This window comes from Balaenoptera ricei, chromosome 2 (genome assembly GCF_028023285.1).
Source record: "Balaenoptera ricei isolate mBalRic1 chromosome 2, mBalRic1.hap2, whole genome shotgun sequence".
In the NCBI taxonomy this organism is placed as follows: Eukaryota; Metazoa; Chordata; class Mammalia; order Artiodactyla; family Balaenopteridae; genus Balaenoptera; species Balaenoptera ricei.
In genome coordinates this window covers 170,313,951-170,458,129 of record NC_082640.1, presented here as the reverse complement: position 1 = coordinate 170,458,129, position 144,179 = coordinate 170,313,951, and the positions used below count along the sequence as shown (strand labels likewise).

The window sequence follows — 144,179 nt, the reverse complement described above, 5'->3', positions numbered from 1 at the left end:
ATATTGTTGAAAGACTTCTCAAGTTGGAGCAGAAAGATGCAACTAGCACATAAAAGGACAAATGCAATTTATTTACTTTGTAATTAATTTTTACTGGAGTATAGTTGATTTACAATGTTGTGTTAGTTTCTTCAGTACAGCAAAGTGAATCAGTTATACATACACATATGTACTCTTTTTTTAGATTCTATTCCCATAAAAGTCATTACGGTATATTGAGTAGAGTTCCCTGTGCTATGCAGTAGGTTCTTATTAGTTATCGATTTTATATATAGTAGTGTGTATATGTCAATCCCAATCTCCCATTTAACCCTCCCTTCCACTTTCCCCCCAGTAACCATAAATTTGTTTTCTACATTTGTGACTCTATTTCTGTTTTGTAAATAGGTTCATTGACAAATGTAATTTAAATCCGTCATGGGCTGTTTTGACGGACAGTAAAAGAGGGGGAAGGCTGAGTTTGGGGAGGCTGTATTGAGAAAGTGGACCTAATTCAAACAGAACTGTTTAGGCAATCTGGACAGTCAGGACTCAAACTTACTATGAACTATAATTCAGCAGTCACATCATTGGTGCCCGGCAGCTTTTCCCCAGCTCTGTGTTCTCACTATAGATGTTTCCTCCTGATTGCGCCCTGGTGGTCAGCTTGTTGGAGGTCCTTTTTGTTTCCATTCAGAACACTTTTTGACTTGCTCTCCAATTCCCTGATTGGTTCATTCACCCTAATTATGATGATCTGATAAAGAGTGGAGGTGACACTTCCAAACCACTCGCGGTCTCATTAGGCAGGAAACCTTGCCATTTGCCTAATTTAAATAAAAACGTGCATTTTACAAGAGCAAACCCAAGCAGCCAGCCACAGAAATTCCTTTCATGGGATCTATTTACTTCTCTTTGGTATTCATAATATATGATCTTCTAAGGCCCTTATAACAAGAGTTAAATGGTAGTCTAGTTTTTCAAATGGAAGACAGATTTAGAAGGTGTTGGATTTTTGCAGACCTGCTAAATTCCTAGGCTTACACATTTCAATAGTTAATCATGAAGTAGCTGAAAAATGTACTCCTTTTTGAAAGTATTAAATAACTACAGAGGATATTTTGTTATTTAAAAACGTCTTCGAAAACGCAGCGGGGAAAACAGCTCATGAATTTAATTCTATGGCATCATTTTCAAAACGACAGGTTAATAATTGAATGGTGCTGTCAAGAAAGATGGAATATAGAGTAGTTATGAATGTGTTTTGTGAAATGAACATTCACTGTTGATATTGGTATAAAATGCTGAGACCGGATGAGCTTAAAAGAGAACATTAAGAACAGCTTATATCCATAGAGTACATTTTGGACTAAACCTCTCTCATTTTGTCCCTCAGGTATCTGCATATTGAAGGGATGCAGGGATTTCAGCTGTTTCTCCACCCTGGACCAGACCTTGGGAGTAAAGGACCAGCTCATTTTTATGTGGTGGTGGTGAGGTCAAGGTATCCAGCTAAATCATCTGAATCCTAGAGCCAGTAAAGAAGAGGTTTCTCCCCACCGATTTCACTTAAGAAACTGTAGATAGCCATGGTTTAATACTCCAAGTCACCTACTTACTATGTTTCTTCAGGGATAAATCCTGATAGATTCTATAAACATACTGAACCGCAAATGAAGACCACACATTTTTTTTTATACATCCTAACTTGATAATACACAGTACTTGGATTGTGACATAGCACCAACATTCTTTGCTTTTAAGAACAAAGTGTCTAGAGTGGGCATATAGTCTTACTAAAATGATCTCATCAACTCTATCACATGAACAGAATGTCAGTGTTCTGGGCCCTTAGTAGCACAGCAATTATGTAATGATGAACCCAGGCAGTTTAATTTCACACGTGCTTTCATATTAGGCTCTTTGTCATTTGCATGACCTTGGTCTTTCTTCCTATTTCCAACTGAATTCCTGATTTGGAGAGGGGTGAGTCTTGTTTCACTGTTCTTTCCCACACAGAAGCATGTATAGTTAAACTTGATAATTTTTCCTGCAGCTCTTGTACTTTTTTGTTTTTATCTCTCCTGTTTCCTGTCATTATGAACTGGACCATTGGTCTTCTTTTCTCTTTACATATACCAACCTTACAATATCCTTTAACGTTAAAAGGAAACTGAGGGTCAGCAAGAGGTCATTTCCTTAAAAAAAAAAGGTATTGGGTTGACTGTTATACTAAGAGGCTGAAAATGGAAGAATTGCAAGTATACGTTAAAGTTTTCTTGGGAAAACAGGATCCACACTACTCCATTCCTAGAAAGAAAAGATAGTGGCTAGTATACTGGAGTCCTGTTATCTTGGTGGATTTTGCCCAATTGTGGCCAGAGAGAGAAAGAAATCAATGAGAGAAACCACGTGCTGATTTCTTTAACTTACACAAAAACTTTAGGCCTGGGTTTTGGTTTCCAGCGTTTCAATTATGGAGTTCAAAAGATAATAACAGTCTTGTCTCTTTCAACCAGAACTCATACACTGTTATCTCAACAACAATCGTTCCCAAGATTAACATTTGGAAGTGAAGTTGGGAACTGAAGTTGGTCTAGTTGTGACATAGCAGAGTGATCGCAAGCTTGATTTCTTGCAGTCTATTTGTGCAGGTCTATTGATTACTTCACTAAGTAATTAATTATTACTGTTAATTATTACCATTAAACTAGGAAATTAACAATTTCCTAACACTTTTTATAACTGTAGTTATGTAAAGATGTCATCATTTTGGAAAGCTGGAAGGAGGGTAAATGGGAATTCGTACAGTACTGTTTTTGCCACTTTTTTATATTTTGAAATTATTTTAAAATTAAAGTTAAAAATTTTGTTAAATTTATAAAAAAGTTAAGAGTCACAACCAATCCCATGGAACCAGATTCCCCAGCAGAATTAGAAAATAATTTGTGTAGTTTAATTAGCTATCCTAGTAAACAAGATTACTGCATTAAATACAATTTGACAAGTGTACTTGGAACACTTTTTTACACAATGCACAAGAAATCAAGTTTGGGAAGATGTAGTCTTTGCCTTTTAGTAGTATATAAATTATATCAAAAGTTAAAGACTTTTTTTTTTTTTAAGAAAGGATGGAAAATATATTTGAAAGTCCACAACACTACAACTGTATGGTATAATTTAAATTTTTTCCAGAATGTCAGAAATCACTTCAGAATTCTACAATTGTTATAGAAGTTTTCAGTGTATTGTAGGCATACAAAGGGACAAATTAAAACAAATATATGGTTATTAGCATGTGGGATATGAGATAGTCTCATATGATATTCTCATATGATACTCTAAATGACTAATCACACAATTCTCAGAGCACAGAATCTGATCATTAGTTAATTTATGCACATGAAGAGGTATAATGTGTGAAAGTACTTATATATCTTCAACTATGACAGAACCTAAACTATTTTTCTGTTATTTTTATGTAGCTGAGCTATATGCATGTTAGGGCATTCAAGATGAAATATCGATCTATCAGAATATTCATTTTGTTTGTACCATTTGTATAATGTTTGTTATACCAGGAAAAGCTCCCCCTGAATTGCGCATATGGCAAACTCCTGCTTTTTCAAGAATCAACCTCAACAACACCTCCTTTGAGAAGCCTTTTCTCATTCCCCTGGTCAACGTGAGCATACATTCTCCCATGGCTGCCATGCTGCTTCTGTATTCATTTGTCAACCATAGGCATTGTCACATTTTACTGTAGTTTTCTATTCAGGGTTCTTCTGCACTAGACATTGATTCTCTACCACAACACTTAGTCCACTGCACCATCTCAAGAAATATGCAAATAAAATAATTGCACTTGTAAATCCAGGATTAAGATTGACTGTTCAGAACCAGTCAATGAAGTATGTGAAATGATAAAAATTTGACTGTGACCTAAACTGACTTCATAAGAAATTGTTTATTCAGATACAGAGGGGCTTTGATATAGCAGTTATGGCATTGACGCTTTGGGGTCCAGATTTACTAAAGTATAAACAATCGAAAATACCACAAGTTATTCTTAATTGCCATGATCTGAAACAAGGCTGATTTGTTTAAAAAAAACAAAAACCCCAACTTTCTAATGGTCCGCAAACCATGAGTGTTTTCCACAGAGGTTTAAGGAATGTTCACCCTTATTCTTCTAATACAGTTTTTGAGGCAACACAAAGAACATCAGAATCCTTTAAATATGGGCATCAGCAGGGTCACATGACATTCTCACTAGGTCAAGGTGGGAAGGTTTTGTCCCCTAAGTTGCCCAGAGCATACCTCTTCTCTGTGTGTTCCTGTTGTCTGTCTTGGAAACCAATGCCCATAAAATGAAAGATTAATGAGATCGTCTTCAGCACTGCTTTAGGCAATCACATTTATCCCTCATCATTCTGCTTCCCCAGCCCTGACATTTAGCCTCTCCTTACACTGCTGTCTGATATTACAAATTGTGCTGGGTAATTTCCCCCAGCCAAAATAGGAGATTTAGAAGCACCAGGGAGTTCTGGAAATCTATCCTGCCCGTCATGAAATGCTTCCTGTTCTGGCTTAACAGCCCAAGGGAGAGAAGAAATGAGTCTATGTCAGGATGGTGGGACCACTGCAAATAATAGAATCATAAGACCCACAGAAGGAAAAATGTTTGGTTTTCTTTGTAAGAATTCCTATCTTGACACCCTATAACTAATATAAGTTGGGAAATTTCTTAAACATTACTTAGCCTACCTACCTTAATATGACATGATTAGTTTCAGCAGAATTGTTTCCTGAAAAAAAAAGAAAAAGAGTTTAGCTGGCAAATGATAATCCTAACCTTGGTGGTAAAGAAGTTTTTGTTTAAAAAGAAAAAGAAGGCTAGGATGTGGGTGGGAATGAATTGCCTTCAGCCACTGCAATGCAGGCATAGTACATTCTTTATGGATAGGAACCTTCAGGTTCCTGTATCCTCACCAAAACCTGGAGGAGATGGATTTATACGAAAGGTTGGTTATGTACCTATGGGAACGGCTTATTTTGCTAGAATCAAGCAAAATCAGGAAGACTCCACTCAAGTTTTATTCCCTCACTCCTACCTGTATATTTGAGATCCAAAGTAGTCAGTAGCTTATAAGAATTATAAACATTTTTCTTTTAACAGGAAATCTTCTTGTAAATTCTGGTTTGCAGTGAACTTGTCCAATTCTTTCCTTAAAGCAGATGTAGAAGAACTGGGAGGAGGGAACAGGGGTTGGTTCAGTGGTGCCCACTGCCAACCTCCGTCTCAGTTTGACCCAAATCGAACACAGTCATGGGTGTCCTGATTTATGGAATCTCTCCAAAACTTCCAAATGGAATTTCCACTAGAAACAAGCTCAGACTATTTACACAACCAACCACTCACTATATCTATCCTCCAATGGCAGCCCCCCTAAATGGTAGATGTACAAAGTGAGTTCTTAGTCTCCAAAATATTTGCCATCAGGCCTGAGCCTTACAAAAGTTGGGAAGTTGCTAGTGGGGTGGGATAGGGAGGTTGGGAGGCAGGGAGACGCAAGAGGGAAGAGATATGGGAACGTATGTATATATATAACTGATTCACTTCGTTATAAAGCAGAAACTAACACACCATTGTAAAGCAATTATACTCCAATAAAGATGTTAAAAAAAAAAAAAAAGTTGGGAAGTTGGCCAAATTTACAGCTTCCCCCAGAAACAAAGAAAATCAAGGCTCAAAGAAGTTAACTTCTCTGAAGAAACATAGTTGCAAAGTAACATCCCATCAGAATCCCAACCACATGGGCTGGAACTCCCAAAATTTTAAGAGCAATTTCAGGGTTCTTTGATGCCTCCTTCCCCACCTCAAATTCGGAGTCCTTATGCTTTCAGACAAGGATTTTAAAAATATTATTCACACTGAGGCAGAAATGGCTTAACGTGTCCCTCTTGTAGCAATTATCACCCCCTTGATAGATCAGGAACAAAACGAGTTAAACCTTTAAGAATGCTCAGTGAGCTGACAGGTGAAGAAGGGTCAGAGAAAAGGGTCACCAAATTCCCTAAAATTTCTCACCTGAAATCTCACTAAACTTGTAGACCTCTTCTATATATTTGTTAGGAAGTGTCCCATGAGAGAAATCCAGAGCAGGCTAGCTGAGCAAGCCTGTTTATCTTCTCTGTTCCATCAACACCACTGCCTGGTCCTCAGTAACAGAAAATTACAATTGTCAGTCACATCCACAGGGTGCCTGGTATAGATTCTCTCTCTCTCCCTCTCCCTCTCCCTTTCTCTCTTTCAATGAATTGTGTAGTTTTTCTATCATCACAGGAATCGTTTTGCCTGGATTTTGCATGGGGGTCACCTTGTTTAGTAAATCTTCTCCTGTGTGCTTCACAAATAGAAGCTGTGCCATCCACTGGGATTTGTTGTCAGAAGACATGAAATCTAACCTCTCAGTTCTGACACTTCATCACTTTTGAGGAAGTCATTTGACAAGCACTCTCTCCCGGACCACACTTTTGTCAGGCTTTCTGACTAGGCTTCAGTTTTGGGCTTCCGCATCCTTCTTTGTAGAATCCAATTTTAGCAAGAATACTGATAGTTCAGTTTAGCAAGAATCCCCTTCCTCTCTATATAAAATAGATAATCAACAAAGACCTATTGTATAGCACAGGGAACTCTACGCAATACTCTGTAATAACCTATATGGGAAAAGAATTTGAAAAAGAATAGATATATGTATATGTATAATTAAGTCACTTTGCTGTACACCTGAAATTAACACAACATTGTGAATCAACTATACTCCAATGTAAAATAAAATAAAATAAAATAAAATAACGTTTTAAATTGTAGGGAAAAAAAGAACCTTCTTCCTGGACACCTGATCACCATCAAAATCCACTCAAATCTCCTACCTGGCCCTCCTTCAGCAAGAATCCTGTTAAGTCAGGTTAGCCAGAATCTCCCCTTGCTACCAAGGTTTCCTCTTAATAATATTCTATCCACTGCCCTGCCCCCCGCCCAATCCTACTCCTCAGCTATAATTCCCACTTGCCCATGCTATACTAGGAATTGAACCCAGTTTTATAGAGGTCTCTTTTGCTATTGCAAAGTTTTGTTTTGTTTTTTAATAAAATGTATCTTCACTGTTTTAACTTCTGTTTTGCTCTGTTTTTCTTTAACACAATCTCTTTGAGCATCAGTACCTTTACTTGTAAAATAGGAATAACACTCTATAAAAATCTTAGGTGAGGCTCAAGTGAGATAATACAGGAAATCCTTTTAGAAACTAAAGGCATTAAACCTTTGTTAGCTGCTATTATCATTGCAGGTTCATAAGCCCATTCAAAATCTCTTCAAACTTCAGAATATTTTTGATTTTAAAAAGGTAATTCCGTTGAAATTTGCTAAGAAAATACATCTTAAGTGTTCTTAACACACACGTACACACACACACAAATGGTAACTATACGAGCTGATGGATGTGTTCATTAGCTTGATGGTGGTGATCGTTTCACAACGTATATGTATATTAAATTATGGCATTGTTCACCTTAAAAAATAGTTTAGTAGCATCCTGGGGGGAAAAAGTAACTCAATCTATATGCCAATTATTAGATTCAGTGGAGCTTGGGATAGCGTCCTATCATTAAAGACATTATTATTTCTGAAGCAAAATGAACAAATATTCCCATTAAGTGGGGTAAATAAAGACTATCTCCAGCTGCATGATGGTTTAGGAGAGGTTTTACTAACAACTGAATTATGAAAACTTTCCATTTCAATAGCTTTTCAGATTTGGGAATTGGTGATGAGAAATTGTCAACCTGTATTCCCACGACTTCAATATTAAATGCCATTCCGTCTTGGAAAGTCCATGCAGATTCTATTTTTAAAGAACGCTTATTAAATGCTTTAAGGTTCAGGGAATTGTGTGAGACCTGCTTGTCGAGTTGTATAAATAATGAACAAAACAGATAAATTGGACTTCATCAAAATTAAAAACTTTTGTGCATCAAAGGACACTATCGAGAGTGAAAAGGCAGCCCACAGAATGGAAGAAAATAATTGCAAATCGTATATCTGATAAAGACCTCATATCAAGAACATACAAACAATGGGAGTAAAAAAAAAAAAACAAAACAATGGGAGTTCCAAGAGCCAGAGACCTCTGAAAAATCTGTATGTTTGGGACAATGAACAAATACTGGGTTGCCACAAATAGGTTACAATTAAAACAATCAAAATTAGAAGAAAAGAAAAAAGAAAGGCCAACTAAGAAATGTTTTTTATTAGTTCATGGTTTTGAAATGCCTCGTGCCTCTCTCCTCAGTTTATTTCAGTTCCAGAATACAGTTGTTTTTCTGACAACAGTGGAAACATCAGTTGAGTTGATAGGCAGCCCTGCTTATGTTTGCATCGTTCCTCATTCAACCATCACTCCTCACTGCTTTTTCTGGCTTTTTGCGTTTATCATATATATAAAGCTTTTCCAAATCGCCTTTGAAGGAAGCAGTTTGACATGCTAAATTAAACGGAGTTCCAGAGACGTTTGTTTTAGGCAGCAAAACAAACTCAACTAGACAAAAAAAAAAAAAAAAAATGCCGAGCCCATCAGATCTGAAACCATATTTCTCCTTGTCTGCATGTTAAACGGCAATAATGTAAATGAATGTGAATCTCTTGGCGAGCTGTGAGAAAATAAGCTGCAAATTACAAAGCTGGCGAGCGAATGTTGAAATCGGTGGCATGTGATGATAGCGCAGTGGGTGGGGACCTGAGCCTTCATTAGAGAGTCTCATTTCTCACTCATTTCATTTCCAGTTATAAAGTCCAGTGAAATAAATCCTGGTAATTGCACAGTTGATTGCCACATCAGTTTAGGGGAAATGAATACAGTTATTACTTTTTTCCCTTTCTCCCTCTCTTCTTCCTCTCTCGCTCTTTTGTTACATCCATGGGATTTTTCAGAGAGCTTTTCCAAACTATCGGGAGGATCAAACTCTTCAGTAGTTTTGACATGTCTATGGCCTGTGGGCACAAGTGCAATTTTCTCTTTTCAAAATGAGGTGTGATAGCATCACCAAATGACACACCAAAGCTAAAGCCTTGATACCCTGGATATCACAACTCTTCCTACTGCCAAGAAAAGAAAAGAAAACCAGGAAAATCTTAACTAAAGTAAAAATCTCAAGTAAAAGCTCTATAAGGAAAAGAGGGAGAAACAGAGTTTATTGGATATTGCTGGTGACAGGAAAAAAAACTGTGAAAACATTCACATCAAAGGTGATCATTTAACTTCATTCAAAGCTCTTTTTCAGTTAAATTTATTATAATTTGATAACCACTGTAAGTAGATTTCGTGGGATTGGTCCAGTAGTCAGTTTTTCAAAGTAAACCAAGAGAAAGATCTGTGTCAGGTGTTGACATATGTTTCCTGTCATGCTCAGAAAACATGTTAAGAATTGACTAGTTCATAGAAATGAAAGTACCACTCACTTTTTTCATGAGAATGGCCAGATTTCAAAATGGCTGGCACAGCCTTTTTAAGGTCTGTTGGAGGCAAAGATGGGGGATGAGCAAGGCGAAGAGGAAGTTCATGGATTAGGTCTAGGGATGATATTAGTAGATTTCCAAATTAATGTAGGGAAACCTAACAGAGTCAACTTGATAGACTTCTTGCCCAGGGCACTACTGGATTCCTCATGACCAAATTCCACTTTGTTCATGGGATTTAATCCCTTTTCAAGAAAGGCAAAGCAAAATTTCAGGATGAGTGCATGTTAACTGTCATGGCTCCAGTGAGTTGGACAAGGGAATCTGAACTTTGTTGATTATTGTGATCAGGTTTAGGAACAGCAAAGCTCAGTAGGGAGTGAGTCTCACCTATTTTTGTTTGCCCTGAATTGTGTGACTGTAGTCTCTGCCACTTTGCTCTGTCTCTCTGTGTGGCAGCCTTCAGATTATGAAAATAAGTCCCAAGAAACACCTGATTCATACAGAGTCAGGCAAATTCTGTCTTTCTCAAATGCCAAGAAGATATAGTTCTATGGCGTGATGGCTCTATGTTGTCAACTTGATTGAGTCATGGGTGCCCAGACATTTGGCCAAACATTATTCTGAGTGTCTCTGTGAGGTGTTTCTAAATGAGATTGAGTAACGCATATTTCCCTCCCTTAATGTGGGTGGACTTTATCCAATCAATTGAAAATCTGGACAAAGCAAAAAGCCTGAATTACAGGGAACTCCTTCTACCTGACTCATTGAGCTGGGACACTGGTCTTTTTCTTGCCTTGAGACTTGAACTGCAGCATCAGCTCTTCTTGGGTCTCCAGTTTGCCTGCATTTGGACTGGATCTACACTATATATATATATATATATATATATATATATATATATATATATATATATATATATATACACATGGAGAGAGAGAGAGAGACCTTATTATAACATAAGGTTAAAAAAAGAGTTGAAATTTAAATACTGTGGTATGTACATTTTGGCTCTGATGGGCCACCTGTGTGACTTGAGTTTCTTACAGCATGGTGGAGGACACCTACAGAACATGTTGTTGTTGTTGTTGTTTTCAAAGTAGAAAATTGAATTCCCATTGTGAATTTATATAACTTTTTTTTTTTTTTTTGCTTTGAACAAGTACTACACCATCAGCAGAGATTTTCCTAAAAGAAGTGTTTTGATGCATCATCACAGTGAAAACCATCATGGTTGAATACTTCTTATGTGCTAGGAATTACACTGAGACCTTGACAAACTTTTTTAAAACCTACCGACAAACTTGCAAATGATGAGTCATTAAGCAGCTTGCCCGTAGTCATTCATTCAGTGGTTAAAACAACATTCATATGGATCCACTTGATACTGCCCGCCCCTGCCAATGGTAGAAAAATTGGTGAAATGAGGCAGCAAGGATGTCACCTCTGATTTGAGTGGGGAGAAATGAGCAGTAGTCAGCATATGTTAGTCACCCAAGCTATTTATCACTCTGCTTATCTCCTTATCTTTTCTTTCTCCTTTGCAGATAACAGGATGGCACTTAGCCCTCTGTTCTCCACTATCCCTTTAAACTCATGGATAGACAGAGCATGAAATTCAAGCCAAAACAGATTGCAAGATTCTCCTCTTTGTGTCGTATTGGTGTTATAACTCAACTGAAATTCGAAAGAAATGGAAATCCTACATATATACATATATACTTTACGTCTCAGTAACATATCTGAGACTCAGATGTATAGTTTCCTATGACCATGGTTTTATGTTGGGGGTTGGGGGAGGAGGAACAAGGGAAAACTAGAGAGAAACTAGTCAAGTAATTTTACAATATCAAAGTTCTTTTTCTATTGTTGTAGAAATTTGTTGAATTTGTAAAATAAGGACTTTGTACAAGATGTTTCTAACTTTGTCCAAGATTAACATTGTTTATTTGTATCCTTCTATTTCCAAAAAGAAATTCCACAAACTTCTAATACATTCATTGTCTCAAATTCCTTCCTCTATAATCACTTGTAATCTGACTCTTTTTTAAAACATCTTTATTGGAGTATAATTGCTTTACAATGGTGTGTTAGTTTCTGCTGTATAACAAAGTGAATCAGCTATATGTAAACATATATCCCCATGTCCCCTCCCTCTTGCGTCTCCCTCCCACCCTCCCTATCCCACACCTCTAGGGGGACACAAAGCACCAAGCTGATCTCCCTGTGCTATGCGACTACTTCCCACTAGATATCTAGTTTACATTTGGTAGTGTATATATGTCCATGCCACTCCCTCACTTCATCCCAGCTTATCCTTCCCCCTCCCTGTGTCCTCAAGTCCAATCTCTACGTCTGCGTCTTTATTCCTGTCTTGCTCTTAGGTTCTTCAGAACCTTTTTTTTTTTTTTAGATTCCATATATATGTGTTAGCATACAGTATTTGTTTTTTTCTTTCTGACTTACTTCACTCTGTATGACAGACTCTAGGTCCATCTACCTCACTGCAAATAGCTCAATTTCATTTCTTTTCATGGCTGCATAATATTCCATTGTATATATGTGCCACATCTTCCTTATTTGTCGATGGACACTTAGGTTGCTTCCATGTCCTGGCTATTGTAAATAGTGCTGCAACGAACATTGTGGTGCATGTCTCTTTTTGCATTATGGTTTTCTCAGGGTATAATATGCCCAGTAGTGGGATTGCTGGGTGGTATGGTAGTTCTATTTTTAGCTTTTTAAGGAACCTCCATACTGTTCTCCATAATGGTTGTATCAATTTACAACCCCACCAACAGTGCAAGAGGGTTCCCTTTTCTCCACACCCTCTCCAGCATTTATTGTTTGTAGATTTTTTGATGATGGCCATTCTGACAGATGTGAAGTGATATCTCATTTGTAGTTTTGATTTGCATTTCTCTAATGATTAATGATGTTGAGCATCCTTTCATGTGTTTGTTGGCAATCTGTATATCTTCTTTGGAGAAATGTCTATTTAGGTCTTCTGCCCATTTTTGGATTGGGTTGTATGTTTTTTTGACATTGAGCTGCTTGTATGTTTTGGAGATTAATCCTTTGTCAGTTGCTTCATTTGCAAATAGCTTCTCCCTGTAATCTGACTTTTATCCAACCTTTAACAGTTGAGATTTACAAAATTCTTCTTGACAAATTCAAAGCACTTTACTTAGTCCCACTCTTCTTAAGCGCCATATAGTATTTGGCACTGTGGGTCACCTGAGAATTTATGTAGAGACATGTTTTTATGCAATAGTATAATTTTACAGTGAAAGATCACATTGTTTCCATCAGAATCTCAAATAATCAAATGTCATAGCACAGAAAACGATCCTTTAACTGGTATAATAATAATTTAAAAATTAGAAATAAAAAATAGAAGTCATTGGAGACCATTGTCAAAGTAGTTCTATGGAGTGTTTAGAATAAAGGAAACCTATTGCAAAAGTGAATTGATAAGTGAAAGACAACTGAAGCAGCAAGAATGTCCATTATAGTCCATACTTTTCAGAAGAAGGTCTCTTTCCTTATCATCTTAATTTTTATGATTGGTAGCAAAACCAAGCAGGACCCTAGGGGGCTCCTTGGCATGAAAGCCTTTCTGTGTCCTCTGTTTCTTGTTTGTAGGGAATAGGCTTCAGCCTCCATGACCTTCCCTGAGTTGTGAAGGTCAGGTTCAAACAATTGTTAATTAGGGAAGGGAGGGGAATGCAGAGACAAGGTGGGAGCAGTCAAGAAACAATAGTGCAGCCTTGGGATAGGATCCTGGTTCTGCCTCAAGGGATACATATAACAATATCTTTGAGCTCTTCTGCAGAACTAAAACCCCCAACAAATGGAAGATGTCATCTACTTGATGAAGCATTCTTCATTCCAGAGAGAAGGTCACAGTTCGATAACAGAAGCTCATCAGGAGATCACCTGAGGCCAGATTAAAGGAGTGCAGGCCCTGCACACACCCTGAACCTTATCAGCAAAACTTCCCTTGAACCATTGCTATAAAACTCCTCACCAAATACCCCCAGGTTGGGACACAGTTTTTGAGGGGCATGAGCCCACTGTGTCCCCCTTTGCCTGGCAAAGCAATAAAGCTTTTCTTTTCTACTTCACCCAAAACTCTGTCTCCAAGATTCAATTCAGCGCTGGTGCACAGAGGCTGGGTTTTGGCATAAATAACAACAATTTGGTACTTATATTCAGAATGGTCATTGGGCAGAATGTGTAATAGTCAGCTATTGAATTCTCTCATTTTATAGAACGTTTAACTGGTTTATCCAAGTAGATACAGAGATTTGTGGCAGATCAGAATTTGGGTTTCCAGACCCTTATGCCAAATTCTTTCTGTCATTTTCTATTGCTTCTTAATGCTTTGCATTAAGGTGCATTAAGGTGTTTTTCTCCCAGACCCTTGACTAAACTTATATCTCATTATATGATGTGATTAAGATGAAATGGGCTTTGACTCTCAGGGCCTGAGTCTGACTCTGGCCTCATTAGATATCAACCCTCAGTTTTTTCATCTGTAATGCGGAGCTAATGTCATATCTGTTTGTTTGTTTGTTTTTTAATGTGAGTACGCACACAAGGTACATTACAGTGCTTTAGAAGAATTCCATACATGTTGGAATAATTGTCATTTTCACACTTGTGTTGTTCTGCACGGTGCAATACAGCATCATCAAGAATGAGGGCTTTGAGATTCAAACCAAGTGTCATCCCTTTCTAGATGTGGAAATGCAGGCAAGCCTTATTATTATATAGGCTTATTAACATGTAAGTCCTATTAACCCATGGAACAAATGAGTGAATTAAGGTTTGCAATAGTCACCAAGCTCACTATTGGGAAATTCTCACCCATGCCTACAATGACTGTGTCATTCTGCATTTAAAGTCTATCTTTCCTTTGATCTCGGTAGTCAAGAGCTAGAGCTGATTGGTCACCACCCCCCTCCTAAATCTCTGCAAATAACTGTTGATTTGGTAAAGACACTGCTTCCCAGGCGCAAGAAGCACATTGCCCTAACTTTTATGAATAAGTGTTTTATACACAAAAGTAACAAATGCTGGATGCATCAAGGTGACAGGACCCAATGAAACTAAACTGAGGGAGGTACAAGGAGGGATGAGGGGTGAACTTTGCTATTGAGAATTTGGAAGGATTCTTAGTAACACAGCCTCCTCCTCTAATACACTTCTCCTGGCCAAAATATTTTTTCATCACCAAAATGATGCTGAAAATTCCATAGTTGTGCCTAGGAGGTCATATGGTTCTGCCACAAATCCATGTGATAATTCAAATTCTCATAGCACACTCTGCATGGATAATAGAATTTGTCAAAGGACCATAGTAGTGCTACACAGACCTCTCAGAAAGGAGTATTTTGCAAGTATGTGAAGAATCAAATGGAAAATCATAAATTTCCCTCATTTGATCTGATAGCAATAAGAACTCATATTTACAATTACCTCATTCTAAGCACCTGGCAGTAACTAGCCATTTAAATCCTGATTAACAATTCCATGATGTGGGTGCTATTATTAGTCCATTTTTCAGATGAGAAAACTGAGTCAAGGAGAAGTTAAGTAATTTGCCAGCTCCAGTAAATGGTAGACGCAGGTTTTGCCCCCGAGTACAAATCCTAGTCTCCTGAGTCTGGGCTCTATCACCTCTTGTTATGCTCTGTGCCGCACTAAACTGTAAAATCCAGGAGATCCTTTGCAACTGATACCTGTCTTCATTGGCTGATTTCTGATGGGTCCTCTGAAAAGAATGTCACTGTCAAGGTCACAGTCCATCAGAAAATATCTGTTTTGATGCAAAGACCAGCACTGCATTGAACTGTTGGAGGTAAGAGAGAGACAGCACATCTATTAAAAATGAGTCCCAGATTCCCTTTTGCCTCCCTAATTCCTTAACTTTCATAGAATATATTCCAGACTCTCAAAATTACTCTAAAAAAGCAAAAGGAATCAAAGAGCTAAATCAGGGGGAAAAAAATATTGTTTGAGCACTTTGACTTAAGAAAAAAATAAAAAGCTTTCAAATTCATTTTCTGGACCTATTCTCTCCCAATCAGCACCACATATAAAACAAAATAAAACAAAATCAGTGTCACCCCCAGAAGAGCTCATTACCTTTCCTCCTCTTGACATGCCAGGAGGGACCTTGTTCCCCAGTGCCAGCTGTTTCAGAAGCCTGAGGCCTGCTTCACCTCTAGGAAAGTTAGCTTTAACCTTTCAATCTCGTTGATTTAATCATATAACCATGTAATTAAATTCCAATAGTCAAGTTTCAAGGGCAGGGAGGCGAGGACTGGGCAGTTTCATTTAGCCCAAGCAGATGGCAGACACTGCTCCTGGAACAGCGAGCTCAGATTGCATGTGGCCAGCATTTGTGTTGAGTCCCTATTAAACACATGCAACAAAAAAGTAGAGTCCGCCTGCTTAAAGAATGAAAGCCTCTTCACCTGCTTCCGTGAGATAAGGTGCAATGTATTTTTAATGTACACTTTTATCTCTCCTTGGCAGTCAAGACAGTTTCCATGTGATAGTCAAACCATAAGGTGAGCAAAGCTAATGGGTCTGATTTGTAGACAGCACATGGACCCCTAGGTTCAAATTAACGCATTCTTTCTTCTTCTGTTGCCCGAAGCTTTTCAAAGGTTGAGGAAGAGCTTTCAGGATTGAGTTTAAAGACACTTCTTCTATTTAACTGTTGTTAATACCCAGGTGTTATTTCAACATCTGGTTGAAGTCTGTTTTATGATTTTACCAAGAAGACATGAGCAACATCTCCAGCCTTGTTACATTAACAATGTGTTGATGAGGCCAGAGTATAACTGGCTATCCGTACACTGCAGGTAAATCTGTAAATTAGTACAAACTGTTGAAAGAATATGATAATATGAAATAAAAGTTTAAAGCTATTCATACATTTGCCCAACTTTCCCAATTATTCAAAGTGTACAAGCAAAAAGATGTACATGTTGCCTTATACATCGTACTTAAAAAAATTTAATCTGAATATCCTTCACCGGACCACTGACTAAATAAATGTTGGTACATCAATTAAATGGAATATTACATTCACAAAGTGAATTTTATGAATATGAGTTGTTCAAGGAGGAATCAAATCTGTTTAAATGGATTTTCCCAACTTAATTTTTTTAAAGAATATACTCACAGATATGAAGACGGTGACATTAATTAGTTTTGGCTGGTGAGACATGGGTACTTTTTATTTTGCACTTTATGTGCTCTTTAGGTTTTCAACAAAAAATATATGTTAGAATTATATGCAGAGAAAAAGTGATTTACAAATTAATCCCATGAAATGTTCATAGCTGTTTCAAGTCTATGCTATTATTCATAGAAAGATCACAAACCAAAAAGCTGGTCTCTTCATTGCAGCCATCCCATCAGAAACTCATCAGGATAATATTTGTCACAAACATGAATGTCAAGGTACTTTTTTTACTAGTTTTAATTTTAATGTCTCTTTAAATTTATTTTTTAAGTGAAATTAAGTGAAATCATTCTGATTTTCATCAGATGACTTTGAAAAACCAGACAATAAATGACACTCAATCAGTTAATACCAAATTAACATTAATATGAGATGAGAGGTAAAATTTTAGGATCATACTCTCAGTCTCACGAAAAACAACTAAAGGGTACAGTTTCTCTGTTCTTTAATTTAGAAAAAAAATAGGCATTAATTTTCTGTTTCCCTCATTCATTTTTTAGAAAGCCTGCTACTCAGATCAATCCCCATGTCTCTCTAAAAGCAACACACAGAGAAGGATTCATACACATGGACTTATTCTCAAAATGTCCCTGCAAAACAGGCCAGGGAAGGTGCTTAGAAGAGCACAGAGGTTAAGTGACTCAATCAAAGTTACTGTGTGGCTGAACTCTTAATAAAGCCCAGGTCTCCATATCGTAGGGCGGGCTCTCTCCAAGGTGGCTTTGGTGAGGGGAACACAGCATACTTGGATCTGAGTTTCTTTCATGTGCTTCTAAGAAAAGGCAGTGAGTTTGAGTAGCACTGTGAAGATTACTAATAGGTCCCCCAGCAGAAGCATTTTTAGCTTTGATAGAGGTTTTCCTGAAATCACCAAAGGATACAGTTAAATTGAGAGTCTAGACATCACTTGCGAGGAAGTTTTGTTTAAATGGCTTAATGGATCATCCTCAGTGAGGGGTCATAAGAATCTCTGGATATTCTTCACCCCGGCATGACTAGCCAAATGGCACTCCACTGATGCCACCAGAAGATTTGTCAACTTGGATGACCAAGTTGGTAGCTTTCCAAGTTACATCTGTTCCCTAGCAAAACTATTCTGTGGGTAGAATTGCGATTTTTTTTTTCCAACTTTGATTAAAACCTTTCACTTGTATATGTGACTCAGAAAATACCTCCAGCCTATCTATGCAAGTCCTCAAGTGGATCACCACTGAAAATGTTTACTTTTTAATTTGTGTTTTGAGTTTAGGTGCATCACTGTAAATGTCTGGAACTCGTTTGCTGTTTTCTCTCTTGTAGATAATGACTGTTATCACAGCCATTGCAAAACAGCCACCTTAGGTTAAAACTTTGACTTTCTCCTCACTGTTCTCATGTAGTTAAAGGCAACTTCCATTCACAGCATGCACTATGACATACCTTAAACAGGCCAAATCAAAGGGCTAAGATTTCCACAACTTCAGAGGTAAGTGATTTTAGGGTGTTGTTCTGTTGATTAATGTCCAAAGAATATTCTCAATTTCTTTCCTTTGTTAAAAAGAGTTGGGGAGACTTGTAAAGGAAAAACTGTTCAAAATAACAAAAACATCAAATTCATTGTTAATTTCTAGGTTTTTTTAAATCACTAAATGTATTTTTATGCTTATTAGTTTAGTTACATATTCACTTTGAGCAACTAATTTGACATTTTTTTTTGCCTTTTTAAATTTTTAATTGAAGTATAGTTGATGCACAATATTAAATTAGTTTCAGGTGTACAACATAGTGTAATTTGACATATTTAACATGAACAAAAAGTCAAATGTTCAAATCTTACAACTGGCTCAGTAATAGACGAAGATTATATTTAAGTTGTAAAATAAAAGCCATGATTTCTTTTTCAATCTTCTAAAAGTTTTATAATATTTTATTAGATTTATAGCCTAAAAATTAAGGTGACTTTGTTTGTTTAATCAGATGAAGAGCATTACAAGAAGAAAGTTCTCAGGAAATATTTTCTGCAGCAACAAACAAAAAACTAAAACCCACTTCAAGGTAGAAAACGAACTTTGCTTCTAAAAGAAAACTTGCTATCTTGGATATTCTTCAATGGAAAGGAAGCATGTCAGAAAATAGAACTCCTTTCCAAATAATCAGAGAAAAGCTGCTCTCCAATATAAATATTTCTGAATATGAGAACATCTAATAGTGCTATTTAAAGATTCTCCAAATAATACATTAGTACAAATCACTGAAATATCTTCTGAACTAATAAGGCTATTAAAGCAGAATTCTAATTGACTTTAAATAATATGTTTATGAAGATATCTTCAGCAACACCAAACATACAAAACAAAATATTATTTTTGTCCTCATGTCTAAAGAATACTCTGTATTCTTTGTTCATTGCTTTCCTTATAAACAGCTTCTTTAATGAGAACTATCTAATCTAGATTATGTTCTTGGTGTTGTTTTAAATCCTGTATTTAATACAGATATCTTTTTTAAGATGTAATATATGTGAGCTCCCAGCCCTAGTGAGAAAGTATATGTAAGCTGGCAGGTGATGAAGGACAATAACAAATTTGAAATTTCTTTTATTATTTAGGAGAAACAAGAAAGCATTGATTAATTTTAGACTTTAAGTCAAATATGCATGCTGAGATTTTCAGGAAACCATTACAAGAAATAGAAATAGAACATGTATCTTCCAAATCAGTTGAGGAAGAAAAAAAAAAACCTTCCTCATAAGAGACACAGTTTAAGCATAAGAACATAGAAAGATTAAAAATAAGAGGAAAAAAATGATATGAAAATATCAACCAAAAGAAAGCTGGTATAATTATGTTAATAATAATCAAAATAGAATTTAAGGCAATAATACAAAATGTCCCTCTGAGAAATTAAATGGGTCATACATAATTACAAAAGGAATTACAACTATATAACTATTCTAAAATCTATGCATTGGATAACATAGTCAAATTATGACACAGTGCACAATCTTTTAATACATTATCCCAATAATTGATAGACCAAGCAGGCAAAACAAAAGTGGTAAGAGATAAAATGAGGTAATATTGGCTCAGTATAATGTAGTTACATAGAATCCTGTAGACAACATTAGGAAAAGAACACTCGTTGCAAGCAATCGACAAATTATTAAGTCATAAAACAAATCACAACAAATACCAAAGAATTGATATTTTCTAGGCCATATTCTCCAACTTAAGTGAAAATAAATCAGAAATAAGTAATTAAAGATATCTATAAAACAAAAAAATTGAGACATTCTAAATAATTTATGGATCAAAAATATATATCAATCAAATTAGAAAAATTTAAGAGCTGAATATTAATTAAAAATTACATACTAAAAGTTCAGAGAAGCAGCTAAATTAGTACTTAGAGCGAAATATATAGCCTTATGTTAAGAAAAAACTTTAAAAGTTACTGCTGAGATTAGAGCAAGCTAATGTCTACTATTCATCATATAGAGGAACCAATAAGAAAAAAATAATAAACAAAATTCATGCACAGATAATACATAAATAAAAAGAAGCTCAAACACAACAGGAATTAGGGAAATGCAAATTAAAACCAAAAGGAGACACCATTTCCATTCCTAAGATAGACAAACATTTAAATGTTTTAGACTAGGAAATATCAAGCATGTGGAAATGAGAACTTATATATTACTGGTGGTAATTAAAATTTGTATAAACACTTTGGAGAGCAATTTTGTAGTATCTGCTAAAGCTAAAAATGAAAATTAAATGTTCAATCTAACAATTCAAATCCTTCATATATATACCTAAGGAATTCTCATACATGATACAAGACATTAAAAAATGTTCACTGAAAGAGGTTTTATGATACTGAAAAATGTAAAACAGCTAAAATGTTCATCAATATGCTAAAGTAAAATCTAAATTCTTATGTATTTGTTAAATGTTGTATTTATATAGTAAAATACTATTCTGTACTGAAAATGAGTGAATTAAACAACATGGGATTTCCACAAATATGATGTTGGGTACAAAAAAGCAAAATGCAGAATGATTCATAGATTATAAAACCATTTATATATAAATTTAAAACATAAAACAGGCTTCCCTGGTGGCGCAGTGGTTGAGAATGTGCCTGCTAATGCAGGGGACACGGGTTCGCGCCCTGGTCTGGGAAGGTCCCACATGCCGCGGAGCGACTAGGCCCGTGAGCCACAACTACTGAGCCTGCGCGTCTGGAGCCTGTGCTCCGCAACAAGAGAGGCCGCGATAGTGAGAGGCCCGCGCATCGCGATGAAGAGTGGCCCCCGCTTGCCACAACTAGAGAAAGCCCTCGCACAGAAACGAAGACCCAACACAGCCAAAAATAAATAAATAAATAAATAAATGTGTATTTCTTAAAAAAAAAAATAAAATAAAAAAATAAAACAAAATTATATTCTGTTTATTTATATACAAGAACACAGTAAATATTTGCGAAAGGAAAGAGGCTAGTGTGACAGGTGGGCACAAGGGCTTCAACTATATTTGTAACTTTTTTAATGAATTAAAGATCTGAAGCAAATTTAGAATACTATTTAGATCAAAGCTAGTTGATGAGTACATTAGTGTTCCTATTATCACTCTCTTTACTTTCCTATGTGGTGAAATAATAATAATTTCCTAATAAAAAATAAAATAATAAAGAAATAATAAAATAAAGCAACAAATTGTATGATCAACTAGAACAGAAATACTACGTTCTTCCTCAGAATATGAGAAAATATTCTACATGTGTATAAGGTATATATTTTAAAATAAGTGGATTATTGCCTCTGCCCAAAACATGGTCTCTTTGAAATTGTTGACACAGTTTAAAGATAAATGAAGAACTCAAAGTTGACACACAACAATAATATGTTTCATTAAATTTTATAATGAGGGGAAGTATAGACAATATGAGAAATTTCATTGTGAAAGAATTCATCTTAAAATCTTTTGCTTAAAACTAGTCTGATAGAAACAAGGTTCTGTTTTTGAGGCTGAGCTTTTTGCTTGGGAAGATCAATCTGACACCAATCTTGCATGTTATTCAAACACTTAACCCAATATATTCTGTGCCACTGATAATAAATGTGGTTAAGGAGTTCATCTGACAAAACATTTTGTACAATTTTGAATTAAGTTCTGTCTCGAGACACACATATCTGTCTTGGTTCATGATTATCTTCTTGTTTTTCAAATTATTAAAGCACATAAACCAAAGAACCAAAGGCTGCAAATAGGAGTTACAGCATCTGCGACAGATTTTGTCATCTGCTTCATGCTAGTTCTTCCGATGAGCTATTAAGTCATCAAAATTTGGGTCAAGTGATTTCTGCTCAAGTAAATTGTTACCCAAAATAAATACATTGGGACTTTATGGAGGAAACTGTAGAATAGAAAATTAATAATTAGTGCATTTCCAGATTCTTACGTCATGTCTAAAATGTATACTTTTGCATTTATGATTCTGCAGCCAGACTTCAGGGCAATCAAGTCACATTGAGGTAATGGGTATGTTGACAGGGACAGTATCAATTCTCCCCCAGAGATATGGGATTTCTGTCCACATCAGTTATGGAGCAATGTCTGTGGGCAAAATACACTGCAAAGATGCTATGAGTTCAAAGGAATGGGTAAGTTATAAAGAGAAATACAAATTCTGTACCTGTTTACACATGGCTTAAAATCTCTTCATTCAAAAAATTTTAATCAATTTTTTAAAAATTTAGATCTTATTCATGACAGTATCTCTCCTTGGTTAAATTTTAGACTGTCTCCTCTGAGCCCTATTTTTGAATAGGCCTCATCCTTGGGTCTTGTCCTAAAGCCTACCTGTCCTAGTTGTAGGAAGAATCCTGCTAGCCTGTTTGGTGAGAATCTCCCAGCCTTGATATCTGACAGCCCTGGCCTGTGTACAAGAAGAATCCTGTTAGGTCGATTTAGCAAGAATTCCCCTGCCCTGGATGTTTCTTGTACTAATTTTCCATCAATAACCCCTCACTCTGCTCCTTAGCTGTAAGTCCCCACTTGTCCTTGCTGTATTTACAACTGAGCCCTGTTCTATGCTGAGGTCTCTTTTCCCCTTAATGCAATAGTTTCCAAATAAAATCTATTTTTACCACTTTACTGTCTGGCTCTGGTTCTCTTCGACAGTGCTAAATATTGTGCTAAGTTCTGATCAAAACAACTGTTGTCCCTACTTTCATGGATCTTATCCTTTAATGGGAGATGATAGGCATTGAACATATAATCACAGAGATAGATGACCACTTAGAGTTGATATCCTTGTTGTAGTACCGGGGACAATTAAGGATGCAGACAGAACTTCTTATCTATAACTAGTCCGAGGTCCAATTCAAGAAATAAAACCTACTCTAAGTATTTAGGCAAGAAGGGAAATTAGGTACTTAGAAAACTGTATGAAGAATTGAAGGAGCAGAGAAAGGGGACTACCAATGGAAGTATTAAGTTCAAGAGAGCAATGAGTGATTGCACTCTGGGAATTAGAAAAACACTCTTGTATTGCCAGGCACTATCCCCATCACAGCTGCCCTTGACACTCATGTCTCAGTGCACTTCCTAACTGAAATGGCAACATAAGGATGGCCTCTGTCTCATTTTTGTCTTTCAAACTGTATGAGTGTATCTGATGGTGGAACCCAATTCCCATCTAGACGACGAGTAACAAGGGGGTATGGAAATGCATTTTTAGGCTTACAGCTTCTTTAGTACAGGATGGCACCCAGAAGAATATGGGAATGAATGCTGAGTGCCAATGGACTAGACACTTTGGCTACTCAAGACCATATCTTAAACTTAAAAAAAAAATAGCAATTTCAACATGCACTTGCCTATCATATAGCAATTACCCCTTATACAAATAAACGTAGGTTTTCCTCTCCCCAAATTTTATTAGTCATTGCATCTGTAGCTGAGTTATCAACATCCTTCAGCTCCAGTCATAATTCTAACCTGATAGTCTGTAATTTGAGGGCCAAATTACAAACATCACAATTGATATAAAATTGTAGGGGGAAAGGAAAGAGGTAAAAAGGAAAGACAGGACATACACAGCAGAGCAAGGAAGAAAAGAGGAGTGGTTATTAATTCCTTACTCTGTAACTGGTCACAAGATCACAATTGTTGTTTACGATGCCTTTTATTCTCTTCCCATTCCATTGATTTTTGACCAGTACTGTGACTAGTTAGGAATCTTTGTTCAGTAAGGGACCCAAATCCTCATTCTTGAGGGATCTTTCCTCTTGGTGGTTCTGCCTGTATTGGATTGTTATTGTTCCCTATTTAACATTTGACAAAAAATATGGAAGTAGTAAGAGGTGCACCTAGAGGATGCCCTGGGTTCCACATGTACCTCTCCTTGTCTTTGTAGAAACAGTTCTATTTCTCCCTGATACAGGATCAATTGTGCCAGCCAATGAAGTTAACTTCTTCATTGCCTATTGGTTCAGTGTCATGGAAACACCAAACTATCCAACAACAACCTTAGAGTTCAAAGGAATCGCTGTTGTGTCATTTTGGAGGGGAGGCACTCCTCCTTTGAGTACTAAGACCTTTAAACCATCCCAGCCCAAAGTCATGTAGATGGAAAGCTAAATACTGTGAATGATCTTTAGATGATAGATAATTATCTCCTCTCCCAGTTCCATCTCTTGGTTTCCAGATATACACTTTGGTATGATTTGCATATGTCATATTGTTAGACAATATTCAATTCTGCTGTAAGAAACACAAAAACTCATAAGATGTGTAAGTTTTTAACCTATGAGACATATTAAACATATATAAAGCAAGTACACCTTGTGTGCACTGAACATAGACATAAAGGGATGGGAAGAACAAGAGTCACCTAACATTCATAATATAGTAAATATATGAGGCACCTGAGGCACCAAGTGTTCTTGACACACTAAATGTACATAAAGCATATGAGGTACTCAAAATGTACAAGGTTGTTGATCAACCAAACATTAGTGATAATCATCCCAAACCCATGTTTCCTGTGGACCATAAATGCAAAAAGAATCCATAGCTGCTCCTCCAGTAATTTGCAAGCTGCAGCTTTATCCAGGTGCACATGCCCCTTGGCATCCTAGATAGCGTGTGTTGGCCCTGGACAACTTCCATATCTTAGGGACCCTCCCTTAAACCTCAACTCTGGTCCTCATTACCATGCCATCAGATGGGAAGGCTGAAGGCTAATCCATTCAAGAGGCAGAAGCTACAAATATATTCAAGTGAAGATTAAACACTAGGATCCATTCAGCCCACTGGCATCTATTCTAAGAAGAACATTAACTGAACTCAGCCCTTTCCCTTTACTTCTCATCATTTGTTTTATATTGAATATGCCATCTGATTTGAGCATCTTAATTTGGTCTGTGAGTCTCTGTTCAATGACATTGTTCAATGACCTCTGGGAAGCTTCAGGTAACTCCCCACATGACATTCAAATATAGAAAAAAAGTGCCATGTATTGGTCACTAATTCTGATCATGTATCCTATTATTGAAGGACAGTGCCTTCAACCTCCAAGTGAATCTTCTCCCAAGTGGTGCTATAAATGAGTTTTCATTGGTTCATTATACTGTCTTAAGAGGCCAGTTGCTTCAGGCAGCTTGTGGCATATGATACACAAGTGAATCCTATTGACTTGAGCCCATTTTAAAAAATTTGTGTCCTATAAATGAATCCACTGATCAAAAACAATGTTGTATGTGTCACCATGATGATGTACCATTAAGTAAATCAACAGATGCAGAGGCATGGTAACAAAAAAGGCAAATCCATATGCAGAATAATTGTCTATCCTAAAATGAATAGTTGCCCTTTCCATAATGGAAAGAATCCCATGTCATTATCTGTCATCAGATAGATTACTGGTCCCCCTTTGAATGGTGTAATGTGAGTATCAGCATTTATCCCTGAGGCTGGCAGCTCGGGTACTCAGTATTGGCCATACCGAATAAGCCATGCTGTTAAATATATTTAACTTACATCCTTGCTATTTTGAACTCTTTATTTTTGACTCCATTGAGCAAGCAAGGGAAGGTGGCTGGTAAAAAAACAAACAAACAAAAAAACAAAACAGGGGCTTCCCTGGTGGCGCAGTGGTTGAGAATCTGCCTGCCAATGCAGGGGACACGGGTTCGAGCCCTGGTCTGGGAGGATCCCACATGCTGTGGAGCGGCTGGGTCCGTGAGTCACAATTACTGAGCCTGTGCGTCTGGAGCCTGTGCTCCGCAACAAGAGAGGCCGCGATAGTGAGAGGCCCGCGCACCACGATGAAGAGTGGCCCCCACTTGCCGCAACTAGAGAAAGCCCTCGCACAGAAAAAAAGACCCAACACAGCCAAAAAATAAAAATAAATAAATAAATTTAAATAGCATATATTGACATTTAAAAACAAACAAACAAACAAACAAAAACAAAATCCTTGGCATTCATATAATGGGTCATTGTATTCATGTAATCTTTGAGAGATTCCTCATCTAGGAATGTCTTCTAAAGAGAAATCACCTGGGACATTAATAGCCACATAGGCTCTGTCAGTTCTGAAAGGTCCTTCCACATACCTCTACCCTACAACTCCTTGTTATCAATCCTCCAAATTGCATCCATACTTCTGGCAACCTTTTTTTCCAAGCAAAGTGAGCAAACAGATGTGCCACTCAAAGATCTGTGCACTTAGAAGATTTCTCTTCTCTATAGTTTTTCTGGGAAATAGGATGATTGAAGTGGCAATGCAACAAAATGAAGTCCATTGAGAGGGTAAAAAATTGTTCAAGGGTAAAAAAATTGTTCGAGTGACAAATTTGAGCATTCAGCCAATCTTATATATTCTGTTTCCTTTTGCTGTAGGTGGTTTGTTGCTCAAGCTCAGATTTCTGGTGGGTTGGTCAAAAAACATGATAATCATGGTTGCATGACCACTTGGGGGGTCCAATGATCAAGTGTTTTAGTCTTTCCCAGGATCTATTAGCAAGGAAGGATCTTTCCTTCAAAAGAAGATTAGTAATTTCAGGAAGAAGACATGATTTTGTTTTGAAACCCCAAAGGTCTACATTATTAATCTCCTATCAGATTTGCAAGATTTTTCCAAACTTCATAGCCATCTGCCTCAAACACTTTAGGCACTACTGAATTTGCTGACTCATTATGGTCAAGTGGCAGAGAGAAGAGCTTGCACCACAGCCTGGATGAGCTGGAGAGTCTATTCTTGTTCTGCAACACACTGAAGATTCAGCCATAGTGATTACTCGGTAAAAGTATTGAAGAAGCACATCCAAAAATAGTGTATGTTGCTTTCAAACATCCAAGAAGACCACAAAAACTGGGCCTATTTCTTTGGAAGAGATATAAAGACATGCCCCACTGAACTCTCAGAAATTTGAAAAAGATGGCAGGCCCTGAATTTTCATGGGGAAGGGGGTGTCTCTACTTTCTGACATGTATACAAATTACCAAGCTGTCTAGAATTAAATTTACTCCCAGATCTCCAAGTGACTGAAAAGTTACTTGATGTCATTAAATAATAAACCTCTGTGATATCTTCTGGCATAGTCAGATAATCAAGGGCCCTGGGGTAATTCATGCCATTGCCATGAGAAAAATTAATTAAGGTGAAAGCAAGCCATTTTGATGTTCTTTGCTTATTCAGATAAAAATAAAGAAATTTCTAGATTAATAGCTACAAGATATCACAGCCCAGTTGATTTTGTTCTAGGAGAGACCACATCTTCCACAACAGTAGCAACTGAAGTCACCACCTGATTAAGCTTACATTGATCTGCTATTTTCCAAAACATAGCCAACTCCTTCATGGCTGAAAGAAGCAAGTTAAATGGGGATATCATAGAAATCACTACCCTTACACCTCAAGTCTGGGAACTGGGTAAGTGGCTGTGACATTCCACTGTGATAATTAAAGTTAGGCTTCCATTTGTCATACCCGGGTCATTTCTTCAGCTGTACAAATTAATACAAGTTAAGCTAGCTGAACGTCTATTTTATTCATAAAGTTATGATGAGCAATTATCCAGTCCTAGAAAATGAGTTAAACCATTTTTCTACTACTATCTTCTTTTTTTTTTTTTTAATTCCTCTACTTTTTTTTTTTTAAATTTATTTATTTATTATTTATGGGTGTGTTGGGTCTTCGTTTCTGTGCGAGGACTTTCTCTAGTTGCGGCAAGTGGGGGCCACTCTTCATCGCGGTGCGCGGGCCTCTCACTATCGCGGCCTCTCTTGTTGCGGAGCACAGGCTCCAGACTCGCAGGCTCAGTAATTGTGGCTCACGGGCCTAGTTGCTCCGCGGCATATGGGATCTTCCCAGACCAGGGCTCGAACCCATGTCCCCTGCATTGGCAGGCAGATTCTCAACCACTGCGCCACCAGGGAAGCCCTACTACTATCTTCTTGATGTCTATTATAATCATGCCCACCCTATACCTGGCAACAAATATTGCCATTTGACATCTGTCACTCCAGGAGTCCATCATTCCTATCTAAACACAAAGCCCCTTTCAAGGGCAGCATCTACACCTTTATCTCTGTCCAAGAGAGGACGTCAGTGTATTGCTAAATGCCTTGGTGAAAGAAATACCCTCTGAACTTGCTTAGGTGATATAATTAGAAGTTAAAGTGAGTCACATGATAAATCATTCCAATGTTCTTATCCCCCCAAGTCTCAGATTCTACAGATATGCTGAGGAATTTCTTGCATCTTAACTTCAATTGGTGGGAGCCATCTCTAAGTCCAGGTTTCAGTCAACCAACCCATCAAACAGTTATAAGCCCTCTTGGCTTCTTGGACCAGCACATTAGATGCAGACTCTGGTATGTGCAGCCATATTGGTTAATTTGGCCCAGTATGTTTATAATTTTTCCTATCTGGTGCAGCTCCCTTCAAATATATTGCCACACACATTCCTCAGGTTTCTGCTGATAAACAATAACAAACTATTGCCATTTTTTAATGTGTTTGGCTTTTCCTCCTGGTTCACACTTTGCATTTGACCTCTATTGACACACTGGGAACCAATTCTAACAAGTCTGGAGGCAGTGAGGTGGTAAGGACAGACCGTGAGGAGAAATGGCATTCCTTATACATTACTTACTGCAGGTGAGTTAGCTCTCCAAGAAAGGAAGAATCAACCTAATAAAACAGGGATGAGGAGTCCTCTACTGGCAAGGAAGGTTCAGTGGATTTGGACATTCAGTATAGTTACAATAATCTAAATCCATCTAATGTTCCCATTCAAGTTATCTGAGCTCTCAGTCTTTCTCAACCAATGTTGTAACTTTCACAGAGGAGGCTTGGTGAGGCTGAGATTCAGCCCACATTACAATTTAGCAATAAACAAGATCAGACGCTGTATAGGTGGTTTTTTTTGGCCATCAGCAGCCCTACAGCTACAAGATATAAAAGATTGTAGGAGGTATTCATGGACGCTCCCTGGGCTCCTGACTTGCCTTGAGAAAAGTATTTAAAACTCTGGGTTTGTTGTTTTCTCTCTGTACAATCAGGCCAGTCAGAGAGAGCCAGCCTACCTTACAATTATTATATTTATATTCCCATCATAAAATTCTATTGAAGAAATCACAAAACCTTGGCTTTCATAGGTACTTCATTCCAGGTGACCTCAGGTAATAATTGCAAGCCAAGAATTAGCAATGTGTCATTATGCACTAATAGGATTGTCTCCTCTTTCATACACAACCGGGTTAGGCAATTCCAACTTTATATCCTTGAATAAGTAGATCTGCAACCAGTTTTGGAATCAAATACTTCAGCCAATAGGATAAAATGTAAGAAATGGAAATGATTCTAGTTATTTTAAGCAAGAGAGGATTTAATACAAATATTAGGTGTGTACAAAATCAGTGAAAGAGCCTGGGGATGGGGCGGTGGGAGAAGAAATCCAGGGCCATTTCTTAAACTGTTATATCCAAGGATATTCTGCTGTAGCCTTTATCCGGAAAGCAGGGCTCTCCGGCTACTGCCTCGTGACCTCAGTGAAGTTAGTGACCAGACACTGGAACGCTGATTATGGCTACCTTGCCTGACTTGTACCGAAGCCCAAACATCAAAAGGCAGATAGTTTCGACTTCACTTCTGCCTTGAAAATTTTGTGCACATGCACATAACTGGCAGAGCCTAATTCACATATAGAACCCTACATGCAAAGGAGTCCAATAAACGTGGTTGACTCTTCCGGAGAGAAAGGTATATAATAAATTGAGAATGATGAATACCAAAGCAATCAGCCATATTTAGGGGTTTGTCTAAAAAAGTTGATTCTCACAGCTTGCCACCCAGCATCAAGCACTGTATTCCCTTCTTTTCTCCTTTGAGGTTTTTATGTCTTTTAAAAGCCCTTTCTATTTTTAGTTTTCACTTTAGTGGGATTTAGCAGAAATAAATCATAGACTAAATGCATTGTGGGAAGGAGTACAATTGGGACCCACATTATGGAGAACTGCACTAGATGTCATATGTGCTTTACGTGTATTTAATCTCATTTAGCACTTACACCAAATCTACCAGGAAATTTTGGTTACAGTTTAAACAACTTGCCCAAGGTCACGTGATTAGTAAGAAGCCAGGTCAGGATTTCCACACAGGCAACTCAACTGTGCTGCAGAAAAGCCTAAGGTGAGATCTATACTTTAGAAATGTTCACACATTCTCTCAAGCTATTTGTGAGAGAGAATAGGAGGCAGCTTCTAATGAAGTGTTTGCCAGGTCATTTAAGTAGTTTGCTATGTTCTAATCAAGGGGTTTAAATTTCTTTGCAGAGATTCTAGACTGTAATAGGAGAGACAGACTGACCAATGAAAATCCAGAACATGTATAAAGATGTAGCAATAGTCACAAGGCACATTTATTAAAAAGTATGCAATTTATGGCAGCCAATGGTTCTGTAATGGCAAAGACCTCAATAAGAGTACTTAGTCTTTATTTTTATTATTATTAATGAACTCTGCCTCTTCTAATTTGCTTCTGGAGAGAAAGCTCTCCATGGTTTTCCCAAGAATTAAACAAAACAAAATCTGAAGATATTTAATACTTGCTATAAATACTTTGGTGACTAAATTTTATTTCCCAAGAGAATCTGGGTCATGATCTGCATTAAAAACTCATAATTGCATGATTCTAAATGTAGTCAGCAGGATGGTTGGGTCATTAATCCATGGAGTGCCTTGCTATCCTGTTAAAATATATAGTTTTGGAAATAAAATGCTCAGTTTGGTCATTTTTAGATTTCCTTGGCTTTATCTGCAGAATGGTCCACCACAAGCCCCTTATAATGGGCTTCAGTTATCTCATCTTTAAAATAAGTGATGCACTTGATGATAGCAAGAGTCCATAAATATGAATTCTCAATACACACGCTAATTCTAGCTAAAATCAATGATAAGAAAACTCAGAAGCTCTCCAATAGGGTTGAGACAAACCATTCACTGCTACCTTTCTTTGGGCACATTAAAAGGTAAGTAGCTGAAAGTGAATCATAAGTCTCTGAATTACTGGTGGGGACCCTTCTTCTACTTACTTGCGTTACAGAAAGTAAACGTGGTACCTTGAATACCTGATGGGCTTTAATACTCGTTTTCTTTTTGCCCATGTAGGTAAACTGCTTTCAAGAAGAGCTGCTTATTTTAAAAGTATAAACCACTTCAGAAAGAGAATTCACTTTGCTTTCACTCCTGTCAAGATTTTGTCAACTTAACGAGAAGGCATTCTCATAAACAACTTGCCATCTGGTTAACTGAATTTGTCAAGGAGTATTAGAATTGGAAGAAGGCAACAGCACAACAGAGAATGAGAAGCACCATTTCCCAGGTTTCAGCCAATGATTGAGAAAATCTGGGGGATCCTGCAGGGATGCTTAAAATAATTGCATCATAAGAGAAATTTGTTACAGAGTAGCGGCTGCCTACTTTGGGAATTCTTTTGGTTTCATTTCCGTTTTTATCTATCCACAGGAGACACTTGTCTTAACACAACGATCATTTTGATTGTCTTTTTCTTAGACATTTTTATTTTGATATAGAATTGATAAACTTGGTTTCACTTGGCTTCAAAGAATTGAATGTTAACTATTTTTGGTTTTTGTACTCTGTGTTTTTAAATTTTCACTTTTAGGGTACATTAGGGCTATTTACTTAGAAATTTGATAGTCATCGCAGAAGGGAAAAAGTCAAATACTGATTAATCAAAATAGGTTTGCCGTAAACATGCAGCAAAATTTGGGCCTCGTATATGTTCATGTACATCATTTATATGCATAGAATTAAACAGTCAGAAGTTATAACATGAAGTTAAGTTTACTCCACATTGTTCAACAAGTAAGGAACGCCTTTAAGCTCAGTCTCACACCTTCCTAAAATGATAGTCCTATCTGCGGTGAAATTTAAACTTTGAGCAGAAATGTGAAGTAGGCTATGGCGGGTAGGGTTTCCAGAGAAGCATGCAAGACTAACATGCAAGAGGCTTATTTGCAAGGGCTCTTGTAATCGACAGTGAAACGGATGAGAAAGAAGGAAGGACAGGATAGAAGCAGAAGTGAAGCCATTATAAAATCTTACATGAAGCCTAAACTGAGGCTGCAGCCCATTTGTAAGCAGCGCCTTACAGAGCTGATCCAAGTTGCAGTAAGATACCCAGACCTTCATACCCCCGTGGCTACCAGTCATCAGGTAAGGGTGATCTGGAGAAGAGGACAGAGGTGAACACCCTCTCTTCAGACTCAAGCTTTCTACCAATAGCACTAGAGCACTTCCTGGAGTGCTAGCCACAAAGGCATATCTTGCTCTCCTTAGCGTTGCTCCCAAATTTGGGATCCCCCTTGGTGGCTGTCCTTCTTAGAGTCCTCTGCTCCAAACTCTTCCATTTCTCCTCTCTCCAGTTCAATTGTCTCGTCCCATTCTCTATCATTAATCGTTATGTTGGGATAAGACATATACTCCCAACACCCTTTCATAACGGCTAGTAGACGCGTCACTTCTTGAAAATCTTGGTAACGTACTCATTTTGGTAACGATGCCTGGGATCAAGGGAATGAAGACACTGGTGGGAACTCCAAGCAGGGTGAAGCATTACAGAACAAAGAGTAAAAACAACAGGGAATTTGAACTTCTTTTAAATGAGATAACTATAGGGGTGCGTATAGTTAACCTTTCTGTTATACTGTTGGGCGATTACATCATGAAAAATTTGCACATGTGCCTCACCAGCTCTCCCGGAGACACCCACAGAAATGCCAGAGGAAATGACTATGTTTTAAATCTTAATTTAATTCAAGCAATAGATGAGTGTACCCAGAGTATGGCAGGATTGATGGATCCTTGCTGAAAGCTACATGACTCCTGGACACGTGAGACAGCATCTCTATCTGAGGATCTCAGGGGAGGGCAGACTGTGAGTACTCATTACAGGAGTACAGGAAAGCACTTAGTTCTACAAGAAGTGCTAGCGAAGGAAAGGAAAGAGGCCAGAAATGACAGGAAGATGCTGGATGTAGTTAATGCAGCTAAGCGACTACTATGAACTAGGCATTCTGCTGGTAACTTTAAATGAATTCTCATACCAACACTATGGTAGATGTTTTTATGATACCTTTTAAAGATAAGAAACCAAATGTTAAAGAAATTAGTTATTTGGCTAGGGAACACAGCTGGTAAGTGAATAAACCAACATTTGAACTCCAAAGCCAGTGTTATTTCCACCATCTCATACTCATATGCCATGGGGATTCTGAACAACTTTTAATAACAGCAGTTCAACTTTCTAGTATTTGGAGGGTTAACATTTTAAACTACTTGCTAATGCTTTTAATAACTTCCTGGTTGAGATGTAAATTTTCTCATATTTTCTAAACTAACCCTGATTATTTTAACTTGTACCCATGCCACAAATGATTTATATGTTTAAATGTGTTTATTTCTATGTCCATAAAACATGTTGCTTCTTTTTCCCTAAAAACAAAAAAAAAGTATGTCACACCACAGTTTCCTTGCCTGTACTTTGATCGCTCCTCTGTAAAATATATGTGTTTATATTTTTTATTTGTGTGTGTATGTTTTTGCCTGTTAAAATATTAGTAATGTTGCATAAACATTTTATGTCTTTCTCTCTTCCTTATGCTGTTTTGTTTTTGTTTTTGTTTTTCACTTTTCAGGTTACATTAGCTTTTTAAAACAGACTCACTTTATAGTAATTCTTTCATTAGTAAAATCTATCTTTATTAAAATAAATGATTTCATAAACTTGTCTCTGAAGTTTTGAATTTCACTCACTATGGAAAATTAGTTAAGATTAATAAGAATGTGTTTTTCCTTGAGGTGACTTCATCTTTGATTTATTTATATTTAAGCAGTATTAGGGATGTTTCTGAACTGCTAGGTAGAATTTTAATGTTTGAAAAAAATACTATTATATAATTTTATAATATTTACTTTGATAAACCCTTTTTTAAATGCTATTTTGGTCCTTTATAAAGGTAAAGTAGTACTTAACTAACATCAAAAAATAATTATTTTACTAATTTGGTTTCATTTTATTAAATTCCCTTTCTAGAATTAATGGACTTTTAAAATTTCATAACAAAGAGCTAATGAATGAGAATCATAAATAACAGCTTGTAAAAAAGGTAAACACGTAGAGGTACCTCAATCTGAGCCCCAAGGATGACTTTACAATTATACAATTAAAAGTCATTCATTTAAATTCCACATACAAGTGATATCATATGATATTTGTCTTTTTAGGAAAAGGATCTTAAAAAAGAGTGAATATTTGTATATATATAACTGATTCACTTTGCTGTACACCTGAAATTAACACATTGTAAATCAATTATACTCCAATAAAAATTAAAAAGTCATTCATTTAAAATATCAATCATTAGTCTTATAAATTGGAAAGTCGGCATTATGTAACATCTTTAATAAAACAATATATCATTATTCAATTCAGGTGTATGGTGTAATCAAATAAAGGTATTGTTTACTGGCAGGGATTCTTAGGCAACCACTTCAAGGTTAAACATTTTGAAATTAATATCCCATTATTACCTGTTAAGCAGTGGTTTTATAAGTATATTGAAGGTCCTGAAAAGAAGTAATTCCTAATTATTCTAAATGCCTTGTCCTTTAATTTTTTTAGCCCATAAGTGTATAGTTTTTCAAGGTTTAAAGATAAGAAGTGGCAGAGTCAGTACTAGAATCTGTTCTATTTCATCTAAAATAAACCACATTTATCAATCATTGTTTTCCTGGGTATTCTTCTCATAATTAACTTTCTGTTGAATATTTAAAGTTTAATAGCTATTACATAAAAGGCCTGCAAAGACATAAGATGCACTCAATATTTTAAGAAACAATCTTGCTTTATACGATTGTTACTGTAGGGAAATCTATCTTTGATACTTTGTATTGAAATTAAGTATTTTATAAGTGTGTCTACTTAGTAATAGTGCTTGAATTCCTCTGTTTTGAAGGAAGGGTAATTGAATTAATAAGAATGAGTTTTGTTCCACTTTCTTCCCTTTCCATTCATTTGTCATTTTTCAGCAATAATGGTTATGAATGAACCCCTGTCACTGCACTGAACACTGGAAATAAATTACCTCATTGGCTCCTCATAAGTTTTAGCACCCCATTTCACATATGAGGAAACTGAGACTCAGGGACATTAAATAATATCACACAGATACAAACTAGGAGTTCCTATGATCCCACGACTCCTACTTTTAATGATTGTGCATGTTGCTTCCCAAACGTATTGAGTTTACTCTCGTTATAGCTAATGAGGGACATGTCAGTCTTTGTGATAAAGTTAATGAAACTGAGTGAATGCTCCCTGTTTTCTAGTCCATACACATCTTTCTAAAATTTATAAGAACATAGGACATAAAGCAGCCCAATTAAATAGAGCTAAACTTCACGGAAAATTAACAAGGAGGAAACTGAATTTAGAGTTTAAAGATCTTAAGAAATCCACCAAACTCTGATGCTTTCAAATATAAGAAACAAGCCAGAGCGATTAATGGTCTTACCCAAGATGCAAGAGAGACCTGAGCTATGTAGCCCAACTTCTGGACATTAATTCCACATATTTTCAGAAAGTAAGTGACATTTATTAAGCACTTGCTATGTGTCAAGCGTGGCACTGTATTATTGTTGCTGAGGTAAGTTTTGTAATTACCCTTTGTGCAGATGAGGAAATTGAAGCATAAACATGTCCAGGGCCCAAGATTAGTATGGGTTGCAGCAAGGATGAATCTAGCTCTAGATAGCTTTGAACTCAGACTGAAAGGGATTCACCACCTTTCAGCAGTTGAGCTCCTCACCCAATAGGCTGTACAGAAACTGCTGGTCTCTAGCAGATGTGATTGGCCTCCATTACAAAGCAACTGGTTTTCCCTTACTTCAGATATACTAGAGGAGCATCCTGTATTCCAACTAACCAGGGACGCTATGTAAAATATTTAACAACAGAAAGAGCTGTGGTCCAATCTATCAAAACAGATACCGGCCCAAACAGAATAGAAATTGGCTATAGACCATGGGATTGGTAGTACTGACTTACACCTACCAAATAATTGCCCTGAAACCAATTAAACTCTGCAGTCAAGGACTGGAATATAAAGTATTTTTTTCCCTTAGCATCCGGATATCTGATCTTCTGTATTTATTGATCAAGGAAATGCGGGATTAAAAGGAAAATAATGCTAATATAGACCCCAGTGAGTGAGCTGCTTTGAGACTATTTTAACTACCATGAACAGAAAGTGTACAGAAGGAAAAAAAAAAAAAAAAAACACAACCCAGCTGAAGAGGATGCATGTTTCTTAATTACAGCTAGATTATGAAATCAAGAATGGTATTGATTGCAAAAAGGAACTATGTGACAGCTGGTAGACTATCACATCTGCATTGCAGAGCCATTAAAGAACTCTTCCATTTGGTTGCTACCTTCCCCACTATCAATCAAGTGTGGATGTAGATGCCACGGTTTGTGGGATAGTAGAATGAAATAAAACTACGTCATTTAACATTACAGATTTTTGAAACAGAAAGTTATTACCTTGATCTTTTTAATGGTTCAATTTCCCAGTGTCTTCTGAACACTCATTCTGATACTCACCCATTTGATACATTTCCTGATTTAATTTTCAGCAATAACCATGCCTACATGTCCTCTGCAGATCAGAGAGGAAATAGCTCCACTACAAAGAAGTCTATTCTCCTTCCGTTCAACTGTGCTGTTCAATGGATCCCACTCACCATGAGACAAAGGACCTGGTATTGTTTTGTGTTACCCTGTGGGATCTCACTTTCCCCAACTGTTCCAGAAAAAAAGAATAGGGAAAATGAAAAGCTCCCTGTCAAACTTGTGTTGAAAATGGTTGTACAATGTGATGTGGAATTTTGGATGCTAATTACCTTTAAATAAATGATTCCTGCATATAATTCTGATCTTAATCTTCAAGAAGCTTGGTTTCATCATATAAAGTTGGCAATATGTCACCCCGTGCTTGTGAATTGGGTTTGCCTGAAAAATACATGGTGCTTGATGTCATTTATTCACCCCAGATAATGTGTTAACTTCTATACCTGCTTTCAGTTCTGACAGCCACCATATATGTTAGTCTTCACTGTCTCCATTTAAGGTAAAAGAAACTGATGACCCTAAAGTGTAAGTTATTAACAAGGTCAATTGGCAGGTCAATGGCAAAGGCAGGTTTCCAAAATAAGTCAGCCTCATTCAAGTTTCAATAACCACTACTCTCTACTGCATCCTTCTTTATGGGAACATCATTTCTAGGAGAGACTATTTATTCTCATGGTAATAACCAAGATAATACAATGTGAATGTTCAAATGATATATGCCATATTTTTGATATAGGGTATGACACAGTGAATAATGACTGTCCCTTTTGATACTGCTGATGGAAACAACAACAAAAAAATCTACCTCTGCTTTTTACATGTGAAGAATTCATTTTGACTAGCAAACGGTCAAAATGTTTTCCTCAATTTGACTTTGTGTCTCCCCATACTTTGCGTACTTTTCATGATGGTGACATTTTGTTGCAAGACGATTTTTTTAAGATAGCTCTTTATATGCCTTTTGCAAGCTGGCTCAGTTTTGAGGTTGTGTCTAAATAGAAAAAAAGGATATTCTTCAAATCATTTTAAAAGTTCTCTTAGCCTTCCCTGTGGGTGTAAACATATCCTGAGTCCATCTCAAGCTTCCAAATCAGATAAATGTGTGGCTATCATATAATCATAAAAACAAAATTTCTGTAAAAAATAGTAATGGGTAACAAAGAGATGTTAAAGAAAATATATGATTTGCTTTGAGCAAAGCTTATTGTGCATAATTCACAATTCTATAGCTCTTTCTGAGGCTTTGAAAAAAAAATTATCCAGCCACAAGAGATTGACAGGGTAGCTGTTATTTGGGGTGACGCTGTATGTGGAGAGCTCATCCCACAGGGAGACTGATGTCACCATGGGGCCCCCCGTGCTCCAATCACACTTTCTCCAAAAGCACATACAGGACAGCTGCCAGGGGCTGGACACCATACTCAACACTGGATGAGATACAATTGACAGAATATGTGCTCTGTCTCTCCTGGAGTATAGTCAGGAAACAGACCCATGAAAATTTACAATGCATAGGTGCCACAAATAAAAGTATTTCAAAGTTAGATTAACTGCACAGAGAGGTCAGATCATTAACAGGTATGATTCAAGAAGCTTTCCAAGTGTTGGGGGTGGGTGTGCATTTGAATTGTATCTTGAATAGTCAACCAGACAAGGAGCTTGAGATCTCTTATAGATAGATTGAAAGATTTTCATTCGTTTTTTAATTTAAAATATATATCTAACCTAGAGCACATAATGAATGAGGAGGAAATACTGGTAAGGAATACCAGGCAGCAATGTGTAATAGGACGTGTATGTCACACAAGGAGTTTGACTTCTCTCTTAAAGTAAAGATAATGGAATATTTTGAAATTGAGACAGTGTCACACCAAGCATTCTTTATAGATTATCCTTTGTCCTGCAATGTGTACACGAGGCTGAAGTGGGAACAGACTGAAGGAAGGGTCTTAACCATGTCAGGGTTAGGAAGCTGAGAGAGGAAAACACATTTGAGAGCGTGTGTAAGTGCCAGAACTAGTATTGTTAGCTGATGATTTAAATATAGGTGCGTGAGCGCTCCAAGAAATCAAAGAGTGTGGGGAATAGCCTAGGCTGTGAGTTGAATACCAGCGGCTTCCAGGAAAGATTTTTGATGATGCAAAGTTAAGTCTCCTGGAAAACTGTCTTACTCAGTGCCAAAACTTACCAGGCCTTAGCGAATATTTGCTGAATGAAAACAAAACTAAATTACCTAAACCAGGGAGTTTAACAGACCCTCTGATCCATCACATTTTTATATTTGATTAGAAAAAGATGGACCCATTATGGAGGTTTATTATGTCAAATGATAAGAATCCCCCTAAGGGTACATTGAAATGTTCATCTAGTTTGGACTTCATACCAAGAACCTGGACAGACGGTATCATCAGTTGGTGTGTGTCCTACAGTGACGTCCAGTTTGGAGTTTTTAACATTAAAAATTCTTTATCCTTAACTTTCTGTATAACAAATGAGATAAAGCTTGTATAATATCCTCTAAAGCACACATTCTATATTTGTGCTATGAAATACAGGTATAAATCCAGAAGCCAGTTTGCTAACAACCTAATAGATTCTGATGTATGAGCATCTTCAGTAGGATTTACAAAATATTTAGAGCAACCTCTCAAGTATGAAACAAATTCATTACTAAAAATAACCTGACTCAAGTTTTTTGAATAGTTCTCTCAGCTCACCCCATGGATATACACAGAGCTTGCTTGATTCCATCTGAAGCTTTCAAATCAAATCCATGTGCAGGTATCAAATGATCACAAAATCAGAATTACTATTAAAATATAGGAATGGATGACCAAGGGAGTTCAAAGACATAGATATTTTGAGGTTTGTAAAAGTACTCCCTTGATGGGTCACAAACAATCAATGGATGAATCCACTGGGTGAAGTTGTGGTATCTGCATCACTGAAAATCTTAAACACTAAGAATTTGTCCTGAAGGCTAGTCAGTCTTAAGGCTAGTCAATTGATTAAGAGGCAAGAAAACAGTTAAGAAGAGTCCATGGAGCCAGGTACCATTATTATGATTATTATTTTGGATTGATTTCCATTCTGGTACTCAATGGGAATTTAAGAGGTTGCCTTTGTAATTACCAAATACAATTCCGAAATTTTCAATTACTCGGTGTAAATTTGAAAATTTAATTCAATTGAATTCCGATCTTATCAAAGCACTCTCTTTGTTTCATCTATTAAACACCAAGATCATCTAACCTCTTTCTCTCTAGATATCTAATACATAAATTTGATGCATTATCAAATTTACCAACAGGTATATATGTCTCTTTTGTTATCTTAGATATTCCATTGAGTTTAATGAGAGAACGTAAAGTTATTACATGGGCTCTGAGACACTGGAACGTGTTAGAAAACAAGTTTATTACACGATCTGTGGGCTTCCTAGCAGCAGAGTCATATTTTTCTCTGAATCCCCAGTAGAACCTAATAAAGTACTCTGTAAAAAGTAGATGAAAAGTAAACATATTGGATGAAAAACATTTTTAGGAACATGGTGGAGTCGGAAATACACTTGGTTTGGTTAAGACTGTATTTTATTCTTCTATGAAACCTCTGAACTCGAACACGAACAGTGTCCGGGACTTAGTAAAAGTTGTTTCATAAACTCTTGAATGAAAGGTATTCCTTGACTAAGGGTCTGGTCTCCACAGAGTAAAGTCTGTAACTCTTGGCAAAAGTAACCAAGAACACATAGACGTTATTTTGCATAAAATCTCCCAGATGTAATATGAATCACCTGTTACAACCGTCTTTCATAGTTAATTCTCCAACAGAGATTCTGCAAGTCATTAATAGTAGTAACTGAGTGTCATCATTTTATTTCCTGATTCAGTCTCTGTCAAATACACTATTAGTAAAATGGCCAAGAGGGGTTAGAGAAAGGGCTTCTGGACAATCAGGAGATTAATCCCGAATTGAACTTGAGCATATGAATACATACATTTTCATGAGTGCTTATTGAAAGTACGGGTGGATGAGCTATAAACAATTCTGAAGTAGAAAGTACCATGAGGATTCTTAAGGAAAAGTGACATTTAAAATGGTCAGTGTATATTATGAAATAGGGAAAAACACTATTCTGATGAGATAACTACATTGGCATTTATCTATATTCTAAACAACACAGATTTCACAAACACAAAATAATATGCTCCATGTATGTGTGTATATTCAAAAGATATTCATAGGAACAAACAATTTAGTCAGGAAATAGAAAAGAATGTGAAGATTTCATATAAACCCCTCACACAAAAAGAGTCAAGTGGCCTTAAAACACAGAAGTTGTCTTCAAGGTAAGAGAAAATGAAAAACCCTACTACCTCCTTCATTCCATCCATGGTCCTGTATCAGGAAGTGTCCCTCATTTCTCTTTGACATGAACCAAGCAAGGATGGGTAGTATCCCAATGAACTTACTCAGATAAACACAATGTGGTTTCTTTTTAAAATAAGCCTTTACTGAGTATATCAACAAGGTACTGTATAGTGTAGAGTGAAGTTTGTAGTTAACAAAGTGTGAGACACAGTGGGTCTCAGGGGATGTGTGATGCAGAATCTTCCAGCCCCTTGCAGTCCCTTGTCAGCGAGAACACACTACACAGAAACCAGAAGCAAATCAACATACGGCTCAAACAATAACAAATCATCAGGATTAACTTTCAGCGAATATATACTGTTCCCACGAGGGACATACAGTGGCGACGCCTTCAACTTGCCTCAGAAAGGTTAAAAATCTTACATCCCATGGATGTCTTTACGGATACGCCTGTGTGTGGTGTGTGTGTGTACACAAGTGTGTGTTTTATACTAGTTAAAAAATGTCTGTTGTGATGGCCTTGCTTTGTGCTCTTCTGGTGGGTGTGCTGCTAGAAAAAGAAAAAAACTTAAACTATAGCAAAAAGAATGTGATTTTTTGTTGTAACAGTATCCTCAGAATAACAGTGTAACAGTACATGTTATAACAACATGTACAAAACTTTCTCCTCACAGTCAGGGACAAGCATCCCCCATTGTCAGCACTTGTCTTTTGACCCCACTGAAGAAATTAGAGAGGGGTGTAAACTACTGCTTCCTACATTAGTATTTTGACTTAAAAAAAAAAAAAAAAAGCAGCAGGCAAGGTTGGACAAAACTAATAATGAAGAGGAGTTTTTTTGGTTTGTTTTATGTATTTATCTCTTTCTCTTTGGGGCTCCATTTTCTGCTCTGCTTTCCCATGAAGTTGGAAAGGTAAGTCAGGAGCAAAACTATTCTTCTCATATTCTAAAGTGAAACAATGTCTCCTTGTTATAGGGTAGAGAAAGATGCTAGAAGCTAAGAAGTAATGGAAATTGATCACTTCACTGTTGAAAGTTGTAATGGATTCTGCAAGTGAGGTTAGCTGACCAAGCTATCTGCTCCCTGTGGACGGCAACTGTATCGTCTTGTGTCTGGAATGGATGCTGTGTTCACAACATGGAGAGCTTGTTCTCCTCAGTGAGGAAGGAAGTTCTAACCCCTGTGGAATGACTAGGACAATTATGATCTAGTAGGAAATGGAGCCATGACCTTACCTATTTCATTCATCCTTTTTACCAGACTGGTCACATTATACTTTTTTTTTTTTTAATCTCCGGGAGAACGTGTAATATATTTTCAGCAAACATCCAGATAACTAGAAATTGCATGATTTCTCACAGGGTAGAATGTTTTCCACTTCTCACATCAGAAAAATAGGCAGGAGGACACCCTTTGTGTCTCTGCTTTTGATTGTCCCATGCGATAGGTTGTTAGTGCATTTGACAGTTTGAGGGAAGCTAAGAGCCTCTTGCTATTCAAATATATCTCCCCAAACAAGTAGGTATTCATGACAACTCTGGGTATGAATAATGGTCAGTAATACCTATGTGCTCATGGCTATGCCTTTTCCTTTTGGAATTTCTTCTGCACAGTGACAGTTACCTAGCTCTGAAAGTGGACACATAGTATCTGAAATCATTCGATTTGGTCAAACAGCATCGAGCTCTTTACAAGCCGGTATGTATGGCTTGGTACCAGCTCATGGTCTTGTCCTGCACCTTGAACTGTGACTCTTGACTAATCTCAAAATGCATAATAATGTATGAGCGCAAGAGAGGTCCAAAATACAGAGTTGATGGATCAGTAAAACATTCTCATAACAAAAACACCATTCAAAGCATCATCCACCACTGATGGTTGTTACAAATTCCATGATGTGCTTTCTATCCTGGTGTAGGTGAGAGCCCCAGGTACACTGTTACAAATGGGAGACTGATCTCAATTTTAACAGTCTTTGTCATGTTGTGCACAAGCTCAGAATTAAGCCTATAACTAGATTCTATCTCTTCAGAAATGTCTTCTAGCAAAGGAACCATTTCAGATCATCCCAATCATTTCACATGACCAGGTCTCCGTCGTAGGACTTAAAGCCCAAATAATTCTGTGAATCCCATAAGACATTATAGAAATCTCTCTAACCTTGGTCTTCTTGGCTCAAAGCAAAAACATTTGCTTCAGCAGCAAAATATCCAGCTGGAGGTTATACACACAATACAAATAAATGAGAATGATTATTTTGTGGATAAAAGGAAAAAAAAAAAAAAAACCTCAAAAATCAAAGTACCATAATTTGAACACATAGTTTTATCTACACAGTCAAGGAGAAAGGGACAGTGGAAGGGAATTATCCAGTTAAATACACAAAACCCCATGTCATGGTCCTGCATTTCAGATGGCTTACTGCTACACTGATCACTTTCACAGATTGTCTTATCCCTTCAGTGTGTGGATCAAGCTTTAAAAAAGCAACAGCCAAAATGAGCTAGCTAATAAACTAAAATGGAAACCAAAGTCACTTTAAAATTAATTCAAATTAATTAGTAGTTAATTTCAGCTCAACTGACTGCACAGTTTCGATTCTTGTGTCTATAACATTATAACTTCAGTTATATTTTCTGCTTATTCTGAGGGACAAGGGAAATTAAAACATATGAGTTGGGGATATATTATTAAAGAAAATAAAGCTCTTACTCTAAAGAAAAACTTGCATAGCATTTTATACCTAAACTCTTACAAAGTAGACACATCACAGTTCTATTTTGTTAAAAGTAAGAGGGATAGAGAAAGAGAAAGAAAATGATTGTGACATTAACTTCATAGGTTCCTAAAATAATGGCCGGTGATCAAGGAAACATGCAACACAGACTGAAATGCCTAAATTTGATTTTAAAAAGAATTTTCCAAGAGTGTATTTTTTAGATAATATATGTATGTGATCGATAGTCCTTCTACAACTAAGGGATGGAAAGAAGTACATTATACATGCTTTCTGAAGATGGACGTTGCTTCAAAAAATATCTAGAATTAAGTCTGGACATCCTTCTCTTCTCTATGCCCTCTGTTCTATGCCCTGCTTTGCCAAGATTAGGGGAACAAGTCTTCCCTCTCAGACTTGATCATTTTTTTCACCTGTTATGCTGTTAATATAAGATTGATTATCCCTCCACAATTCCCAAAGAAGAACATCCACGACTGAAAAGGAATAAATGAAATTTAAAAAATGGAAGAAGGTCAAAGTCAGTTCAAGGCAGAAACTTGGTATTGCTTTTTAAACAAATACGTTATTTCGCCAGCTTTGATGTGTCCTTACAGAAATATTAGCAAGGAGAATTACTATACATTTTAAAGTGTATATGGATATTTTGTGCAACCAAGACTGGCATCCATGATTTTCTTTTGAATTTTGAGCAGAGGGGGAACGACAAATGTTGCCTCTACAGCTAATTACGAAAATATACGTGAGGTGGTTGGAAGACAAGAATTTCCGAGGGGATAAAGGTATTAATTCAAGCTATTTCAACATGATACTAACAAAGTTAGTTGATATAGTATAACAGAACCACTGATCACTTGCTTTTGTCTAAATGGTATCAATAATTTTTACATAACAAGTTTAGTATATTCCAAACATTGATCCCTTGTTGGTCTAAATATCATGTTGACATAGCTGCAGTGAATCTACCCAAATAGTTCTCATTATCAAAAATAATTCCATTCAATATAATTCTTCCCATTATTTTATTAGCCTCTTCTAAAAAAAGTATTCTAGAATATATCTCTGTTGAATGTGATTCAACCTGACATATGATTGGAACAGTAACACTTTTAAAGGGCATTTTCTTGCTGGGACATCCTACCTGCCCCCGAAGATGACTGAAATCAGACTCAGGTCTCTCACTGTTTCACATAGGGCCAGGGAAGCCTGAAGAGTGATTTTCAAGTTCCCAATCAGAAAGCCAACCCCTGGGTTTGACTGTCTTTTCAAATCTTATCTCATTTTCTTGATTCTGCCAGGATGGGTTAACTTATCTCACAGGAACTGACTTCCTCAAGAGATGTTTTCTGCATTTCCTCCTTTGGGTCAAATCAGGGTGACTACCTCCTTTCTTATATTCTAGAAGTTTTCACTTTTCTTCCAGACCAGGAAGTATACAAATAGCGTGAAGATATCTGGGGTCATTTCTGGTTTTATGCCTATTATTTATCCTACCCTGATGAGTCCATTTTAACCTGCCCTTTCATCTGACCACCAATTCTAGGAAAGGAATTTGTTCTGAAGCTTCAACAGCAAAGTGGTGAATTGCATCAGGAGGAAGAATCACTCGTTCTTTTACCTTGGCATTGGGTTCTCATTGTACAACCCTGTACAGTACTTCAGCAACTATTTTTTTTTTTTTCTTTAAGATTTAAAAAGCAAAGAGTTACAAAACTGTTTGTAATTAACTTGGAATAGAAAAGATAGCACTTTTTTTAAATCCCATTATATAGTACACCGTATAAATTACAGAGTATTCAAATGCACAAATGCATCTGTGTAACATTTATCAAATGTAATTCGCGTGTCTTTATGTGCACACACGAGTGTGTTCTCGAGAGTCTTACTGTCCGCGTTTGTAATGCTGGACCTCTGGCTGTCACGTATGGCAGTGCTCCAAGTCTGGCACACTGCTGTTGCAGTATCGCATGTTGTTGGGGATATGGCAGTCTGTGTAATTAATGCCCCCATTTGGGGTGTAAATGGGCTGCAGTCTGAAATCTCCTTTAAGGAGCTGATCGTTATTTAAGGAGACGATCTGAAAGCTGGTTTCTGTCATCTCCAGGATGGAATTGTCCTTTTTGGTGCCTGCCTCGCAATAGTCATCTTTCCGCCGGCCTCGGTTGTATTTCCACTTCTGGGAGGTGTAGCGCCCCTTTTTGTGCATATGCCAGCAAAAGACACTGAGCAGGACCACGAGCACAAATATCACCGCGCCCCCGATGAGTCCCGCCAGCAGGAAAGGGGAGCCCATGCTGTGGGAAGTCGTCTGCTCGTGGCTGGAAGCCGTGTTGCTGCCGTTGTTCACATAGGAGGCGTGGGTGGTGGCCTCAGAACAAACGGTGTCTTCTACAGCTCGGTAGTTAAATGCATCCAGTGGCACTAAGCAAATCCGATAAGTGGATCTGGGCTCTAAATTGACCAGACTCAGATGCTGCTTCTCACCACTGACAATGCGTTCCTGAACGATGCCCCCCACCAAACTGTGGCCCATTTTCACCCATGTGAGTTTGTACGCCATCACAGTAAAGAGAGAGAGCCAGCTGACTTGAATGGAAGTGTCATTCACAAAATGGATAGAGAGCTGGATCCGTTCAGAAAGAGGCGGGGTCACTCTTTCTCTGCCATCCCAGTCGGGAATCGTGGGGAGTTTCGATGCCATGGGAGTTAGAGGCATATAGCTTCTGCTAGGGGTCGGGACAGAGAGTGTGGGAGGCTGAGTCGTGGGCAAAGCTGAACTTGGGGCTGGGGTGAAGAGAGGCAGGCCGGGGGTCGTGGTGGGACAGGACAACAGATTCATATTCAACTCCCGGACTGCCATCCCCCGGACTTGTTCAGGACCCTGGCACATGAAACCTCGCACGTTGAGAGATGAGGGTATGTGTTTGAGCCATTCCGTGACCCATTTAATACTGCAGTCACAGAACCAAGGATTATTCCGAGCAGTGAGTTGCTTCAGGTTGGAGAGGTTATCGAAGACCCCTTGAGTCAACACGCGCAGCTGGTTGTTGGATATATCCAGCCGTTCCAGCTTCCGGAGATTCGAGAAGGCTGTCAAAGGGATGTGGTTGATCTGGTTGTCCTGCAGATAGAGCCTGATCAGGTGCGTACCTGGGAGATCAGAAGGGGGATGGGAGAGCGAATTCCGGACAATGGAAAATTCCTTGAGCTTGGTGAGGTGGCTGAAGGTGCCCTCGGCGATGCCCTTGTTGGTCAGGAGGTTTCCATCCACGATCAGACGCTCCAAGCTCGTGAGGTTCTGAAAGGCCATGTCTGATATGACGGCAATTCGATTCTCATCCACTCTCAGCTCTTGCAGGTCCACGGGAAGCCCCACGGGCACGCTGCTCAGGTGATTCTTGGATAGAAACAACAATTTGAGGCTAATGGCCTCCCGGAAGGCCCCATCTTCCACCCCCACCGTGGATATTGAGTTGTCATCCAGGTGGAGCTCTTCAAGCTTCAAGAGCTGGGCCAGGGCGGCCCGTGAAATGGTCTGAATATTGTTTTCCTGCAGATGGAGAACTCGGACGTTCTTGGGAAGGTTCATGGGGAATTCATCCAGTTGGTTCCCGTAAAGGTACACGGTGTGCACAGACTGTACGTTGTGCAGCTCTGCAGGAAACCCAGCATTATTAATTTGGTTGTTGTGGAGGTAGAGTACAGTGACGCCCTCCGGGATCCCAAGAGGCACTGAGGTCAAGCTTCGCTCGTTACAGTAGACAAAGTTCCTGTCGCAGCGACACACGCTAGGGCACGCCAGGAGTTTTGACACTTGTGAGTAGAGCCCCAGGGAAATGAGAAGCCAAGATTTCAGGAAAAAAGCCCCCTGGCTGGGCCCCTGTGTAGTCTGTAGGCCCATTTCTGAAGTACAGAAATAAAATACGATGTGGTAGTGAAAAGAAAAAGAAAAAAAAAAAACAGATAGCAAAACCAAAATGATTGAACGCAGTTCTGTTAAAGTCCAGAACTCCAGCTAGAGGAAAAGTCCAGAAGGCTAAGGTCAAAGAATCTTCCTGTGGTCTCTGGTCTTATCAGCCTATGTTGCCCTCTTTGCTATTGTCCTCCATGTGCAAAAAAATTTCAATAAGGAGAACTTTCCACCCAGGCAACAAGTGAAGTCAAGTTATCAGCGGTCAAAAGGGGCCCAGCTGGGTAGGCAGAATCCCTTCTTCTGTGGTCGGTCAGGTCAGTGTGGATCAGCCTATGAACTTGGTTAAGTTCAGTCTGCAATCTGTTGTAGGAAAGTAGAGAGAAAAGAGTCAGTTAAGGGTAGTGAGTGGATTAAGTGCTGATCTGACTGTGGCTTTTCAAGAATGCTGTGATTCAATGTTCATTGCAGCACTATTTACAATAGCCAGGACACGGAGGCAACCTAAGTGTCCATTGTCAGATGAATGGATAAAGAAAATGTGGCACATATATACAATGGAATATTACTCAGCCATAAAAAGAAATGAAATTGAGTTATTTGTAGTGAGGTGGATAGACCTAGAGTCTGTCATACAGAGTGAAGTAGGTCAGAAAGAGAAAAATAAATACCGTATGCTAACACATATATATGGAATCTAAAAAAAAAAAAAAAAAAAATGGTTCTGAAGAACATAGGGGCAGGACAGGAATAAAGATGCAGACATATAGAATGGACTTGAGGACACAGGGAGGGGGAAGGGTAAGCTAGGACGAAGTGAGAGAGTGGCATGGACGTATATACACTACCAAATGTAAAATACATAGCTAGTGGGAAGCAGCTGCATAGCACAGGGAGATCAGTTCGGTGCTTTGTGACCACCTAGAGGGGTGGGATAGGGAGGGTGGGAGGGAGACTCAAGAGAGAGGGGATATGGGGATGTATGTATACATATAGCTGATTCACTTTCTTATATAGCAGAAACTAATACAACATTGTAAAGCAATTATACTCCAACAAAGATGTTAAAAAAAAAAAAAGATCACTGTGATTGGGACTAAATGCCCAGAGGCAGGGAGTTGGCATTAAGTGACATGCTAAATAATAATAATTCAGTTGAAAAGGTATTCAGGAAATGAAAACGATTCAATTATCTTTATCAACAAACGGAAACCATATTGTTACCTCTCACTATCAATGATCATATTGTGAATTTCACATCACAGTCAGTATCTTCTCTCAGAGATCTATTTGCATATCCAAACAGACAGGCACAAGAGGCCCAGGGCTGAATCCACTGAATCAATGATGACCATCTACAAATGCAACTGGCCACAGTCATATTTCAAGATGAAATGAGTGACTGAGCAATGAATACAATTTAAGGGAAAAAAAAAAAAATGTGAAACCCTTTCCAGTTATAAACAAATGCAAAATGGGGACTGATAAAGTTATTTAGAAAGATTCATCCTTTTAATCTGACACTGTGATGAAGCAGTTTAGAGGTGATGTACAGAAACAGAGGTGATGTCAAGTCAGAGAGAAGACTGCTCTTTTCTTCCCCACTCCCCGCCTCCTCTCATCTCTCTCTGCCTCCCAAATAGCCCACACTTGAGTTACCAACTAGAATGACCAAACTCCAGTCCATGACACATTTCTACTTATCCCCTCTTTTGAGACCTCCAGGTTCAGATGAGATACACCATTGTGATTCCTTTGAGAGTTGACAAGCTCATGACTGGGAATAAAATTATTTGCCAACAACTCAACCTTCCTCCCATCTGTGTGTGTTTTCCTGCTTTTAGAAAAGGACTTTCAGTAAACTTTGAAATGTTAGAAGACACAGTTGGGGAAGTAAAGGCAATCTACAGATAGTAATCAGACCTTCCTGCTCCAGAACTGTTCCATCTATTTTTAGATTAGAGAGGTAAAGAAGTTAATTGAAAGGTGCCAGATTTGATTTTCTTACAAAAGAAGCTAACTTGACAGGACATGGCAAGCTGGAAGTCTCTTAATTCTTACCAATACACAGCAATTGAAACAACTTATATCTAAAGCACAGAGGAACTATTTGAAATTGTTCCCTTAGCTATCTTTAGAAAGGTAATTAAAAAAGAAAAACAAAACAAAAAAAAACATTGTAACTGCTATTTAAGTGTCCAGACTATTGTAAATTTGTTCTACAATTTGAAAGATTGTGAGCCATCTAAAAAATGCCTTTGATGACCAGAAACGGTAATATTCATTTTTTTATTGTTCAGAAAACTTAAAAAAAAAAGAGGGGGTATAGGGAGTCTCTTTCCAGGCAAAACAGATGGATGTGATACTTTATTAAAAATTAAGCATTATTTAATTTGTTAAAAATTACAAATATATGTTTTATCACATGGAACAGGAGTCATCCTCTCTGCCCCAAATCTCCCTATATGCTTAAAGAATAATTTATAATACAACTAAGGGTAGTGCAGGAAAAGCAAATTTAATGCCATCACCTTGATGCCATCCCTAGCTCAGGTTTCAAATTCTCAAACCATCTCAGTGTTCCCTAATAGCCTGCTGCTCAACTGTTATCCCTGGTCCAACAGCATGAGCCTGACCTGGGAAGTTGCTGGAAACAGAATCTGCACATTAGCAAGAGCCTAGGGCGTACACGTTAAAATTTGAGAAACACCACCCTAAACACAGTGCCGTCTTCTTTAATTTTTCAAATGTTTTAATTTTTTAAATGTAAAATAAATGCAAGAGCATGTCAAATGATTCATTTGTGAAGAGTAAAAGCATAAGGCATACTAATCACTTTCGTCCCCAGGAGATGGTCTCAAATTGCATCTTATATGTAAATGACATCTTACAGGTAGAGTAGTGCAATGACTAAATATATCACTTGGCTTCAACAGACCCTTGAAAATGTATGTCTGAATGACAAGCGCTAATACCCAGTAGGAGCTTAAAGAGCTATCTGTAATCAGAGGGGGCCTACTTTCATAAAGCATGATTTATTTAAGAACAAAAGTCTGTTTGGTGCTATTAGCATTTACTCTTCAAAAAAGGTAGGAGAGTGAGACTAAAAGAATAGAATCTAACATTTTTGAGTATTCCATGGGAATCTTCAAAGTGTGATAATAGCACACAATGAACGGAATTTTCCAAGGGAGAAAACACAGCTGCCCCAGGGTTTTTAAATTCCTTTGTAAAAAGAATCCATGCTTCTTAACTGCATTTACAAGCCAAGTTTTAAGGCCCTAGAAACAACCAACCAGTGCTTGAAGATGGTAGAATTTGTTTAGAAACTTTATCAGTGAAGAGCCTCAAGGCAATAATGATTGGGAGCTAACAAAGTACTCAGGGATCACTGGAGACCATCACTGTGCATCCAAATTGCAACTCTTCCACTTGCTTCAGCTGTGTCCTCTGTAAGGAGAGAAAAAGCCCTATCAGCCAACCCTTTGCCCCAGGCCTTGCTCTCTTGGCAGGTGGACTTTACTCATGACTGGTTCTTGTATAATTACATAAGAAGAGGATGTGGTCCTGAAGAAAGCTCCTAATGGGATTACATGGGGCAAACTGTCACTGTTTATCCACCTCAGTAGGAGAAAAGTCCCATCTAGATCGCACTGTGTTGATCAGCTATGGCAAGTTCAGTGTTGAAAGAAAACAAACTTTCAAGGTTTTCTTTGTGCTTCTTGGGAATTCCATAAAATAACTGTGCATAGTAGACTTGTCCTAATTCCTGGATCAACAACTGCCTACATATTATATCAGCCAGTAGACTGTATCTTTGTTCAAATTAGTGCAAGTGTAAAACTGCAACCACCTAGGCAATAATGATTTTTTTTAAACTTAAGTAAGGCTAAAATCCCGATATTCTCCACTGTAATTCCTACTAAATACTAAGGGGAGAAATCCTTTTAGACCTTAAAATGGAGACTGTATTTATAGAGAAAGTAGTATAGTATAATGGTCGAAAGCATAGCCCCTGAGTTCTCATCTCACCTCTGGCACTTAGGAGCTAGATAAATTAGTTAAACTTTTAAGTCTTAGTCTCCCTATCTGAAAAATGGAGATAAAATAGTTCCTATCGGGGCTTCCCTGGTGGCGCAGTGGTTGGGAGTCTGCCTGCCAATGCAGGGGACACGGGTTCGAGCCCTGGTCTGGGAAGATCCCACATGCCGCGGAGCAGCTGGGCCCGTGGGCCACAATTGCTGAGCCTGCGCGTCTGGAGCCTGTGCCCCGCAACGGGAAGGGGCCGCGATAGTGAGAGGCCCGCGCACTGCGATGAAGAGTGGTCCCCACTTGCCGCAACTAGAGAAAGCCCTCGCACAGAAACGAAGACTCAACACAGTCATAAATAAATAAATAAAAGAACGTGAATTTCTTAAAAAAAAAAAAAAAAATAGTTCCTATCTGAAAAATGGGGATAAAATAGTTCCTAACTCAACAGCACTGTTGAGAGGATTAAATAGGATAATATTTGTGAAAAGTTATATGGTGCCTGACACATGGCAAGAACATAATAAATAAAATTGTTATTCTCTGCGTACTTGTTATGATTAATGATATCCAAAAAGGTGAACTCCAAAATGTAGAGTAAAATAAAATCACCTTTGACCAACCAAGTTCTCTGTCCTGACACCTCCTCCAGGATTTCTCAACATCAGCACTATTCAAATTTTGAGGCAGATAATTCTTTCCTTGTGGAGCTGCTGTGAGCATACAAAGATGTCTCCAGACATTGCCATAGGTATGTCCCCTGGTGAGGCAAAATGCCCCCAGTTAAGAACGACTGACCCACACCATCTTACAAGTACCTTAAAGGGTTAGTATTTTTATCCTGATTTTATAGAGGAAGGTGATGATAAGTTTCTAATAAACAGAGCCCATAAATGCTTCGTGCCATGGCCACCAGAAAAGCATGAAAATGCAATATGTTTTTCATTCATTTATTCAGCCAATATTTCTTGGGCACTGGAATGAGGATACCATCATGCAGAGCTGATATGGTTTTTGACTTTGTGAGTCTTAAAAGTATAATGAGGGGAGAGAAATGAATAAGCAGGGAATTACGGTACTGTGTAAAGATCTCCAACCTCAGGGCATCAGGACATTATGGCCCCATGTAAAAAGCTCTAATCTAGTCCATGGTGTATCAGGAAAAACACAGCAGAGGAAGGATTGTCTACATGAGGATCTGAAGGATAGCAAGGTGCAAGCCAGGGAAGAGATTCCAAAAGTTCTGCACATGGACGGTTGTAATGTAGATCAAGAGGTGAAACCCAGCCCAGCTCAGAGAAGGAACAAAACTTTGACTGCACAGCACTTTCGCCCAACTCTTTGCTTCCCACAGAGATAGTCCTGTTTCTAGAAGTTAATAAACAAACCCATGTTTCAAAATCATTAGTCATTTCATTTATAAGTCTCTAAAGGTTGATAATAAAAAGATTTTGCTTTACAAGATGGATTTCAAATATTGAGAGCAAAACTTATGGGGTTTTTCTTCTTTGTTTCCTATTTGAATAGTGCACTGAATATGTCTCCCCTCCAGGAAATGAGAGAATGTGAAGAATGGCTTAATGGAAGGTGTTAGGTAAAAACAGAAATTTTCATTTAAAGCAGAAAACAGTTTCAAAAGCCTGAGTGTAAAACAACATTCAACAAAGGCTCTTTGGAGGCAGCAAGACCCTGGCCCTGCCTGTCTGTTAAAGATGACAGTAACGGCAGCAGTTATGCCAGGCTATATTTTAACTCTTTTCATAGGAACTGAGACTCAAAAGACATAAATCATGGAAGAGCTTTCTGCAAAGTGTTTCTCTCCTCATGTTGCCTAAAAAGTTTTAAAAATTAATTCCAGGAGCTTGCATTCCAGGGGCTCTTAATAAACTCAGACTATAAAAGTCATAGTACAGAAAATAGGCATTATCTATAAGCACTGCCGATTGCATAGTATAATGACACCAGGACAAACCTAATAAAAATCTTAATGGTTTCGGCATTGGCTGGATTGTGCCAAGACAGCACACTGCCTGGAGCGATGCAAGTGAAAAAGCTACGTTGATGAGGGATCCTCCTAGAAAAGTTTCCCTGGGTACATCAGACTTAGAGCTTCTGGAGTTAAGTTTGTGCTTAAAATCGACACACACAGGTGCAGAATCCATAGGCCCAACTATACTGCAAATGTCTTTGTTATAATCTGGAAACACTAAAGCAATTTATAGATCTTGTGCACATTTCCACATTCCTCAAGATAGGTTATAAATACTGTTCCTACAGCAATCAGGAGAGTTCTGTAGTTAGCTGGCCAAGATGTGGAGATTAGCATAGGAATGTGGAGGAAAATATAACAATAGCTACCCCCTAACTTGAAACCATTTTTCCATCTCATTCACTGAAGCTCAGTCAAGCTCCTTGAAGTTTTTCTCATTAGACCAATATTTTTCTTTGCCAAAACAAAGGGAGAGAAAGAAAGGAAGAGGGAGAAAAGGAGGGAAGGAGGGAAGGAAAGAAAGGAAACACTTTATTTAAACAGTTGACAATTTTCTGGCTCCAGTCGGTCTAGAATGGAAAACATTAAAATTGGACCAAAAAAAAAAAAAAAAAAAAGAAGAAAAACTATTCTCCTGACAAGCATAAAATTCTCTAACACATCTGAAGGGTTGTTCTCACATGGTTTCCAATGCAGTTGGTTTGAATAATAGGGCTAAGTTTAGAACAAGTTACAATGTTAAAAACTCAACTGCATAAACTTTGAGGACACCTTCATTACTGCCAAAGGCTTCTCTCAATCCACTAGGGAGCTCCCACTGACCATCCCCTGGGTTCATATAAATCTGTATAATCTAGGACTGCAAGACTGAGTCTTCGCGGTATTTAATAAAGCCCAGTGGTGAACAGACACTATTAGAGAAGAATTTTATTGAGACAGCGCCAACAGGATTATAAAAAGAAAAAACTATATGGTCCATAAAGGATGGAATTCCCTACAGCTCATATCTATACACTCTTCAACCCATTTCAAAGGGAGGTAGTTCAGTCATTCATACATTCATTCACTTGCTCAGATACTGAGCACCTCGTGGTTCGGGCATAGAAAATAGCTGATTTCTTAGACTCAACTTTGGGAGAGATTTTTCCCATCATCTGACCCAGTGATTCCCCATCCCCAAGGGTCATCAAAAACACTTAGGGAAGATGATGAAACATTAAAGTTCCTGGGTCCCACCCCTGCAGATTCTGGTTTGACTGGTCTTCAAAGAAGGCTGGGTAGGTACATTTTGTCAACTTTCCCCAGATGGGTTTGATGATCAGCCACTTTAGGGTCTTACTACCCAGCCACTCACTAATCAGGAACTGCTTTCAGGGCATCGAGACAACTGGTCCTTCTTGCTTCTGGATCAAATCAACAAGTGGCATGAGGGGCATGGAAAGAGCAAAGGGTTTGGAGTCAGAATTTAGCTTGACATCAGTGTAGCCACTCAAACGGCATGACAATGGACACTTAACCTCTCTGTACATCACCTTTTTTCATCTCAAGAGGGGATAATAAGCCATGCTCATGTTGGGAAGACTAGATATAATGCATGTAAAGTAACAAAAAGCACCAACTAGGCACTCAATAAACTGTGACTTAGGAGAGATAGAGATTGTATAATGCGAAAAAGCTGGGTCTGGGGACAGTTGACCTGGACGGCTTTCCCACTTACTAGCTGTGCTAATTTGGGAACATTACTTCATCTCCCTATGCCCCAGTTAACTCATATGCAAAATGGGGAAAATGATAGTATTACTCTCTCATAGTTGTTGCAGGACTATAAATCACTTAGAATATCATCTAACACATGGAGAACATACATTCATTGTGTCATTCCTATTTCTAGCATTAAAAAAAAATAACAAAAAGCCCGCTATTCTAGGAAGCTTTTGTCCCTAATTTAGTAGACAAGTCATTCTGTTTAATTCATCAAATTTTATTTTCCTCTGACTTTCATTCTCTATTTTTATCATAGTTCTTTCCTTTGGAGATACACATATACACCTTTCCATCCATAAACCTGCAAATATGTGGAGACGTTTATTGGGTCTCTGAGATCTCTTCCTTTCCTGTGTAAATGTCCCTTTTCTTTCCTTTGCTCCAGAATCTTAGCAATGCTGATGTCTTCACTGGCAATGCCTTTCTTGACATGTGTTGCCCAGAATGGAAAATAAGACTCATGAGGTCTCCCAGCACCAAGTACAGCTCAGCAAATACTCGGGGAATGCCCATGCCCTGCCAGGCAAGGAGCTGGTAACTAGAAAGATACCTATGACATGGCCCTTGGTATTGAGAAAAGGTTCATGTTATATCAAGTAACTTTTTGTATAAAGCTCTTTATAATTCCGAAGACTTTTAATATGTTTCATTTCATCTAATCCCACAACAACCCATAGGGGATATTTATATCAACCTCAAATGAAGTCCACAGAGATGAAATAATTTGCCTGAAGCCACATAGACGGTACGGACAGAGGATAGTATTATAAATCTACCATATGAAAATGCAAGCTTCAGGTATAATTTTATGAATGGTCTTAGTTACAGTGGTATTAAAACCAACATCCACTTCCCTGAAAAAACTAAAGCCCCTCGCCACTGCTCAAATTTTCAAAACTAGCAGCAGCCTGGCATTTAAAGTGGGTAACACTTCCAAGCTGGCCTGATGCATAAGTAAAAGGTAATTACACCAGGGGGCCCATTAACTGCTCTGCCCACGTGACTCCAGGACTCAGCAGGAATGGGAAATCAAGGGATCCCCAGCTGATGGGCAGCAGCAAGATGCCAAAAACTGGAGGCGTCTAAAGGACTCTAGATGGCTACTGATAAGTTGGTAGCAAGACAGACAACAAAGTCTCCTTGCCTCCTTCATAGCCAAGAGTTCCAAGTTTGCTGCCACCACGTTCTACAGCTTGGGAAGGTCTTTATGTGGGGGTCACTGTCAGAAAAGCCATTTAAGGGATAAAACTAACTGCCAACTGTCCTACATACGGCCACCTTCTGTATACTAATTAAATGAAATGTTGTTAAGTGTTGTGAGTTCCTTGAATTCCAAGTGAAAAAAAATCTGTAGAAAGTGGGATCAGTAAGCTACCAAACAGTAATTTTAGGGAAAATCTTTCTACATCTGCTTTTTCTCTACAAGAGACTTTGTTCAGGCAATCCTATAATAGCATTTGACACCAGGAAGTCTAATAGGTTTTCTTTTCCTTCTTCCACTCTGTAACTCAAACATGCAGTGCTCGCTCTGAATATGTGTGTCCCAAACGAGAATTTGTCCTCTTTTCCTCACCCCTTCCCTCTCTTTCTTTTCCGAAAGGCAGGCTGTGCAGGGCTAGAACAAAAGATGTTTAAACAGTTCTTGATAATTCAAGAGAAGGAATAAGCAAATAACTATACTCACATTATTCACCACTAGGCTCTTGTACATTTCCAACTGGAGTTCAGATTCAGCTAAATATTCAAATACCTATTGAGAGCTAGTCACTACTAGTCCTGTGAAATGCCTACACAGCTATGAGAAATAAGTCATTATTATTCCTAATTTACAAATGAGGAAACTAGCTTGGAGAAATCTGTGACTTCCACCAGTTTAAATAGTAGCATATCCTAGAAATAGAACTGCAACGCAATTTTCCTGGCTAAAAAACTATCAGTGCTCTTCCCACTACACCACATTTCTCTCCTTATCAGTTTAGGGTATACAGTCTCTCATTTCAAAAATTCTTCTGCTAACACCCCAGGTTCTCTTTCCCCTCTATTCTTTCATTACACCAATCAAGCAAATGCTTCCCACCCAATCACAAGCCCAATCTCCCCTGTGTCCACCTGAGTTTCAGATTCCCACTAGAGAAAGTCATCTAACAGCACAGACTAGTTCTACCTTAAATAAGAAATCCCCAACCTAAAGTGAGACCTCACCCCATCTTAGCCCTCCAAACCTTATTCCCCTCACTCTCAGTAGACAACCTGACTTTAATCTGAAGATAGCAGAAGGCATCAGACAGGATCTCCCACCTCTTTCTGTTGCCAAATATACGAGTTTACCTTTATGTGCACCCACTTTCTTTTCCTTAAAGGTTGATCACATCATCCGTTCCTTGGAGCCCTCGCCCTACAGGCCTCTCTGGAAGATAACTATCTCTTCCTTCCCTGTATGCACAATCTCTCCCTCTCAAACTGGATCCATGTTTAAACATTCCCCAATATTTTCCACTAAAAAAATCCCCTTGACCCCCAAGTTCCCCTCCAGCTATTCCCACATTTCTCTCCTTGTAGCTAAATTCCTGGAAAGAACAGTCCATCACCAATATCTCTGTTTTCTCACCTCCCATCCATCTCACACCAACACGTTCCATGCTGGTTCCCGCCCCTACTCTCCCACAAGCTTCTCTCCTAATGTTTACATTAGGAGATGTTAACAATCAGCCCCAGGTTGGCAAATCCAAAGGGCTTTCTTTTGACTGTCTTCCTCCCACTTAATCTCACAGCATCATTTAGACTTGTGCATGCCCTTACTGAAACATCCTCATTCCTTGGTTGCTACGACAGCTGCTGGTTTTCTTCCTATTTCTCTTGTTATTTCCTATTTTATAGGTTCTCCCTCTTCAGTGTAGCCATTCAGTGTTAGTCCAATAAGTTTGGGTCCAGACACTCTTCTTTTCTTCCCTTTGTAAGAAATGGCATCCAAGCCTTAAGCTTAAATGATCATATATACAAATGATGCTTGAGAGGGTGTGGAGGGAAGGGAACCCTCCTACACTGTTGGTGGGAATGTAAATTGGTGCAGCCACTATGGAGAACATCATGGATGTTCCTTGAAAAACTAAAAATAGAAATACCATATGACCCAGCAGTTCTACTCCTGGACATATATCCCGAGAAAACCATAATTCGAAAAGATACATGCACCCCAATGTTCTTTGCAGCATTATTTACAATAGTTAGGACATGGAAGCAACCTAAATGTCCATCAATAGAGGAATGGATAAAGAAGATGTGGTACATATATACAATGGAATATTACTCAGCCATTAAAAGAATGAAATAATGCCATTTACAGCAACGTGGATGGACCTAGAGATTATCACACTAAGTGAAGTAAGTCAAACGGAGAAAAACAAATATCATATGATATCATATGATATTTAAAAATATGTGGAATCTAATTTAAAAACATGATACAAATGAACTTATTTACAAAACAGAAACAGACTTACAGACATCAAAAACAAACTTACGGTTACCAAAGGGGAAACATGGCGGGGGAGGGGGAGGGATGAATCAGGAGGATGGGATTAACAAACACACACTACTATATACAAGAAGATAACCAACTACTGTATAGCACAGGGAACGCCACTCAATATTCCGTGATAACCTACATGAGAAAAGAATCCAAAATAGAATGAATATATGTGTATGTATAACTGAATCACCTTACACCTGAAACTAACACAACATTGTAAATCAACTAAACTCCAAAAAAATGTTTTAAAAAATGATCATATATACAATCAGAAACTTCAGCCTCCATCCAAGACTGTCCTCTCAGCTGCTTATCTGTACACCCAAACACCCACCTGACTTACTTCAGTGTTTCAAGAGCACTTCCAACACAGCATTTACAGTTTTGATACTTTAAAAGAAGCTTACATACATGGACTCATAATAAAATTATGCATTTTATACTGTTATTATCCCATAGATGGAATGGAGGTTCCAGGTTAAGTAGCTTCTCCAAGGTGGATGAGCAGAGAAGTGACACGTATGGACTTGAACTCAGGCATGATCTGCAGGGCCTTGTTCCTATCCTGTGTTCTGTCTCTCTGTAAACTCCACACATTCACAGGCTGGTCCCTCCCCAGGGCCGGGAGCAGCACGTGGCAGGCATTCAAGAAGTGTTTGTAGAATAAATGGACGAATCAAAGAACGACCTTCAGATGATTACTTTGTTTGAAGAGGCAGTCTGTGAAAACTCTTCAGCATCTTCAATCTGAGGTCCCATAAGGAATCACTGAGATAATATTTCAGAACAGGCTTCAAGGGTTTTACGCTACACTAACCTAGCTGGAGAGATTGATGGATAAATAGTCCCCAAACACAAAGGAACTAGATGACCTTAGGAAAAGACACAGAACACGCAAGTGGAAAATAACTGTAATTACTACAGCACTGTACTTCTTTTACAAAATAACATCAAATTCTGTGGTCTTCTTCAGCAAGAGTACTGCTCACATAAGATCAGTCTGATCTATTACTACAAACTGTGTTTGATGAAAGACACATCTGATCATGCTAGATACCTAACACCTCAGTTTTAAAATGGTGATGACCTGAATTCAGGTAAGTCTTTATGGTCTACAGCAAATATGTGTTCTGCTTATATATACCAACAGCTTATAAATATTTACATACATTCAGTGTGACAGTTTAACTGCGTTTTAATTGCACATCACTTTACCACTCCATATAGTTGGAATCAACACAAAATAGGCCAGTAACTTTGAGAGCTATAAAAACGCTTATGAAAAAAAACAAACTGAATCCAAAAATATAAACATGGCCTATTTTTCCCACCAAAATACTGCACCCTATATGTAATAGACATAATGAAACAGAAAATCTTGTGTCTCCTTCACAAGGAGAATACAGATTTCAGGCAGTGATATTGATTAGGTGCGTGAAATGAAATTACATAGCGTGTATTTCCATGTGGGTTATCTGGTTTTGAGTCTAAAAAAACGAAAAATTCACTGCTTAAGCCTATTTCAGTATGATAGTGATGGCTCTGAATGTAAGTGGTATAAAATGTCCTCACTGAATAAACAGGCTTTATGTGCACCTTCTCATCTTCAGAACACCTGTCACACAGAAGTGTCAGGCTATGTTCAGGGGACTATTTCTGGATCTGGAGGATGAGAAGGGACAAGAAACAGAAGAAAAATTATTATTCCTTATCCTTGACCCTCTCCTTCTCTCAAGGAAATTCTCCCCTGCCCTGACCGTGGAACATGTCCAGATATGGGTTAAAATTAAATCAAGTGATTTCTAAGACATAAAATAAAACCTCAGATGAGAGCCATCAGTACCATATCCAGTGTAGCTACACAGTTCAGATAAGGAACAATTCAAAGGAAAATAATAAAAACACACACCCACAACAGATTTTAAAAGCTACCTTTAAAAAGTCTATACTGGTGGTCTTTTTCATTTGAATGAATTTTGAAATATGTTCCCCCAATACTGAGCAATTTAAACATATGAGGAGATCCTTTTATAGGTTAATACGCAGTCAGAGCCCTGCTTTCATTTATGAACACTGCAGGTTCCCAACTTTACCCCACATGCAAAAAGCTTGTATTCTCTTAAGTGTTGAATATATGCTGCCAATCAATTTCAACCACGTAAGTCTTTGTTAAAACAAACAAAAAAAGAGCTTGCACCAAAAAGTTTTTAAAAAATCAGGAGAACACAATAACATTTTTTCTTTTTCTTTTCTTTTCTTTTTTTTTTTTAAAGAAAGCAAGCTACAGTCTGACTTAGTCCATGTCACCCAGGCCCATGTGCACATAGCTGGCAGCCAGAGGGAGGCAACGCAGCTGTAAGATGATCCCAGTAATACACACACACACACACACACAAACACACATATACACACACCCATCACATGAAAAGAAAGTTTCGACTGTTTTTTCATCTTTGTCTCAGCTGCTTTATGGTTGTTCAGAAAAGAGTTCCTATCTTCACTTGTAAATAAAACTAAAAACTCAAGTATTAGAGAGTAATGTGAAGTTCGGGATGATAAAGCAGATTTTAAAGATTGAGATTAATGAGGGGAGAATCATATGTTTGAAATCAGATTGGATTACTCTTTCCTTCCTTAGCTACATTTTCACACTTGACTGAAATGTAGGGCCCCTTGGTCCTTGGGAGTACCGCGGTGGGTCTAACAAGGTTTAACTTCTAAAGTATCACATCTAAATGGCAGGCCTGCTCTCTTAGACAAAACACTCAAGAAACAGATGAAGGAAAAAGACTCGTGGGTGGGCAGCTGCTTAATGTGACACGGTTTCCCAACGGACCCCTGTTTCCACAAAAACCTTTTTACACCAGTTCCCTGACACTTACAATTTCATAATTGTAAACCAATTTCTTTGGACTAGAATGTTACCCTCTCTAGAAATTCCAAATATCCTTGGCAGACATTCTAAATCAAGTGAAGTGTATCAGACTTTATCCTAAAGCTAGTATTTCTCATTCCTTCATTCATTTGTCAAACAAGTGTTGAGTGGCTACTCTGTGCCAGACACAGTGTGAGGCCCTTGGGATACAAAGATGAACAAGACAGATAAAGTCCCTGCAGTCGGAAAGGTTATCTGTTTTGAAAGCAAGACAGAAAAGAAATATCAAATAACAACTACAAACTTGAGACTGGAAATAATAAAATTATGAGCGATGTCATGAAGGACATAGAGAAGTATGATAGAGAATATTGGGAGGCTGTGAGTGTGGGTTTAAATATGGCGGCCATGGATGACGTCTTGGAGAATGGGATTCCCAAAGGATGAGCATTTGATACCCATCGGGGAGCTGGGACAAAGGAGGGCAGTGCATGGGAGGAGAGACGCCAACACAGCAGTACAGGTCTTAGTAAGAGCAGGCACAAAGTTAGTAGGGAAGAAGAGTCTGGTCTTTTCCGGGAACTGAAAGATCAACGTGACTGGGGATGTTTTGTGAGGAATGGGGTGAGTGGAAGGACCAAGGGTTCCGATGGGCCTGGGTACACAAGGCCTTGAGGCTTTGGTAAACCACTTGAATTTTATTCTAAGGACAACTGGAAGCCGGCAATTAAATGGACTAGAGCAGGGAGGGTATAGAGAGGGATGGTAAAGATGAAAAGGGATCCCCTGAATCTGTACAGCGTAGAGTGGAAGAAGGTCTGGGGAGAGGAGAAGTAAGGATGAAGTAAAAACAGGAAATTTTATCAAGAAGAGGACAAGCACCTCCAAACTTCTGTCTGAATTGTCTCTTCAAATGTCCTGTTTCAGTGAGCCTTCCAAATACTGCCCCCCCTCCCATTTTCTCATCTGTCTTAAACTCTCTTTGAAAATAGATGTTGTATAAATAATAAGTAAATAAAAGAAATACGGCTTTGCCTAAAGAATCTTGAGGACAAAGTAAGGTACCGATACTGCATAAAGACAGCCATGTAATTGATGAGAAAGCTCTCCCTGCTTCTATGGTGAACACTGAAGACTGTCACCCTGCTTAGCATAATGTCCCCTCCACTGGGAAAGGCACAGACCACCCGTCCCTACCTGTAAATTATTCTATGTCGTGAAGAAGAACACTGGCTTTTTTTCCTGAAGTTATGAGCACAGCCTGGCAAACCACCACAGATAATTTTGAAAAAGCGGCTTTTTATGACCCTAGTGACACAAAAGTGGCCAGTGCTGTCCAGGGTTTGGCAGGGCTGTAACATTCATGAGAGGCCGGGCTGTCCCACCTGAGTGCAGGGGTGGCATCGATGCCCTTGGCTCCCTGCAGGTGAGGTGGGCACCTCTCCAGGGGAGCCCGTGCAGTTTCTGCTTTTACCCGAGATCTGCTCGTACGTTTCTACAGCTGCATCTCCTCACAAGGAGTGAGTTGGGCTTTGCGGGGACTCCCGCGTGCAGAAACTGGGGGTATTTGGCGTCAGGACTTAAGGAGGTGAATTCCCAGGTGAAAAAGCCACCACCAACAGCTCCCTTTGAACGTGGCTAACCCCTGATCCTGGTGTTTTCTCACAAGGTTCTGTCCCCCTGACTCTCTTGCTCACTCTTCAAGGAAGTCAGAGTATGGGGATAATCTCAGAACTAGTGCAAAGGTCCTAAAGGAGTTGAAACTGACCGCAGCATCACCCTCAGACCAAGACCCGCACCCTCCCACCAGGGCAAGGGGTGGACAGGGCCAAAGAGTATGACTGTCTGAAGACTGTACAGCCTCTTCTAAGCTATGTTCTTTGCAGCCAAGGTCCATAATTTCCTGCCCCAAACCTTCTCCCAGGGCTTGGGTGGGCTTCTCTGCTGCGTCTGTCCTCCCGAGGTTCTGACATCTCTAGGTGTCACCTGTTTATCTGGGGGAGGAGAGTGCAGAGCTGGTGTGCGTGGGCCAAGCCCCTTGTGGTTCAGGATGGGACCCCTGTGGGGAAGAGAAGAGGCTTGGGATCAGCTCTCTCTGTGTTGCTACTTTCCATGCAGCACTGGTGGAGTCAGACTTCTCAAGTCAAACCTGCCTGGCCTTCCAGGACATTCTGAAATGCAGATCAGTCACGGTAGGAGGATTGTACGCATTTTATAAACAATCTGTTAATAAGATGGATAACTTTTGAAAGATTAGCTCTGTGGCTGGCCTCTCTCTAACCGCTGCTCAGGGGTCTGCTAATGTTTGGGTTACACCTGCTGATGGCAGAAGCTCTTAACATGATGAGAGGACCTTCCTTCATGAAGAGAAGAGTGGTGCACAGTTGCTGAATAAATATGAACATCACCTTGGAATTTTATCTCCTAAGCATATCTTTAGGGTGAAAGAAATATAAAGATTTTGAGAAACTTATTAATAACTCACAAGAATTGCTAGAATTGCTAATTCTGCAAAGAGCAAAAATATAAATAAAAACCCATTCATTCATTCATTCACTTATTATTGAATGCCCACTACCCAACAGGTAATGGATTGTTATGAACTGAATTGTGTTTCCTAAAACTCACATGTTGAAGTCCTAATTCCCAGGACCTCAGAATGTGACCATATTTGGACACAGGGTCTTTAAAGAGGTATTAAGGTAAAATGAGGTCATTAGGGTGGGCCCTAATCCAATATGACTGGTATCCTTGTAAGAAGAGGAGAGTATAGGACACAGACACACACAGTAGGCAGACCACCTGATGACACAAGGAGAAAACCACCACCTATAAGCCAGGAAGGGAGGTCTCAGAACCCCACTGACATATTGATTTTGGACTTCTAACCTCCAGAACTATGAAAAAATAAATTTCTGTGGTTTAAGCCACCCAGTATTTGGTACTTTTTGTTATGGCAGCCCGAGCAAGCTAACACAGAGATACGCTCAGTTCAATAACTCATAATACAGAGGAAAAGAAAGACATGCCACAACTAATTGTAAGACCAGGTGATTAAGAACAGCTCACTTACATCCAACTCTCAGAGCAAGACTGAAAGCAGACTTGTTTGTAAACCAAAGGAAGGTTTTTCTTCTAGAAGTCCACTCTAAACCTAATTTCAACTTCCAGGCCTCCCCATCAGGATTTCTCATTCTTGGAACTGAAAACGTTCTTTTCCCAGGTGCCTTGGTCATACCCCCAGCAGTTCCAAGAATCCACCCACCTCCCACTTTTCAGGCCAACAAATAATACTCCATATCTCCAATGACAATCCATTAACAAAGTACCTATCTAAGGAGGGAAATATCCACAGGATAAGCGAGCATCACTCCCAGGTCAAAACTCGCTCAATCCCATATTATAAAGAGTCAACCCTGCTCTAACATAGTACCCTGATGCCTTGGGTTGGAGGCGAGCATGGTCATCTGAAAATACAGTAGACCATGCGTTCCCAACCAGGGCAATGCTGTCCCCAGAGGGTAAGAAAATTTTTCTTAGGGAAAGGAGAAGAAAACCTTAGATATTATGATAGTTTATGACCCTCCACGTGGCCACAGTACATAAGCAGATACACTGCATATCTATGGTATTAAAATGTTATGAGGGGGGGCTTCCCTGGTGGCGCAGTGGTTGAGAATCTGCCTGCCAATGCAGGGGACACGGGTTCGCGCCCTGGTCTGGGAAGATCCCACATGCCGCGGAGCGACTAGGCCCGTGAGCCACAACTACTGAGCCTGCGTGTCTGGAGCCTGTGCTCCGCAATAAGAGAGGCTGCGACAGTGAGAGGCCTGCGCACCGTAATGAAGAGTGGCCCCCACTTGCCACAACTAGAGAAAGCTCTCGCACAGAAACGAAGACCCAACACAGCCAAAAATGAATAAATCAATAAATAAAATTTAAAAAAAAATGTTATGAGGGAACGAGATCTTTAGGGAAAAAAATCTAAGCAATCTCCTTAGGGGGACAATAAGGACAAAAAGTTTGAGAGGCACAGTCATAGACTACCAAACAAGGAGATAAGAATAGTAATAGCTAACATGTACTGAGTGCCACCTGCAACTGAAATGCACAGTGCCAAGTGCTTGAGATTTGCCAGCTCATTAAATTTTTCTGGTAAGCCTGTGAGATAAGTATTATTATTATATTACTATTTTAAGTGACATAGAAACTGAGGCATAAGTGTTTAAGTCATTTTCCCAAGATTACACAGCTGAAATATATGATAGCTGGGATATATGTGGCAGAAAGTTTCTGCCCAATATTCCACTTAATCAATATACCAGAAAGTTCTGTGATCTCATGTCCTCATGAAATGCACTGACCACCACCCGGCACATACTGGGCGTTAGCGGCTGCTCAGGTAATCTTCTGGCACCTCCACACATGTACTCTTGACCGGCAAGCTCTTACCAAACCACATTATGCCAACTATACTTTAAAAAAAAAATTAGGGCTTCCCTGGTGGCGCAGTGGTTGAGAGTCTGCCTGCCAATGCAGGGGACACGGGTTCGAGCCCTGGTCTGGGAGGATCCCACATGCCGCGGAGCGGCTGGGCCCGTGAGCCACAGCTACTGAGCCTGCGCTTCTGGAGCCTGTGCTCCGCAACAAGAGAGGCCGCGACAGTGAGAGGCCCGCGCACCGCGATGAAGAGTGGCCCCCGCTTGCCGCAACTAGAGAAAGCCCTCGCACAGAAACGAAGACCCAACACACCCAAAAATCAATCAATCAATCAATAAATTTATAAAAATATATATATATATTAACAGTTAACTAACGAAGACCCAACACACCCAAAAATCAATCAATCAATAAATAAATTTATAAAAAAAAAAAAAAAAATTACTGGAAAAAAAATTCTTTATATATATATATGTTTTTTCACATTCTTTTCCCTTATAGGTTATTAAAAAATAATGAGTATAGTTCCCTTGTGGGTTATCTATTTTATGTATAGTAGTGTGTATATGTTAATTCCAACCTCCTAATTTATCCCTCCCCCACTTCCCCTTTGGTAACGATAAGTCTGTGGGTCTATTTCTGTTTTGTTAATAAGTTTGTTTGTATTCTTTTTCAGATTCCACATATAAGCAATATCATATATTTGTCTTTCTCTGACTTACTTCACTTAGTATGATAATCTCTAGGTCCATCCACGTTGCTGCAAATGGCATTATTTTATTATTTTTATGGCCGAGTAATATTCCATTGTATATTTATACCACATCTTCTTTATCCATTCATCTGTTGGTGGACATTTAGGTTGCCTCCACATCTTGGCTATTGTAAATAGTGCTGCCATGAACATTGGGGTACATGTACCTTTTCGAATTAGAGTCTTTGTCTCTTTCAGATATATGTCCAGGAGTGGGGTCGCTGAATCATATGGTAGCTCTATTTTTAGTTTTTTTAAGAACCCTCCACACTGTTCTCCATAGTGGTTGCACCAATTTACATTTCCACCAACAGTGTAGGAGGGTTCCTTTTTCTCCACACCCTCTCCAGCATTTATTATTTGTAGACATTTTGATGACCACCATTCTGACTGGAGTGAGGTAATACCTCATTGTAATTTTGATTTGCATTTCTCTAATAATTAGCAATTATGCCAACTATACTTTTGTATTGTGATTATATAAGAATAAATATTTTATAATGCAATAAAATAGGGGAACAAAAAAGGAGTTACTCATTGTATGAAAATCTACTTGAATGGCTTAGAAACATTCATGAAGGATAAGTCAGTTAAAGTTTCTGGCAAATCAGGGGACATGTGGGTAAGGAGAGGGCAGAATCTTAAAAATCTTGAATGATTCTACACTCAAATTACTCTCCAAGTGCCTAAATGTTTTTATTCCAATATAAGAAAGCAAACTGGAAATCAGAGTTGATGCATTCGGGGAAGGGAAACAATATTAACTCAATCAGTGGATCCACATGCTGGCAATAACTTGGACCCTACATCAAAAGATTGCCAAGTTAGTGTCCGTTTAGATGGTTTTGTGTGTATGTGTATCACTCATTAAATATTTTCATGACTTCTTAATTTAACTGAAATTACTGTCCCAATTATGTCTGATAATAGATAACTTGTACACTGTATACATTTTCAAATGTATAACATGGTTCTATTAGCCCTAAAACCTGGAAAATCTGTGACTTATTATTGAGCCAAAAATGTAAGCAAAAGTGCTGAGCTCAATCCAATGGAGAGAGTTACCATGACCAAAATAAATGATCCTCCCTATTTCCAACTATATTTGCAAGTTACTGAAAGAATAACATAGCTGAGAGAAAACAAGGGGATTCCTAAATGATCCTTCTTGACAAAAGAGAGCTAGAGACAGACACAGCCATATAGTGACAGAGACAGAGACAGAGATGTGACAGAGAGAAAGAGAGAGGGGAGCAGGCAGAGAGAGAGTCAGAGAGACAGAGAGACAGAGACAGAGAGATTGAGATTTTCATCAGATGGAAAGGAGGCCAGGGATAACATTAAAGGAAAAGATGAAAAAGAACAGTTAAAGTCTTCCATACGCAGGCACTTCTGACTACCTGAATTATTTATCAGGTGCACTGTAGTTAGGCCCCAAAAGGGCTATGAATTCTTAGTGGTGTCTTCTTTGTGACCTGTGATGATTCTGAACCTTCCGTGTCAGAGTCACATCTTCGCTAGCGGGCACTGACAGCCAGAGGAGGCTGCGGGGGCCACTGTGGTCTTCCCATTTTCTTTCCTAACCACCCCCATCCCACCCCTCTGCACAGACACAGCAGGAATGACTAATTTCTTCCCATTTTCTAAGCGCTCTTTGAAGGTATTTCTCTAGGACTGCTCTGAACTGCCGCTATTTAGAGCAATTTAGTTTATCTGCATCCTTTTATTCCCTCTACCATTAGTTCAATTTCAAAAACAGTAAGAACAAAAAAAATTCTTCTCAGTTTTAAAAACAGTCCTTAGGCTTATTTACCTTGCTTCTGATTTTTTTTTTTTTTTCTTTTTGGTGGAGCTTTCCATCTCTCACTCAACTTCTTCACCCACAGTAATTTGTGCAAACAAATGCTGCCCACAGCAATCATTAATCCTTAAACGGTGACCTACTGTGAATAATAATGTTCAAAGACTTGGGCTTGGTTGTGAGAGGTCAAAAGAAGTCAAAGATATGATCTGAGTCCTTGAAAAATGTACACTATAGTTGCATAAAGAAAATACACACATTAGAGAAGATTATCAGGCAGCAGGTAAACATGTGAAATATACATGAAATAAGATATAAGTGAAAGATGATCTGGGTAAGAGCTAGGAGACCATGACTTTACTCCTGAACATTCCACTAATACAGGCAGGTCACTTAACTCCCCTGGGCATCCTGTCATGCATCTTTATGGAAAAGGATGGACTCCATTACATCTAAGCTCTTTTCTTCCAGCCCATCCCACCTACCCAAAATCAACAAAAAACTCCACAGAAATGTTTTTAAAAACTAATAAGACAGGGTAGGATTAATTTAGGTAGGATAGGCTTTGAAGTTCTTGAGTTCATAGAAATATATTAAAGAAAGCACTAGATATGTATTTCAACCAGAGCAGTACTTTTTAACGTTATTAAAATGGTCCCATCAAGACACAGTGAAAAGTCACCTTTTGTTACCCAGAAATGTGTACAATTTTAATCTCTGATCCCTTCTCCATTCTTTGTTCAGGTCCCAATTACCTGCCAAGATTTGACAAAAAAGAAAAGAGAAGAAAAAATAAAGAGGGAACCCCTTCATCTTCTATCAGAAGTTATTTATCTGTCCTTATCTTGTCCTCAGCAGACAGCATCACTCATCAAGGAACAATAAGACAGGGGCATTTTTTAATATGCTGGTTTTGAGCTTATCAGTTATTCAGACACTGCCTTTATTGTAGAAAGAACTGACACAAGTCTTTTTTTTCCTCCTTAATAATCAGTGCCCAGAACCTCAACTTTCCTCTTCCTTATTGATACAAGCAAAGGGGCCTCCATCTACTCTTCTCTGGAGTCTACCTCGTTGCAGCAACAGGAGCAGTTACCAAGCGAGCACGTACTAGGTGAAGGGCTCCACACTAAGTGTCTTCAGGGAATTCAGAATGAATCAGTTCAAGTCCTTGCCTGCGTGTTACTTAGCAGACAGGAAGACAAGGAAGATGGATAAATGAATAATTGAAGGCAGAAGCTCATAAATGCCATAACTAGAGGTATCAACAAAATTATATCCAGACAGAAAAGAAAGGGAATATTTGATTGGGAATATCTGAAAGACTTGAAAAAAAAAGTGGCATTTGAGATTAGCTCCATTTCTAACTGCCCATTGAGTTGTAAACAAGAGAAGCACCTCACAACCCCCAACCCACCCCCCAAATAAATTTGAGCACAGAGATAATCATCAATCTGGGGTTATGACCAATTTTTTCTCTGCAATATATCTTTAAAATGGTCATTAGTTTTATTTTAAACAGGAATGAAGGGCACACACAGAATTTACATGCATCAAAGGATATGCCATCCACTTATGACATTCTAGCAACTTGTTTCCTAATAAATAATTTGCCAGATATGTTCAGCTACAGGGCAAATAACATGAATGTGAAGGTAAGGTTCCTAAAGCACAATCACGCCCACCCTTTCTATTTCACTCTCTGTAATAATTGGAGCTTTTGCCAAATCACAGTTTTCTGTACTGAATGTAGAGCTCCATTAAGCTACTCTCACTCTGAAAACTCTAACTTGGCTTTTGAACAAACCCTGACGAAGACAAAGAGAGCACAGAAAACAATCAATCCTGATGTCTTCAATTTGCTTCCTGAGCCACGGGGCGTGGTAATGAAATCGGAAACGCCATCTCCCTTCCAGTGGAGAAGGTGGGAAGGAAGAAGAGCCAGGAGCGGACCAGGAATGATTCTGCAATGGTAATTCCAAATCTGAGCCCAGAGACTATTGCAAGGTTGTTTTAGCAAGGTGGTTAACTTCGAGAAACTGGAATAGATGTATCACTATTTGAAAAGACAGCTATGTAGGAGAGAGCAAAGAAAATAAGGTAGTTATGTATGTATTTTCATGTAACATACATGTAAATGTTTATATGCATTTACAGGATGAGTGCGTGTATGTATATATACACAAAAAACATTTATACCTACAAAATACACTGCACTATCCTTTACTATAAATATTTCATGACAAATTTCCGATACGGTTTTACAAAAAAGTGTCTATTGCAGAAAGGGCCTTCCTCCATACAGACCAAGAAGTACTGTTTGTCACAGACAATGAACTCTTCTACCTGAACTTCCATCTGTACAGCCTGGTATTCAGAACACTCCATGATGGACTCAAGGACACATCTCCCATTTCTGAGTACTGTATGCCAGATACATGGCAACCCTTCTGCTAGCACTGTTTCTTAGCCATTCACATCACTGTGGCTTTACCAACAATAATGATAATGGTCAAAAAACTAATATTTGCATAGAATGTAAAATTTACAAAGTACTCTCCCATGTATCTCATTTGATCTTCACAACATCTCTGTAAGACAAGTCTGTCATTGGTCCCAGTTTGTAAATGACAGAACTGAGGCTCAGACAGTTTCAAAGATTTGCTCAAGTTTATCTAGGTAGTGGGAAGCAAGGCTGGAGTTTAAGTTCAAGTGTTCTGATTCCAGAGTTGTGCTCTTTCCTTTGGGGTGAGAAGAGCTTCAGGGCTTTTCTCCCCAGGCCATTAATCCATTGCAGCCTGTTATTCCCCAGCTGCTAGAGCAGCCTGCTGCTTTCTATTATGCAGAGACTTGCAGTCTCTCCGGGGAATTGGTGATGTGGGGCAGAACTTTAGTCCTGGAAGCCTGGCTGTGCTCCAGGACCTCTTTATTATGATCACGCCATGTCATTTAAAGTTCAATAGGGCTTGTAAGCAAGGCTGACAAAATGGCTCAGCAATGGTCTCTGAGTTCATGCAAGTTCAACCCAGCCCTCATCGGTCTGGGCTGCCAGTTTGCGGCCTGCCCTGTGCCACATCCTGTCAGTGGGTCTCTTGCGTATTTTACTTCCCTCCAATCTCATGCTGTTCTCCCTCCAGCACTTCTGCCTCTGTCCCTGCAACCTCACCGCCTTCCTGAGCCTTAGCCCTGCCTGACCATCAGCTGGACCTTCTCCTTTCTGATGTTAACCTGTGTCCTTCATCCAACCTCCTCCCCAGCCTCCCGCCGACCATAGGACATGGTTTCTATTTGTTTATTTGAGAACATGCTTTTTTAAATTTATAAAATTAAGGTAATATCTATCTTTCTGGTTTGGTAAAAGGCTAAATCAGTCATTCAACAAACATCTACTAAGCACGTACGTGGATGAGGCAACGTACAGAATGATGTATAAGTCAGAGACTTGACCTCAAACTTGGTCTTCTCTGATGGCAAATATGATCAGGTCTCCACTATTCCAAAAACTCCTTCCCAGCACTGGGAGTCCACCAAACTCCCACTCCATCTTTCTCCTGGCATTCTTGTAAATTATATTATCTCTATTTCTTACCCTCTGGATCTTTATAATTTGGCTTAAACTATCCTGAAATATTTTTGAAACTGCTCTCTAAAAAGTCCACATTAGGATTTCATAATATAAAATCGAATAGTCTCTTTGGATCTTCCTTCACCCTGACTTCTCTGCAAGGAATGATACTCCTGACAACTCTCCCTTTCCCTAAGCTCTCCCCTTCATCAGTTTCTCTGATATCCCATCAGTCTTCCTCTTACTTTTCTGACCCCATTTGTTTCTTCCCAACCCCTAAATGTGGACGGTCCTTACAGTTCTGTCCTCATTTACCTTTTTTCGATGCACGATGAAATGTTACGGCTTTAATGGTATAAAGCTGGATCCCAAATCTTCAACCCAGTTCCAACACCTGATCAGAAATTCAGTCCTACATTTCCATACGCGTGGATGTTAACAGCATTACGTCTATCTGGAACTTCAAACCAACTCTCTCAGGATCTTCTTCTGACTCTTCATTTTGACCAATGGCATCAGCATCCTCTGTTACTCACAGTGAAAAGGTCACCACTGCCTCCTACTTCCTCCTAACTTACCACCCAAATGAGTCACTGGTAAGGTCAAGTCTTACTTTAAAACTGCCTCTTCAGATATTTACTGCTAACCTCATAAATAAGCTAAACTGAACTTTCCTCGTATCTCCTTGTCCCCAGTGTGCGTGTGTGTCCGAACACTTTCTCTGCCATTAATGCGCTGCAGGCAAATATTCAGTAAATCGTTTAACTTCTCTAATCCAAAATTTCCTTACAACATGGTTGTAAAAATTAAATGAGGGCATTTATGCAAAGCTTTTACTTAGTAAATGGCCTGAATGGAGTAAGTGCTCAGTAAATGGTAATCATTATTTTCATCATTCGACTTAGACTGTGTCTATATGAAGTAACTAAATTAACAGTTCTGAATGAAACAACTAAACTGAAATAGTGACAAGTGTAGAGAAGCCATTAAAGAGAGTCTAAAACTCAGGAGATCAAAGGTTTATTTTCCAACTGTAGACAATTATGTTTTTGACTGTAAATAAATCCGTTTTGCTGGTATAAAAAAAAATGCCTCCAGAGCATTTTATCTCTGTAGTCCCACTCAGCGGTGACATCCTATCAGTATATAATTTTAAACCACACATCTTACTGTGTAATTCACCAATGCCTTTAAATTTGTGCAGAAGTGACTGAAGTATAGAGAAGCATGGTTTCTTCGTGAACAGATCGTACTTCTCACAAGTTGTTTAAACCCCTAAATATCCTAAAGTTGACTGCATTTTGGTATCTCCAGCATTCAGTTTTAACTATGAAAACAGTGTAATTTAAGAAAAAATAACCCTATAGGCTTTTGTCATTTAGCTGGGAATAGCAGCCGGCAAAATCTGATAGAACAAATAAAGAAAACAAACGTTCAACAGCGCCTCCAAGTCTTTCCCCATAAAGAAATCAAATATCTCCAAATGACTCACCTCATTTACTCACATTTTTCTCTTGGTTAATAGGAGACTATGTACTGAGTACTCTATATATATTAATGTAGTTCATGCCTAAATAGCTAATATTTCTCTTCATCTTTCTTTCATGCCCTGACACATTTTCTCTCATTTTCCAGCTCCTTGAACTACATTTTTCCTTATTATATTTTAATTGACTTTTCATATTAAATTTTGCTGGAAAGGATGATTTGAGTTCAAAAACACCAGGCGTCATACCTTTTGAGCAAAGCCTTATGTCATATTTAACTTGATCCAAACTTCGATAGCAAATTCTGGTTTTCCTCTTTATTTTTTTTCCTATCCACACAATACAATATAATAAAGCATAGCTAATAATAATAAAGAGGGAAGAAATAGTTTCTGTCATTCAAACACTGATTTCATCTTGAGTTTCACACTAGTAAAACTCTATCATAATGTTAAAATGTTTGCTTGTTTTCTGAGAATCAAATCGTTAAAGCCATATGCTATCTCCCAGCCTGGCATTCTCATTACCATTTAAAGTGTGCTTAAAATCAATTGAAAGTCAACATATCACATAACAAGGCCCAGCTAACATGTTCTGATCTGTGTAGCTGCATGCTAACTGCTCACCTATGAAACATCCGAATTCTTGCAGGTACCATGGTGAGAAGCAGAAAGAGCTTACACAGTGAAAATGTTTCAAAGAAAAACAAACAGAAAAATCTTCCAAAAGATGATGGGCTCAGTTACTTTAGAATTTCTAAATGTGAAGTTCTTTTATCTACTTGCGCATTGGAGAAATCCATAAAATAAACTCTCACATTAAAGTCCTTTTTCACTTAAAAAAAAAGTTACTTCAAAAAAAACCTGCCTTGTGTTCCTATCTGATCTCTAGTTCGGTCCATGGTTCTACAAGGCATAAATATGACATAGCAAACAAATGTGCTGGAGTGTCTCAAAAAAGAAAAAAAAAAAAAAAAAAAAAAAAAACTACATGAAAACTGTGTGTCCAACTGCTTTAATATTTGCAGAAATGTCTGATTCATTTGAGGATTCTTGTGAAGATGAGGGCTGCTGGTGGTCATTTAACTGACCTCACCTAAATCCGTGAAGACAGGTTCTATGTCAGTCTCCAGATCTGGAAGAGAAGATAACGTGTGAAAACAAACCACGGGGAGAGTTCACAGGAGTCTGTTTCCTGGCCCCTGGGTGAGATGCGGCCTCGCTGACCTGTGCAGGGAAAGACTGTTTGTTTGTTGGACGCCAGTATTTTAAAAGGCCCTTCCTGAACAGTCACAAAATGAACTGTAATTTCCTGAGAGGCCGCCACAAGCCTGTCCGAAGATGAATGAAAAGAAAGTCCAGTCCCGACAGCAGAAATCTCCAAGCCCTCCAAATCCTCCCCAGGAGACTTACAGAAGTTAACTCCAAGCGACAGACCAAGCAAGGAACATGCTTACCTCTTGCCAGTCAACTGAACCGTTCTAAGGCACCAAGAGAATACATATGTGAAGACAGGAAAACACAGATATGGCCCAGCTGTCCCACTGGGCCTGTAACTTGGTATTGAGAACTTACCCCCATTAGAAATAGCTATGGGTTTTGCTTCCAGGCCTTTCTGTATTAGGACTTCAAAGAAAATTAGGAATATTAATCCTATTGATGCTATTTGAACATGGTAGGCACTTATATCTTGGATAACAGCAGGACATTAATTCCTAAGCTCTTTTCATATAGACTTCAAAAGATTCTTTCTTCCTTATCTTTGAAAGGAATCCATGAGTTCTCCTAGCTCTATGCATATACACGTACAGAAATAAACAAGCATGAATATACATTCAAAATGTGTCTACCAACTATGGACACGTTCTCCAGGCCAAGCACTTTCTCTGGCATTTCTTTACATCTTATCACTAATCCTCACAAAACCCATGCAGGCCATTATTTGTAACTCATTATTGAGCTTTTTAAAAATCTAAATTTAAGTAAAGTGAAATAATTTGCTCAAATTCACACAGATTATAAACATCAGTTCTCGAACCTAGGATGATGTGAGTACCAAATCCCAGGGTCATTCTGACATATCACAGGTATCCCCTGTTAGGTAATGACTGGGGCTGTGTGTGGAACTATGGAGAAAACTTTAGTTCTTATCAGGATTATATGAAAACTGAATGGGAGGACTTAGACTCCAATGCGCTAAAAGATAAAAGTCTCCTGTATGTTTATTGACTGAAAATGACTGAGATGGGGACAACTCTTTTTTTTTTTTAAATTGATATAAATTCAGTACAATACCTATACCAGAAGCAAATTATTTTTTATCTTTATGTATTTATTTATTTGGCCATGCCCCGTGGCATGTGGGATCTTGGTTTCCTGACTGACCAGGGATTGAACCCGTGCCCCCTTGCAGTGGAAGCATGGAGTCTTAACCCCTGGACCTTCAGGGAAGTTCTGGGGACAACTCTTAAGGTCCAAGTCTTAACCCCTGGACCCTCAGGGAAGTTCTGGGGACAACTCTTAAGGTCCAAGTCTTAACCCCTGGACCCTCAGGGAAGTTCTGGGGACAACTCTTAAGGTCCAAGTCTTAACCCCTGGACCCTCAGGGAAGTTCTGGGGACAACTCTTAAGGTCCAAGTCTTAATCCCTGGACCTTCAGGGAAGCTCTGGGGACAACTCTTAAGGTCCAAGTTCTTTCAGAGCTCAGGGAGAACATTCCCAAATGTTTATTGAGCACCTAATAAGGTAAGAGGGATTTATTTGGGTGTGTGGTGAAGGGCTGAGTTAGTGCAATTTTAAATAAGGCATTTGAGCTGAGACTTGCAGGAGGGAAGGAGCTGGGCATATGGATACCTGGAGGAAGAGATTCAGGGCAGCTCTGCTGACGCACACGTGGCCATACTCTAAAGACACACATTCACACACATTCCATACCATACTCAACAGATCCCCAACCCTCCCCAGAGTAGTGATCGTGGCCCCCATTGCTCCTCCTCTCCCTCCACTGAGGACAAACTTGAAATACAGATAGAACCTGAACAAAACCCTTGCAGCCATGTGTAGTCACTCCACCACGACCTGCATTTCCAATCTCCTGCAAAAAGTGTCACTTCCTGGTACAGACGTGTACTCTCCTCTTGACATACATAGGGTGTGTTTGTGGAATTTTTTCTCCTATTATTCCTTGGCTGTCACCTCCAGTCAGATGGCTTGTTTCCTCTGTCTTCTCCTTTCCAAAGATACCTCCTCTGGGCTTACTCTAAGTTAGAAATCAATATCATCCCATTTGTAGGGCTTATTGGTATTAGGAGACCGCTTCCAATCAAGATAAACTTTTATTGTAAAATGCTTTCTTATCTGAAGAAAAGCCCTGGGGATCCAAGGGAAGGAAGCCATGTTGATGGGAAACAGAGGGGCTGGTGTTTGGGGCAGGGCAACCACCTGCTGTGTCTCCTGCCACCAGCCCACGCTTCATGTTCTCAACCACAGAAAGAGGCTCACGTTGGTCACATGACACAGAGCCTGGTCTTTTTCATGTGGCTGCTGAATTACCCAGGTCTACCAACTGCAATTTGAATTTTCTAGAGAAACTGTATTGAGGAGCTTAAATCTAGTGTTGGTTCATTAAAATATTCAGAAGACCACAGTTGGAGTGGACTGAAAACCTCATTATGGCTGAAAATCTAAATTTTAGCTTAAATTATTTTAGGTAAAAAACAATTGTGGTCATTCACTCACTGATAAAAGTTTCATTACTAGTTTGCTTAATGTGTTTTAAATAATCATATTTAAGTAGTATATACTTAATATTAAATATTGTCTTTAGACGAGTTTGAAAACAAATTATTAACAGAGACTTGTGACTGGAATGTTCTAAATAAGCAGGCAAATGATAGGATCCACAGTATATAAGGCGAATAGAAATCTTTAAAATCTTATTTTTAAAAATCAGATGTTGAGACTTTTTAATGCTCAGAACCAGGCATAAAATAATTTCAATTCAAGAAAAACAAAAACAAAAACAAGAAACACAGGTAACTAAGAGCCCTGTAAACAATGCTAAACAACCAAAAGAAATAGTTAAGGGTCAGCAATGACGTAAAGAGTTCACAGTCTATAAAACATTATTAATTGGTTCCCAGGTAGAGTATAGAGACCCAACAATATCCCTCGGTTTCAATCCCCAGAAAGTATATGACATATCAAAACTCCTACTGGCACCTACTGATTTTGACGGAACACATTTTTAATCTTATCAAATCAACAGGATTTCACAATTGTACTTAAAAAGAAATTATATGAAAGGTATGACCAAGCCTTAAATTAACCTACTGGCTCTGCAGGCAGGAGATGAGGTACAGAAAAAGAGCTTGAATATCATGAGGAAGAAACAGCCACAAGCCTCATGTAATGTCAAAAGCAGCACAGAATAGGGGCACACAGACATCACAGAAAAAAATCTAGAAATTTTAGGAAAAGTCTAATAACTCATTGATTAAGCATTTGAAAGCCGCACTCGAAGAAGTGAAAAGTTAATCTACAGATTGTATATAGACATCTGGTCAAGTACTCTTTTTCTCCTTTCTTCTGAAGAAACATTTCCTCTAAATGTTCTTAAAGGAACACGATATATAACCCAGTGGCAATTATATAGCATAAGATGAAAAGAAAATGTTACCCATATCCAGATGTGTATTGAGATTTAGTGTAGAGTAGATGAAGATGTATTTTGTGTATTTTCCGCCCACTGATTTGCAAATATTATGTGAAACATTTATGTAATTGGAAAAGAGCATGGAATGACTACAAAGAAAGCCCTGTGCTCCCGGGACAGCTGATGCCGCATGTTCTGCACGTCTGGATCCTCCACGGCGCTCTGCACAGTATCCTGGACAAACAGGTGCAGAATTAACGTGGTTACAATTTTTGATTGAGCAAGTAATGCCAATACTTCTTTGTATATACCAGCTCCCATTTATTTTCAGAGTTGATGCACTTTTATCACCACGGGAAAAGGACGTACCAGTTCTTCTTACCTGATAAAGAAGGAAGGGAAGGAGAAGGTCTCCATTTACTGTGTGTCCCACAATTTGCAGCCCAGTTGCTATCTGATTGGGTGAGAAACCAGGGATGTGACTATAGGGGTGTAAAAAGCAGAAAAAAAGGAGGCGCTACCTCTGTCCTCCTCTAGAGTTCTCTCCTTCCTTTTCTATTTTGTCTTCCATCATCACAGAATATATTGATTAACACTAAGAGATAAAGTCGTCTTTATCCTATCACTTTTTGTTGTTGCCGTTAAAAAATAGTCATATAAAAGATTTTTGTTTTCTTCTTGTCACATCTGTTTTTAATGACCCATCTCAGACAGGGTGAAATCAACTACTACGTAGAGAAATATTTAATTTGACACTTTAAAAATCAATTTGCAATTTACTTCGTTATTTCCATTTACTGGAGTGAGTCATTCATTTCTTGACTGTTACATGTGTTTAAAACACTAAGATAAATGCATATTAAATTTATATAGCATTCTATGTAAGTATAATGCCCTTTTATTTTCCACATCCATAAGAGTCAGGGCTTAGCTCATGAAATATTTATTAAGCAATAAAAATGCTATATATTCAGCAAACAAAACTCCACCTCATTTATAAATTAGGTACCCTTGTACACCTGTCACTCAGTAAATCAAAAGCAATTTAAAAAAAATTGCATTTAGTTGCCTGCTAACCTAGATTTATACAGATTTGTTTTATTCTTAGCTCACTATTTTATGTGCCAACTGGCAAAAATAATTTGATGGCTATTTTGGAGGCCTGAGGTGATAGGATTTCTAATCACCTAAGCGTTCACCTAGGTTACCTTTTAGGAGCAATTGGAACCTGCCCCATAAATTCCCCAAGTAAGGGGCAGAGCTGTGGTCTGTCCCCTGCCTGTGCATCTTTAGATCCTCAGAGCCCAAGCACTTTTCCATTGCAGACTTTCTAACCTAGAGAATAAATTCCCACAGCACAACGCACTTCAAATGCACCGACACTGGAAGAGGGCAAGATGTGTCCTCAGCTTCTGTGAAATGAACAGATGACAACATCAAGACACCACTTATATGTGCTTTTACTACCTTTTTCCAAAATGGTTTTGTATTAACACAAATCCTCAGCTACTAGAAGGCCTGAGAAAGCTAAAACTAACGATGGCTTGCAAAAGGTATATGTGGCTTTCTTCTGATAGTATTTTATGCATTAATGGCTGACCAATGGACTATTTCATCTTGAAAGTTATCGCCGTGAATGATACTTCTATTTTTCAAAAATTATACTTTTCAATGAACTGGATGTCTTAGAAATCCTTTCAAAGTGTTTCGCCGTTTATACACCACTCTCCAAAGTGAAAGGTAAGAGGACTTGTGATAGAAGGATGGTTCTCAATTTTTCAAAAAGAAAAAAGAGGAAACACAAATGATTCAGTGACTTGCTCAAGGCCACTCAGCCATTCAGAGGAAACAGTGATAGAAGTCTGACTCAGAGGAAACAGTGATAGAAGTCTGACTCAGTGAACACATGACGACTGTGTATCTCAAACACACATTCAGGAAGCGAGCGAAGAGGGATGAGCAATTGAACAGCTGCTGTGTGGTTCTTCACGCACGCTGCTGTGCGTACGATATCGCCTTCACAAGGCGCAGAACCCAAACCATTTTTAACTGACTACACCCACAAAGAAAATAGAAAGGTGTTTGTCAGTGCACTTAGCCCATCATCAAGATGAACAAGCAGACATTAATGATCACTTACTAAGGGCTAAATCTCTGTGTTCAGAAGAAAGAAAGAGAGAGAGGAAGAGAAAGAGACAAGAAAAGCTGATAGCTGTAGCTATGTGCTATATGAACAGGGAGCGGAATTACAGTAAAGAGAGTAAAGAGGAAGGGAATTAGTCTAAGACATTCCCAAGCTCTGCTAAGTAACTAGTACAGTGGTTCTCAGTGGGGCAATTTTACCCCTCTCCCCAGGGGACATTTGGCAATACTGGAGACTTTTTATTAGTCATGGCTGGGGGTGCTACTGGCATTTAGTGGGAAGAGACCGTGGATGAGACCTATGGATGTTGCCCAATGTCCTAGAAGGCAGAATGCAGCTCCCACAACAAGGAGCTATTCCGTTCAAACTGCTGATAGCGCTGTAGTGGAGAAACCCTGAATTAGTGATACGACATTGAAAAGTTATCGAACTTCTGGAAATGCAAGCCTCCTTATCTGTATAATACTATTAATAATACAGCAGTCCCTACCTTGAAGGATGGGTGAGGTACTGCAAGAGATAATTCAAGCAAAGTACTTCATCCTGTTACTAGAATGCTTATAAAACTGGAAGTATTTTTATTATTTTTATTCATAATAAAGCCCATGTCTTTCATTGAACAGCACATGAAGAAAGGAAAATATATAAGGAGGCATCAGAATAAAGACGCATTTTAAGCTTACGATAGTATTAAAAAATAAAATTCAGAATCAAACAGTCACATTTTGTTCAGCCTAGAATATTTTAATCTGATCCCATCCCCACCAATAAAAAGGAAAGCTAAAATAAAAGCAATCTTCCAGAACATTCCTCATCATTTACCCTGTGAGAGTTCCAGAGATTTCCCTAAAAGGATGATTAAGACAATACAGCCTTACAGTTTTGTGGGTAGTATTTAATCAGGAGAAGTTTATGCTAAAAGGGGATGTTTAAAATTATTATCATTTTAGTATCACCTTTGAAATACGAGTTTTTACTCCAAGAGTGATTTTTTATTTCAAGTCTTAAGGGTCCTGATTTCACTCTTTTGAGCTGTCAACTGTGACCACATCTAAAGAGACAGTTTGCATTTGTCTGTTGAACCTGTGGTTAGAGCTTGAGTAATAACAAAGTGTTCACTTCAAAAAAAAAAAAAATTCCACAGTCAAGTCCTTTAATTTGTTGAAATAGTTAGAACTTGAGCAAGTTCTAGTTCAAATGACCTAAGAATCGAATATGTTTTTCTGCTTTAGGTGGTATAAACCACAAGATTATATATCACGTGAGCGAACAGAACAAATCTGGAAAACCTCGGACAGCAGAAGTAGCCCTTCCTTGGGAATTCTCTGGAACTGTGGGCAAACTGGTGTCTGCTGTCAGTGACAATTAGAGTGACCAAGATAAGCTCTGTTTTCTTTTTTTTTTTTTTTTTCATTCCTTAGCCAGCTACAAACTAGATGACAAAGCAGTTTCAAGGCTAAAATCTACTTGTGCCCATGTCCTGAAATGCTGAAAGAAAGTAAGTGCGGTTTTTTTTCGAATATCATTTTGAAAATAAAGTAAAACTGAGCTTCCTCATTTGATGGTAAAACTGGAAATACACCTTTTCTAACACATAACCAAGGGCCAAATATCAAGTAAGATATTCTTTATATAAAATAGTGCAGATTTCCATATAGTCAAACTGGAGAATACTGATCTATAAAGGGAAGCCAACTCAAAAACAAAAACAAAAACAAAAACCTCTACTATTTTTAACATTCACATGCTACCTGGAAATTTCTTTGATTCAACTCAACTTCATGAGAACCAGCTTACTTTCCTGTGTTGATCTTTTGGATTAGAACATTTTTCTTCTGACTTTGAGAAATATCACGGCCCCATTGTACAAGTGATGGGATCATTACTAAACTGGTTCCATGTCTACTATGCCCATGAGAATTTGCCTGACTGGTGTTCTGGTTTCAACTGTTTAAAAAAAATTTAAACAAAGACCCCTTTTTACTTGGAGATATATATATATAATGAAATACCATATTTTCAATTCCCGAACTGTGGAAGGATTGGCACATAATCCTGGTGAATTTTACCAGGATTATAAAATTCCGATTTGGGGCATTATTTCATTTATTTTAAAAAAATTTCATTTTATTGTGGTAAGAACACTTAGCAAGATTACCCTCAACAAACTCTCAGTTTTTAAGTGTATACTACAGAATTGTTCATACAGGCACAATGTTGTATAACAGATCGCTGGAACTTATTCATCTTGCATAACTGAAACTTCAGGCTCCTTGACTGATCATCATTTCTTACACCAGCATAATCAATGCAGTAAGCAGAACAGATAAAAGCTCATGCTCCACAGGGACTGAAGCCGGGCTCCACTGTTACAGGCTGTGTGACGTGTGGGCAAGTTACTTAACTTCCCCTGTGCCTCATTTTCCTCTTCTGTGAATAGAATTTTAAAAATCATATATATGTGTTATATGTTTTATATATATATGTGTGTGTTATATATGTTATATAAAATGTATATATTTATATATATAAATCAAAATAATACATATATATGTTATATAAAACATATAACATGTATGTGTGGGTATACGTGTATTAACTATGTATGTGTGTGTGGCATGTAGAACCAATGCCAAGAAGATAAATAACATAAAAATATTTGCAATCATTATCACTGACTATCAGCAAAGCTGAAGCATTGGTACTCCTGAAGAACAACAAGAAAGGAAAATGTATATGCATTTATATTCTCATTCTAAAATGAAGAAAATAAAATTCACCCACCCTTGATCTCAACAAACCTTATGTTGCAGAATCCAGAACTCTAAATAACATATTAATATGATACTTAATAAAATACCCATCATATATACTCTCATGCCCATGTAAAACACATACACACACATGCAATGATTCTTTCTGTGTACTGAGATTATAATTGCTGGTTATTTTACTCTTTAACTTTGGATTTTCCAAATTATCTACAAATAAGCTCACCTTACATGTGTAATCAGAAATAAAAAGGTTCGCAGTTTTCAAGTGGGGATAATTTTGGAATTCTCATTATAACTGAAAACGATTGAGCCCCCTTTGAGTGGGAAAAGCCCTGAAAAATGATCATCTGCGATGAACCCAGTGGGACAAAGAACAGTAAGAGAAATAAAACATATGAGTAACATCTTGCTCTTTGAACCCAGAGGACAGATGCTCACCTCAGTCAAACCTGAGGAGGGATGGCTTGGAAAGGCTTAGGGGCTAGAGACACTTATTGAGTCCTGATGACAGATAACTTGACAAGCATGATCTCCCTCAATCTCACCTCCAACTTGTAGAGAGTTATTTGGACCACGATTTTACAAATATGGAAACCAGGGTTCAAGGTCAGCAGCCATGGTAGGACGCCAGCCACATTTCCCAGTTCTAAGTTACATATCCTTTCATGATGCCACAGAGGCCCTCGTCTGTCTCTTGCCTTTCCTCAGCCCTCTCATATATTTATTCATTGCCCCTACCATGCTCCCTCTTCAAGCCCACCCTCTTCCCTGCTTTTTGGATGCAGTCCCATTTGCAATGAAAAGTCAGCAGGCGTACAAAAGCCTCATATAGCTCCCACACAGAAAGCCTGACTAAGGTAGAGACAGCAATGCCTGAACCCACCAGTATTCTCATAGACGTGCAGCTGCAGGCATGCACACGGATTCTGCAAAGCTCATAAAGCAGCTTTCAGCGCCACTTAGAACCCTGTGTCAGCAGGCATCTGCAGTGGAGGCCAGCTCCCACAGAGTAAGTGATTCTCTACTGAACCCAGGCAGGACTGCATGGGACCCCAGGGAAGAATGTCTGTCTTCCGTGGCTCTGGAGGGCATATTGTCATGTCCCAAAAGATAGGAAGGGGAGAAAGAGCTGCAGAAATGTCTAAGGAAGAACCTCCAAGTCTGACTGTATCCAGTCACCCAACCTAGGCATGGAATGTTTACTGCTTGACAGAAATACAGAATTAAGACATCATTAAAAAAATGCCTTTCATGGCTTTAATTGGCCCCCACTATTTTTTTCATTTATACCTTTCAGCATATATTTTTTCATGTAATTTCTCCGGCTAATTATTTAAAGAAGGAAATGAGTGCAATGCTATAAGGCCTGGTACATGCTATACTATAAGTATACTATAGTATACTATACTATAAGTATACATGCTATACTTATAGTATTGCACTATAATGAGTGCAATACTATAAGGCCTGGTACATGCTCATGCCATTCTTAAAAGGCATTTCCTAGTCCTGTGCACATATTAATCAACCCTTGCATTTTGTGAGGCAAGTAGCTAAGAAGCCCTAGTTCACCAGTGCTTAAAAAGAGAGGTTAGGACAACAGAGCAATTTAGTTGTGGAGCCTTCCTAAGACTGAAAGCTTGTAGGTAAGATAAAGGGCAGCCCATATTCCCTGAGGGAAAAATAAATAAATCCTATCGCAGGGATAAAGACAGTCCAGGGAGCCACAGGAGCCCATCAATAACAAAAAACTAGTGCCAATCACCTCCTATTCTTAAAACATCCATATACCCATTGTCAGATTCTGATTAGCTTAAGGCCCATTTTTCTCTTCCTTCTCACTGATTTTCAGGAGGTACAGATCAGTACAATCAACATGCAGCACACATATAAAGTAAGATATATTTCCTTCCTTGCACAATGCCTTGAGGAAACATTCTTTAAGCGAGCCACGAGCTCTGATCTTGACTTTATCCTGTAGGAACGCTGGGATGTGCTTGGAGGCTCTCCCCATGACATCTACTGCCCGATTCTGTGTGTACCTAGGGCTTCAAGCCACTATTGCCAAAATGGGAGTGTTCTGCTCCCAAAATTCATTGCTTTAACCCACATTTGAATTCTGTTCATGGGACAGAGTGCCCCTCAGTTGCTCCCTGGATTAACTCCTTGATTGTTACTATTGGGGAACTTTGCCCACTCCAGTTTACCAGCAGCAAGGATTTCAAATGGGTTAAAAGTGTTTCCTTAAGTTTTGATCTAACAAAATGGATGAACCTTATCTATCCTTTCTCATTACCTCTGCTTCTTTAGCTAGTATGACATAGCATAAAAAATTAAATGAATCAAAATTAATTTAAAATAAGTAAATGTCCCTGAAGTATTTATTACGGGAAGGATTGGGACATTCTAACCTTCAGAGCTGATCCGTCCCAGTAACTTTCAGAATCTTACAGAGATTATCTTTCAATGATTTTCCGCACACAGTTCCTAGAGCACTAACCCTTCACAAGGACAATTTTATTCCTCACATGGGAATTTTCTCTAGGTACTATTTTTTCAGATGGTTTTCTACTTTAGATAAGGGCCAAGAGAGGGGAGTAGGGAGGAAGCTTAGCTTTAACCTCCAAAGTTGTGCAGTGAAACGATGTGCAAATGTTATTCTCAAAAAAATATGCAGAATATTATGGAAATATATAGTAAAACAATAAAATTGATCTAACATACACAGAACCCTACAAAAGGATGTCCTTTTTCATAGCTACTATTTAACATCTCTCAAAATTAGGTGCTTTCATCCCAAGTTAGTAATAAAAACAGCTAGACTTTATTTAGCACTCTCTTTCCAGGACAAATTTATGCATAATTATTGCATGTAATCTCCACAGTGACTGCTTAAGATAAGACTATCTATTATCCCCCATTATACATATCATAGTAATGATAATAACAACAAGAGCTATGATTTATCTACTCAGTGCCTAACTACGTGCTAGACACCTTACTTAAGTCATCTTCATTTAATCCGTGCAGTGGCATTATGAACCTGGTTCTCTAGCTTCTCCCATTGTACCGATGAAGAAACGGAGCCCACAGAGGTTAAGTAACTAACTAAGATCAACACTAATAAGTGTCAGCATTTCAACCCAGACTGAACTCATTCTTGACTTCTTAACCACTTTGCTCTACTGCCTCAAACAAACACGAAGTACAATGAAAATAAGTGAGGGGGTTGAGGAAGACCTCTACGAGTCTTTGAGCAAATAGTTTCTATCTCCTCCTTAGGTCCCCAACTCAAGATTTCTGCCACTTTCATTGAGCTTCCTAAATCAAAACAAACTATGATTACCCATTACACACACACACACACACAAACAAACACACATCACATAGTTGTAAGGCATATGTATCAGAATATTGCTCATCTTGGGCTTCCCTGGTGGCGCAGTGGTTGAGAATCTGCCTGCCAGTGCAGGGGACACGGATTCGAGCCCTGGTCTGGGAAGATCCCACGTGCCGCGGAGCAACTAGGCCCGTGAGCCACAACTACTGAGCCTGCGCGTCTGGAGCCTGTGCTCCACAACAAGAGAAGCCGCAGTAGTGAGAGGCCCGCGCACCGCGATGAAGAGTGGCCCCCACTCGCCGCAACTAGAGAAAGCCCTCGCACAGAAACGAAGACCCAACACAGCCATAAATAAATAAATAAATAAATAAATAAATAAATAAATAAATAAAAATAAATTAAAAAAAAAAATAACGCTCATCTTGCTGTTGAATAGAATATCAAAACTCCGTTTGTTTTTCCTTACCACCAGCCTGTAGACCTAAGAGCAGGACCTAAGTACACCTTAAACCAGGCAAATCATACAGACAATAGGATGGTAGCTGTTATTAAGTAAATATCTTCCATTGTTAGAGTTACTGCTTCCTATAAATAGCTTCTTCCTTAAGCTTCATAAGAACATGGCAGAAAGACTTCTTTTGAACAATTTAAAGACAGGAAGACTCAGATGCATAAAAATAATGATCACACAAATATTTAAGATTCGCTCCTTCTCCAGTGCTGGTGTTGTTTCCACTAACATACTGTATTAGTAATGCTCCCCTCTTGCCACCATCCCCAAGGAAGAAAACGGCTAGTGCAAATGATGCACTCCATGAAAAGAAAAGCCCGCCCCTCACTGTAGGGAAACACCAAAGTGGAAGCCAACCTTGTGTTCACAGGTATAGTTTTCATCCATAGCCAAGACTTCATCCCTTCAAAGGTTACGACCCAAGTTGAAATGAAACGATAGATATTTGTCATATTTGTCACACATCCTAATGGTGGACACGACAATATGGAGAAATAACACTGCAGAATGACCCCAAATATTAGACTTTTTTCACTCAAGTGAAACGTGGCAAAGGACCTTTTGGACACCACCCTCAAACCGGCCCTGCAAAAAAATACACATTTTTTTCTGAATAAAAATAAAGAATGTTATTATTTAAAATCTAGTTCTACAAATTTAAAAATAATGGATACTACAAAACAAACTTTATAAAATATATGTAATGTCACCACTGCATAGGGAGAATTTTTAACCTTTCACTCCAGAAGAAAATGGAAGTCTTCATCCTGGGGTCAGTCTTCAATGCTAACGTTACTGGACTCGTGACTATGAATGTCCATGAGGACCGACTGGGGCTTTGAACCAAAGGAAGGGAATGACCGCCATTTTGTTCCAAGAAGTGGAGACGTGGTAGAATTTTCTAAACCGTTTGAACTAGGGCTCAATGGTACTGTCAAACTATTGTTTTCCTTTCTTTGACCACAAAATATAGAGGCCGGTCTTCTCTGGGGGTCAGTGGCATCCTGTAATGAGCCATGTGAAGCCACCGGCTTGTCATTCAGAGCACTGCTTGCTCTGTTCTAGAATCCTGGAACACCCCATGACTGCTGCTGCCTCCGGACCATCTCCAAACAAATGGGAAGCTGATTTGCATAAACCTCATTTGCATTTTATTCATCCCCTGCCCAAATCTAGATCAGAATGTTTAATATCATCCCCGCTGTGGGAGGTCTCGTGAATTTAAGGCCATTTGTGGTCAATCATGAGAAGGTCTGGGTTCCAGAGTTGGGTTTATATTTGAAATTAAAAGCAGAAACAAGAGAAAACCTGCTGCAAGATACAGAGTATGAAAAAACAAAAAGACCAGTTACAGTATAAACGTGGCAGAAACCAGAAACCATTGCTGAGGTCTTGCATTTCTACTGATCAGCTAGCAAGTCACCATTCAGGGGCACCTAAGATGACACCAGGTACTTTACTTGCATTTCCACATTTAATCTTTTTTTACTCCCTGATATACAAGGAAAGTCCAGAGGAAAAAGAAAATCAAAAGGCAGGAGGTTTTCTCAATGTTAAACATCTTCTAAACAGTAGAAGCAAGATTCAAACGTAGTAGTGTCTGGCTGTAACCCCATTCCTTCACCCGCCACCCCAACTCACCTCTCTTCTGCTGACCCCTTGTTTTCTGACATTAGCCCAAAATACAACAGAAAGGTATCCTAGTAAGTGTAAACAAAAACTTCAGCGATTCACTCAGCATTTGAATGTTTTCTTCTCCTTGAAGATTAATCAGACAGAGAAAAACTGTTAACTTAAGCTAAACTCTATTTAGGTTTATGAGCCAGATTTTGAGGTGTGTGCGAATGTTAGTTACCAAGAATAAATAGGCTCTATGTCATAATAAACACACACATACGTACGTGAACACGTATTTCTTGAGCAAACACAATCCCATTAGGAGAAAACAAAACTACTTGTGAAAACTCTGCAAAAATCCTGCAACAACATCTTCCCTGGATCATTAATTCTGGCCTAAATTTGCGACTATCAGGCAAATCAGGCACACTGTCCAGCAGACACCCACCTGCTATTAGGCTGAATGTGCCCGGCATCTTGACATTCTATTGATTCCAATCCAAAGCTTATGTAAAAAAGGCAGCTCAGAGTCCAAAAGGAATTTTAGCCACAAATACTTTGGGAGAAATCCAAACAACTAAAAACAGAAAGAAAGACTAGATGCAAATGTGAGTGACAAAACTGCGACAACTCAAACCAGACTGGTAGATGCTCAAGAACAAATCTGCAAATGACTCAGGTCTCCCCTTTTGACAATTACTGATTTTAAGAAATCCCAATAGCCTCTACAAATCTGGACCATCACTACTGGTGCATATAGCCACGAAAAGATTTGTTATTACTCCAGGGGTGTTGCTTTCGAAGAGGACTCTGTCAATTTCTGCCCACTAGAACCCTGTACACATTCAATAGAAATTTGTTGTACCGTAACTATGATCCTGATAATGACAAAGGTTCTTACGCAGTTCAGATGAACCAGCAACTATATAAAGTGCTTAAGAATACTACATCCTTTAATCTGCAGAACACCCCCATGAGCTAAGAGTTTTATTTCCATTTTACAGATAAGGAAAATTGAGGTTCTGAGAGGTAATTTTCTCCAGGTAGCTGGAAAATGAGACACTAAAGAAGAGAGAGCATCAGGATTCATTTATAAATTTTCTGACACCTCCCAGCCTTCCTCCACTCCCAAAATAGCCTAAGCCTAAATGGGATGGGTGTATGTCCAATTTCCGAGTCCTGGCACTAGTGGCTTTGGTGGCAGCTGCTCGTTACAGTCAACTTTGCATAAACAGGCTGGCTCTAGTGGCGTTCTTTAAAACCAGAATAATTCTGTCTTTACTTTAGCCAAGAGAAGACACGCATTTCAAAATAAAAAGTAAATATATGTTTTTAAAAGGAGGCAAAGGAGAAACCTGTAATCCCATCGAACAACATGGATTTCAGCCGGCCCCCACTCCTCCCCTCCACCCACCTCCCCGCTCCCATCGGCCACTGCACAGCCCCCTCTGACTTCAAAGGCAGCTCCAGGGGGAAGAGGAGCACAAGGTCCATGAGGGCCAGCTGGAAGGGGGACCATATCCCTAGGGAAGGGTGGAGGACGAGTGGAGATTCACTACAGAGGTCGGTCAGCTCAAAGAAAAGAATTCAAAGTGTTTCCAAAAGCTGATTTCTATCAGGACCGCCAGGGCAGATCAGAAGGTATGAGGTCCCAACTGGGAGGGATGAGATTCTGCTGCTCTGATCCCAGGTTTGCAGGGTGATCCCAGATTTCTGAGTGCCTGGCTGGATTTGAAGAGCAGGGGTGGCCACCCAGATGTCAAGTAGACTCAGTTTATCCCCACCATGACAAGGCAGCAGTATTTCACCCGCCCATAAAGCTGTCTGTGACCCTGAGCATGTCTATAATATGAAGCAATACTCTTTTACAAGAATGCTCCTGAATTGAGCTATATAAACTAAAGATGTCAAATAACCAAAAAGTTCCTTAAAATGGTTTGTAACATTCCTCAGCCCCCATTTTCCCCCCACTTGCTGCAGCGTCTAATTTTTTTGTCCACGATGGGGGTTGGAGGCCCTGCCTGGAAGTCAAGCCAGTGCATCCTTCCCTTCTGCTCTGCCTCTGATTTACAAGGTGACTTCTTCGAGACAACCACTTAGCCGTCTATTCTTGGTTTATCATCCATCCGTTATCATTGTTACTGCTGCCGTTATTATTCAGAATGATTATGGACTTATAAAGATGTTCTCATCTGATAATAATGTATGCAGTATGCTTCTACACTGCCTAGCTAACATAGCATGCCTGTGATTTTTGTTCTGGCACAAGGCAAAAAAGCTGCTGCAATGGAATGTTTAGTAGCTTTCTGAACGGTTACATGTAGGACTGGGGAAAAAAAAAAACAGGTGCCAATATACATATTTTTTAAACAGCAAACTGGGTGTACTTTTGTGCATAGATGACAACAAAATCGGTAACACCATATGCAACATTAGAAATATCTGGCCCTTTCCTCCTCAACTCAGTGTGGCAAACTCTCTAAGGGCAGTGATTGCCGTTTGCTGTCCTTGACGATCTCACTCAAGTCCTGTTGACAGTAGGGGAAGTAGAACAGGCATACTGAAGGCAGGGCATGGTCCTCAGAGGCCAATAAACTGAAAAATAGTATACTGGCTAGAAAGCAGAATCTTGAAAGAGAGCACGGCTGCAGGGAATTAATAAAAAAATCCGTACATCTTTTTTTAAAGGCAGCAGCAGTGGGCTGTGACTAGAATTCACCTCTTCATGCATGCACTCAACTCCCCTTAGTGTGGACGGGAGTTCTGTGACAGCATTGCAGGAGAAAATGGATTCATACGTCATTTAAAATGAATCATTTCACTTCCTCTCCTCCATTTTTATACATATTGACAAAATATAAAAATACATTTAAAAAAATCGATTCCGCTTTGTAGTTTTCTACAGCAAAAGGAGGCATCAGAATTATAAGATTCGATAGCCTCTGAATAATTATTTAAATGGGGTCACCCACAACGGCATTCCACGGGCCTCAGATTCGCCAACCCAAAATGAAAAACAGGCAATGCATTACAAATCGCTCCTTATTTATTTTGAGATTTGAATTTCCATTTTATTTTTAACAAGAGCTTCACAGTTCGCTGACAAATGTTCTGAGCTGTATTTAGAGGAATAACTGTATGTAAGATCAGGAGCACACATGGACAGAATTGGTTTTTCACTTTTTCTAAACAGAAATGCAGAACATGTGGGCATTGTGGGAACTTCATGTCAAGGATTTGAATTGGCCATCAGAATTCCTGCTCCTCTCTGAGCACAGTGGGTCAATGCTCTTGGAAGGATATCTGGAGCGCTTTCGAGGGGTGTCTATAATGCCTTTTCTCTGACGCGATAGAATATTTCTACCATCAAGCAAGCAATTAGTTTTAATATGAAGAACTGCAAATCTGAAATGCGTTTGAAAACAAAATCGACAAATGACTTGTTAGCCTCCTCGCAAAAGGTACAAGCAGTTTGTACTGCTATTGCTTTAGGAATTAGATTTTCAGAAGTTGGAAAACACAGTCTTTGGCTTTCCTTGAAAGAATGCTAGGCAATATGCTGATTATTTTTCAAAGTAGGAAAAGAAGGTGTTGAAAGCTTTTCATAACACGTAAAATTCTGAGTTTGCAAGCACCAGACACAAGACAATGATAATGTTTTGGCACTTTATAAACGTAAGGCACTCTCTCTACTGTTTGGAGACAGCAAATACTTTTAGACAAATTATAACATCCCTGTCTCTATGCCCAAATAGAGGAAAACAGCCAAATACTTTGAGGCATCAAAAGATAACTATGGTGATGAAAATACAGAGCTCTTATCCCGAAAGGAAAATAAGAAAGCACATATAATTAAAATAGCAGCAAACCTGAAAGAAATCCAAATAACTGAGGGTTTGGTCATGAGTTTCTGAGACTGCCTCTGACAGAGTTTCAAATATAGCACAGATTGCAAGTAAAGAAAGATCATTTCATCTCAAGAATGGTCACTGGTGAACTCAATGGCAGATTATTAATCGGAGGAAGCGCAGAATATAAACAACATACGAGGTCGTGAATGATCTCTTAAAGGCTTAGTGCAATAAGCATCCTTCCCAATTCTAGAATATGTCCTCACAAATAGAAGTTTACAGGCAAGAGAGAATGAAGGTTTACCGAACTCCTTAAAAGCCCTGTCCCTCCCAGACATTGTGTTAAGCACTTAACATATATTCCTCGCTTTAATCTTCTGGATAGTCCAGCCAAAGAGGTAGTATTATCGCTTCTTTACAGATGAACAATTTGACACTCAGAAGTGAAGGCGCTTAGCAGTGGAACTATGGCTGGCAGGTAGCTCTCCTGGAACAAAGGGGGCCCCCCATTCTGTCTTCCCTCCTGCACCCTCTCGCTCTCTGTATCTCTCTTTTTTTTTTTTTTTTTTAATTTACTTTATTTATTTATTTATTTTTGGCTGCATTGGGTCTTTGTTGCTGCGCGCAGGCTTTCTCTAGTTGCGGCGAGCGGGGGCTACTCTTCATTGCGGTGCGCGGGCTTATCATTGCGGTGGCTTCTCTTGTTGCGGAGCATGGGCTCTAGGCGCGCAGGCTTCAGTAGTTGTGGCACGCAGGCTCAGTAGTTGTGGTTCGCGGGCTCTAGAGCGCAGGCTCAGTAGCTGTGGCGCAAGGGATTAGTTGCTCCACGGCATGTGAGATCTTGCCGGACCAGGGATCGAACCCATGTTCCCTGCATTGGCAGGCGGATTTTTAACCACTGCACCACCAGGGAAGCCCCGCATCTCTTAAAGAGGCTTGAAATTGCTGCTGCAGGTTGTTCATTCATTAGCCCATCTGCCCCATGGGAAGAAGCACAGTCTGGGGTAGGGTTTTCACTACTTGCTGTAAACCACTTTGTTTGGAGCCTCAGGGGTCCAAACCGTTCATGTCTCCTTACTCCACTTAGCTACGCTTGGCAGGGGATTCTCGTTGTGGGGCGTGATGTGCCCATCCCAGAGCAGAGAACTTTCATTTCCCCATTTCCAACTTAACTTACACATACTTATGAAAAAGGTGAGCTATCTTTTCTTGAGCTGAAGAACCACTTGATCCATTCTAAAATAATGTTTTGAGGGGGAACCAGAGGTATCGGTAGATATTTGTTGAGTTTGAAGAAATATTTCAATAAGAACAAATTGTCTTCAGCTCCAGAAAATGGGAAACAGGGTTGTAAGTCAGAGTCCTCTACCCACACACACTCTGCTCCGAGGTACCCAGAGGTATCAGAGGTAGATATTCAAAATTTACCTTCAGCCTGTTTTAGGCATAAGGACTGTATAGGATCATCTGGGTCCAGGTTTCAAGATCTCAATGAGATGGTAAAAGCCCAGGAGCACAACCTGGGAATAAACAACCTTCAAATGATGAAGGTTGGGTCTAGGCTGCTGAACTATTTCCTTGGCAATCACAACCACCTATTACAGGCTCTGTGCCAGTATGGCCATAGTCACAAGTGTGCCCATTAAGTGTATCTGAAAACTTACTAAATAAAAGCCAAAGTGAAAATATTTGCTGACCTAATGACCATAAGACTTTTCTGCTGAGTCAGTAAGACTAAGTGTGAGTGGTACCCAGAGATACTGAGTCAGTAAGACTAAGTATCACTAAGCGTGGGTGGTACCCAGAGATCAATTTCAGTGAAAATGAATCCTGGTGGTGTTGGCCATGACCTGGTCTGCTCTTAAAAAATGGCCCAAGGCCTTTGTTTCCTACCTTACCCAGCATGTCTTGGGTAAATTTTTTCCAAAGTAGACTAAAGAGATGCAATTCACAAACAGTGGAAAAATATTCCATTTGGAAGAAAAACTATTTGGGAAGACAACACATTGGTCAACGGGGAGGTCTTAGGTTCCTCACAAGTCTCATCAAAATAAAGCTCTGAAATTTAGGAGACGGTAGTTGTACCCACATGAGAAACATTGGAACAGTTTTCCACATGAAGTGATGGCTTAATAGGAGCAGTGTGGCTAGATTCCTTGGCACTCTAAAAAAAAAAAAACCCTTTAATTTATTTCAGGAATAAAAGTGAATGCAGCTCTGGCAAAATGCAGCATAAAGGGAAGAAAACAAGTGAAAGATTTAAAAAAGGCATCTTCAAATTTCTTTCTAATACAATGATCTTCCAAAGGTTCAAGACACAAGTTAACAGGCAATACCTCAGCTTCCGCAAACCTCTCTTTGTCTAGAGATCCTTTTTGACCGTTTGGTATTTACATTTGTAAAAGAACCAGGACTGTACTGGTTTTCTATAGCATGAAAGGTTGCCAGGTGAAAAAAACATAATACAAATAAGGCATGGGACCTATGCATGCAAACAAATATTCACTGTTTATCAGAAAATCAAATTTAACCAGGCATCCTGTGTTTTTATTTATTATATCTATTAACCCTCTAATAGAACAATCAAGCAGTCATGAGCAAATTTTGAATGAACTATTTTTGAGCTGGTTAATGGTGCAACCAGAGGTCCTTAACCACTATTGTGCTTCATGTTTTCCTGGGAAGCTCTTTGAAAATGCAGACTCCTGGGACCTTCCCCTAGAGATTAGTTCTCCTATGGGCCAAACATCACTGTGTTTACAAGTTCCCAGGTGAATCTTGATGCACACATATTTGAGAATGACTGTTTTAACCCAGACTAATAAAAATAAATGTGGAAGACACAATAAGCCAGATTTCCTTGATGGCTCAAATCACTCCATTAGGCCTTTAGAGGTGACTCAGATGTCCTAAATCTTAAGGTAGTGTTAACTTGAGAATGTCAAAAGGAGATAACGTCAACCCAAATCCTGGTTAAGAAAATATTGTCATGGACCACTTCTTCATTACCCACATGAGGACACTGAGGGAGAACCACTCGTTCTAAATTAGTAACCCAGAAGCACAACCAAGAATAGAACCTCTGACACCTGATGCCAGAATTCACCCTATGTTGTCATTTCTAAACAATTCCTCCTTACATCCTGTTTCTTGAACAGCTGAGAGAGTTGGCACACCCAACAGAAGGAGCTGAGACATTCTTCTACCCTTAGCTAATGTGCGAACTCCTTTGCCACCATGTAACCGTCCAATCACAGTATAACATAACGACATCCACATTTGAATCAGGAATTATCTCAACAGATGTGAGCTGGGTCTTCATTGTATCAGTAAATGCTAACATAGCATTAAAAGCGAGCAAAGAAAAATCCAATTTTTCTTCATGGAAAATAAAGCTCGATGACTTTTTGCTTCCAAGGACATGCTGTGTGTGTGTGTGTGTGTGTGTGTGCATGCGTGTGTGTGTGTGTGTGTGTGTGTGTGTTGCCTATAAATGGACAGGAATGATGGAGGAGGGAATGTTTCCTTCTCTTACCATCAGCAGAATTTCTTCTCTGGGGCATAATGGCCATTTACAGTTCCACACACACCCTTGCATTTACAATAGATAAAAACTTCCCTCCCAGGGAGGCTATGTTTGACAATCCTGGGTTGCTAACTACGAGATACAAATGACCAAGAGGATGACCCAGCCAAAGAAAGATGTTAACACAGGAACTGTGGCTAATCAGTCATTAGAATGGCCAAGAACTGGAAAGCTAGAACTGAAGCATGGGTCTGTATGCAGCAGGAATTCAGGAGAGTGGAAAGCAGGCATTAGAGTTCTCTCTTGAGAGTTACTCAGACTTGTGTTCAAATCCAAATTCCATCTTGACTGGCCCTGAGATCTTGGGCAGGTTACTCAAACTCTCTGTGCCCCTTAGCCCTCTGGAAAATATAAGCAACAGCAGCAAACTCAAAGAGCTCCGGTGAGAATTAAATAAATTAGTGTGTGTGAAGTACCTACCACAGCTCATGGTACGTGCTCACTAAATGGGAATAATGAGAAGCAAGAATGCACATTTCTGTGGGCCCAGTGGGTCAACCCATCACCATGTATTTGCCAGTACTTAGGCACAGACTCTGTACCTAGCTACATACAGGACGAATGAGCAATAAAAGAATATCAAAGCCTACTTACTGTCTGCATATAACTGTCTTATAATCCATGTACCAATATATGCTTAATAGCAACCCCTGCCATGAACGTGGGACCTGATTAACTGATGTTGAAAATACAAAACATTGTAAGACACATAGCCCTGCCCCCATGTGTTGGTTGAGGAAATGACACACACCTGCTGGAGAAGTTAATGAAAATGACGGTTGAATAACAACAAAAGGACAACATAAAAGTACAAAGGGCAGTAGATGAATCACTGATGAGCAGTCAGACAAGTGGTATAACTGATAACCCCATCCATGAGCTCAGAGAAAAAGGGAACTGCCATGAGTTAAAGCAGTTGGGGAATTCTTCATGGAAGATAAGCCACTTGAGACTGGACTTGAAAGAAGAGTAGGATTTAGATAAGCAGAGAAGAGGAAATCCTAGATTTATGATACAAGAAAGTCACAGAAATGAGAAAACACAGGGCTAAGTGATGACTTAGAGATACACAGTATATTAGCCGTGCTGTTTGCAGCACTGAATGCCAGGCACAAAAGTTGGACCATTGCTATTTAGGCTGGTGGTTCTCAACATTTTATTGTTTGTCTCACCACTATACAGCTGTCAGATAATAACAGTGATCATTCTCAAGGCTCCACTCAAAAGTATTTGGGGTTGCATAAATAAGACTGATTGTAGATTATATAAAGTCCTAGTAAACTGGCACTAGCATCCCCCCCCAATTCCAAACACACACACACACACACACACACACACACACACACACACAATTTCACTGACTGCAAAACAATAGTCTCTTGACACATGGTTTACATGGCTGCCTTGGGACAAGAGCCTCTAAGAGCGTTAGCAAGCCAAATCAAGAGACACTTGATAAGGAAAGAAGGTGCTCTCTGTGTTCTTCAAACATCAAGTGCACTGAGTCAGAGAAGGAGAGTCCCCCTATGGCTCTGCTCCAGTGGCCTCCCCCAGCCCACCTTGTTACAATGCCTCCCACTCCACCATGGGAAGAAAGTCAAGGAAATATTCAACACCAGATGAATAATGATTACCTTTGATTCTCATTTTTGGAATCAATCTTTGATACAGCTTTTACACATGTCAGTGGAAGGGAAGAGCCCAGAGATTAGATAAACCATTTCTCCTTTCTTATGGCCGCATCCACCACCCCATCCATTAGGTTATGCTTTTTAAACTGACAATTATGGACCACTGAATTAAAATGTCATAATAGGTACTATTTGGCCATCTAATATTTCAATATCCTCCTTACCCCACAAAGTTCTTTATATTTATAGTTTGTTAAAGTTTCTGAAACTAATGTATAAGAGGGTGATAATTTCCATTTTAAAAGAAATTCTAGAATATAAAAATGTTATAGCAGATCCAAATATAAACACATTATAGCCGACCCTAAGCTAACATCACGTTGATTCTTAAAATCATGCACGCTTCTGAGAAAAACCTTAGCAGATAGCATCCTGTGATAAAAATAAAAGTAGATCCATTTTAAACAACTTCAGCCTTGAGCAAATCAGATGAAGAAAAGCCCTGGGTTCCAAATCCTTAGGATGTCACCAGGGTCCAAGATACACTGTAATCACCTTACACCCCCCAAAGCCAGTATCACTGAGAACCATAAACAGATACTTTCTAAAGAGAGAAGTCTTACAAACACTTGAAGCAACAAATGCTTTAAAATCTAAACTCTTGATTCATGGCAGACTACAATGAAAATAAGTATAAGGAACATATTAAGACACCGGAGCTGTTCTCAAGGAAATAATGAAAATTTAAGGGAAAACACAAGCATAAAGAATTCCTTAAAACCATGCACTTCACTCTTTGCTCTTGCAGTAATTGTATAAATTAGAGCACATCTATGCAATGTTTAAAAAAAAAAAAAACTCTAAATGTGAATTCATTTAGCTGCTTCCAATACTGTGGTCAGGTTGAGGTAAAAAAGTACAACTATGAATCCTAATGCCTAAAATGAAAAGAGTTCAGTTATTACATGTTCAATTTTGTATGTATCTACTCAGTTATTTACAATATCCTCACATAGATTCTAACCTGGAGTTGGAATTTGAAACCTATGAAAACCAAGGGCTTTCATCTTCAATATTCAACACAAACTTTGCATCGGAACAAGAGAACATCTTTGAAGGAGCCAAGGTATAATTTGGGACAAAAATGACAACTCTACTCTCCTGGGTGATGGCTGTCAATACCGGAAGCTAGAGAATGGTGATGGTGGCGATACACAGTCTTATGTGGTGTGAAAGCTTGTCACTTTCTGTTCCTGATTTTTTACTAAGGTTGAAAATGATATATCCATCTGGAGAAAGCCTGTTTAAAGAACATGGTAGTAGATGAAATGGACATACCAACATCCTATCAATACCACTAAGACTGACTCTCTGTCACATTTAATTAGCATGCTCCCAAAATTGAACTGGTCAAAACCTGTATAAGAAAACATCTTGGTAATGGCAGCACTTGTGATGATTTTATCGCTAATGCAAAATCCTTCCAAAGGCACAGAAAAAAAAAAGCTTTAATAACATTATTTCAGGATTGGTATCCTGCCATTGTCTCACTGGTGTTCAGCAAGATAAATGTATTTTTTAGTAGGTCTGATAAAACCATAACAAACTGGTAACAAAAGGGCCCAGTGACAAAATAAACCTCATCTGAAATTCTTAAAACACACTCCTTTGTGTGACTGTCTACAGAGCTTTATGAGAACTCTGTAGCGCACTCACAATTGTCCTGGTTCCTACTGGTTCCTTGTCTCTAAGGTTTATCTCTAAGGACCAAGTTAAATGCATCCAGGGTGGTGTTCACTGTAGGAAATGATCTCTTCTTCCTGTTGCTATTGCACTGCTCTGGTCCACAGTCCCAGCACAGAGGGCTGGGTTCCACCCTCCTCCTTGCCCCTGGTGCCATTTCCTGGTCAGCTCAGGGAACCAGAGGGGCTCAGTTTTGCCCTTCTCTCCATCCTAGGCTAGAAACCTGCATTGACACAGGTCTCCTTAACAACAGCTGGTCAGCTGTCAAGGACGTGGGGTAATGACAGAGAGGTGCTTTGGGCAGACACATCTCCTCTTTTCTTTCTAGAGGAAACCAAGAACAGTGCCCAAGAACAAAATGATAACCACCTCTACTGGCTAAAGTGCCTTCTTTTGGTCTCACAGAGCCCTCGGTAGTTTGTCACAATGTCCAAAAGGTCCACCATGAATATATTCCTTTTTTTCCGTGAAGGGTTGCGGTTGCTAAGAAATTACTGTCACAATGTTACTACTGATCGTGATAGGGTTTACTCATTAATTAGTATCAGAGCTGGAATTTCTAAGATAAAGGCTGACCTGCAAATCCTTAAGACATTAGGATAAGAGGGGATGAGAGGGGATGGAAAGAATGAGAAGCAGAGAGAAATGGTTAATATATACCAGGCACTGGGCTAGACACACATACCATGTCCATTAACCTCTAGGCTTCTCCATTTTACAGACAATGAAAATGGATTTCAAAAGGTCGAGTAACAAAGAGGAGAAAGGTAAACAGCCTAAGAATAGGAGGAGGGAGCCCCCAAGGCAGGGCTCCACAGTGAGTGTCCTCATTAATTGGAGGGGAGGGCAGGATCAGGACACTGGATCCCTGAGGAAGTTCATGGAAACAGAAAAGACAAAAGAAACGACAGGTAAACTAAATGTGAAGCTCAGTCACCATCTTTTGTGCCATTTGATTCAGAGTTGCTCCCAGCTTCCTGAGCATGAGTACATTTTTAAGGAAAATCCCCATCTATATTATATAAAGGAGGAAAATTAAATTCAGTTGGAAATACACCTAGCAATGACCACTGTCTCGGTCCTAATGCCTCCCTCACCCATGGTTGTTAAGGTTTTCCAATCATCTTTTAATTTCAGCATTCATCCTCCTTACAATAACCCTTTCGATTGTCCAAGCAGGGCAAAGAAACTCTTTACTTTCAGCAGGAAACTGAGTGACCAGCCTAGGGCAGACTTGGAACAAAAACCAGGTTTTCTGCCTCAAAGACCCACGTTCCTCCCCCAGCGCCCTCCTTCCCCAAGTCAGCGAGGTTCTACGAATAGAGAGTGTTTGCTGCCTTCTCACTTCCTTGTCTTTATTTGTCCCCTGATGAAACAGGATAAGGGGCAAATTCTCAAAGAACCCACCATGAGGAAGATAGAGATGGCTAGTCTCCAAATAAGCAGTAAGACTCCTTGCTCTACAGAGGAACTGTGCAAGTCTTCGGCAGACCACCTGCTGGGAGGAGGGTAAGCCATGCTGTCGTAGAACCTAACCAATCTGAATGTTCCCCTGATCTCTATAGGAAAATGAAATTTACTCATAAGTCCTTTGCCCTATGCTAGACCCCATTCTAAGCGCTTTACAGATATTAAGTCATTAAATTCTCACAACAACCCTATGAGTAGGTACTGTGATTGTCTGCGTTATGCAGAGAAAGATACTGAGGCAGAGTGATAAAGACCTTGTCCGAGCTCCTAGGTAAATAAGTGACAAAGCCAAGGTATGAGCCCAGGTGGTGAGTCTGTCTTTGGAATCCATGCTCTTAATCCATATAGTATGGCAATAGGGCAGACATGCATATGACATGTACACAGAGTATGTCTTCCTAGAAAGTTCCATTCTGGTCTAACAGAGGAAGTGTGTAGAAGGAGGTCCAAACGACCTTTGGAGTTTCTATTATGTGCAGGCACCATGGTATGATGGAAATACCATGATGTTCAAGACAATGCCCAGATGCCCATGGGGTTCTGAGGGGACGTGTCAAACATGGCAGCTGACCCGGGCTGGTTGCAAGCACTTCTGCAAAGTTCAAATCCAATATCCTGCTCCCAATTGATGGACGCGTTTGCACACACCTCCTCTAGCTCCTTTGAAAAAGATTACCACTGAGCCAGGCATCAACACATTTTTCATTTTAAATAGGTTCCAATAGATGTGTCCTTCCTCCAACTTTCAACGACACTGGCTGAATCATGAGAAATTTTGGTGACCTGTGGAAACTATTTTCATTACTTTCTAGTCCCAACACAAATATTAATATTGTTGAAAGTTCTGCACCATATTACCCTTCATCTGGCAGAAACGGACTGTTTTTTTCATCATGACTAATTCACAAATGACCAAACTGAAAAATATTTACGCTTGCTTCATTCTGGGAAGCTGATACACTGAAGAGGTCTGTTCCTTTTCAGTCATGCCGAAGATTTGCTACGATGCAATACTGCAACTGTTTTTCAGCCGCCAGATGACATTTTTTCTCCCTGCAACTAGGCCGGGAATATAAACCCTGAAGAGTATACCACACGTATTTGGATCAGCTACTGAACAATACTGAATATTGCATTTTCCCAAATGCTTTCACCAAAATAGCAGCAGAAATCTTCAGCTTACACACCCACACACATACACACACAATCATGGGAGTGGTGAAGATGGTTCTTTTAGGATCAGACTTGAGAATTTACCAAGTGTTATCTTATGGGCTGAAAAATCAAAATGATCCTCTGGATTCCTTTACAAAGCCATTTCATTCTTGAAGAACTGCCCCAACTTCAGTCTTGAATATAGTAATAATGTGTGGTATTCATTCAGTGAATACCTTCTTCCCTGACCCATGAGTGAGTGGCTCATCAGCGTACTCAAGCCCACAACAATACTTTGATGTTTTTCCCTTTAATACTTGTAGAGACTATTGTTTGTTGACTCATGTACACGCTTTAGGGTCCTCAACCAGAGTGAATGGGGCAAGTGCCAACAGGAAAGTGGTTCTCTGTCCAGGTACATCCAACTTTGTCTTCTAATCTCCATTCTATGAGTCATCAGGATAATTCATGAGAAAACTACTGCTGGCACAGTAGCATTTGCAAATTTCCCTAAACTTGTCATTTTCCTATACTGGTTTATCTGTCAGCATGGCCTAGATCTAGCAGAAAGCAGAGACCCATCCTTCTCATTCTAATGACTGGGGGTATGGGAGAATCTTACAAAAGTTGATTCGTTTTGCTTATCCACCCTCTATTGAAAGCAGTGAAGTCTCTGTCTGGAGGACTAACAAAGCAACGGCTTTTCTCCCTTAAGATAATGGCCTGGCGGTAGGCATTTTGTAATAAACTCCATTACAGGTTCTAAACCTTCCCAAGACCCCATGGATTCAACAGGTAGGAGTACATCAGTGTCACACGTCAAGTACATTTTCCCTCATGATTTGTAACAGCTCTTTTAATCTAGGAGTCTTTTTATGCTATTTCCAAGTGTCTTTTAAGCATGACAATCCAAAATAGCAACTCTTTTTAAAGCTAACAACCTGTATTTTAAAACCAATAGCCTGAGCGCAAGGACCCTCAAGCATGTACATCTTATATATTCTCTGTATTCTGAAATCATTTGAAAATTTAAAAAGTAAATAAATTTGGTCACTAGCCATGCATGTACTGGAGCAATGGTGATATTCCCATTAATCAGATTAAGAAACTATCGGGGTTCCAGAGGCTGTATAACACTCCAAATAGCTCCATCAAAGTCATTATTTTTACACCCAGCCCATTAAACCAATTGCAGAATCCCCTTGTCTCATATCCACATTTTAACTGAAAATGGATGTGACAGATTTCTTATGAGAAAAATAATAGCACACAAGTGACATTATGACAAAAGATATTTTTATGACTCCATACATCCTGGTAATATTAATATCACTTCTCTTATGCAAAAACAATATATGACACTGCAGACCGCATGCCATTTTGGTCAGGAAGAATTTCGCTATCCTCGTACCGATAAAAACAGAAACAAAACTGTTTTTAAAGTAGGGTATTTCATTTCCTTTTTCTTAAGATCCCTGAAAGAAATGGAAATGACAGAAATGGGTCTAGTTTAAAATAAGACTTTAGGATTTCTGTGGCTTTGCATCTTGAATGTTCTGTAAAATATCTTATAAATTCTGTTCCTAAGACTGGTATAGTTCATAACTCTACAACTCTTTTCCTGCTGTCATACAAATGGTGAGAAAGAAACAAGATACAACCAGAGATCGTATGATGAATATCCTACCTCCTTCTTACTATGAAACAACCAGTGTACATTCAAAATTTCCCTTTCAATATCATATAAATTTTTTGGAACCCAACAATTCAGGAGTTTGAATTCTCTTTTATATTGAGGAAGCAATATTTTATAATCCCAAAGACTTGATTGAACCATAAAATTAAATTGTTTGCTTTCTGGTAAGAACCAGGGATGCAGCTGAGAACTAATTCATGGCTATACAGGAAATATGAGGAGAACAATTTCGTGAAACAAAAGGAGATAAATTTAAATGGGTATTACTGTACAATCTTAAGACAGGACAAGGTGATCCACATGAAATGTGTCTTAATGTATGAACTACCCCATAGAATCAGAATAATAATCACCACTAGGACTTACACATGAATAATAGTCTTCAACTTGCAAATCACTTTTAGATAGGATCTCACAACTGATCACCACAAAAACCTTTGAGATCAGCACTATTATAATGCTCATCATATAGATGAAGAAGTTGATTTGCAGAGCTGCACAGTTTAAGAACTATTACATTAAATTACATATCATTTGTTTCAATCACGAGAGGTACAGTACTATTTTTCTGCAATAGTGTTAACCATGCCTACAAAAGACACAGAAAATGGTTCACGTTACAGGACCTTACTTACAAATACTTTTTTTCATGCTATCTATGAGTCTAATGGAACACTCAGAAAACTAGCCCTTTTTGCCAAAGTCAAAATGTCTTCACATAGATCTTCCATGAATACATTTCGGATGGTCTTGGTTGGAACAACGGACATGTAATGATTTAGGCTCTTAATTACCTAAATATGCTTCTAACTCAGTTGTTAGTTTTTGTTTGTTGAATTTTTGATTATCCTGCATCCCTCTAAGATAATCAATTTATACTAAAATGAGGGAAACCAGTGTCCCTTTTAACACTCTCAAATTGGCCCTCACCAAAGGGTTAAAAAAAATAATCACTAAATCTTCTAAACCTATCCATCCAACTCAAGCAATACACAGTCATCAGCCAAATCAATCCATGAGACATGAAAAAATAAAGTCATTTGGCTAAAACGTTCTCCATATACAGGCAGAGAAGAACAGGTTGCCGAGTGTCACTTTGGTTTTCCACCATGTTAATACTGAAAACAGTGCACTGAAGTGTGAACCCCCCTGCCTGCCCTATACTTCCCTTGATAACATCATCTTATGATCAACTGAAGAAAAGGGATCAATGCCCTGACGTCCAGCTGTCCATTCACGCGTCAAATGTAGGAGTACCTTTCTTTAAGGGCCTTTTCATGCTCGGACTTCTACCTGTGTCAATGTTGTCTTCTTTTTCACTCTATGTCTTCATTGAGATTTAGAGTGAACTGTCATCTATGAAGTTATATACAAATATCAGACACATCCTCTACCTAGGAGGAAATATATGTAATATTTCATGTTTTTTGAGAGAGAAGTCCAACTCTCTCTGTTTTTGTTTTTCTTTCCCAAGATCATATAAAGTACTGGGGTCTGGAGGTAATAGAAAATCTGAATGATGTCAGTCACAACAGAAGTACCCTTGGGAAGCATTCAATGAATCTGGCATTTGTTAAATAGCATAGACTTTGGAGTCACATAGAGCTGGTCCCATTCCAATCTCATCATTTTCTGGTTGTGTGGCCCTGGTGACAGAGGTAACTGTTGTGATATTACTTGGGTGTAATTGTAATTATGAAATAATTCTTATTTCATAAGACTTCTGTAATGGTTACACTGAGTCAGGCAACAGTGTCCAGAAGACCATAATTCTCAAAAAATGGTATGTGTTTCTTTTAAGAACTAGATGTCCTATTGATGCTTCTAGCTATCTAACTTTACTTAAGAAAAAACAAAGTTAAAAATACATGTCTTTATTATTTATCTTTATATTTAACACAGTGGAAACAGCCTTCAAAAAGCAAAACAAGAAGCCCAGGTTCCAGTTCACACAGCATCTCAATCACCTCTGGGTCTCTGGGACTCAAGAGCTTTGTCTCTTCTTACCAGGTTCTGTTACAATCCATTGATTTTTTCCTCACAGTATAAAATTTCCTTTGTTTAATTTCACTGGGCCATTTTCCCCTGGGTCACTCTGACCGATTATGTTCCTTGTTGTTTATACTGTTCAACCTTCAACAGATTTCATTTTGAAGAACATGATGCAATCATGTGATGGCATTCTTTCTTATTATTGAACTGTCGTTGCCTAAAGAGTGTCCTAAAGAACAGGAAAATAATTGATGCCCATAAGCATCACAATCTTTAAGACAATTATGAAGTAAATTAGAGATCTTACATTTTGATTAAAGAAAAAAAAAATGTGGAGTAGGGTTGAGAGTTGGGAACTAGCCTCAAGTAGCTGACATTATATACCCATCTACTCTCTCCCCCTCTCTGATATTTATATCTCATTTGATTCTCAGAACAAGGCCATGAGTTGGTATTATTACCTCAGTTTACAGAGGAGGAGACTGTATTTCCAGAAAGTCAAATAACCTGCCTCACAGCCAAAAAAAGGGTAGAGACTGCACTCAGACTTGGTCTTCTTGATGCCAACTGCCATATATCCTCTATGGAGAATCCAGGAATAATATCAAAACTTTACATTGTCTACATTACATTCCGATTACTTTGGGTTTGAATTTCAGAAGTATCCATGTCTACGTGAAATGAAGTGTCCCTTTGGAAACCTGAATCAGATGGACTCGAGAAGCTGACCAGGTGTGCAGTAACTTTCAGAAGGAAATGAAGCCTTTCCTCCCACGAATGCTCTCCCCCCGTTGTTCAGAAGCTGCTCTAAGCATTCCATTTCAGAAACTATCTGCATTTAGTCCAAGGCCTTACTTATAGTTTTAAAATGTAAATACTTTCAGAAAACAAACATTGAGCATTGGTGTCAGTCATATTCACTGTAGTGGCAATGAGTTCCAACTTATCTTGAGACCAGTTGTATTGGTAAGAGAGCTTGAGGACAGAAAAGAAACATGGTGACAGAAGTGTCCCACAGAAGGGAGGATGGGGTGCTCTGGAACTGGTAGGGGCACTAAAGCCAAACAACAGAAACAAAATACAAAGACAACAAGAGCCACAACCAAAACAATTTTGTAATTTTACCCAAGGCTTGGGGCTGTCTTAAAGAACTAATGATTTTCAAGGCTCCGTTATTATACATTTTAAAATAAGGGAAATTTACCATTCTATTTGGAAAGGTTTCCGGTGTGATTCTATGTGATCTCACTCCTACTTTATCACTGTATACTAGGCAGCCTTTCTGCAATTTTACTGGTGTCAACAATATCACCTGCTGTAATAATGGGAGGAGAATTTCCATGCAGGCAAAAGCCATGTATTAGGATGCCTTGTTTTCTACCTGCCAGGGTTCTGTGAGTGTTCTAGTGTATTTCCAGCACTTATTCTGCCCAATTCATAATCTAACAGACGGCACCATTAAGCAAGTATCCTCGGTAAGTCAGTCTCTTTGAAAATGAGGGCAAAGAAATGCAGAATAAAATTCCGTTGACTAGAAGAAAACGGGTCCTTACTCCTTACAGTATGTCGACGATGGCTGACAAATTTCTAGCGGATATAATCTCGCAGAACATATGCACGGTAACGTTTTACAGCAACATAAACTGAGATTGTGAGATACCTTGATAAATAGCTACTTTCTCACCCCAGGGTGTGTGCTTCCCTCTCCAGACACATACAGCTCCCATTACCACCCAACAGCCAGGGGAGAATTACACACTGCTCAGGAGACGGCTTCTGAAACAGTGAGGAGATGTTAAAAAGCTGCACTGAAATCAGGGTGGTGGAGTAGAAGCACGTTAGACAGAATGTAATATCAGCTTTGGAGGCAAAGAAATATCCACTGTGCAACAGAAAGGTAATGAGGAAAAAAAATCTAGCATTCCACGCACTGACACTGAGCTATTAACAAGGTAAAATGACCAAATATCGGTGCAATTTGGAGCTTGCATTTTCTGTTTTGGGAATTACGATAATGTGACAAGGTTATCGTTATAATTAGGAGAGTAATTAAAGTAGCAGAGTAATTGCTCTTCCGCATTTTTTTTGTAGTCAAAAAGATCTAATTGTATAAAAAAAAAAGAGAGAAAAGAACATTCTTCATTTACTTTTTAAAATTTCTCACAAGCATGTATCTCAGAACCCAAGAGCAGGCAGACTCGTCACACTGCACCTAGCACCTTTCAATTTTCTTCCCTTGAACCACTTTTTTTTTAGCTGTTACAAATTACTTGTCACATAGCATGGATTTTATGTGTGAAGACTCTCTTTATTAGGAGTCAGTTTCTGGTGTGTGTGATATCATTTCTAAATCTGATAGGTTAAGATGTTTTTCTCCTTCGTGCTTCCTGATTCTGGACTTAAGTTTCGAGTAATTGTATGTTCACACTGTCTCACCTATAAAAATGAGGAAAAACAGAATTGTTTCACCCAGGTGGGTACAGATCCACATACAGTAGACAAGTAAAACTTTAGAAAGAAAGAAATAAACCTACCCATCCCTGAAGAGTCGGAGCTGGGACAGACAAGGTCTGTCTGTCTGGCAGAAACACTTTGAAGTACGGAAATGAGGAAGCAGCATGAAGAGATTTGTTGAAATTTCTGGGGGGAGAAGGGAGTAACTCTGGCAGAGATGCAAGAAAGTCAACATTTTTGCTCAAATCCTATGGGCTTCTTGAGACAGATAAAAAGCCCCGTCCATCCGACATGAAGCGAGAGTGAAGGAGACAGGAAAGCCACTAAAAGCTGCTGATGCCAGGGGAAGCCCAGGGTCTGGGGTCTAACCGGTAACCTGACATCTAACCTGTGGATGGCAATGGACGGCACAGACCTGGGGAAGAGTGGTGAGTCCCAAGAACTTCCCTGGAGGGAAACCGAGCCACATGATCTTGTGCAAGTGACAGCACTTCTGTAAGCCTCCCTTCCCTTACCTGAAAAACAGTGATCCTATTCCTCTAATTCGTTGAGCTGCTAAGAGGTAAAAAGAAAAAAAAAAGTGTAAAAAGACTTTATAAACAACAACATCTATATTACATGTACTCATATGTACATACATTACACATATATGTATGTATACACATATATTACATAGCACATATCATCTTTACCGTATGCAACTATGGTTTAGCTCCCGGGCTCCCTTTCCTCTAGGTAGTGCCTTTCAAAGGACAGCTGAACTATTTAGAAACAAAAGAACTCATATTCATTTTGCTGTAAGTTTAGCCCCAAAGTGATTACTTCCTTTGCCTGGTAGACCTCACACTGCTTATCAGCTTAGCTAATTCTTGTTCCTTCAGCAAGGATCAGCTAAAAGGTTACTTCCTTGTGGAGCCTTCCCAGACTCCCAGAGTAGAAATGAGCCCCACTTCTACTCTGTCTCCAGACCTCTGCATACACCCCCCCACCCCAGCTTGCCCTCTTATCCATCTACCACCAGACCATGAACAGCTTGAGACAGGGGCTGAGTCCCCGCATCTCCGTACTGCTAGGCTGAGCACGTGTTCAAAAAGTATGTGTCAGCTGAGCTGAATAACAGATTCTTCAGCAGGAGTAACTACGACAGTTATATATGTCTATATATGCAGATGCATATTCACGTGTACATACCTATGTGTATACATGTGCTTTTACGTGTATTTATCTGGCCTCATAAATATATTTTAAACGCAGTTTTCTTTGATGAGGACACTAAACTCTTAGGAAGCCACTAGCCACCCACATTACCAGATCCAGAGAAAGTGATGGGAATAACTAGTTCCTTTACTTCAAATTACCTTATTCCCTAAAGGTTATTAACTCCTCTGGTAATAACAGCATCTCGCGATCACTCTAAAGAAACACTATCCAATACGCATGATGCAAAAGCATTTGAAAAACAAAATGTTGATCTGGAAGGGATTCATGTAGCGGGAACTCCCCGGCGAATAAACACCTTGACACTGATGCCACAGCTGCTGTTCATCTGAGCAACTGCATCTTCCCCGTTCTTTTGTGATGTGATTTTAAACTGAAAGCATTAGGTAGCAAGGAGCACTGTAATTAAAGCTTCAAGCAGAAAATGATTGAAGAAGCACTGAAAAAGACTTCTCCTTCAAAAGTGCATTTCAATTCTCCCCATGTCTCTAGAAGACAAATGCTTCTGACAGTCTATATTTTACCACGGTTTCATTTAATAATGCATATCGACATTTACCCAGGAACGTCAGCCATTGCTTTACTTCTCATTTTAAATCAGCTAAGCACCTGCCCATTCCCATGACTCCAATATCCTCCCTCCACCCACCCAGTTTGTTTTCTCTGTTTGTTCTTGTTTACTTACTTTTTAAATTAATTTTTGAAGCAAGGATATATGTTTCAGGGTGAACACACTAATTCCCTAAAAGACCTGAATATAACTCTGGGGGTAAAGGAGAGCCCCTTGCCTCTTGTTCTGCTTACACAATGACAAAATCATAACCCAACTGAAAACATACACACACACGCAGAGGACATACACGTTCCAAGAGCAAAACAGACTACACGGAGGCTTCATTATTCTTATGGTCTGTACTTAGAACACAGTAAGAGATACTGTCTACAAAATTCCATCATGTGCTTTATTTCCTAAGAAGGATTCCAGGTTCACTATTTCTATAATCACCATTTTCCTTCTAATATGAGCTTGTGCTATACACAAGTTAGTTCTAGAAATGTCTTTTATGTTTTGCTTTTATTTTTATACTTTCTGGGTTTGTGTAGGGATGTTAACTAGCCCATCTCCTTTTTGAAAATCCAGGTACCCTACTAATAATACCTCATAGTTATAATGCGGTAAACTTAAGGAAGAAACCATTTAAGCAAATTTATTCATCACTCTTTCAATACTCTGGAGCTGTGGAGGTATTTCAAGATAAATATGATATGAACCTTGCTCTCAAAGAATCAGCAAACTAATAACAGAGCTACCTCATAAAAATGCTTTAAAAAAGAACACTCTAAATTAGTTATGAATTTAAGCTTCCCATCAGGTAAGAGGGTCTGTGTTTTTTGAAGGGGTTTATCACTTAGAAAACAGGAAGAGTTCACAAAGTCTTTTACTAGATCAATTTTAAAAGGTAAAGAAATTGTGCTAGTAAGGCGTTATTTATAAGTAATAGTCATAGTTATTACTTTAATATGCATGTACTACATGCCAGGCACTGTTCCGAGCACACAGTATTAATTCATTTAATCCTCCCAACACCTTTATGCAGTAGACATTATCTCCATGCTCTAGTTGAGAAAACTAAGGCCCAGAGAGACAAGTAACCAAGTACAATGACGAGGAGGGATCTGAGCCCTACGGAGCCCGCCTCCAGCGCTAGCTTAATCATTTCCTACAACTGCCCCTAAGCCTTGGTGCACCCCTGCAGCATAGAACATACGGAACTTCCCGGGTTGAAGACGGATTTTCTCCAAGGGACATGTGTGGTCCTCAGACCAAGCTCAGTCTATGATTCCATTTTTAAAGCTACAATATTTTTAGCAATAGAATTTTATCATTAACTTTTTAAAATTAATAGAGCACTACTTATAGGTGAATTTAGGGTAAGAAAGCAGGGTATTTGGGATGTAGGCTAGAGCTTGTCAAAAGGTAAGTTAAATATCTGAAATTAAGCTCTTACCAATAAAATTAGTGTGCCCTGCACACACCCATATACACCTAATTTTCAACCACCCAGTGGGCATTCTTTTAGAATGGAGAACACTGCAGATGAAATCCATATAGTTGTCTCTAGGTATGAAACTTTAAGAAAATTATGAACGTCCAGACAGCACTGCTTATTACTGCTTTAATTTTAAGAGAATCACTGTATATTCCAGACAGTCTTACGAAAGTACAAATCTTCTATATTCACAAGACTGAATTTATCAACTTAGTAGTGAATTTCTTAATTATATGCCTTCTATCTATATTGTATTAACATCTCACTGCTAGAAAATAGAAACATGCATACATCTTTATGCTTATTTCTTCTGCTAATTATTTTTTAATTAATTAATTTATTCATTCATTTATTTATTTATTTTTGGCCGTGTTGGGTCTTCATTGCTGAGTGCAGGCTTTTCTCTAGTTGCGGCCAGCAGGGGCTACTCTCCGTTGTGGTGTATAGGCTTCTCATTGCACTGGCTTCTCTTTGTTGCGAAGCACGGGCTCTAGGTGCATGGGCTTCAGTAGTTGCGGCATGTGGGCTCAGTAGTTGTGGATCTCGGGCTCTAGAGCGCAGGCTCAGTAGTTGTGGCGCATGGGCTTAGTTGCTCTGCGGCATGTGGTATCTTCCCGGACCAGGGCTTAGAACCATGTCCCCTGCACTGGCAGGTGGATTCTTAACCACTGCACCACCAGGGAAGTCCCTTTCTCCTGCTAATTATTAAAAGTGTTTTTAGTCATCACTTTTCTAATTTTTAATAGTTGGAGTTCTTCCCATTTTCTTCTCTCCTTACCAGATTCATTTTAAGATTTTAGATAGGGAAGAAATAGTTATGTTGCTGACCTGTAGCATCTCATAGGAATTTAGGCATATTCTGACATACTAACTAGTTCATTTCTGAAGGTACAGCAAGATTATTAGGGCTGCTAACCTCCTTTGGCCCCTTAGCTCAAGATCTGAATCTACTGTGAAATGTGACGTGAAAAGACTTCAGTATCTCGTCACTCTTAGATTTTCCCTCCTTCCCTTTCAGTAAAGATAGCTTTTACACAGAGTAAACTAGCATACCAAGTGGTCTCTAAGGACCACAATTGCATTACCAGAATGATGCCTGTCTCCATTAGAAAGGCATTATTAGATGATGTTATAGGTCTTTAATCCACATGAGTGTGTTCTGCAGGTGTGATCTATACCCAGTGGGTGAGGGCATGGGAAGCTGAGGGCATGGGTATCAAGCACCGCCTCTGACTGCAGGACAGCAAACCACCTTCAGGGAAAAAGGACCTCAGAATCAGACCTTAGCAGGCATCCAGTAGTGATGTAGAATCGTTCTCTTAACTGGACCGAGTCAACAGAAATTCATAGCAGCATCTCTCTATTTTTAAATTCAGAAAGGAATGGCAAACATAACCATTCCTCAGATAAGTTAAACACCACACTCATATTCACAATCCTAATTGTTTGGTCAAAGTTAATGAACTAAATTTTACAAATAATGGATCAAGTAGAAATATCACAATTTTAAGAGGGAAAGAGTCTCAGCCCAATTAGGTGAGTTGAATTCATTGTCAGCTCTAACTAGAATGTCAGGATTCAGTTAAGGAAAAGGGTTGGAGGATTCAAAATAGATATTCAAACCACACAGACGTGGTCTGATAAAACCTCAGAGTCATCTGTATGCCACTGGCAAGCTTTGAAAAAAAAATGAAAATGTAGTACATCCTGGACTGTATTTCTTAGGTACACTAATATATCAGGAAATGAAGCACATAATACTTCCACTCTGCAGGAAAGGTGTCTGTACCCTGTGATCGCTCACTGACAAATGTTTATCTTCTACAATGTCTTTTTTGCAAGATGATAGTTTATTAAATCCTGCAGGAAGAACACTAAACTAGCACTTAGAACTTTCTGGTATTTGGGACTTCAATAAGTACTTGTTGATCGCTGGCTCAATCATGAATCTTTTTTTACCTAAAAATAGGTGGTGTCTTGCAGAGGGTAATGAAGCCCTCTAATAAGTTCATCTCTTTGAAAAAGAAAAAAATAAAATGTTTCCCCCTTTCTTCTACATGAGAATGAAAACAAGAAGGGAGGCTTGGCTTTCTGTTACTGATGAGATTTTCCTTTCAATTGAAACCCTCAAAATCACATTTGAAAATATCTGCCCTACCTTATAAGCTGATGAATATAAAACTGAATCTATGCTGTTTTTTGGATAACTGTGTCAAGCACATAGGCAGAGCTGTGTTTTAATGCACTCCAAAGGTCCTCTGTTATGCCGTGTCTTCAGTAGGACAAAAAGGCTCTATCCTTTTCCAAAATTACAATGCAGAACCACCACCAAAACTTATACTCATCTACGGAGGTAACATGAGATCATCTTTCTTTTTTTAAAATTAATTAATTAATTAATTAATTAATTAGGATGTGTCGGGTCTTGGTTGCAGCATGCGGGATCTTCGTTGAGGCACGCGGGATCTTTTGTTACGATGTACAGGTTCTTCGTTGCAGCACGTGGGCTTCTCTCTAGTTGTGGCATGCAGGCTCTACAGTGCAGGGGCTCAGTAGTCGTGGCGTGCGGGCTTAGTTGCCCCGTGGCATGTGGGACCTTACTTCCCCGACCAGGGATCAAACCTGCATCCCCTGTATCGGAAGGTGGATTCTTAACCACTGGACCACCAGGGAAGTCCTGAAATCATCTTTCTTTTTACCTTCTCCCTCAATCTTTCCTTCCTTCCCCCTCCCTTCTCTCACTCCTTTCCGCCACAAATATTCGTTGAAACCCTACTATATCCCTGATCTGTGCTGGAATCTGAGGATAAAAGTGTAATTCAGACAGCCATCATCCCAAGGGTTTCAACAAGGTGAAAGGACCCTTAGATGGTCCCAGTGGCAGAGCCCACTGAGGGAGAGGAAGAGAAAGCAAGTGGATGATTGGGGGCAAGTGTTTGAAAGTCGGCCACTACAAAATACCCTGTTTGCATCCTTAAGAAGATTGTATCATCACATCTCATCCTGATTTTATGTTTTGTGGCCAATAAACCTTTTATCACTGCAATATCCACTGCATCCTTTGGCTTTGTCTCAATGCTGCAAAGGAGAACAGGTGTGCATTTCATAACAAAGACCAATGCAGATACCTGTAAAATCTTACTTGAATCAAAAGAAAAGAGCTAACAGGTGGAAGGTGGCTGTTCTCTCAGTGTCCCCTGCCTTATTCACCATCTATTGTGTCTGAAAGTATTTCATTTAAAAAAAAATCCGCTAGTTAAAATTTAATGTGAGAGTTCTAGCCTGAGCACTGCATCCAGAAATGCCATTCCTCCACACTCTTCTAAAACTAGGCCTAGAGGTTAGGCTGGTAAAATTTTCAGAGAAATAATGCAGTGGCAGAAGCATCAGATACATGAGCAACAAGACTCATTAGTTACAGCAGTGCAGGTCTCTTGGAAGGATTTCTGGAATCATTCCTTCACATCAAAGGTTTCATGATCAGCCTTCTAAATTGCTCCAAAAACCGAAAGGTCTCCGTGTCTTACCTGTCTACACCAGGAAATTCCATGCTGTGGCAGAATCATCAACAGTATCTTCATGAAACACTGGCTGAGCTCCTAGAGGGAACGAGAGGGACCACACCTCTCACTGAAGAGGCCTGTGGGATGTTCTTCTGTGATCATCTGCCCTTTGTAGCTTCGAAGGGCATGACTTGGGCTGTTGGGTCAGTAATACAGGGACACATTAATGTCTATTGCTTTTCCAAAACATCAGTGATGCTTGCCTTACCTTTTTTTGAATAAGCCATGTTGGAAGACTTGTTAATATTTATTGAGCACATAACTGCACCGGATACTATGCTAAATGCTCGGCATGCATTTAATCCTCATGGCAACTTGTTTTTTTAAAAATAAAAACGTATTTAATAGAATTCCAAATATGGAAAAACATATGGAAATAATAATAGTGATGGTCATTACCAGTATTTGGCATTATACATGATTTATATTTTCCTTTCTATAATTCTTAAGTGTTTAGTTTGTTTTCTAGTTATTGGATGTTGCTACTGCTATATCAATTTCTTTTTCTTTGGCATCTTTCTGTTTTACTGTTGTTGTTGATGGTGGAGTTTTTGTTGTTTATTTGTTTGCTTTGTTTAATTTCTCTTTGTGTGGTATAATCTTCCATTCTTTTATTTTCGAACTTCAGGTATAGTTTTTTAATAGGGTGAGATGTCTCATAAATAGCATAATACCCATTTATTTCCTTTATCAAATCTAAGAATCTCTAACTAATGTGTGAATTAAATCTACTCACATTTATTTTGATTACTTATATATTTATTTTCATTTTTTTATTAACATGATTTTTCTTTGGTTTATTTTTGGTTTTGGGGTTTTGTTTTTTTTTTTCTTTTTTTAAAATTTATTTTATTGAAATATAGTTGATTTACGATGTTCTGTTAATTTCCGCTGTGCAGCTAAGTGATTCAGTTATACATACATTCTTTTTCATATTCTTTTCCATTATGGTTTATCATGGGATATTGAATATTGTTCCCTGTGCTATACAGTAGGACCTTGTTGTTTATCCTCATGGCAACTTTTTAAAGGAGGTTTTAATTTTGCTGTCCCCACTGCACAGATGAGAAAGGTGAGGCTTATAGAGATTAAGTACCTTGCCAGGGTGCCAGAGCTGTGAAGTAGTGAAGGCAGCTACAAGCCCAAGCAGACAAGATCCAGAGCTTAGCTTCTAACCACTAATGCTGGCTCCCTAGATTCTGAGAATTAAAGCATTACTGGAACTGTCCAGTCTTAAACAAATGAAGAAACTGAGGCTCAAGACAGTTGAGAAATTTGACAGAAATCAAATATGTTTTTTTAGAGACAGCACAAAAACTAGAATTCAGAACATCTGCCCACTAGCCTATTGATCTTTTGACGATCGCACACTGCTTGTCCAGTCCAGCTCATGGCACCAATTGTTGATAAGATGACTATTTGGTAAATAGCTACACGAAACAGAAATGGACATGACCTTCCCCATTTCATCTTCCTCTCTGGGAATCTTTGAGATAGTGATAATTGTACACACCCCACCTACTACAGGAGATAGGAAAGTAAAATGATATAACCAAACTGAAAGCTTTAAGAAATAAAAGAAATAGGAATTACAAAAATGGAAAGGATTACGAAAAACAGTTCCCATCTTCATGTTTCCATTTCATGCCATGCTTTCTCTCTGGCAATAATTAAATTAAATCTCTAGTTATTCCATTAGGGTCCACTGCAATCCTAAATAAAATGAATCCTTTAGGGATTTCAAGGCAGAACATACATCTAAATCCATCCATGCATGCACTCATCCATCCATTCATTCAAGAACTTAAGATACAGTGGTAATTAGCCAAACACACCGAAAACTAACAATATGCTAAGATCCTACTAGGCATAATATTTTGCATAGCTTATTTCACTTAATCTTTATAAGAACTTTATAAAATATTAATGTCTTCATTTTATACAAGAGGTTGAGATAAAATTTATAATTTGCCCAAAGTGTCACAGTTAGGTAGTAATAGAGCTGGTATGCAAACTCAGGCCCACCTAATTCTAACACTGAGCAATCGTGCTGTCCTTGACATTCCCTCTACCTGGAGTCATGTTTGGATGTGCCGATGACCACAAGGTACTACCCCTCCCAACCTCTCCCGTTGAACAGGACAAGCAGAGGCGACACGGGAGCACCTACCGCTGTCACTTGGGCTCTAGAGAGTTAAATCGTAGAGTGATATGAAAAAAAAGCAAACACTGCATTTTTTAATGAATTCTCAATTACTCTCCATTGGAGAAGGCTAAGAGCTACTGTAGGCAGAAAAGGAGATTCTAGAAGGTTATCTCTACCAGCGGCATGTCCGCGCTCCTCTTAAGCTTCCAGTCTACCTCCATTTCCTAATTTTTCCAAACAATCCCGTTCCTTATATCACTTCAATTATGGCCTAATGGTCCTGTTCAGCACATTTCACAGATACCAACTAGCACTCCTCCATCAGCAACGTGCTCTAAATCTTGAAGAGCAAAAGAAATATGGGACTTGAAGTTGCAATCCTTTCATCTTCTTGTTAGGAGTTCTGGTAAAAAGGTGGAGTCACAATCACAGCCAAGCTACCATTAAATGAAGTTAGAGATTTCTCTCGACATTCCATTATTTACAAGTCTCTCTGTCACTTAAGGACAAATAATCAACTGAATACTCATTTCTTCAGGAATCTATTTGCTATATATTTTCATAGAAATCCCATTAATGATCTAGAAATAAAGAATCATGAAACGAGAGTGGGCAGTGACAAGCCAGCTTGTTTGCACGCCTGCCATCGGAGACCAAATTTAAGCTAAACCATCAGGATAATTATTCATGTTATCTGAAAAATCGCTAATGAAGGAAATGCTACAATTCTCGCATGAGATCCCTTCCAAACTTCCAAAGTATTTTATACAAGAAGATCAAGATTTCCACACAAAGAAAAATACAATCAAGCATAAGCTCTGATACTGGTTTTTAAGGGTAAAAAAAAAAAGTCATGTTGTATAGATCCTTCTGTATCTGCTAACATGTATTTTCAGACTGCAGACAAGCCTTTAAACTGAAATCTAAGTGAAGCTGAAACAACATTGACTTTTTACCAGAAAATAAGTCTACGAATATAATTTCTCATGGCTGTGGGGTTTTGATATGAAAAACACCTTCATAGCTCTGGATGACACTAATATTACGCTGAAAAAGAAAACATATGCATTAGCCAATTATAATCACATTGGTCATTCATGTTAAATGAAATGTGCCTCACATCCCATCATATTTTCCACAACGTGGTCCACAATAAAATTATTTACTTGATTTGCCTGTTTTGCTTCCCTCTTTGTAATAGCTTTCATTTTGTTGTTTACCTGTTTCCTAATAGTCATTCCCTGGGGTTCTTGAAGAGTTAATGTTCATTCTTAGAAGCTCTTCCTTGAGAATTTCACCTAGTGGAAACACTCCCTGCATCGTCCCCACAGAATATATTACGAGCGTTGCCATTTTCATGTTTATAGTGACAAGCTAAAATTTAGTAGAAAAAATCTTTTTTGCCTGTTGATAAGCCAGACTCCTCGGCGGGCAGTTGTTTTTAAGAGCACTCTCTTTGAGTAATTCTTTTCTAATAATCCATGATACCCACTGTTTTTGAGGCGATAAGACTGCTGGAGAGATTTCTTTTTTTCCCAGAAGCAAAGTGTTTTTAAGAGTTCTTCAACAGTGAGTGTCCTAATTGAGACAGAGTGATAACTATTTCTAAGATACCGTTTCCTCTTCTGGACCCCAGACATAAATACTGTTATGGAGAAATTGGGCAAGAGGCAGTGTTGCCCCACAGAGAGATCCTTTAGGGAAACAGTGACACAGTATTACAGAACTGCCTTATCTATGCAGGAAAAAAATAGCCATTTATAAACCACAGCACTCATATTATTCCAAGTTGGAGTGCAAAAGGAAGGAGAGCCAAGGCTTACTAGTACTTTATGTGTGTCAGGCATCACCTAATCTATTTGTCACAGTGATCCTGTGAGATGCATATTATTTTTCCTCCATTTAAAAATGGAGGAAGTAGACCCAAGACGAAGAAACATGCTCAAGTTACCCTAGCAGGTTGCGGCAGAACCAGATTCAAAGCCATCCATGTGAATGCAAACTCCATGGCCTTCCTACTACACCCACCCTCTGTCGTTATGCAGCTCCCTTTTTGAAATAATACAATTACGGAGATAATAAAAAGCATGTGATTGTTGCATTTTTCAAAACATCCAGATGTCTTCAAAGATTCCAGCAAGCTGCAGTCTGTGGTTCTGCAATATTGCAAGCATCTCTTTCAGTATAAACCAGCACACCACTAATTTTGGCTATCCAGCCTCAGTTATAAGAATCCAGCTCAACATAATCAAGTCTAATGCCTCTGATTATTTCTATTTGCTCTTGCTTAGAGGTCTGGAAAGACTACAGATTTTACAAATATAAACAGAGGGTTCATGGTGCTGTTGGAATGTTCTACCTTCCTGTTTTCAAAGCAAGAGTGCACTGCTTTGACAAAGTGTTCCACAGAGGGAACAAGGGAAGCTTCTATTAGATAACTTTGAAATTCAAATTCATGAGTTATTTCTGCAAACTTTTGTTAATATTAATTTGCTCAGTATTGAAAATGATGGGAAGTAGTATATGTTGATGGAGATAGAGACTTGTGCTGTAAGTTTCAGAGGTAGGTTGGAGTCAGATACCTGAGTTCAGTGGAGCTCCTCAAACATTTACTGGGCATGGCCTTCTCCCTAAAGGAGCTCACAGACAGTGGACACAAAGCGCCAGGTAAAATTTTACACCACAACGAGACTATTATAAAGATAAAAGTGAGGGCTCACCCTACATTTAGTTCAGAGGAGAAGATTAACTTTCTTTGGGAAGATAAAGGAAAGCCATGGAAGGAAAGAATGGCCTTGAGTGTCAAGCTTAAAAGTTTAGGCTTGGCCCTGTGAATAATGGAAAGCGGTAGCATCTGCCTGAAAATGAGGAAGAGCAGCTGTGGTGTGCAAGTCAGGGGAGGAAAGACATACCTGGGTTTAACTGAAAGGGCAAGAAGGACAGAATTTTTGAAAGATGCATAAAACTAGTGACAGAACAGTTGAAAGTGAGTGAAAGGGAGTAATCAAAGATGACTCAAAGCAGTGGTTCTAGACAGCGGATCTTGTTTAATAAAGACATATGAATTAAACAGAGTGAGACTTTGTTTAAAATGACATACCGACATTGAATTCCAACAAAATCCAAGTGAGTTCACCACTCCGAGTGGAGAGGGAAGAGTGACCCTGGGTCGCAGGCTGATCCTTTATAGGTCTGCGCATGGTCCAAAGAGACCAGGCAGCCGTTTCCAGCAAGACTGACACTGGTATGTTTCAGCTTCTTCCACGTGGCCTGATCACTTCTCAGCTGCAAACTGCAGAGAGCAAATGCTTTGGTTCAATTTAGCTCCTCAAACATTTGTTGGGCAAGGCCTTCACCTTAAGTGAGCTCACAGATAGTGGACACAAAGCATTAGGTAAAATTTCTGCCATAGACAGAAATAACACAGAATTCACCGGAGGGCCAAACAGAGCTGGTGTTTGCATGTGGCCCTGGAGCTGGGGAGCCGCTTATCAAACTGCTGCCACACCTGGGCAGAGCGTGCTTTCATAAATCACCCCATCCACGAGCCCATCCAAACTGACCCAAATCAGAAATCATCTTATGCCACCCCATCCACAGAAGTCTCATGACAGATGATGGGCATGTGGTGACAAAAGAACATAGAAACAACAGCAGCCATGGTCTAGCTGCCTACAGGGAAATGAAAGAATTAAGCAATGGATCACTTAATTTAGACAGAATTAAGAATATTTATACAGAACTAGGAAGGACAAATAATTGCAAATTCATAAAATGCAACGAGAATACATGCAGAGATGAGGACATCAGCAGAAAGGGTGAAAAAAGAGGGATGGTCAAAAATCAAATTCAACTGGGTGACGACTTGTAAGCGCTGGGCTTATGTTCAAATTATCAACATGCAACAGCCTTTCCCAGACCATCTCTGGGTCATTTTTTCACCCAACAGGGTCTACCACCTGAGCAATCACATAGATTTAGAAAAGGAGAGAATCTGATCTATTTATAGCACAGTCAATTGTCAGTCATTTCCAGGCTATCTCAGAAACCTCTCTCTCTATGTTATTATCTGCCCTTTGGCCAGTCCATTGTCCATTATCACCTCCACAGGGAAAAAGAGGTGCATCTCAAATCAGTCCATCTAACTATTTATTAGTAGTGCTGGTAAAAGGGTAAAGACAAGAAATGGAGAGCCTGCTCTCCGATAACTGACTCCTTAATCACTAGGTACTTACCACAGACTTTCATTAGTACTGAAAACATGCTAGAAGTTGTCACACTTTATTTTCTAATTAATGACTCTTCTCTCTTCCCATTTTATAGAAATGCACGGACAGACCCAAGAACTGCTTTCACTCAAAAATGGCAAAGAGCAAATAATGACTTCTTAGATAGTTACCTATTAAAAAGTCAAATATGGAAAGCTGGACCACATGTTGCCTAGGGCACAGTGAGCAATCATCCCGGAATTTGATTTTAAGGCCTGGAAAAATAAATTCAGAGTGGATTTTGGAAATTACCTAGTGCTCACCTATCCTATAAAACTAATACACTGCAGTTACAAAATAAGATAAGCAATCTGACGCAATTCGCTCTACTTCAGTTGCCCTGTGTGTAAACTGGGGTTATTAGCAGTATTTCTAAACAGAACATCTTATACAGGGTTTTTGTGACTATTTAAACATGATAATATACATGAACTGCATAAGCAGCATCCTAAATTAATTGTATAATCAATAAAATTACCCCTGTTAATTATTATTACTACTACTATTATTATTATTATTAATCTCCCTAGATGAGAGTGTGGCCTTACTGATACCCAGCATGATTCAAGAATCAGGAAAGCGTATTGTTTCTAAACAGCCCCATAAATTAACCCTGTAAGATCCTTGGGGGGGTGGGTTGTGCTTAGCCCCTAGATCTCAAGCAGAGTGCTTTATCAAAAGTCATCTCAGGGGCTTCCCTGGTGGCGCAGTGGTTGAGAATCTGCCTGCCAATGCAGGGGACACAGGTTCGAGCCCTGGTCTGGGAGGATCCCACATGTCGCGGAGCAACTAGGCCCATGAGCCACAACTACTGAGCCTGCGTGTCTGGAGCCTGTGCTCCCAACAAGAGAGGCCGCAATAGTGAGAGGCCCGCGCACAGTGATAAAGAGTGGCCCCCGCTTGCCGCAACTAGGGAAAACCCTTGCACAGAAACGAAGACCCAACACAGCCAAAAAAAATTAATTAATTAATTAATTAATTTTTTTAAAAAAAGTCATCTCAGGTCATCCATGGGTCGCCTATTGGCATGGAAAGTGTTGCCAGTATATAGACAGCCCAGAAGGGACCAAGGGTTAAGGTGTGGGCATATCAAAATGTGCTCCACTATCTTCTACTCTTTTAGCCACTGAAAATTTTGCTAAAAAAGGGGGAAGAGGGACCAGAGTGTGTTTATATGTGCGTACACCACCCCCACCTGCAAGCAAGTCCTCTCTGTCCGTCAATCGATAGTCTACCATAAATGCAGCAAGGTGTTCGAACTGTCTCTTGGCCAACAAGGACTTGAAGTCCAACTTCTGTCACTACCGTGATCACATTAAACCATGCAAGTTTAGAATCTGTTGCAACCTTCGCATGTACTTTGCTGCATTCAATGTGCAAATCATGAGGACTAGGGTGGATCCTGCTTTGTGGAGACAGAGTGACTAACGATCTATGATTCCTAGTCTTCTTTTCTCCTCTCTGGAGGGCCCTCATTCCTCAGATATCGCCATCAGGAAATAATGTGCCTAAGATAAAATAAACAAAACAAAAACGAAGAGCAACAACATGAAAAAGAGGGCAAACGCACAGCACTGTCACAAGTTCTTTGGTTTGCTCTCTTTAATTCTGCCAGGAAAGAGACACAAAGTTAACACTGTAAGTTAAATTTCTTATTTTATGGAAACCACATCTGCGTGAACATCTACTTAACTGATGGTTTTACTCGGTGCCAAGAGAGATACTTCATCAAGCAAAAGTATTCCTTCTTTAAACAGACCTTTGAGTGTGGCATTTGAAACTGCCTCATGTGAGGTTTGGAGAGCTTGATGTTGATCAGGGTTGGGTTAACTAAAAGGCTTTTTCCTGACAAACCTTCTTACAGTAAGGCAGAATGGTGGTGGTTGTTATTTTTTCCCCATTGAGCCACCAATCCATAGGCATGGAAAGCACTTCTGAGGAAGCAGCCCCTATCACTAGATTATGAATCTTCTTGTTTTCCAGAATTGTCCAGCACACTTATGTACTTATTCATTCAATTACATGTATGCAGAACCTGGGGCATTGAGCACTATTGTTAGTACCAGGGAGATGGGATGAATGAGCCAAGGTTTTTGGGTCTACTGGGAGAGACAGACACGTGAACAGACACGTTACAATACAACACCAACAGGGAACTAATAAGGTGACAAACAAAATGTTCTAGAAGCCCAGAGAAAGTAATGACTAATTTTGACTGGGAGGGAATGTGTCATTCTTGTGTGTCTTAAAGGAAAAGAGTTTGCCAAATGGAGAGTGAGCAGGTAATATTCTATGTAAAGGGTGAACAGCATGGGGAAGGCTAACTATCAAGAGGTCTTGCCATCTTCGGAGCATGGGTGCTGAGGATGGGTGCTGGAGAATGAGGTCTGAGTGATGCTTGGGACCCAGATTGTCACGGATCTCACGTGTCATGAAAACAAGTTTGGATGGGCTTTATCCAGGGGGACAGGAAATCCAAATCATAGGACTAGTATTGTAATGTGATTTGCTTTCTTAGGGGATTAACTCCAGGGTCGCCAAGAATGGTACAGACAGATGGTGGAGAAACCACACAGGAGACAGTGGCTACCAAGAGTGAAACCAGCCCTGACATCTGGTCCCTCAGAAGGTTCCCCTAGAAGAGTTGGGTTAAATGGAGCAATAGTTCCTATGTGGCAAAATATATGGGAAAAATACTTTCAGAAATTCACAAGTTACTCTAAACCAGACAACTATAAAACCACTGAGTCTCTGGGTCGGAAAAAATTCTAAAAATTATCAGTGAGTGACCTCCAGTCTCAGGAACTTTTGAACATCCACATTCCCAGGCTTCATCACAGACTTAAAATATCAGGATCTCCAGGCCTCAGGCCCAGAAACATGGATTTTTAACCAGCTCCTTCAGTTCATTCAGATGGATGAGTCTAGTTTGGAAAAGGGCAACTCTAGGTCAATCCATTAGATTTCCTGGGGAGGAGGGATGAGGTCTTCTTTGAAAGAGTATCCCAAATGCTCAGAACAAAACTTAGCGTGGTGCCTGGCACATGGTAAAAAATCAACCTTTGTCAAATCCCCAGTTACAAGCTTGTGACTTGAATGGATGTCTGCCTTGCATTCCTTTGGGACTCAGAGATTATGAGAATTGAGCTTTAAATTCCATTGCTGTCAGCACTATTTGACTGGTTCCTTACCTATTTGGGTAAAAAAAAAAAAAAATATTTTAAACCATTTCCCAAAGAATTTTAATCTCTCTTACATGTTCTAAAGAAGCAAAACAAGGTCTTATTGTTTTATGTGGGGTGGAATGTTGGTTCTAAAGCTACTTACTAAGAAGTGAAGAGCTTGCAGAATACACTCTAGTGCCTGCTTCTCTTCTCCAATGTGATCGATTATATGTATATGTGTTGCATATATATGATGTGATTTTAACAGGAAAACCTTCTGTGTTTCCAAACTTGGAAGCTGGGGGTTCCTAACATCTTCTTAAATATAACCTTCCTACATCAATTTACAGATTCATAGTGCTAAAGAAAAAAAAAAGAACCAAGTCTCAACTGCTCAGTAGAATGCAAAAATTATACTATATATACATGTAATCATAATGATAACTGAAAAATAACCCCAGCATTGTGTATTTGAGCAGTGCCTTTGAGGAGTGTCTCACACAGAAGCAGTAAGAAGCTCCTTTACTTAAATTAATTGAAAATGGCTTTCTGAAAGAAATCCTTCCACACGGAAATGATAACCCAAGAGCATCGTTCTGATTCGAGCAGCTACCATTACACAAGCAAGGTATAATCATTCTGTAAGCACAGAATAAGCATTATATAAACAGAGCAATGATTTACATGTTAATCTTCTACAATAAAATATCTTCTTGACTCTGCCAAGAGTCATGTGCGAGATGGATCGTGTGAAGCAAGTGTTTAAAATGCATTCTGATAAAAAAATCTCCGTAGACTGGCAGAGGCATCATAACCTCGGCTCACTGTGTCCAGGGTCACAGTCTAGACATGGGGCTTGTTGCAAGCTGCAGGTACTGTCACCCTGGAAGGGGGCATGGAGGTGAATGGGGGGGCGGGGTGCCAAAGGCTATGCTTTCAATGACCAAAAACATTGCAAGTCAGGCAGGACCCAGCTGACACCACCTTCTGATTCCCCAAACTGAGGCCTCTTTTCTGCCCTCCGTCCCTTCCCTCTGTGCCCTCTCACACCATCAGCCCACACTGTATCCCACTAGCCATGAGCCCATTCTGCCACTATGTGGAGAGTGCTTTCCTTTGCTGTCCCCTCATGCTCTGTTACATGCATAAAAAACGAAATTGTCTTCTGCAGAAGCTGTATCCTGTTAATGAACAGGTTCAAAGGGTCAAAAGCCTTCTTCGGGATTCCAGGGAAATGCAGAGGTATGTGTAGAGGGGGAGAGTAACATAATGGAATCATTATCATTTCAGAGAGAGAAGGATCTGCAGTCAGCATTTATTAAGCCTCTACTGTGTGCCAGACAGGCAGACATTTTACATAATTATCTCAATCCTCAGAAGAACAGCTCTGCGACTAGAAAGAATTTCCTTCCATTTTTCCACTTGAGGAGACAAAGACTCAAAGATACTTTTAAGGTGTGCCCAAGTTTACATAATTAACAAGGGACAGAGGCAGCATTAGAACCCGAGACTCTCTCCAAATGTAAAGCTCTTTTCATGAATACTCTGTGCTCCTGGCACTGTCTTCAATCATGGATGAAACTGCCATGCAGATAGGTTTTATGTCTTCCTCTCTCCTCACCAGCCTGGGTTGCCTCCGTGGAGGGATCCTGCATTACCAATGTTTGCCTCTCCAGTCTTACTCCATGCCTGGTACATGGTAAGTGGCAAAAATCATCTCCTGAATGTATGAAAAAGCTTTCTTCATCGTCGGATGTATACCTTCTGCCTCTACAAGAATAATATCTCCTCATAAGTACCACGCCATTCACACAAAAGTATAGTCCCTCGTTACAACGTGTGTGTTTATCTATTTAGAGTTTCCCTAGGACCTATTTGGAAGTGAAAATCTCCAACCAAAAATAAGTTGGGTTATCTCATTGCTCTATTATATTAGGGGCATCTGGGCTAAATTAGCACCACCTAGCATAAGGGTAAAGTAGTGCTCCCATCCCACAGTATCTAAGCCTTAGATTTGTCTGTGCATTTCAAAGACGCACACAAACATATACTACCTTCCCCATATGTACCCACAGGTTCTTCTCATGTTGTTAGCAGAACTCTTCAGAGTAGCAGCAAACATTTTTTCTTCAAATATTATATCATTTGGCACTGCCAGAACAAAAGGTATTCAGACTAATTTTTTTAAACTATGAAAATAATTTGTCATGTAAAAATATAGTTCTGTGGCCAGGTCCTTTACAAGGTACTACTAAAATGCTGATCAACTTAAAAAAGAAAAAAGCAAGCATCAGAACTCTGGCAAATAGAAAATCCAGAACTAAAAAGAACACTGTTAGATCCAGACTGTCACACATTCAAATCACTGATAGGAATATTCTCTTCTGATCAGGAATCATGACCTAATCATACGTTTTATAAATACACACTTAGCATATGTGTGTTTTCTTCAGGCTTCAATTAAGTAACTTTAAAACAATTAAACCTTAACCTTTACAGAGGCCTACATGTATACAAATCAGGGAAGTAATATAAGCATGCTCAACTCTCGGAACATTTAAAATTAAAAGTGTCTCCGGTTTGACAATTATAAAAATACAACTGAACAAAATATGAAGAAATAAGTTGTGAAGAACTGTCCCACAAGGGCTTTGTGACACTCACAAGTCAAAATAAGGCCAAGCTTTGGAGTCTGTGTTGTTTCTTAATAAATGAGGCCAATTATTGGTAATGGGCTCAGGAGGCTTCCAAACTACTGACAGTCTTTTGCACTGGCCTGCCTTATTTTGCAAAACAAAAGTCTGAAAAATCATCATATATTCTAGTAATGGCTGTGTTTTCGCAAAAGGTTCATTTGGATGGCTAAAGTATAAAGCCATCCAAAAAGAAGCAACCTTACTTCAGGGAATGTTGACGGTTCCTTCCCAAAAGATCCCCAGTGGAATCCATCATGTGATAAATTCAGTTTCCAATGTCAAGCCAAGCTGTCAAGGAAGGAAAGTTTGGCCCTTGTGCCCCACTCACCACGGAAGAAGATCATGCACCATTAAATGAAAGGAGGGAGTGATGTAGAGGACCACCAGACACTTTACTGGTTGGGTGGTATCCAGAACACTCACAAAAACAAAAGCTCCTGGAGGGCAGGGCACTTTGTCTTGGTTACCCTTCTATTTACATAAAACCTAGAACTATCCTAGCACCTGACAGTCCTGCAGTGATAAATGTTATCAATTTGAATAATGCCTCTTTACGGGAATATAACACTGAATTATTATCAAGGTATTTTCACACACATTAATCTTATCTGACCCCATAACAACGCTGTTGAACTCTGTAGAGAGGAAATTAAGTCTCCAGAAGATGAAGTAATTTGTCCAAGGTCATCAGTGTAGAAAGGAGTGTGCTGACATGAGAATGCAGGTTTTCTTTCTATAAATACATCTTCTCTTTCCTCCAAAACAGCCTCCCTATTTCTCATTCCCCATCGCAGTAGAAGTCCCAAATCACAAAGCCGACCTCATAAAATTACCCCCATCCTAACAAGCAAACATGCCTCTAGGATAATGGGGGAGAGACAGTGAAGTGTTATTTTAAAATCAAAATATTTACACAATCGCAAGATTCTTTACAGTTTTAATTTAAGAAATCCAACTCCGATCATTTTAGGTGAGTTCGTAAAGAAGGAAACTTCTAAACTGTATCAGAGAATTCAGCATCTATGTAATTAAATGTAATGTTCATGATTTCGTACAAAGTCGAATGGTTTAAAGGAGGGCTCTGTGCGGCCTTAGGTAGCCTTCAACTTCCTCCCGGCTCCTGTTACCCAATAAGAAGCCAGGCGAGTGGGGCTTTCTCAGACCAACCCACAGAAGAGGCAGTTGTGAGGAATAAATGAAATACTGTATGTGAGAACTGAAAAACAGAACAGAGGAGGGGGGGGTGAATGATCAAGAGGAATGTGATTTAAAGTCAATGTCATCCCTCAGGGCCTACACAGAATTTTCTGGAACCACTATGTCAAGTGTTTATCCAATCTACTCCCTTAACCCTCAGTGTTTCTTTATCTAATATCTATGAGGAACATTACAAGTTCCTGCATGATTTCCTTCTTCAGAATATTCGAGTCAAAGCTCTGGAGCCAAGTGGGAGAGAAAACTACCATAGAGGTTATTCTGACACTGGATTTTCATGAAAGTGACACCCACGGGCAGCTGGGGCTAAGAGTGACACCAGCACGTGGGCCTATTTCGGGGCTGATATAAGTCTAATGTTTTCCATTCAGCCCTGTGACCTCTGTTGACTTCAATGGACCATATATTCGTGAACCAATTTTAGAAGCCACTGTTCTTTCACCCCCTGTGGGAGGAGCTTTCAGTGTTCTGAGGCCTAATAGTATCGATGAACTTGGAGACCTGATATTTTTCGATGGGTTTAAATCCAAAAGCCCTCAGGTTCTTAAAAGGTTCAGCTGGAAGATTCTTTTATCTGTGTGTTGAAAGCTCTAATAAAGAGAACTGAAATACAGCACACGACCTGTGAACTGAGGGGAACAGAGGACTTTTTGCCAAGTTTCTCGCACATTCCCTTAAAAGCAACCTGGGAAGAAAGTGAGAAAAACTGCCCAGTTCTAATGAGCGCTGAACGGGTAAGAGCATCTGAGATTTATTTTGTGAATGCCTCAAAAAAACGGCTGAGGTCTTCAACCACTAAACTGCCAGAAAAATGTGTGCCCTTATTGAGTATCCGCAGAACAATTGATCGGTATTTAAGAATCATGAATGCGGCCTTTTGACCTCCCAAATTATACAAGGATATTTTCTTTGACCTTCCCTATGACAGATCCGTAAATGACACTGCTTTGTTCGGACAGCATATGGTGCTGTACGCTTCTGCAGAAACACATCCCACATTAAATTAAGTTAGAGGTGGTATTTGAAAAATAAATAAATAACAGAGTTCCAATTCACTGCAAATGGTACAGGAGGCCAGTAAGTGGGAAGCCTGCAAGAGAAGGACTTCTTTTAGAAAGACGTTTTACAGGACTTTTTCTGCATCATTAACTCCTCTGGAATCCTGAACATAACATGATGAATTTCCCGAGAAAAGTAGCTACTGTTTAATTTTGAATCACTTCAAAGAGCCACATTAGAAAGAATCAAAGAAAACCAAAAAGACCAGTAGATGAGAAATTCACCAAGGGGGAAAAAAAAAACCCATGAAGGTTCTAACAGATTTTGACCACGTACTGAAAATACTGCTGATTATTTTGCCAATACAGTGTTTTACTGTTCCATGCGACTGAAATAAGTCTCTGTATTCATTGGAACACAGGATATTTTTATTACAATATTTGTGTCATAGTCCCTTAAAAAGAAACATATTTCAAACCTTGAAAAGAATCTCTGTCTTAAAATGGTCCTTGATGTTTACCTGTGTATGTTTTACTATAAACAAGTATTTAGTTGGAGGTCATATTGCTGAAAGGAGTAAAAAGGTACTGATAGCCTTACTCCTAGCCCCAACATGTAGTTTTAGAAGAAAAATGTAACTTAAAAAAAAGCAAAGCAATTTGTGGAGGGTAGGGAAAAGTAAGAAAGTTGGGGTGTTATAATAGTTGTTTAAGTTTAGTAATAATAATAATAATAATAATTGGTCTTTTTAAATGTCCCTGGAATAAAACCTGCCCAAGGGAAGAGAAAGCCTCCTAAAAATTCTATATTCCCAAATACCACGTGATCAAAAACCATCTGGAAAATGCCAGATAATGGTATCCGCCCACCTAAGAAAGCCAGCAAACTTTGCCTTCAATTACCATTTAGGATAATCAACCCAAATGGAAATTTTAATTTGAAAACGCTCAGAAGACAAAGCTGGATTAGGAATCAGATTTTAAAAAGTCTCCTTAAAAGACCATCTGTTTATAGACACCCTTCTCACACCCCACCTCGCCCTTGATCTGGACCATAAATTCACAGTAGAAGCACAGCTGAACTTAAAAAGACATACATGCACTGCTACTGTGAAGTCTAGATCCCACATGTATGTTCTGGGCTTGTCTCAAGTTTCCCTTGTTACATAAGCACTTCAGGGCAATAAAATTTCACTTACATCCAGCAGTATTGTGAGTCTCGAAACATTAGTCTACCTGACTGTACTATCCTTTTATTGGCCGTGGACAGCACTGGTGTTTTATTTATGTTGATCACATTGTCAATGCTGTATGGAATAACCATTTAGTGGCCTATTAGCCTGTAACATTTTTATTACCGTTGTTAAATATCATTACCCATTCTGAACTCTGTATTAGAAATATCAAGTCCGAAAATCTAAATACTCAGAGAGAACTACAGAGCTGTTGGGTCCTCCCCTGCACACACACACATAATCTGTCGACTCTGATGAGAAGAAAAACAATGAGTGCTCACTTCTCACAGACAGAGGTCACTAATGGCCTGAATTTGAATCACTGTGGCAGAAACCACAAAGTTAGTACCACAAAGTTAGTAATCTAGTGAAAAATGAACTTGAATTGAAATGAAAGATACCAAAAGATGGTTATCCAGAAAGGTCTAACTGGAATAGAAATAAGATTACATCACCTTGACCTTTTTCGAATCTTCTAAGTAGAGCAAAACCGAGAGCCACCCGGCACCCTTGCTGGTTTTTACCTTCAGACACTAGGGACCGCAGAAGTGGCAGTTCTTCCTTGTAGAGTGAGTACAAAGCTTAAGAGTCAGACAGATCAGATGCTCACACTGGTTCTCTACAGAATAAGGCTTCTGCACTTGTACATACTTGAGCCTTTCTTGAAACCACAGCTTCAAACTGGGAAGATATAGGATTGCTTTTGGGAGATATGTCTAAATCCTAAATCAAACTCTCCAGCAGGCCAGAATATAAATGTAACGGGTATCAGAGGAGGTTCAAATTAGATCCAGGCGGTCAAAGTCAAACTCAAACTCGGATAAGAGCACATCATCTGAAACCTAGCATACAGGAAAAACCATGCCTGCTTTGGGAAACCCACGGCAGCCCAGCATGGTGTCATTTGGGAATCTACTTCTTCTGTAAAAAGCATCCCCTGGAATTTATAAAACTGCAATGAAACTACTGAAGTGTTAAGACAGGCATTTTTTTAAAAACCAGCATTCCTTCCATGCTAGGTTTGTAATAGGTCTGCTACAGTACAGCTAGCTCAAGTCTTTTTACAATTTCTTGTACCTGCTGCCAGAGGCATGGACTAATGTTTGAAATTTCATCTTCCAGCCTCCTCCAGTCACAGATATTTGCAGCTCAACATGACAGTATGGTGTTGCACTGTCACCCGTGATTATTAAAAATCCATAAATGGTTTTGAGGTTTCTGATGAGGCGAGGAAGAAAAGTTGTATTTCGCTGACTAGTGACACTGTGGGAAAATAAGCAACTTTTCATGCTATACATGAAAGATTGATTACCCAAAGATTGATTCTCATCTAACATGGTGGCCTGTCGATCTTATGTATCTGGCGCATGTTGCTCAGTGATTTAAAAAAAAAAAAAAAAAGTCCAGTTCTAACACTTCAGATACTGATCTAAAATTTTACATTCACACTGATTCATACTGCAAAAACCAAATACATGCCTGGACAAATGCCAACCTGCATTCTATTTACCTCAAAATATCTGGGGGATCCTTTCTTTGGAGATGTAATAAAGTCATACCGCTAAGTCCACAGACAATATCGGTCCCGATATGGAAGGTAGCCTTCATATTACCTTTTGCCTGGGAGAAGTTAGACATAATAAATTTAGCAATAAGCCTGTGAGCGAGTGGACATGCCCCAAAGCTCCCTGACCCTGGGTGATTAAAGAGTCTCCCAGCTGAGCGGGGAGCAATAGCTCCCATTTAGAAGAGGCTTTGCACAGCAAATGCAGCATGTAAAGAAATCTAATCAGCACCTTGCACTCCTGCGCGAGCATTTACACAGATCTGTGCCTTGCACTTGATTAGCTTACTGTAAGCTTTACAAAAGATTTCCTCCACTAAAATTAATCAGAAGCTCTTGGAGACTGATTTCCATTTACGAGAGACGCCACGATGAGTTTCCAGGTGAATAAATAATGATCATAATAAAGAAGACAGAGAAGCAAACGTTGAGCTGCTTCGAAACTCAAACTCGACTGGGGGAAAGGGGACGTCGGGGAGTTGAGGCTGAAACCTTTTTGCTCTCAGAGTGAAACGCAGGAGCTATTTTATTAGCGTTAAGGAAGGCTGCTGCCCAGGAAACGTGACTGTTTTCTCTCCGCTGCCCCCGCCTTAGTGCACAAACGCGACCACTCACTCCCCCCAAGCCCCGGTGCATCAGGCCACCGAGGAAAACCGGCCTCTCAGCAACACCACTAGCCCCCTAAACACACTTACACAGGCTGACGATCACTGCAAATTCACACCCCCAATGGTTAACGTGTTTCATCTCACCCTTCAATCAAAATGTGACTTCGAAAGTTACTATTTTATGAAGCCAGAGATGAATGCAAGGAGGGAGGGAGGGCTCTTAGGATGTTAAAAAGGGGAAGGATAAATTTTCCCCTTTGCTTGAAATTTTCCCACTCACCCCCCCCCATTTGTTTTCCTGCACCAGCTAAACCGGGCAGGCGAATGAGAGTGGGTTCGTATCATTTTTAAAAAGATACTAAGTAAGGGTGAGAGAGTGGGAGGGTGAAGGTGGAGTGAGTGAAATCTACGCATCATTTCTCTGGATTGAAGAATACTAAAAGCCACTGAATAAACATCCTAAATTTCCTCCGAGCTACAAGATGAGGCACCAGCTGGGGCCGAGGGCTCCCATCCATTCCCGGGCGAGATTCGCCTCCCTGCACAGCTGCCCACTCTGCGCAGAGAAGCGCCTCGATCCCGCTATAACGTTCCAGTAGATCTCCCAGTGCTAGCTGCCCATTCCCGGGATCTTCAACTTCGCCTCCCTCTTACTTTCAGCCAGATCTGGAAAGGCGCTGGGAGGGAGCAGGAGCCCAGCGGGCAGGCAGGGAAGGAGAGGGTTGGGGGTGTGCGTTACCTGCGAAGGTTCTTGAGGTCTCCTTCCAGCCCTGGTAGTAATCCCGCTCAGCGTCGCGTCCTCCCCCAGATCCAAACTTTTGCTCGGTCCTCCGGGTGGTGGCGGCGGCGATGGAGGCGGCTGCCGGAGCCCGGCCCTGTCGCCCGCAGCGTCGGGGCGCCGGGATGCGGAGGCCGGAGCCTCAGAGCGGCGCGCGCCTCCCCGCAGCCGGCCGGCGCCCGGGCGCCCCGCTCGCCTCGCTCGCTCTCGCCTTCCTCCCCTACGGAGCCGCGGCATCGTCTTCCCCCGTCCTCCAACACCTCCGCCTCCAGGGCTCGAGCATGCCACTTTCTCTCGGCTCCGGCCGCCGCGGCCCCCGCCTCCTCTTCTCCTCTGCCTCCCCCCTCTCTGCCTCGGCAGAGCCCACGAGTCCCGAAAGAAGGCGGGGGAGCAGGGAAGGCGGCGGAAAGCTGCCCCGCAGCGCCGGGGCTCCTCGGACACGGAGGACCCCGGGGGGCAGCCGGAGAGCCGGGCGGGCGCTCGCGCCACAGACGCCTGTGCGCAGACCGCGCGGAGCCCGGCGTGGGGCGCTGCGCGGGGTGCGCGGGGGCGGCCGCGGGGCTCGCTCCGAGGGCTGCGCCGGCCCGGCGTGGGTACGGAGGCTGCTCCGACCTTACTGCCGCCTCGACCCAACCCGGCCCGGCTAATGTAGGCGCCGCGGCCCCCACCCCCACCCCGTCTGACACCCCCGGGAGGTGTTTACAGTAATGAAAGCGCGGGATCTCCTCCGCCGCTCCCGCACTCCTCCTCTGCCTCGGTCCCTCGCGCTCTGGCGCGCTCCCCTCGTCGAGTCTTCTTTCTCTCCCTCCCTCCCCTACTCCCTCCCTCTCGGAGCCCCTCCCACATTTCTGGTTTAAAGAATGCTTGGGAGGCGCGGCTGCAACTCAAAGCTTTCCAAGAGGCAAAGTCAGCCTCGGCTTTTAACCCTGTCCTCCCTGAAGAGAGTTGCAGCGCGAGCGCCAAGGCTAACAACGCGGATGCCACCCAGACCGTGCACGCCTTCCCCTCTCTCTCTCTACCCTGCACCCTCCCACCCCCAGCTCTGAAGGATAGTGCCACCATCTGAGCGCCAAAAGTTGATTTCCCCCTGCCCGCCCGGGGTTGTACATCTAAGCCAGAGGATCTATTACTTAGACACTGAGAAACGATCGAAACGTCACATTAGAGGGTAGAAATATATCACAAGTCTCTCAACCAAGATGGCGTAATTTAAAATGCAGGCAACCTTGGTGATTTGCCCCCCGCCCCATCACTAGTTCCCTGATCCCGGATCTTCTTAAATAACTCAATAGGGAAAATAATTCGAAGTTTCATATAATTATTTTAAGCCACCCATTTTCTTCCTTCACCCCGGCCGGTGGAAAGAGCGTTGTTCACTTGCCCCATAGATTACAACGAGCAACCAAATTCAGCCTCAGAGATTTAGAAAACAGGTTTGACAGCGGAAAAAAAAAAAAAAAAAAAAAAAAGCCTGATTTGCATACAGGCTATGCCTCCACTTCGCAATCTTTTGCAAAGGTTAAAGAGTAATGTAAGGAGAACTAGATGCACGTCTCTCTCTTGAAAAGGGTTAAAAAAAAAAAAAGCTTCTGGTTTTCTCCTCTCATTTCATTGCCGCTCGTCCTGCCTCCAGTAAGTTGCTGTCATGTTTTAACAAGTCTGAGAGAGGCTAAATCTGAACAGAAGAGGGAGAGCGAGTTCGCGCCAAGCGCTGGACTGCGCTGAGACGCGCCGTCGGTGGGGCCAGGCGAGAAGCAACCAGCGAGCTTGAAACTGGCTTAGGACCAACTCCCTAGGGATCCTCTCGGTTATCGCGGCAGAAGTGTTAGGCAGGGGCGGTGGCCACAACCAGCTCGGGATGAGTTCTCCGTCCTCAGTTCAAAGTCTGAGTCACTTGGCACCACTTTCCTAATTGTTTTTATTTCCTTCGCATCCCCGTTGTGTCTACCGCCTTCACGTTTTTTGAGCGCCTAAATCGCGTTAAGCGGCCTTGGAGAAACGCTTGATTTGCCTCTCAAACACAAACCACGCACGGATCCACCCAGACGCACGCCCGAGACGCACGCTGGCACACGCGCGCGCACACACGCACACACGACCCGGGGTCGTGCCCGCGGGTCGCTCCTCCTGTTGCATCCTGAGAAGGTGTCTAGGAAAATGCTTTGACTTACAGATGCAAAGCCGCTCTTCTCCCCAAACTCAGTGTGTGACTAATAAATATCGGGTGGGGGGAGAGGCTAAGGGAGTTAATTGAACCAGGACTGACAGTGAGTGCCATCTTGCTGGGAGGTTCCAGGAGTAAAGCTCCTGGGACGCCAGCAACGGTGGCCTCTGCCTCCACCAGCAGCTGCCGCCTGAAGAGAGTTGCAAGCGCTCCAGAAGTTTACCGGGCATCAAGTGTGGGTCCAGCCCGCCCCAGTCACCCTCTTTCCGGATACTTCCTTTCCCTGGTTAGTGCCCGCACCTCAACTAGCAGCCTTGATCTTGGGCCTGATTACAAATGAGAAGCGACCGAGACAGCGCTGAAAGCGCGAGGACGAGCCCGGGACTGGTCTGCGTGGCGGAGGGATCTTTCCAGGCGGCTCCCACCCCTCCCTGGGACTCCGTGGCAGCTGGCAAGGCTCCACTCCCGCGCTCCTTGCTGTCGCCTCGCCCCTAAACCCAGCGTTGGGAGGCGTTATCCACCCCCTCCCCGCGCCCCACGCACGCGGAGCCGGGAACGCAATCCCAGTTCAGCCTGGTGGGCTCCTTCCGCCTTCACCGTCACCACTGGCGCGCCTACAAGACACGCAGGCCGGAGCTCAGTGCCAGGCTACTGAAGACCAGTAGGGCTGGAGAAAGACTTTGTTTGGGGAAAAGTAACCCCTTCCCCAACTCGAAGAAAAACGAACCAGCACCCTCCGCATCTTCTTAGCCACTAATGGATCCCCGATTGCGGGCAGGGGGCGGGCTGGTGGTTTTAGACGCAACCGCTGGATAATAACGCTGGTGACATTAACAGCAGATGGAGTGGGCGCAGGGGTGGGGGACTAGGGGATTGTTACTCTTGGAAGTTAGCATTCATTCAGGGGAAATGAGAGGTTGGATTCAGGCAAGCTTAGTGGATCTAGAAATCCCAATTTAGGATCGATGCTCCAGCTGGCTAGCTAATTTGCGTTTTGACCCAGAGCTCAGTTAGGAAACTACTTAGCGGAGGTAGATTCGACCTGCAAGTAGACTTCCCTTCCCTAAAATCAGGGGCGAGTTAAGCAGTCTGTTCTTTCTATGGATGAAAGATAAAGCCTAAAACACCCCACCCCAATGACCACCCCCAGCTGATTTCTAATCCCCCTTAAGAAACCTCGTGGTGCTCGCTGAGCGGCAGCCAGGTCGGTTACTGGAAACTCCACCTGGCGCCTCAGTCCCTTTACCTGGAGGCCGCGGCTTCTCTCAGTGGGCTCATCCGAATCCGACAGGGTCGGGGAGGTGGAAAGGCAAGAAGCTGGCTCGGCAGCAGCGGGGCTCCCGGGGCATGGTATTATTTTAGGGGTCGCCGCCAAGGTCCCTCCTGCCCATCGCTGAGAACTGCCAACCTGCTCCCCGGGCTGGGTGGACACGGCGGCGGGCGCGGAGCTGCAGCCTCGCAGCTCCCTGACGCACGGGACCGAGGGTCAGAGACGCCCCCGGGGCGGGAGTCGCGCAGCGCCTGGCTCGCAGACTGCGGCCACTGGTATCATCTCCGAGCCCCCGTTCCTCTTCGGTGACAGTGGAAGATGCCAAACTCGCAAGTGACGGCCACAGGTTTCGAACGTACAACTAACTACAAGGTACCCAGCCTGAGACTGTAAGCTGTTTTTCCCCTCCCCCGCCTCTCCCTCCTACCAGGGAGGGAACTAACTTAACCCTGTGTGCGCCCTACACTCCCCGGAGAAGCTGTAATCGACCAGGAAACCGCAGGCGGCGGTTCCCGGGGAGAGAGCTTTGTTCACGTGCGATTCCAGTGGGTGTGTTGCTGTCTGGGGACACTCGCGTAGCAAGACACCAGTGGCAGGTTTCCAGCGCCAGACTTCGGCATGGGAAGGAGCCCTAGCGTTTCATCCGGACCAGACCCAGCCCTCGGAATCTATTTTTTGCCTACAGTTACCAGATTTATTAGAGTTGCCAGCGAAGTTGGGTTTTATTCCTTTATTCCCCGCCCCCACCCTCCGGACCCCCGGATTACTTCCTTTCCTAGACGAGGCTTTTGAAGTTGTGGGACTCTCTGCTCCTTCTAACTCTAGCTTTTAACTGTTTTGCGTGTGCGAGAAGAATTGTGGAAGGCACCCACCCACTCACGCCAAATTTAAATGAAACCGCAAGGAAAGTTGCCTCCCAGTCGCCCACCACCCAGTGTCTGCAGAAGCCAAATATAATAATCTTATATTCAAACAAGATTAAGAGACCAGAAGATGGGGGGGGGGGGGCGGGGAGGTGAGGGATTTTTGAGATGTGAATGGGGAAATAGGTGAGGGCTGGGGGGAGGGGGAGAGAGAGAAATCCTCAGAATGGAAAAAACGGGAAACACAAACAAGAATGACGATGCAGAAAATATATCTGAGTCCCAACTTTGAAAGCAGCAGGTTAACTTTAAGAGCCTGGATTTTAATAAACATTATTTCCCCAGTTCCTGAGAGAGAGAGAAAGAGCGAGAGAGCGAGAGAGAGAGAGAGAGAGAGAGAGAGAGAGAGAGAGAGAGAGAAAATATGAATATGAGCCTCCTCCGCCTTGGCCACCCAGATGCTTTGCATTTTGTAAACATCTTCGACTACTTGCTCTGGACTCCCAAGAAGTTAACTGGAGTTGGAGGCGAGTCATCTCATGGACGCAGAATGGAAGCTTAGACAAGAGAAAACTGACAGCAGAACGCCTCTGCTGTCACCGTCATATCCCAAAGAGCCAGAACGTCGCCCAGAGCGCAAACTCCGACGTCTTCAACCGATTCCTTCTTTCTCCATCTGCGTTTCGAACTAAAGAAAGACCGAGCCTTTAAAAATCATTCAGAGAGTAACACTTGAATCTTGCAGAACCTGAGTTATTTTAAATAGGGAAAATGTTTAAATAGAGAAAATCCACCGGATAGATGTTCTAATTTCTCTCTGCTACAAAATAGCCATTTCAAATGCCTCTCTGAGCCAGGCCAGCCCGCCGAGTCAATGGGGACGCTGTTTCCAGCCAGCCGGGTGCAGAATTCCGTTGTAAATCCTTCTAGTTTGCCAAGGTGGCAGCAAAGCATAGGGATAGCTCCTCAAGCCGCAGAATCAACACGGGTGACCACATTTTAGAACAAATATTCATCTACCTGCTTTTTAAACATCCAACTTCGTGTGTGTAAGTGTACATAAGTATCTACACGAGGTTCTTCCTTTGAAACCTTGATGTGAGATAACGGTATTACTATTTCATCTTTAAGAATACATTTTTGTTTAAAGGCAAACGGAACCCTGTTGAGGTTGTGCTTTCTGTTTTATGCTTCGGGAAAATGAATAAGACTGAGAAAGGGAGAGGGGGTGGTGCAGAGCTACAGAATTTGTATGTTAGATTATTGCTGTTTCTGAAGTATAAGAAGAGAATGTCATATGAGGATACTCCCTATTAAAGACGATTGGTGCAGTTATTTAATCAGGACAAGGAAAATGATGTATGGAAAATATCACACCAAATGTATGAACAGAATCACTGTTACAAATTTCTTAGGCATATGACCCATGAGTCAGCTCTAGAAATGCATGATGGCGGGGCTAGAGGAAGCAAAAGAATGTGGTTCAGGGTCTCCAGGGTATAATAATTTTGCAGACTCACAAAACTGTGATAATTAGGTGACTTTATTTTTATAGGGAAACTATCACTAATGTAGAAGGGTAGAGAAGGAGAGAAACAAAAAGCAAATCTGTGAGCTTCAAAAACCAGAAAGTCAGCTTAGTTATGCTTAGGACTTCAATCTTCAGTGGAGTTTTCAATTGAACTTTGACTGTCATCTCAAATCCTTTAGCCCCCCTCTCCATGTTTCTTGTACCCTTCCCCATTTGCACATGAACATTGACTTGGTGAAAGTAAAAATAACATAGGATTTGGATTCACAAGATCATGGTTTAAGCCCAAGGAACTAAAAATTTTGATCCCGAGTAAGTCAGCTTCAAGCCACTGTTTACTCGTATATGAAATGGACATAAAAATACTCGTTCTACCAGCCTTATATACCGTCAGGTTGTGAGTCAGTGTGTGTGAAAGCGCTTTAGAAATTTTAGTTGTTGTTATTGCTAACAGTATTATCATTACATCACACAGTCCCAGCCTTCAAAACATAGGAAAATGACATCAGTCTAAACATAGTTTCCCCTAATATCATCTTACATTACCTTGGCACGTTTATCAAAAGGAAGAAACTAACACTGTTATATTGCTACTAACTAAACTCCAGACTTCATTCCTATTTCATCAGTTTTTCCACTAATGTCCTTTTTCTGTTTCAGGATCTCATCTAGGGTACCACATTGCCCTTAGCCATCGTATCTCCTGTGCTCTGTGACAGTTTCTGAGTCTTTCACTGTTCTTCATGACCCTGAGAGTTTTGAATGAGTAATGGTCAGGTATTTTGTCTCTCCGTTTGGGTTTGTTTGATGTTTTCTCATGACTAGACCCCAGATTAGACTCTTAATTATGGGTTTGGGAAAGAATGCCATGGAGGTGGAATGTCATTCTCATCACATCATATCAGGTGGTACAAGATATCAGCATGACATCACTTATGAAAAAGTCATCACTCCTTAAGGTATTGTGTGCAAGGTTTCTCCACGGTAGAAGTATTTGCCCATTTCCATACTCTATTGTTTGGAAATGAGTTACTAGTTCCTGCCCACACTCATGAATTTAGAATTTTTAAAGGAGCAAGATAAGTATTTAGGGCAGCTCATAAACACCCGAAATATCAAATTCATCCAGGAATAATCTCCCAGGAAATTCCTCCTGTATTATATGTCCTTAGAAAAGTGTTCAACGGTCTCCTCTTGGGTATGTATTTTTAACCCATCTTTACTCCATGCTCTACAGTCCCCAAACCTAGTCATTCTCCAAATCCTGTTCTTTTCTAACGTCCCTTTCCTTTCCAATCCAAACCAATGCCACATGTGGTTGGTTCAGAATTCCAGCTTCCCTATGGAAAGATGACATTCATGACTTCTTACTCCTCTCTTTTTTTCATGGTTTTCTGATAGTATGGTGTTCATTTCATTCTCCCTCAAAGCCACAGTAGCTATCTTCATATTTGTCTCTGGACTAGATCTAAGTGTCTCAAAGAATTGAGTTGGTCTTACTTTTCTGTTTTCCTGGTAAATACTCCAAATACATGTGCTGACTTCATGAGTTAGCTCCTCCAGCAGGTAGAGAGAAATGCATTCTTTCTCCTACGATGAGAACCATCATAAGGAAATCCATCATTAACATACTGGGGAGAAGTGGCTTTTCATTTTTCTCATGAGTATAAAATACTCCTAATGTGTGACACCCTTTTTGTGAGTGCAGCTTGGTTCATGTGATTCGGTGACACTGAAATGAACACCCTTCTGATTTTGAAACACCATTCTACAGTATGTGGTTCATCCATTCATCCAACAGACATTTGTAGAAAACACAAAACAAGTAGCAGGCATATGCTGAATAGACTCAGTTCCAATCCTGTCAAAACGCTCAGCCTAGTGGAGACACATAGACAAATAATTATATACTCATTAGGTAAATATAACAATTTAGGTGTATGCAAAATACTTCAGTACCCTGAATCAGATTCTCTCTAGAGGGACGACCTCATCCAAGGGATGAGGAGGCTCTTTTGACAAGGTATTGATTTTAGAGGGGACTTTGCAGCTCTATTTTATATCCAGCCTTGTGCATGTGGCAACCCCAGGTACCAGCTAGAGTCCCCCGTCTCCTGGGAAGCTCTTTGGGCCCAGAAATGGGAAATCAGTGTGGAAGTAATTTCTTGAATATCCGTTTCTCCAAGCCTTGGTTTCTTTGACTTTCCATGAAAGTTACAAGATGATTATGCGTGAACAAAAACAGAAGGTACATACTGACAGGAAACAAAAGCATGTTAAACCATGGAGATTTCCCCTTACATAAACCTGCCATTTGTTAAGCAGTTGCTCTCTGTTCCAAAAGGAAGCTGGTAAAAAACCTGAAGCTAACACTCTCCAACAGCACTGGGAAAGAATAAGTGAGGGAAACACCTTTTTAACAAGAGTATAGGAGTGATGTAAAGATCTAAGCCTTTTTAAGAAGAGATGAAAGATCTACCCAGGGATTTATTCAAACCTGGTCAAAACCACTGAAGAAAATGTTACTGAGCCTTCCATATCTGACTGTAGTACTGATGAAGACAGAGGTGCTATTTTAATCTGAGGAAACAAAGTCAATTGAATGAGTTTATGAGATTCTGAATTGGAATATATATTTGTATACATTTACATTTATATGTATATATATGTATATAACTTCTCAATGCACTATATATATATATATATATATATACGCACACATATTTGTATACTTCCCACTGTCTATTAATATATTAGAAAAATAAAATTGCATTCTTTAAAAGGTCAGAGACAGTTTTCTAGACTGACTCTCTTTATGAGAACAAATATACTGTCAGTTAAGTTGTGTGTAGTTTCAACAGCCGTGAACTTGGATTTGGAAGATGGTATTATACTTTAAGCTGCTGCCACGTTATTAGGGAAATCACTTAACTGCATGAAAACTCAGTTTCTCTTCTATCAAATAAGTATAACCAAAACTATCTTCCAGAGTAGATATATAAAGAATAAATGAGGTGAGTTATTTCAAAGCTCCACAGTAAGAATAAATTCTCATTATTTATATAATTATAGTGTTTTCCAGGACATAGTTTAATTTAATGTGAGATATATTTTGCTCTGTATAACATTAAGCCATGGGTTTTACTTGTGTTGTAGGTTTTGCTTTTCTGGTAACCTTATCTCAGAGCTTCAACATACAGAGCTGCTAAGTTTCTGCAAAGTGTCTCTGAACAATATTTTCTGGTACCACTGTTTGCTACTAAGCTTTGAACTACTCAAAAAATGAACAATCTCAGCCTAGGGAGTTCTTAGCTTATCTTCTCACTGTATCATTAAAAAATTCCTATAAAATTCTGTTGGCCAATTTTCTTCCAAAGTTCCTCCACTTAGCTAATAGAGGTGAACTAAAGTTTTTCAAGTGATTCTTTTATTTGTTTAGTTTTTTTGTTTGTTTTTTTGTTTTGTTTTGTTTATTCATCTTATGGCTGGGTTATTTCAGTGCTTGAGTTTTCTGGATTTAGTCATCTCATTTGCTTACTCAGTTGGAACAACTTGGATTTCATGTTTCCCCTTTTCCACTTGAAACATTTTTGAAAGGTAAAATTAACAATTTTACCTCACAGATTAAGCTAAAAAAAATCATATGTCATGAAATTAGCATTTGGTTTTCACTCTTTACCAATAGTACAGGGGCAGAAGTTAAATTGTGCTTCCTAAAAACTGAAGAGCCATTGTGGCTCACCAGTCTGTTTTGTAGATTAACAATGGCAATGGGGCTCGTTTCTCTAAAGAAGTCATTAAGACCTTGAGTTTGAAACGTCTTCCCATTCCTTGGCATTTTGAAGAGATGTCTAGTGAATCCCAAACACAATGTCAAACCACAGAAAGAAGTAAATTGTTCTGTTCTTGGATTATGTATTAATTTTTATTTTTAAGGATTCTGCTATATTTTCATGTTTATATAGTGGGGTTTCCTCTCCTTTTCACTTTAATGCTTTATAAATGG

At 39.7% G+C, this 144,179-nt stretch overlaps 1 protein-coding gene across 3 annotated transcripts; it reads right to left on the bottom strand.

Annotated features, from left to right (window-relative positions):
- Positions 1–45,086: 45,086 nt before the first annotated feature.
- On the bottom strand, positions 45,087–137,828 carry FLRT2 (fibronectin leucine rich transmembrane protein 2). Of its 3 annotated transcripts, none has more exons than XM_059914775.1 (2): positions 137,756–137,828; positions 45,087–48,354 (listed from the first exon to the last, which is right to left on the bottom strand). In XM_059914775.1, exon 2 carries the CDS (start codon positions 47,980–47,982, stop codon positions 46,000–46,002), a length of 1,983 nt encoding a protein of 660 aa, XP_059770758.1. In that variant the 5' UTR covers positions 47,983–48,354; positions 137,756–137,828; the 3' UTR covers positions 45,087–45,999. The 3 variants fall into 3 exon arrangements, with proteins under 3 accessions (XP_059770758.1, XP_059770757.1, XP_059770759.1); XM_059914774.1 differs by lacking the exon at positions 137,756–137,828 and adding an exon at positions 134,307–134,503; XM_059914776.1 differs by lacking the exon at positions 137,756–137,828 and adding an exon at positions 109,357–109,381.
- Positions 137,829–144,179: the final 6,351 nt, after the last annotated feature.

Excerpts from the sequence above, each read along its gene's own strand:
- FLRT2 (XM_059914775.1), bottom strand. The coding sequence starts at position 47,982 with ATGGGCCTACAGACTACACAGGGGCCCAGCCAGGGGGCTTTTTTCCTG.